Source organism: Stegostoma tigrinum, chromosome 20, assembly GCF_030684315.1.
Source record: "Stegostoma tigrinum isolate sSteTig4 chromosome 20, sSteTig4.hap1, whole genome shotgun sequence".
NCBI classification, from domain to species: Eukaryota; Metazoa; Chordata; class Chondrichthyes; order Orectolobiformes; family Stegostomatidae; genus Stegostoma; species Stegostoma tigrinum.
The window spans coordinates 49,889,811-50,011,706 of NC_081373.1; the positions used below are offsets into that span (position 1 = coordinate 49,889,811).

A 121,896-nucleotide genomic window follows, 5' to 3' on the forward strand; every position below is an offset into this window, starting at 1 on the left:
CAGACTCCCGAAGTGAAATGGATCACGCTACTATTAGAATTAGTAACTGCCCTGAAATCAGTCACTATGGTGTTAAACAACCTTTCATATACTAGGTGAATTGATTATGAAATTTTAATGATATCCTTCGCGTAGTCCCTGTGAAGATGCTGCCCATTGTTGATGTTCCTCCATATTAATCTCAATTGGAAACTATTGCATTCAACAGTTGAGTTTTCAAAGAGTTATTCCCTTTATTAATTCCTTTTATTCTTACTTTTGGATTAACAGAGGGTATAGGATTTGAATAAATGACCTGTGTTAATATCATTAGCAAATTGTTCTTCTAGTTGCTATATTTTTTTAAATTCTGGTGTATTTTGACATAGGGAAGAGCTGGTGAATTATTCTTTAAGTTTTCACAATAGACAACCCAGAGTTCAGACACCTCCAGCTGATAGATACGATGCACTTTAAAGAGAAAAAGCATGGAGTGTCACTCCCACATGAGATGATGGGTACTGCTTGGAAGATTAAAATAATTAATTGCTAGCAAACCTTCAACATGAATCAACAGAATCTCTAGTATGGAAGCAGGCCATTTGGCCCATTGAGTGTACACTGACCCTCCGAAGAGCATCCCACCTAGACCCACCCCATCCCTGTAACCCTGCAGTTCCCATGGCTGATCCATCTATCCAGCACATACTTGGACACTTGTTGATGAATGAGTTGCATTGTATTCCTGCTCTGACTCAGTCAGGAGGTTACATAATAGCGTCGTCAACCATGGCTGCAAACGATAGACCTTGTCTCCCAGTAACCATCATTGTAAGCCATCCAGTCCTTAAGATGAAGCAGGAATGCTTTTTAATTTGTTTATGGGGCCTGGGTGTCGCTGGCTTGGCTGGCGTTTCTTGCCCATCTCTAGTGAAGGTGAGCTGCCTTCTTGAATCACTGCAGTCCACCCCCTGTGGGTTGGCCCACAACGCTGTTAGGGAGTGAATTCCAGGATGTTGACCCAGTGACAGTGAAGGAACAGCAATATATTTCTAAGTCTGTATGGTGAATGGCTTGAAGGCAGTGGTCCTCCAGTGTAATTTCTGCCTTTGTCCTTCTAGATGGAAGTGGTCGTGCATTTGGAAGGTGCTGTCTGAGGATCTTCGGTGAATTTCTGCAATACACCTTGTAGATGGTACACACTGCTGATACTAAGCATCGGTGCTACTCAAACAAACTGCTTTGTCCTGGCTGGTGTCAAACTTCTTGAGCATTCTCAAGGATGTAGGCAACAAGGCATCTCTCAGGGTACCTGATGCAGATTTTTAGGATGTGGTACTAATCATCACAGATGAACTGATAAAATGGAAGCCTTTTCTGTAGAAGTCTTCCTTGAAAGGTTATGGTGCTCTCAACACAGTGTACATAGTCGACAGCACTCTGTCCTTGGGCAAGCCAGTAATGTGGGCAAAACCTACTGCCCAGGCTGCAGCTCTGCCCTCATCACAAAGGATAGGTGCTGTGATGTGGCACAAACAATATCAGTAATGGCCTTCAATACAGTTGTGGGTTGAGGACTGAGAGCTCCCACATAGGTCTCCAGTAGCTCATTAGAAGTAACCAGTTCCACCAAAAATTAATACAGCTGCCACTTTGACAGACGCCAAGATAGACTGGTCATCCAGACCTTTATATTGCATTTCCTGCTCCCCCAGCCAGCACAATTTCAGCGACATTGTCCCAGGACATCCCCAGACTGTGGCAACCCTGTACCTCACTGGTGGAGGATACAGCATCAAGAACAATAGACTCTGGGTCTCCTGCATCTCCTCTCCTCCTGAAGGGATCTTCAGCTGGGACTCTGACATATGGAGACCACACAGCAGCTGCTGGAGGTTGCTGCTCGCCCTGGTCTTGCTGCTGCATTTGTTACTGCCCTGCTGTGACAGACCCAATCAAAGGAGCTGGGAAATGCTTCTACATAGACATTTGACAGAAGGGAGCTGATTCCATTGTACGCAGCACAAAGCAATGCCATACAAATACAGTCAGTGATTGTAAATGCAATAGGATTCAGTGCCTCAACACCCTAATCCCTACCCCTACACATCACTAAGGAAGGCAGCGTTACATGTGAGATCATGTTGGCAAATGATTACAGGTCAAGGTGAGGAAGCCAGCCTCTTCTTCTTGCATAGCCTATGAGATTTGCATTGTGACTCACAAATGCCAAGCTGAAGGTCACCTGAAATTACATTCTGCTTAACAGAGATGACTAGGATTAGGAGAAATACCAGCATGGTAGTGACCAGGTTTTGTTTCCCCCACAAATGGACGCTGCAGGCATTTTCCATGCAGGATATTGCAAGGTGGGTATCCTGAGACAGACCTGTGCAAGGGCCTGTTTATGTATTATTGACCCTTTAAGGCTCTCACATCACTGACCAGTAGAGGTTACACATTCAGACAGAAACAGGCCTCGCTGACTATTGAGGCAACTCTTTCTGTCTTCATTGCACCCACTGGTTATTGGCAAAATGAGAGATAGAAACATCAATGGTACTTCACAGAGAAAGGCAGAATCTCCAGCTCAGCTTCCCCAGACCTTCATATTCCTCTCTTGGTTACCCTCCCACCCTCACATGACATTGATCTTGCCCACGTTGACACCCAAGCCTTTCATCGAACTGTTAAAAAAAAAACCGATAGAACAGGAGATACTGTAAATCAGGAATAAAAAACAAAGTTGCTGGAAAAGACCAGCAGGCCTGGCAGCATCTGTGGAGGAAAAGATAGAGTTAATGTTTTGGGTCCGGTGACACTTCCTTAGAACCAATGGTGGCCGGAAAGGGGCATTTTTCCAGCTCCCAGACAGACGTATCGCCAATCCCCTGTTTGCACAGGGTGAGTCCATGATACAGGACCCCTGACCTCTCCAGTGGCTGACCAACTGTGTTCTAAGACACTGCCCTTGCCTGGCTGTGGCGATGCCTCCTTGGGTGATGACAGTTCCCATGACTTGACTGAACCTCTAGTTAAGTGCTGTGCCCAGGACAAAGCTCCAATGCCTGGCAGCAGCAGCAGCACACAGAGAGGTGTTGGTGGGGCGGAGGGATTGGGGATGACCAGAGTGCAGCATTGAAATGTAGAGCTCTCCTCTCAGTGAGTCAGAATGTGCTTCAATGATCTGGTGCATACCCCATACGGCAATGGGTGGAGGCAGTCACTAGCTGTGGAGGGTGTCCTGAGATGTTGGTGAACTGCTGTCTAAGATGGAAGCCTGTGATACAAAGCAGCGAGCTGCAGCCTCCAAGTCAATTCTCTGAGTCTCATGTCAGCAATGGACACTATCCATTCTCTCTCAGCCACATGGAGTAATAGCAAACTGTGTAAAATGTGGTGAGAAATGGTAATAATGGGATGTTTGTAATGCAAACAGGCCTCACGTGAGAACCTCATCCCACTGTTCAACCTTGCATGGAAAGTCAGAATTTTCTTCTTGACTTTGAGAATCTCATTGTCCCTCCTTGATGCTTATAATACTGGGGCTATTGCAGCTCCATAGATAACAAAACTTAATTGTGCCCTATGCTCTCTGAACAATTGCAGGCAATGCTCAAATGTCTTAGAAGGCTGCCGGTGAAGGAGGAGGAGGACGCACGAGGAAACTGCACAGAGCGACCGTAGCTCATTTCTTGAGCGTTGATCCTGCTGCCGATGGCTCCGAAGTCGCATTCCACGTACAGCTGAGCCTGGAGAGACGGTCACAAATCCCTCCTCCAGTGCATGGGCTGCGTGCCAGTCCCTGCACACAAAGCAGTGCCAGGCAGCTGTTGTTTTCCACTGGCAGTGCCCATGTTTCCAACAAACCGAGATCCCGCAGCTCAGGGAAAGCTGGAAAGATCACTCAGCTTTCTCTCAGCACAGTTTGAATGCGCGCTTCGGTGTGCCACATGACTATCCACAATACAGACGGCCTGGTAAATGTATGGGACAGCCCATGCTACTGCTGCACATTACACCCATAATCACTAACATCACACGGCATTTGTTGAGTTTCATGTCTGGGGTTCTGCAATGCTAGGAGTAGCATTTGACTCTTGGAGGGAAAACATGCTGATTTTCACAGCTTAAATACAACAGGGATCTCCACTGTAAAAAGGCCAAGTCTCATCCAAAAACCATCAGAGCCAGAACCCATGTTGCCATTGAAGGAACATGACTCCTGCTGCAGAATTCCGAGGGTGAGGATGGTTTACACTGCCACATACCTTTCCAAGAAGCCATAGGTCATTGGAAGAACCTTGGGACTGCCTGGGTTGTATGTAGACATTCTAAATTCCATAAAGCAGCTGCATGCCTCCCTGTTAATGGCATAAGGAGGGTGGACCATTTAACATTAGCCTCACTGCAATGTCCCAGTGCTCCTCAGAATTAAATGTGGTACCACATACAAAGATGAACTGGGAGAGCAGGAAATCCACTGAAACTCTTTCTCTCTCTAGTTTGCCACGTCTGAATTTTGGAATGTCACGTGGGCTAGACGTTATCAGAGACGTTAACTGGAGACGCGGGTTGAATACATCAGATTAGTATAAGGTTCTATAAGAACATTGACTGGTGTCTTTTGGATCTTTGTAGAGAGTGACTTGGTTGATTGAGCCTGATCAGATATGTGTGTATGTAGCTCTTGAGAAATAGTGAATAAGAAAGGAAGATGCTTTGCTGAAATGTCTGCTGCAACTTTGTGTTGAAAGATGTTGATATCAAAGAAATGTGATGAAAATATGATTTAGCATTTGAGAATGATCAGATCAGATTCAGTGCAATTGAATAGCATATCTGTGATGGTTAGCAATGGGAGAGTAGAAGACACGAATACAATCCTGAAGAGGGTGTGATTTAGACTTTTGATTAACTTTACCTTCAGGTTTTGGGCTTTGCTGGTTGCCGGGGGAATGTGGTGATCCTTACACACATGAACATACATATCCGGAGCAGGAGTAGGTCATTCAGTTGGGCCTACTCTGTCATTCAATAAAATTGCAACTGATCTGACCGCATCCTCAACTCCACATGCTTGCCTCGGCCCTCTTAATCATTCACTGTCTAATTTACTGAGAATCCAGCTTCTTCAGCCTTAAAAGTGCCCCGACTGTACCACCTTTTCAGCAAAGGCACACAACTGTCTGAGAGAAAAACTTTCACATTTTAAATGAGCGACCCCTGATTTTGAAAAAATGCCTCCTTCTTGTAGATTCTCCCAGAAGACGAAACGTTCTGTCAAAATCCCTGAAGATGTTTTATGTTTCGATCAAGTTGACTCTTCCTCTCCTAAACCCCAAAGACACGAGATATGGGAAAAGGACAGCGAAGCGCAAGTGGGGAATATCAGATCAGCCGTGCTCCCACGGAATAGCAGATTTGAAAAGTAGGCACTGTGGTGTTGCAGGAAACACACCATCCAGTTTGTGCACATCTAGCTCCCACAAGCAGCAAGTTTTTAAAAATTTATTCATGGGAAGGGGGTGTCCTTGGCTATCCCGGATTTAACAGCCAACCTGAGATATTAACTCTGGTTTCTCTTCACCGATGCTGCCAGACCTGCTGAGCTTTTCCAGAAACTTCTGCTTTTATTCCTGATTTACAACAGAGGCAGTTCTTTCAGTTTGTATTTAAGAGTCGACCACATTGCGGTGTGGACCTAGAGTCACGTGTAGTCCAGTCTCAGGTAAGCCATGACAGTTTCCTTCCCTGAAGGAATAATTTCCATTTGTCATGACGGGATTGAAAGCCGGGTCCCCAGAACATTGCCTGGGTCTGTGCATTAACAGTCCAGTGATAATAGCACTCAGCCATCACCTCCCTGCGGTGACCATCAGTTTTAATGATGTTGGTTGCAAGTCAAAAATTAGCATGGGAGAACTCCCTTCCTCTTACTTTGAATAGTTTCTCGAACTTTATTTGCCCTGAATTATTCTGATTGCCTTGTTCGGTGCAAATACTTGAACACTAGTTAACAGACACAGTGCGTGACGTCCCCATCAGCATCACAGTCACACTCGACACCACAATATAATTACCATCAACAAAACATGATTCGTCCCAGCCCTGAGCGCTGATAATTAACGGGGACTTCAATTTGAAGTATTTCAAACTGGTGGCACAGCCAGTTAGAGGAGTTCACGCAGGTACCTCTAGGGTAATGCTAAACACAGCATGATGCACATTATGATTTACCAGCGAAAATTATTGCCGCTTTAATGACACAAAGTGCAGCAATTAAGAATTTAGGAATCTGCAGCAATTTGCAATCTTCATTCCCTGTTGAAATGAAAGCAGATACAGTAGCAGTAAAATACAGCTTACCCAAGGCAATCTCATTTTAAATCACTTTTAATGAGTCTTGCTTTTCTACAAAAGTTGCACAAAAGGTGTAACATGCCTTAATTTTTGATTTGATTAGAATTTTCAGCAGAATATGGATGTTGGGAAGATGCCCCCATTGGTAGGAGAGACTAGGACCCGAGGGCACAGCCTTAGAGTAAAGGGAAGGCCTTTTAGAATGGAGACAAGGAGAAACTTCCTCAGCCAGAGAGTGGTGAATCTATGGAATTCACTGACACAGAAGGCTGTGGAGGCCAGATCATTGGGTACATTTAAACTGAGAAAGATAGGTTCTTGATTATCAAGGAGATCAAGGGTTACTGGGAGAAAGCGGGAGAATGGGGTTGAGGAACTTATCAGCTAGGATTAGATGGCAGAGCAGACTCAATGGGCTGAATGGTTTGATTTCTGCTCCTATGTCTTATGGTCTAATAATTACTATCACCTAAGCAAAGCCCTAACACCTGGGTTCTGTCTTTTGTTAAACACTGCCTCTTAAGACTGGACAGCATACTGCAACCTGTGGCAGAATTTGAAAACAGTTTACACCAGAAAAGTTCCCCTCAGCATGCAGAGTCCCAGAGCTAGGAACAGGAGAAACTGTAAATTATGTAAAAGAAATATACAGGTAATTGAACAGCTCACTTGTTACCGCTCGTCAAATGACATTGGCCTTTTGCAAGGTAACAATTAAACAAAGACTACAGAGACTTATCAAGTTGTTAGCAGAGATATGGGTTACGTCTAAATAGAGTGGGATCAGAAGAAATATCTATTCAAATAAAGGAACTGAGTTTTATTTGAATTAATTGAAGTGAGAAGAGGATAAGACTTTTAATTATAGATAAGCAGAATTTAGAGGAAACTAGAAATGGAAAAGGAACATAAACAATGAATAATTCCAGACAACAAAGAGTACAATCATGTCTCTACAGATGTATGCTAGAATGAGATGCTTGATTTAGAGAATAATGTGCAGCAATAATGTTGACATTACAGAAACAAGGTCCACTGCAGGGGATAGAAGTGAATTCAATACATAGACACAAAGAATGACGAGAAAAAATTGAAAAGACAGCATTTGGTGGGTGGTGGGGAGGATAAAATTAAAGAAATTAGATATAATGTGCCAGGGAAAAACACATGAGGCTGCGTGTCAGATTACATTGGAGTTCCTGAGGCAGGTCTTAGGCAAGACCAAGGGTGACTTGCCTTCACTCCAGAGATAGGAGATCTGAAGTCATTAAACAGTCCGTGGATCTGCACACCCTGCTCCAAGTGGCAGCTTGCTGAAGCTGATGGGTGGGATACTCGGGTTTCTGTGCACTCTTTCTGAGTTTGTACTTGGCCTCCCCCCAGTACATCTGTGCTGCATTTATAATCAATACAAGTCTCCAATCAGCCCACTGCATCTCATCATGTCAGTATATTATTCCATTCCTTTCTCCATTATTTCCATTCAAAGTATATGCACTATTAACAACAATCTGATATAGATCTATCAGGAAACTGAACATAAAAACATCATATGAACATTAGAGATGGAGTAGAAATTGATTATTCTACGGCTCAAGCCTTCTTCACCATTCAATAAAGTCATGGTTAATCTGATTGTAGTCTTAACTCAGCCCTCCTGCCTTGCCCAATACCTGGTAGCTCATAAGTATGTCAAACGCAGACTTGAATATATTCAATGAAGCACTGCTTTCTGAGGTGGGGAATTTCATAGATTAATGAAACTCTGAAAGAAGAAATTCCACTTAATTTCCATATTATACGGGACATCCCTTATTTTAAAACTGCTCTCTCTTGTACCAAGTAACTCTTTAGCATCTAACCTGTCAACCCTCAACATGTTTCAATGAGATAGTCCTCATTCTGTTAAACTCTAATGAGTACATGCCCAACCTGCACAAGCTTTCTTCATAAGATAGCCCAGGAAGCAGTCTAGTGAATGTTCTCTAAACTGAACTGCCTCCAAGTATATCCTTCTGCAAATATGGAGACAAAGTGCACACAGTCCTTCTTGTGCAGTCGAACCAATGCCCTGCAGAGTGGAACAAGAGTTCCTTACTGATATGCTCAATTTCCCTTACAATAAAGATCAACTTGCTTTTTTTGCCTTTCTATTTAACTGCTATATAGCTATGTTAACGTATTGTGATTTATGTACGAGGACATACAAATCCCTCCAATCCCTCAAGCACCGCTGTCCGCAGTCACCCTCCACTTACATAAAATTTCTGTTCCTCCAGCGAAAATAGACAACTTCACGATTTCCTAGGATATACTCCATCTGCCTTTTTATGCCCTCCACAGACTTAGCGTCTCTAAACCTCTTTGTAGTTTCTCTGTGTCCTCCAGACAATGTGATTCCTTATTTATTTTAATGTGGTCAGCAGGTTTGACTACAATATCCTGCTCTCCTGAGGGACTCGATGGGCTGAATGGCCTAAATCTGCACTGTAGGAATTCTATGATTCTATGTTCACCAGAGTTAGAGAGCTCTTATTCTGGTTTCAGACATGTAAACCTCTCTCTCTGAACTTTTCCATTGTATTAATTTCTATCTCCAACTTCCTAAATTCTCTTTCTTTCTACTTCTCTGAATGATCAGCTCTTTCTTTTCCAGTATCTGCTCTCTGGAGTTTTTCTGTTTCAAGTTCTAGTTTTTGTTTTGTTTCAATTTCTTTATCTGTTCACCTGCAGTTGAATTCTCACTCACTCGATTTCCTTACCATCCAGTTTGAGTTGCTGATCCTACAGTGTCAAATGTCACCTGAAAAGTATCTGCCAACCTAGCCCAAACCTTCATTGCTAACCTAACCTCTCAGCCAATTTAATCGCCCTAACCTTGGTTAGTCTTTGTAAAATATTCCAGGATAAATCTTCCCTCTCCAGGAATGTCTTAGCATCTACTTTCCATATGATGTTACCTTTGATACAATTTTAATACAATAATGCATAAGAAATTCACTGTATTCCCCTTTAATTGTCTCTAGTTATTAGTACTCCATTTCCTGCTACAAGGCCCCCATTTTAATGTTCTGGGTGAAGCTACAGGAATGCACGTTGCTCTAATCTCACTACTGCACAAATAAACATCCTAGAGGTAACCATTGACTAGAAACTCAACTGGACTTGCCACATAAACACTATGGCTACAAAAGCAGATCAGGGGCTGGGAATACTGTGACAAGTAACTCACCTCCTGACTCCCCAAAGCCTGCCCACCATCTTACAAGGCAGAAGTCAGGAGTGTGATGGTATACTGCCCATTTGCCTGGATGGCAGCTCCAAAAACTCTCAAGAAGCTGAAACCGTTTAGGATAAAGCATCCCACTTGATTGTTACCACGTCCATGAGCATCCACTCCCTCTAACACCATTGCTCAGTAGCAGCAGTGTGTACCATCTGGAAGATGCACTGAAGAAATTCATCAAGGGTCCTTGGAAGGCACCTTCTAACCCCATTAACCGACACCATCTAGAAGGACAAGGGCTGCAGATACATGGGGTCACCACCACCTGCAAGATCCTCATCAAGCCACTCACAATCCTGACTTGGGAATATGTCACTCTGGCTTTAGTGTTGCTGGGTGAAAATCCTGGAGTTCCCTCCATTGACAGCACTGTGAATTTTATCTACACCAAATGAGTTGCAGCAGTTGAAAAAGTCAGCTCACCAGCGCCTTCCCAAAGGTATTTAGAAATAGGCAATAAATGCTGCAGAAATTGGCTTTCCAAAAAATAACACTGACTATTCTTGAAGGTAATAGGACAAAGTGATTTTCAAAAGGGTAGATACAATTAATGTAACAGAATCAGAAGCAGTGCCTATGAAGTATGAAAGCTTGATTTAATGATATTGGGAACTGCAGATGCTGGAAAATCCAAGATAATAAAGTGTGAAGCTGGATGAACACAGCAGGCCAAGCAGCATCTCAGGAGCACAAAAGTTGACGTTTCGGGCCTAGGCCCTTCATCAGAGGGGTAAATGAAGGGTATAGGCCCAAAACGTCAGCTTTTGTGCTCCTGAGATGCTGCTTGGCCTGCTATGTTCGTCCAGCTTCACACTTTATTATCTTATTAAGCTTGATTTAACATGTGATGTTCTTTACAAGGCAGACACATGGAGACCAGTTTCCCATGATTCACCAAATCAGAATGCATGATGGTAAGACTTTGGTAATAATTGCATAATGTCAACTGAATTTAACGTTGCCAGATAGCGTTGGAAATGCCTTAAAAGCTTTAAAGAAGTGATGGGTTTTCTAAAAGTTCGATAGATTGACCACTGAAAGGCTTGGAAGGAAACCAAATATGGGATTTGTTTAAAAAATCTATAGGACTGAATATGTAAACAAGCCAAAGCTCAAAGAGCTTACCATATCAAATATCAGGGCAATTAAAGTGGGGAGAAAAGAAAACCTTGACAAGATAAACGAAAGTGGAGAATTCTGCCAATCCTAGACGTTAAATGGATTGTAGAGATTGTAAAAATGACCCAAGAAATAAGGATGCCAAAAGTTACAAAATATTAAAGAAATCCTTCAGAAAAGTAGAAAAAGATGAAAGTCACACCGAAATCTAAGATAAAATTCTACATTAATACTTTCTAAAGATTTTCTGAAGTTGAAATATTTTGTCTTACCATGGAAGAGTCACTGGGTATTGTAGGTGCTACGCAAATCTAAAGGCTAACAAACATATCGCCCATGATTAAAGAAAGAATTGTTGAACTTAGCCCAGGATCCTTAGTCTAACATGAAAAGCAAGAAACAAAAATGAAAATTGTTGCGAGAAATTATAATAGAACCAGAGGATGTATCATTAACGTGGTGAAAATCATATTTCTTTTTCAGAATCCAAAGTTTCTGGCAGGCATAAAATTTCTCAGCATTCAAAATACATAAGGAGAAAGTAAAGTCAATAGGAGTTCATTGGTAATAAAATGTGAGGCTGGATGAACACAGCAGGCCAAGCAGAGCAGAGCTTTTGTGCTCCTGAGATGCTGCTTGGCCTGCTGTGTTCATCCAGCCTCACATTTTATTATCTTGGAATTCTCCAGCATCTGCAGTTCCCATTATCTCCCACACTTTGTTATCTTGAATTCTCCAGCATCTGCAGTTCCCATTATCTCAGGAGTTCATTGGTTGTTAAATATACTTTCCAGCCTTAGTACTTCATGTTTTCTTATATTAAACCAATTGAAAATGGTATATGAATAATGATAATGAGAAGAGCAACATTCCACTTAATTGCATGAATTACTTTTCTTTCCAGCAACCTGGGAGCAGCTACTATAGCAGGTGATATATTGTATTAAGATAACCTATGTATGTGATTGTAATAGATCCAGTAGGAGATCATTGCAGCATTGAAAAGTAAAACCAGCTGGATTGGAAGAGCTTACACCCATCAATGTGCTTTTGCAAACATCTCTTCCTGGCTGATAGCTCTTCCAAAGTCTGGATTTCTAACCAATCAAGACAGAGATCAGTAACATCAGGTCCGTTGGTAAAGTGCTCGTCGAAATTTGTTTCTGTGGAATCCATCAAACACAAGAGGCATTGTGAGAAATCTCACTCCAACTGAGAACACAACAAACAAACAAACATGGATCAGTTCGCTGGCAAGGCTGGAGAACATTAAAGAAATCAGTTTCTAAGAATTATGCTTGCCACCCAAATTTTGCAGTTTCATTGTTATTTAAATTATAGACTGGAAAGAAACCCCAAGTGTTGTTGATGCAGTTAGGGATACTGGCTGAAAGGATCCCTGAGGATGGCTGAAAGAGTTGACTTGGCAAGTAAAACTGGCTTTAAATTCTTAGTTTTAAGACAATTCCTTTAGAAAATTTATCTTCAGTATCGGTGAACCTATCACAGTCTGATGCCATCAGCAGTCACCACATCCAAATTATTTTGCTATCTCATTATAAATGGTAGACCAAGACAATTTTTGATTTTTACCATGGACACAAACAAGCCCATTCCTTAAAAGAATGTCAGCCTTTATTTTCAACGACTGTACATCAGGCATTTGCCTCAGATCTGATCTAGCATTTAGCTCATGAATCAAAGGCTCATGGTTGAGAGATTTAATAACCAGCTATAATCAGAGGTTCCATCTTCCAGATAAAACATTGAATGAATGTCTTTCTCAGATATATGTAAAAGATCACAAGACACTATTTAAAGATGACTAGTAGATCCATCCCCATTTGCAAGCCAATATTTATCCCTGAAATAATATCACTCATACTGTGTTGTGTGTGCTGTGTCTTTGTCGAAGTGCTTGTAAGATGGCTGCCTCCAGCCTGTGGGGCTGCACGACGGAGATCACATGATTACACTAGATCATGGGGACATTTGTACATGACTGCATTTCAAACCAAACATCCCCCTTTTTAGTAACAAAAACAAAATAAAATCAATTTGCACTACTTTTAACTGAGTGTCAATCAAGTTATGCACAAAGGTTCTCATCCATTGATAATTGTTTGGTATTCTAGTTTGTCCTTCGTTTATTTTCATCCATGGTGTGCATGATCTTTAAAGGGTTTCGATCTTATAACAGTAGGCATGTGAGGCTTTCTCAGCTTTTTCTCGAACAGCTGCTGTTTGGAATGACATGCTCTCAGTTTTGAAATGTTCTCATCAGACTCTGCCAACTTATGCAGGTGATTTACACATCTCTCTCATTAGTTTCTTTCTCAACCCGTCCATTTGTCCGTTTGCCAATCAATGTGGGCTGTAAAACAGTTCAAATCTCTTCTGACATGTTTAGAGCTACAAGTTCAGGCTTTTGACCTTCTGCGGAGATGAGCAACGTTAGCTTTATGTCCTGGAATTCCAGTCTTGCCATAGCTTTGAACTCTTAGATTCATTTGCCCTCTCAACATGAGCATCGCTCTGTCACGGATTCTCTTAATGTCTGAGATGCTCTTTCAGAGGCTACATTTCTACATAGTTCTGCAAACTGAATCACAGCTCCCACTGCCAATACTAAATTCTGTCTTAAGAACCCAAAGAACTGCGGATTCTATAAATCAGGAACAAAAACAAAGTTGCTGGAAAAGCTCAGCAGGTCTAGCAGCATCTGCAGAGGAGAAAACAGAGTTAACATTTCGGGTCTGGTGACCCTTCCTCAGAGCTTTTCCAGCAACTTTGTTTTTGTTCCTAAATTCTGTCTTCACTGGACAACAATCTTGTGTGTAAAGTGTCTTTACTCTAGTGTTTATAAGATTGTTGCCCGTAGAATGTGTGGACCTCATGGTACAGGACACATAGAAACTTAGGAATATGAGTAGACCACTCACCTCCTCTGCTGTTCAATATGATCATGACTGATCATCTGCTTTAGTCACTTGCACTCTACATCATCCCCTTATCTTTTAAGTCTAACCACAGAAGATGAAGAAGGGCGTTTGTACATGATTGTATTTCAATCCAAACAAAAACATGATTTGGTCATTTATTCCATGACTATTGCCAGTTCCTGGAACAATAACTATGCTTCCAAAGTATTTCAATATTTCTACACGAAATACATCATATATCAATGCTCGAAACTTTGGTAAAGATCTATAGCTCGGGTTGTGGATGAAGTTGTTGACTTGCTCACCGAGCTGGCTTGTTTTTGTTCAGACATTTCATCACCATGCTAGGTGGCATCATCAGTAGCGCCCACGATGAAGCGGTGTTATTCTTCTCCGCTTGGAATTTAGATTGTCTGGTCTGTTACGGTGAGTACTATCATTTCCGGTTTTGATCTATATGGGTTTGTATATGGGGTCCAATTGTATATGTTTGCTGATTGCATTATGGGTGGAGAACCATGTCTCTAGGAATTCCTGTGTGTGTCTATGTTTGGCTTGGGCTATTATGGTTACATCGTCCCAGTTAAACTGATGGCCTTCATTGTCTGTGTGTACCACTATTAAGGAGAGTTCATGGTGCTGTTTTGCACCTGAGCACATAGAAAACAATTCCAAACATGAGCTCATGTCTGGTTAACATGTACACACTTTTCTTTAAAGTAATTTTATCAAAGAACCTTTTCATTCCCCTAGCATCTATAAGTTCATCACTTTCATCATTCTTTCAATATTTTATTTAGACAAATGAATATTGTAACGATGCTGTCACTTAAGAGGTTGTTTTGTCCTAGTCTTTTCTTGAAGAGATTGTAAAACAGGGGTAGCTGCCTCTAAGAAAGTAAACAATTTTTGAGGCCTTGCGGTTTTTTTTTAGTTGGAAAAATGGAAGTAGCCTGGGTCTTGCAGACCAGGCCTTGTAGTTTTTTTTAAAGTTTTTTTTAGGTTCAGTTTTAAGCCGAAGCCCTTAGGGTCTCAAAAAAGTTGGAAACATCAGTGAATGTCTCCTAGCTGCGACACTCTCTGAATCTTCTCTTGGTGCTTCTTTCCTCCTTGAAAGGAGAACTGCATGTGAGAATCTGTATCTGAATGTGCCTTTTTGTCAATTGTTGTGTTTATGGGATTTTGCTAGGTTGGAACAGTTAATCAGTAATAGTTACAGTATCTATTATTAGATAAATTGTGTTTTGCCTAACGTCGAGTAATTTGACCAGTTGCATCACATCTGGAATATACACTTCACATCTACCTTTAAAATAGGAAAAAGCTAGGGTCTAGACTACTTTCTTAAAAAAATATAGTGAGGGGGTCTAGTCTGGTCCATAACAACATATAGCCCCATGGCACTATGTGAAAACTACTGAGAAGTTAACCCAATACCTCCCCTCATCTAACATTGCCTAAAATAAATTGATTGTTTACTGATTCATTAATTGGACTCTTTTCAGGAACTTACTTAAGTGTAAAGTCTTGTTTTCAAATAGTTGTCATTTCTTTGCAATATCCATATCTAAGATTCATTCTCACTGTAAAAACGAAGGAACAACATGCACTTTACCCATCACCTTTCACAATTTCAGCACATTCTAAAACAATCTACAGCCAGATAAATACTTTTGAAATAGAGATTATGTTGTAGTGTAGAAAATGGCGCAACCAGTTTGCATATGACTAGCACCTCCCTCCCCAACCTCAACACCAAATATCAAAATGGTATTGCTCAATCTGTTTCAATGGTACTGATTGATAAATATAAACACAGTGGCCATAAGAGCAGCTCAGAGGCTAGGAGTACTGTGGCAAGCAACTCACCTCCTGTCTCCCCAAACCCTGATAAATATTGTAGAAGGTATGCAGGAAAACACTCCTGCACTTTCATGATATTTTTAATATCTATACAGTCTTAAGTGTAAAGTGTCTTTATTGAAGATTGCTTTTTTAAAATTCATTTATGAGATGTGGGCATCGCTGGCTGACCAGCATTTATTGTCCATCCCTACTTGCTCTCGAGAGGTTGATGGTGAGCTGCCTTCTTGAACTGCTGCAGTCTACCTGCTGTGGGTTGGCCCACAATGCCATGATGTAGGGAATTCCAGGATTTTGACCCAGTGACCATGAAGGAACAGCAATATTTTTCCAAGTCAGGATGGTGAGGAGAGGAACTTGGGGGTGGTGATGTTCCCATATATCGGCTGCTCTTGTCCTTCTAGATGGTTTGGAAGATGCCATCTGAGGATTGTTGACGACTTTCTGCACTGCATCTTGTAGATAGTACACACTGCTGCTACTGAGCATCAGTGGTGGAGGGAGTGGACGCTTGTGGATGTAGTGCCAATCAAGTGGGCTGCTTTGCCCTTGATGGTGCCAGGCTTCTTGATTGTTGGAGCTGCAACCATCCAGGCAAGTGATGAGTATTCCACTACACTCTCGGCTTATGCCTTGTAGATGGCAGACAGGGTTTGGGGAGTCAGGAGGTGAGTTGCTTGCCACAGTATTCCTAGCCTCTGAGCTGCTCTTATGGCCACTGTTTATATGGTGAATCCAGTTGGGTTTCCGGTCAATGGTAACTCCAGGATGTTGATAGTAGGGGATTCAGTGATGGTAGCAGCATTGAATGTCAAGGGGCAGTGGTCAGATTGTCTCTTATTGATGATGGTATTTGTGTGGCACAAACGTCACTTGCCATTTGTCAGCCCAAGCCTGGATTTTGTCCAGATCTTGTTGCATTTGAACAAGGAAAGTGTCTGGGGAGTAGTAAATTGATGTCTATAGAGCATGTTGACCTCATGATACCAGAAGATGTGTGTCTAAATCTTCATTCAAAAGATGGTGGCTCCAAAGTTGCAGCATTCCCTCAGTCCTGTACTGGAATATTGGTCCACATTTTCCGCTTAACTGTCCGAGCCACAAGCACCTGTTTAACTTGAATTGCAGTTAAACAGAAACGTATACAGGAAGTTTAGCTTAATTTGCTGAGTGAGATCAGATGGGATTTCTATTTTACTACCTAAATCATCCTTCTCTGTTGCCTCATCAAAAAATTCAGACTAGTTAGATGCAATTAGTCTGTAATAAATACATGCCTTTTGATATTAACTTTTATTTTGTTCCCTGATAGTTTTTTGTTCTACACAGATCAAAACAACTTCGAGCATAATAAAATGCTCATTATCCTATCTGGTTCCTTCATTGTGAGCTATTCGGCTTGGTTCTGTTCCTTGAACAAATAGCACTTCATCTAACTTAACTAAATTTAAAATTAAAACATCTTACCTCTTGCAGCTTTCCATCTGCACTGTTAAAATTCTTCACATAAATATACCATTTACTAACAATGTTGCTTTGAAAAATCTTGAAACATTTAATCAATGAAGCACTGAAAAATCGCTAGTGCGTGACAGAACAATGACAAATAATTAGACTGATCAAGGCAGCTTTTGAGCAATTTCTTCTCAGTCACTTTCATTTATTATTATTAACTAAATAAATCAAACATTGCAAGCAAACTAAAGCCAGCAACAGACTTTGACAATCATTGATTTGTCTTCAGTATAAAGTCAAACAAGCATGTTGTGCTCATTTGTGACAATAAGCCTCAAATTTACCGGGTGCTCTTTTGTGAAAAAAGTTATCTAAATCTGGACAGATTGCATCCTTCATCAGAACAGTGATCTGTATCTATGTGAATGGAGCCACTTTTGCACCTAAATGTTTGTGCGGTCAATTCCAATGAATTTTACATGTAATACAATAGACAGGTACACTTTGCAACTGGTGGCAAATGAAGTATTCTAGCTTTTCATTAACACTTTCCTCTACAACTATGACACCAAGAATACCATTACAGTTCGAAATATCACTCATCAGAACCTGCTTCTCAATCTGAAATGTTAATTCTGTGGCTCTCCACAGATGCTTTCTGGTCACCTGAGATTTTCCAGCATTTTTGCTCTTTATTATTTCAGATTTCCAGCATTCAGAGTATTTTGCTTTTATGTAGTTGTACTGGTGTAGTAAATGTTGGGTATGTAAACTTCTTTAAGGCATTCAAAAAAGTGTGGTAAACATACCTAATTTAGAAGGAAAGTCATAGAATTAAGGGGGAACTGATGAATAAGGCTACAAACTAAGTGTTTCAGAATGGGAAATGATTTTCACTGATGCCCCCAAAGATTGTTTTTGATAGATAGAATCCCTACAGTGTGGAAACAGGCCCTTCAGCCCAACAAGTCCACACTGACCATTGGAGCATTCCACCCAAACCCATCCCCCTATAACCCACTTAATCGACACACCCCTGAACACTATGGGCAATTTAGCATGGCCGATCCACCTAGCCTGCACATCTTTGGACTGTGGGAGGAAACCGGAGCACCCGGAGGAAACCCATGCAGACACAGGGAGAATGTGCAAACTCCATACAGACAGTTGCCAGAGGGTGGAATCAAGCCCGGGTCCCTGGCCTGGCACTGTGAGGCAGCAGCGCTAACCACCGAGCCACTGTGCCCCCTTTTCTTAAACTCAAGTCAGGGACAAAGTTTGGAAGGATAGTATATGGTGATGAGGATAGTTATATGCTTCAGGATGATCTCGACTAGATGATGAAATGGGCAGAACCATGGCAGAGAGAGTTCAATGCAGAGAAGTTTAAAGTGAGGGACCCTAGGAGATTAACATGGAAAGACTGTTTTCTAGAGGTGGCACAAAGCTGGAAAAGTGCAGGTGAATACAGTCCTCAGTGACACATACTGGAGGACAAGAGAAATTGAGGCTCTTGTCACGAAAAAGGGAGGCATCTGTCGGACTTAGACAGTTGGGATCATAGAATCCCTACTGTATGGAAGATGGCCATAGAATCCCTACTGTATGGAAGCAAGCCATTCAGCCCATCAGGTCGACACTACCCTTCAAAGAGAATCCCATTCAGACCCGTCCCCCTACCCTGCCCCGGTAACCCTGCATTTCCCATAGCTAATCTATCTAACCTGCACATCCCTGAACACTATGGGCAATTTAACATGGCCAATCCATCTAATGTGCACACCTTTGGACTGTGGGAGGAAACCCACGCAGACACAGAGAGAATGTGCAAACTCCACAGACAGCCACCTGAGGGCAGAATCGAACCAGGATCCCTGACACTGTGACGCAGGAATGTTAACCCTTGAGCCACCATGCTGCCTGTACAGTGCCCTACAAATGACAACGGGGCAGTAAGAGTAAACTTAGAAAAGGGGACATGAGATAGCTTTATCAAGTAGGATTAAGGAGAATCTACATACACATGAAGGGCAAGGGAATAACTTTTATTCTTTAATTCTTTTATTCTTTAGGGAGGGAACAGGGCCCCTTAAAGATCAATGAGGCTGTCTTATGTGAGGAATTACATGAGATGAATGAGATACTAATTCAATATTTTGCATCAGTATTTACTGTGGAGAAGGACATGGAAGCTAGATAGTTTGGGGAAAATAATTGTGATGTCTCGAAAAGTGTCCGTATTAGAGAAGAGGTGGTGCTGAAGGTGTTAAGAGGCATAAAGATAAATTAATCCCTGGGACCTGACGAGGTGTATCCCAAAATTTTGTGGGAAGCTAGGGAGGAGAATACTGGTTCTCTTGCTGAGATGTTTGTTATCATTGAAAGCCATTTGTGAGGTGCTGAAAGACCGGAAGGTGGATGTTACTGGGACTGGAGGGTTTGAGTTATAAAGAGGCTGGATAGGTTGGGACTCTTTCCACTGGTGTGTCAGTGATTGAGTGGTGGCCTTTTCAAGGTTTATAAAATATTGAGGGACATAAATAAGGCGAATCTTTTCTCTAGGCTGTGGGAGTTCAAAATTAGAGGGCATATTGTTAAAGTGAGAGGAGAAAGGGGCCTGAGGGGCAACTTTTTCACGCAGAAAATGGTTCATGTGTGGAATGAATTTCCAGAGAAAGTGGCAGATACAGGTGCAATTACAACATTTAAAAGACATTTGGACAGGTGCATGAATAGTAAAGGTTTAGAGGATATGGGCCAAACCCAAGCAAATGGGATTAGTTTAGTTTTGGAAACTTGGTTGGCATGGATGAATTGGTCCAAACAGTCTGTTTCGGTGCTATACGGCTCTATGACTGACTGACAGATATACTCCTTGGCAAAAGTACAAGTCAGGAGTTCTCCTTAGGTTAGGTAGTAGTACATCGAATGATCAAGGACAGGAGAGCGTGACTGCAAGACACGTGGCTCAGGAGATCCCAAGTATAGGGCTGAAGGAGCCTCAGCTCCTTGTCCTTATCTAAGATTCTTACTGCCTATGTGGACAGGGGAAGGCCTGCTGTTGATAAGCAAACTCATCATAGCGGCAACATATGGAGGCCATTCATGCAGTGGGTAGGGCGTAGGATATAGTATAGTCGAGGGGATAGATACTGCAGCCGTGACCAGGAGGCTGAATGCTGTATTGCCAGCCCAGTAGCAGAGCTATAGACGTCTCACTGTGGCTGAAAAAAAATTGAAGTGGGAGGAGGAGATCCAGTCATCATGATTTACCTGGAAACCAGCAATATTAGCAAAATTTTTGAAGGATCTTAAGGAGCTAGAGTTCAAGAACCTCACATCTAATAAATTCTGAATTGCTACCTGAGCCACATGCAAACCGCTACAGAGCCCAAAAGATCAGAGAGTTGAACGTGTAGCTCAAAGAGTGGTATGGGAGGCAGGGGCTTCTATTCAAAGGACACAGCACCAATCCCGATGTTAAAGGAAGCTGTTCCTTTCAGACAAGCCCCAACAAACCATGCTAGCACCAGGATTATGTCAGGTCATTCAGCTGGTGATTTAGAAGAGGGTTTATAACTAAGAGGGTTAGAGCACGTTCAAGTCAAGGAAATTTTTCTTTAAATGTAAAGCGAAGGAGTAATGTTACTGGACCTGCAACCCTAAGGCCCAAATTAATATTCAACCAAAGTAACTGGTGGAAATCAAATTCAATTAATTTGTCTCAGTAATTGTGGCCAAAAAACTGTTGATTGTTGTAAAAAAAATTAATCAAGAGATCTGGGGACAGGTGTGGAAAGGAGGTCACAGATTTGTTACTATCATTTTTAACCATGGAGCAGGATCTAAGGACTTTTGTTTCTGCTTCTATTTCTTATGCTCTTTCTAAGCGTCAATCCAAGGTTTATCTTTAGGCTCAACTAATTAGAACATTGCCATGGGGCCGATTGTGTGAGTTATTCCTTGCTTAAGCTTTCCCTGCTCAATGAATTGCCCTAGGCCTCATACCACTCCAATTCTGATCTCTGGGCATCACTGATGATCATATAATCTCTGAGAGCCATGACTACACCCAAAGCTCTGGAAACCATCACTCAAATTTCTGCCTTGTCTCCTATGGAACGTTTAAAGAGCACCTCATTGAGTGAGCTTTTGATTGCCTGTCCCAAGATGACCTGAGGAGGCTTGGTGTCCATCCTGAGTACATCTTGACAAACTTTACAACATTCTGCAGGACACAGAATTAAGCAGGAGATAATGAATACCAGTGAAAAGGAGGGATTTCAATCATGGGTGGCTTTGATCTTCACATAGATTGGCCAAATAAAATTGGCAGAGATAACCACAAGGTAAGACTCAAAGTGTATTCAGGACAGTTTCCTAAAACAATGGGTGTTAGGGATCTAACCTGGGATCAGACCATCTTAGGTTGGGACTTTTTTACAGTGCAGCATAGTAGGTTGAGGTTTAAACGTTATACAGTTTGATGAAGTCATGAGGGGCATAGATAAGGTGAATAGCGGGTATCTTTTCCCTAGGGGCAGAGGATTTCATGACTCAGGGCATATTTTTAAGGTGAGGAGAAGGGAGATTTAAAGAAGGGTTGGGGGCAACTTTTTTCCCCCACGTTGAATGGTGTGGAATGAATTTTCAGAGGAAGTGGTGGATGCGGGCATAGTTACAACATTTAAAAGACATTCAGTTAAATACATGAATAAGAAATGTTTGGAGGGATATGGGCCAAGCGCAGAAACTAGTTTAACTGGGATCATGGTCAGCATGGACAGGTTGGGCTGAAGAGTCTGTTCCCATGCTGTACAACTCTAAAGTGGCAAAATAAATGCAAATTGTTGCTGTTGAGAGCTCATCAGTTAAAATTTCTGACTGTAATGGACAACTCCCTGCATATTTTCGGCCCACCTTGGTAGTACTTCTACTCTTAAAGAACTGCACACTTATTTTCCCCTAGGCTAAGCGTTCCTGGTTCTCAGTCCACTAACAATGCGGAAGCATAACCTGCAATCCAAAGCATTTTCAAGTGATCAAAACGTAACCTTTTCAGACCTTTGCAGACTTATTTTTAAGTTCAAACTTAACAATAGGATCAATGAACTGCGGCTTTCACAACATTAAAATGGTCTTCTAAGCTCGAATCTGACTGACACATACTTTCTAATACATTACAATGTCACAAAATCCAAAAGGCTGAACGGGTACTGTGACAGAAAAGGTCAGGAGCAAATCAATATAAAGTTGGAAGTCTTGCCTCAATTGTTTGAGAAACAAGTTGAGTGGGTTATGGCTGACTGATCGGGCAAAAATAAATTAAATGCAGTTAGAAATGTCAATGCTGCTCGTCATCCTGATACTGTTGCAAAAGATTCTGTCTTTGCTCAAGAAAATATTGAAGACTCACTTAGGAACTTTTACAACACATTAACCAAACAGTTGTTGCTACTTGTACACGGAGGGCAAGTAAATTCTCAGATCTCGGCCGTCTACCTCTTGACGTCCAGAAGCATTGCCCATTGTAGCAATAATACCCAAAAAACTGAAATCAGGTCTGTATGACAATTCTCTTTAATTAACTCTCCCATTCTAGTTCCACCAACAATTCTCCAGTGCAAGAGATGACAAACTCAAATTTTGCATTATTTACGGAAAGTTTATTACTAATTCCATTTTTGCCAAATATACAGCCATGTGATTTATCTAAATATTTTCTCATATTAAATTACAAAAGTAAGCAATCATCATCAGTTAGTACTTTTGATTCCTCTGTAAAACAAGTAGCACCCATTACATTCCACCTGTAGCAAAACAAGTTATGCATATAATTCATCACAAGGATAACAACTCATTTTATATTTGAAGATAGATAAGTCAGACTATGATGAGATACGTTATGGATGATTGATTATAAATAACCACAGTATATGAATGTGCACTTACTGCTTTTCTGATATTTTCATACCAATTCCAGCGAACTTCCCATAATACTAAAGTGTCTGTGTGCTAGCTCAGTAACAAAAGGGGCATTATTCCCACTTGTTCCCTTCTAGGCTGCAACTAAAATTGTATTTTATCTAAAATTAAGAGAACACGCTTTCAAAATGCTCCTGTTAAAAGCAAGTCATGATTCATCCAAGAATGCTGCTGAAATACAAACATTTTATAAATTAACTGTAAATTAAGGTGACTGATAAATTTTGCATTAACTTGAACCAAATGGTGTGCAATGTTAGTTTATGCAGGAACTGATCTAACAGGAATGACAAAGTCGATTGTGTTCAAATTTAATGCCTAATCTAAATAGTCAAACCATTATAAAAGGATGCTGACTCATTAAATAAAAAGGAAAATTAGGTTCATTTCATATGACAATAAATTTCTCACTTCATTGGGAATGCAGGGAGAACAACTTAAAACTTGGCTCTTAATCCCAAAGATCCTACCAAGGCCACATGCTGAATGTTGGGACTCAATAATGATTTGAATCAAAGCAATTTAAATTAACAATTGAGTTTCACAGTTCGCTCTCAGGTACATGACAGCAAACTTCCATTTGGAACAAGTCAAGCTGAAATTAGATTGAGGTCTGGTGTATGCACTGTTCTCTATTTGATGCCATGCTTCATGACAAACGACAAGTGTGTTCTGATGCAAAAAGAGGCTACCCATCTTCACTTCATTCCACTTTCAGTATAATGAAATGTGAACAGTTTCAATCAGTGTAAAACCCACCACTGTTAAAATGTCAAGTTTGTACTCGGTATTGATTTGGAACAACAAAAGACAAAACATACCGTACAGTTTACATGAAGCAGTGCAAACTTCATTGAACAGTGACTAATTTAATCAAGATTAAGCTGGTGAATATAGGGCCAACTGGTAAACTTTCAGATAGTTTCCAAGTAAAAGGGAAGAATTTTTAAGTATTGCGTAGATTAGTTATTTAAAATTATCTCTGGAAGCTGCATTTTACACATACCTACTGTATTATAGGTAACTTTCACCTCAATACAGATTATTTTAAAAGGGGAAATTTACAAAACAGCATAAATGATCAATTATTACAAAATAATTACATTTCATAACGTTAATTTCTCAACAGCTTTGTCGCCTGAATACTGAATAATCTCATTTTGTTCACTAGACTTTATTTTATTGAGGGAAATGTCATTGCAACATATTAGGGTGCAAAACTTCTGTTGCTTTATCAACTGAAGGTCCTTTATGTCAAATGCAGAATTTCTGGTTCGGTGGAAGATCACTGATGGGCAGGTTGCAACCATAATTGCTCAAATATAATTTATTCCCAATGCCTTTCAGGGCAGTTGCAGAAAGAAAATCAGCTCATAAATAAATGCCTTCTTTCTGACAGAAAAGTTTTGCATCATGAGGATTCTACTGCAATGATCCAGTTTTTGACCTTGTAACAAAACGGCAGTTCAAAGGATGTTTAAATGCTACAAGTTTTATTGAGTGAAAGAATGCCTAAATGATTTCAGGTAATGCTTACTATCAAAATGCAGAACTTTAATGAAGTCTTAATAAGGAGTCACAAAACAAAAATGGGCTTAACAATCTTTGCAAAAGCTTTTGAAAGAATTCAAATTTAATCTTGAGTTATGGAACCTGTATTCATGTAAAATAAATGCACCTTCAGTGATGAAGTAAATTCCAGCAATTGTTTGAAAGAATAACATGTGACAGAATATTATATTGAAAAAGAGGTTCCATTGTATAGATGGGTCACACCAAAATTTACAGTACAAACTATGACTGAAAACAAACAAATCAAATCCAATTTAGTGACAATTGTGACTGCTTGCCAGCACTTAAATGCAGATTTCCTATGTTAACATAACTTACATTAAACAGCGTGACCCTGAACAGCACACCACAAATAAATAGTGATATTACTCACATAACAGACCTATTATGAGATGATATAAAGCGAGATTTGAAATCCTCAAATGAAAAGGAACATATTGCAAAAGATGAACCAGTACAACAGAATGCCCAATTCTAACAGCTGACACACACAAAGTCAACCACCTATTCAACCAGTCATTTCAGGAATGTTACACAAACAGCTGCAAATTCACGGGGAAATGAGACACAATTTTGAATGACTGTAATTGGAAATGTTAAATAAATGTTGTGGCCAGCACAATTACCAAATTTAAAAATCTCGAAGCAACTAAATTAGTAAATTTTGTCTCTTTATACATTGGAAGTGAAAGGTATTTTCATAGGTTTTCTTTGAACTGCCCATTATAGATGCCCAGAGAGTTCAAACAGATCACATCATCATGACTCACCAACCTCTAGTCAAGGTTGCAATCAGCGAAAGATCTGATGCTTAACCCAACAGCATGGGCAAACTTGTTAGAACTATAAAATACAATTCAGTCTTAGGGAAAGAAATAAGATTTGTAGAACTGATGAAATTAAGCAAATTTGAATGGACAGCAACAAAAAACATGCAACCTAAAGCCTGCTGATATTCCCAATGCCAACTGTTATTCAGCAGCATTTTTTTTCCTTAGAATCTAATTGAATAGGTGGAAGGAAATCTTGATCCATTTAAAACTGAAGCCATTTCTGTTTGTCCCTTATAATGCACATAGATGCTAAGAGGACTGACAACTTTGACTTGTGACCAAGTAGAAAACAATCAAGCCGAAATCATCCTCAAGTTTCGAGGAATAAAATAGGTAAATCTTTTGTTTTAAAGTCTTCACAAATAGTAGTACTGAGGAACAGAATATTTAGCAGGGACTATGAGGAATGTACAGCTGCATAATGTAAACTTCTCAGTAACAAACATACAAAAAAGCATAGTTTACAATTAAAAAATATTTCAGAATTAACTTTTGTTTTTAGAAAAAGCATACATTATTTGGTCAATACATTTAAAATGACAAACAATCTTTATATGTATTATTCACTTGTACTACTAATTACTACTGTGCCACATTTCCTGTCACAACATTCGTCTGCTGAACCCTGACAAAGTAAGTGATAGCAATGTGGAGATAATTTAAAACGCTATCAAAATACCAAAGTATACTGATTTGTGCAAATGTAAACTGTAATGAATGGAACCCAATATTCTGAAATCTAGTGCATTTTTAAGAACTGCAACAAGTATTTTAGTTTTAGTGCTTGCATGATTTTTTTTCCCAAATATACAACTTGACTAGTTTTGAGCATTTGGCCTTTCTTTAAAATAAAGCAAAAATTTGTCACAGAGTTCCACCAAACAAATGTAAATCATGAAAATTAAATCAGTTACACAACTAGCAAAGACAGGGGTCATCTTACTGGAGTCACAGGTCAGTTATGGCGGTCATAAATATACTGTACAACTGCAGTTGCTGGTTCACTCAGCATTCTAACAGTGAAGGCTACAATACCAGTGGTCATTGATCAGAGAAGTTAGTGTTCAAGTAATGAATATTCTTAGACTGGTGGTTGGGTCCAACACAGCGACAATTTTAAATGCACTGTTTTATAAAGGCAAACCCAAACATCAGCCTAGCGGAAAGTGAAATAAAATCAAATCATAACTAGTGAAACTGGGTGCTCAAAAGTTAATTTTGGAAATAACAACACAATAGATCACTAGTAATAAATGACCAAATGAAACATGTGAACAAGTCAAAGTGTGTGCATTTTGAAAGTAGCCCAATGTTAGGAGAAATTACAAGAATCCAGTTGAATATTTCGTTCAGAGATGCAAGTTGAACTACGAAGGCAGGAAGATGAATGGACTTTGCCAAAACATATTTTGTTTCCTCCTCTCTCAGCTCAACTTCTGCAGATGTCAGCGTACTTAAAAATTGAAGGAAAGAAGTTGTAAAAAGATAATATGCATATTTTGCTCTACCCTGTGGAAAGTCTTAACCTGCAGGAGCCCAGGCGACTTGATGCTCGTGCATTAACTTACATTACACTGATAACATAACAAGCTATTGCAAGACTGAAATTCTCCAGGAATACTAGCTGAATCCATGAAAACAAAGATGCAATTGACAATTTCTACTTTACATAATTGGGACCAAATTTTCCATATGAATCACTGTAACACAACTGTTTTAAAAAAGGCTAATAAAAACACATCTCCAGAAAAGTGGCAGCAACATCCCCAAAACAATCTTAAATCTGACTAACCTGGTCTTCACTGAAGATAGCATTAGTCCATAGGCACAAGTTCCATGCCTAGGATTGGTAGGCAGTTGGTTACATATCTTAAAAACCAATTACCATCATTGAAGTCTGTGGGTTTGTTGCAAACAGTGGGAGCTCATGAATTTCCTTGTCAGCAGTTGCTAAGTTTCAGCTGCCCTCTGTAGGTTTTTGGAACTGTTTCAGTGGCTGTCAATGATGAGTTGATAAATTTTCCTGAGCTATTACATATATTAGATCAATCACCAGAAGTACCGTACAATGAAAAGCACATACAATACACCTGGAATCACATTAGAAACACAAAATTAAGCATCAGAGCTTGTGCAGAAATCAATAAAATTGCTCCTCATTTATTTCCTTGTTCCCAACACACCCATCAAAAATTAAAAATATTAATCATCCAGCATATTTCGTAACACACTGATTAAATGTTTTAGCCCATAAATGTACTCCTCATCTTTTGTGTTGCTAGGGAACACATGTGCAAAGTCTATCATTCTTACATCAACCTGTGGAGGCTCCTGAAACATGCTGGAGGTATGCATCAAATCCTTCTCCAATTGTTTTATTTCATTGCCATTTGGCTGTCCAGGCGAAATGAGAGTTAAGCATTTGCATATGCTGTGGTCTTGTTCTGCATTCTTCAATTGCAGTGGGACCATGCTTTGATGTGCTCTGAAACACCCCTTCCTGTGAAGTGCGTACATATTGGAAAGGCTCTGACCAACTGAAGCTTCCACCATTCTGTTCTCACTAGAGTTCATGACATGTACATTATTGTTGTGTTCCACTACTTCACCAGTTCGCTTTGTTCCCTTTGGTGCTGCTAGTTTATGGGGTGTATCTCCAACACCCATCGCTGTCAGCTGAGGTGATCCCTCATAAACAAACAGTAAAGAGCTTGCATAGAAACAGAGCTTACTTTGATTCTCAAACCACTGCAGTATCCTTTCAACCTCTCGAATACTTGACGCAACAGCGTCCTTCCTCAAACAGCTTCCATCGTGGAAGAATCTTGATAGACCTGAGAAAGATTGGCAAAATAAAATTCAAGTGAAAAGCACAATTCCATTCCTATTCTTACTATTAAAAGAAAATGGGAAAGCAATGTTTCTCTCCAGAACAGCATTGATGATATTGTTGAAGCAGGCAAGCAGAACAGCAGATCAGCAACATGTGTATTGGGAGGTTGCGTGCGAAGTAGAAACCCTTGCATTTATTGAACACCTTATTCAACCACAGAATCTCCCAACATACTTTTTAACAGTTAAGTAGTTTTGCAATTTGGGAAATGTGGTAGCCAAGGTAGAATGTCCCATGAACAGCAATGCAATAATGAACAATCTGTTTAGTACTATTGATCAAGGGATAAATATTTGACAGGACACTGGGCATAACTCTTCTACTCTTTTTCAAATAATGCTATGCCCAGTTGGGGCGGCGGGCAGCAGTGCAGAAAGGGCCTTCTTCTAACATCTCATCTGAAGAACGCTACCTCCAGTTGTGCAGCACTCCTTTGGGACTGCACTGCAGCATTGGCCTTCACTACTTCCTCAAGTCTCTGGACTGAGATTTAACCTGCAACCTTCTCACTCACATGAGACAGAACCACAGTTGACACTGCCTAGACTCCTAAGAATAGAAAACTGGACAGCACAACCTGGTAGTATAACTACATGGCACATGCACATTGATTCGGTCCATTTGAGAAGTATCTGGACACAACTGATCTCTTTCAAAGCATCTGTATAGAAGAAGTGAGATGAAATTTGCTGCTGTATGGAACTGACAGACCATCACATCAATCCTAATACATACAAATCCCGGTTGCCACATATAACACATTAAAAATTTTTGCTCACATTACAGTTCATAGTCAATATTTTATAAACTAAACAGTCAGCCTTTATAACCATCCACATTAACAGTATGATTTTTAAGTTGGAAAGAGCATTTGTTGATGACACTTAAGCATGCGTGTAAAGATTTATCACCAGAAAAAGATATTAAATTCACTGTCCATTTCACCAGAGACACTAGCTCTGACCAATTCTTTTTACAGTTTATAGATCGTGTGCTAAATATTTGAATTCTAGAACAAAAAGTTTCAATTTCTGCAATTAAAAAGTTATTGAATGCAATGGGAAATTTCCTAAAACAGTCAAATCACTTGAACTCACTACAAAAGCTAATATAAGCATGAAGTTAAACATCTTCCCCTCAGGAAGTGTGTACCATGTTATACCAAAATAAAGGCACTTTTTCATATGGAGATTTTGCATCAGTTCAATAACGAAAATGGTATTTTTACGGTCAAACATAGAACAGTACAGGTGCCTCAGCCCACAATGTTGTGCCGATGTATTACCCTACTAAGATCAATCTACCCTGCATACCCTACAGTTTACTATCCTCCATGTGCTTTCCAAGAGTCGCTTAGAAGTCTCGAAAGTATCTGACTCCACTATAACTGCTGGCAGTGCATTCCATACACCCACTACTCTCTGTGTGAAGAACCTACGTCTGACATCTCCCCTATATCTTCCTCCAATCACTTTAAAATTATGTCCCCAAGTAATAGTCATTTCCACCCTGGGAAAATGTCTCTGACCATCCACTCTATCTATGACTCTCAGCATCTTGTACACCTCTATCAAGTTTCTCTGCATTTGTTTATGGCTACCACTGTCAGTCAATCTGTTGTGAAGCGCATGAGTACAATTTGGCTTCTTAGTCTGCAACATCGCAAGAAGTGATTCGGTCCATCCTGCCTGTATCAGCTTATTTGTAAGAGTTCGCTTTTTGCCCATACTTTTTTTTAATTCAAATCAAGTATTTGTCAGATTCCCTGTACAAAGTTACTATTGGATCAGTTTAACCACTCTTTCAGGCAGTACATTCCAGACCATATCAATTCATTGCACACAAATGTTTCTTTACGATACTTAGCGTTTTTTGGTCAAAAAGCTTAATTTTGCGTCTGGTTGTAGTGTCTGCCATTTTAAATCAAGTCAACGAGAAGAAATTGTCAAAACTGATCCATTTTCTTGAGCATTTCCATCTAATTTGTCTCTTAAACATCACAATTTGCAGAACTTTCTCTGTGCTGTAGACTTCTTGGGCTGTGTGTTGTGGGCACAGTGAGTACAGTAACCCATAGAATTCTGGAACTTTAACCAAGTAATGCTCAAGGACTGATAAAATGTTTCAAATTAGGATGTTATAAGAGTTGCAGGAGAACTTTCCTTTGTCCTGTGATGTTAGTGTCACAGGATTAGAAGGTACTGCTAAAGAAGTTTGACACCTGACACCAATGTTTCTCACCAATTATCAGCTCGAAGCTGTGTGTTGTCCAGACCTTGCTACATGAAGACAGTGACTGTTAATAATCTAAAGAGTTGTGAATGAAACTATACAATCATGAGCAAACATCCCCAATTCACACCTTATGGTGGTAGAAGGCCACTGAAGCAGCAGCTGAAGACTGGCCTAGTACAGTACAATGAGGAATCAGGTAGTGCTTGTCTCCATATTCCCACAAGGAGGAAAATGACACCAAAGTTAGAGCAGCTGCATGATTAACGATATGGAGCTGAAACTATAATACAAATAGATTTATTTTCAAAATATAAAGGTTCAGTGATTTAGTGACAAGTCACTTAAGGAGTGAGAACAATCTCTCCACAATTGAGATCATATTGGGCCTGAAGGCACACAAGGAAGAAAAAGACAGGCATTCATAAAACTGTTGTTACCCTCTACAACTACATGGTATACGGAAATGTTTTACAGTACTAATGGATTTAATACCCATGTTTATTTTCATTCTCAGGATGCGGCAAGTCTACATTTAGTGCTCATTCCTCAATGTCCTGTCAGGTTGCTGGAGGGCGCATCTTCAGTTAACCACAGTGTGGGATCAGTCATATAAGATTAGATGAGGTAGGGGGCAATGTTTCCTGCAGAATGTTACTGGGTTGTTGCATTTTTATTAATATCCAGCACTATTCCAGGACAATTTCACAAAAGTCCAAACGTGGGCGTTCAGTTTCGCAAATTGACACAGTAGGGTTTGGACTCATTTCCTGGAGGCTGTTACACAAGTAACATACAGACAAGACAATTATTCCCAAACCAAATCAGCCGGGGAAATATCTAGGATACTATAATTAGTAACAGTGTCCCTCGGCTGAGAAGTAAACAAGAAACCAGCTACAGTCAGTAGTGCCAACCAAAAGTGGAAGGATGTAACCAGGTAGGAAGGGGCATGATTCCTCTGATTTCTTTAGACGATCAAATGAGTTGGATTGCTTCTGCTGAAACATTTTCAGGATGCTCCATGCTTATGATAATTCTTATTTTTATTATTCATTCACGGGATGAGGGCATCATTGGCTAGGCCAGCATTTATTCCTCAATTGCTCAGACAACAGTTAAGAGTCAACCACAGTGCTGTGGATCTAGAATCACACATAGGCCAGACCAGGTAAGGATGACAATTTCCTTCCCACATTAGCAAACAGGTAGGTTTTTCCAACAATCAACAATAGTTTTGTGGTCATCATCAAACTCTTAATTCCGGATTTTTAAAATTGAAATCAACTTCCACCATCTGCCATAGCAGGACTTGAACTGAGGTTCCCAGCACATTACCTGGGTCCCTAGATTAACAGGCCAGCAAAAATACCACTAGGCCATCGCCTCCCCTAATTAACAAATAGCTGATCGAAATTTATTGTAGCAACAGTGAAAGAACATTAATATAGTTCCAGTTCACAGTTCCTAGCCTCTGACCTACCCTTCTAGTTGCATTCCTTAAATGGCTAACCCAGTTCAGTTTCTGGTCAATGGTAACTCTCAAGATGTTGTTAGTGGGGTATACAGCAATAAACATCAAGGGACAATGGCTAGATTCTACATTGTTGGACGTGGTCATTGCCCAGAATGTTCTGTGGCGTGAATATTATTTGCCACTTATCAGCCCAAATCTGGACATTGTCCTAGTCTTGCAGCATATGGACACAGGCTGCTTCAGTACCTGAGGAGTTGTGAACAGTGTCGAACATTCTGCAATCATCAGAGAACATCTTCACTTCTGATCATTTTATGGAGGGAAAGTCATTGATGAGGCAGCTTAAGATGGTTGGATCCATGGTGCTAACCTGAGAAACTCCTATAGTGATGTTCTGCTACTAATATGCTTGACCTCAAAAAACCACAACCATCTCCCGTTTGTGCTAGATATGATTTCAACCCAGTGACACTTCTCCCCGATTCTCAGTGACTCAAGTTTTGCCAGGCCACTTTGATGCCACATTTGGTTAAATGCTGTCTTCATGTCAAGGGCAGTCACTCTCGCCTCACCTCTGGAATTTTGATCATCTTTCCATGCTTGAACCAAGGTTCTAAAGAGGAGTTGAGTAGATCTAATCTGTTGATTGTAGGATCACTTAGTTCTGTCTACTGCATGCTGCTTCTCGTGTATGGCACACAAATACTCATGTGTTGTAGGTTCACCAAGTTGGCACCTCATTTTGTATGCCTGCTTTTGCTCCAACGCATCCACTTCAGGCTGGTCTCATGACATGTTGACAATTATGATAATCACTTCACCTGATGAAGGGGTAGTGCTATAAAAGTTTGAGATTTCAAATAAACCTGCTGGACTACAACCTGGTGTCATGTGACTTTTGACCACGATGGCAATGTTACAGGGATAGACACAGTAGTGCTGTCACAACATGATGCTGGGTGTCACAGTGAAGGTGTGACTTTGTTTGTACAACTACTATGAAGTAGACACTCCTAGCCTATGCTGTCATGGACTGACAAATCTGTGGCAGGTAGATTGGTGAATACATGGCTAAGCAAGTTTATCTCTTCTGCAGATCCAGTCCAGCACTTAAAGGCCTTTAAGATTAGACAAGCTCAGCCAGTACCGGTGCATTGCAGTCTTCTATCCAAAGCATGGTCTGTGCTCTTGTCACTCTCAGTGGCTCCTCAAGTGGTGTTCAACATGGAGGAGTACAGATTCATCAACCAATCAGGGGGAAAGAGGTAAAAATCAGGAAAAGGTCTCCTTGCCCATGTTTGATCTGATGTATTGAGCCTCTATGGGATCCAGAGTCAATGTTGAGGACTCCTAGGTAAACATTGTTCCAACTGTATACCACTGTGCCACCACCCCTGGTGCAGCTGTCCTGCCAGTAGCAGTTTGATACAACTGTGCAGTTTGCTAATCGATTTCAGATAGTATTCAATAATCAACCACATTACTGTGGGTCTGGAGTCACATGTAAGCCAGACCAAGTAACAACAGCATAATTCCTTGGCTATGTTCTATCCCAAGAAGGCACAGTGAAAGCTGAAAGGGAAATCTTTTCATAAGGACTGCAATAGGAATTGGAACTGGAGGCCACTGTGCCTTTGTCAGTACGACAGATATTCAGCATGGCACAATAATGTTAACTGTGGTTGAAGGCAGATTTCAAACTCGACAGCAATTAAAAACAACCAAGACATACAAGCATAGATCCTCTGATTTTTTTGTCTAATGAAGTAGCAGTACTAAATACCCAACGTTCATCTACACACCTTTAACGTTTTAACATTGTGTTTAGAAAACTAAAACCAAAACCTAAAGTTGTATCCTGAGGGTTACCCATGACAACAGATGTGGGGCAGTTTTGTGCATTGTACTAGGGTGACCTTATTCTAACTTGTTCAGGTCCAGAAGACCTTACTTGAATGCAGAGCAGGATATTGGTCCTGTGCATTGCCTAAAGCCCATCTGTTTCTCCCGGTGAGTGCACCTTAAAATAATGAGAACATTTTGACAGTTGCATTGTACAAAAGCACCAGGAGATTGAGTATTAATATGTTACATTATAAAACTGCATGCCCTACTGAAAGCCTGGGATCCAGACTTTCCCAGCAACTCCGTACAACATGGAGTCCTCCTGAGTCCATGCCAGAACCCATTACTCAAATATTGCTGTAGGGCATGGAATGATCCTTAATTATTTTGACATCTCCAAACCTATTTCCATCTTAGAGAAGATCAAAGGGAGACCTAACAGATGTGTACAAAGTTATGAGGGGATTTGATCAGAATAGATAGGATGAAATTTCCACTGACAGTAAGTAACCAGATGACAAAGATTTAAGATCATTAGCAAATGTACCAAAGACATCAAATAGATGTGTTTTCTTTTCCATAGATGACTTGGAAAACTCCATCAGAAAACAGATTCAAAAGTGACTCCAAAAGATAGCTAGATAAATACTTGAGAAGGAAGAAGAATTGTTATGGGAAAGAGCATAGGAATTAAATAATCAGATAGTTTCCACAAAAGCCAGTACAAATATGATAGACCATAGTGTAATTCATTTGCATGAGTGGCCTGAAAATGGATGTTAATTAAGAAGTCCTTACATTTACAATGTAATAAAATGTGCCAAGTCACTTAGCAGGAGCATTGTTAAATAAAATTTCAGACATTCATAGCTTTTGAGGCACATGACCAAAAAGCTTGGTAAAACAGTTGAGCTTTAAGGACACTGGGAAGTGAAACAGAGAGGTTTTGGATGGAATTCCAAAACTTAGTGCCTAGGAAACCGAAGGTGCAGCTATGAATGGAGCACTTAAAATCAGGATGCACAAGGGACCAGAATTAGATTGGCACAAATATCTTGGAGTGTTTGCGCGTGCAGCGGGCGGGGGGTGCTGTGGGAGATGACAGAAATAGCAACAGACGTGGTCATGGAGGGATTCAAAATCAATGACAAGAATTCTAAAGTCAAGACACTGCAAGACTGAGTGCTATTGCAGGTCAGAGCATTGTGAAAGCATAGAACAGGATTTGGGGTGAATTAAAACACAGCCAGAGTTTTGATGCCTTTATGTTTATGGAGGGCAACATGTTGGACGTCAACCAGATCTGCACTGGTCCAGTAACTCAAAGGGTGTACCGGTGGACAGTGGTACTTCCTGCTATTTTTGCTATTTATACATGATTTCAACTACTGTCTTAAATCATAGATCCCATGATCAGTAGATCAGAGAAAAAAACCTTAAGCAGTGTAATTCTCCATCCAGATTATGGCAACTGATCTCAATTTATTTCTTTTTGATTTGCTTTATTTCTACCAACTAACCCAGTTTTTGCAGACATGACTAATTTTTAAAAAGTGGAGATCAATTAGCTGATATAATCTCCATGTGTCTCTCGATAGAAAAACTGCACATACAAGGTAGGTGTCCAAAATATGCAAAAGAATGGATATTGAGGTAATGTATATAGATGGGGGCTGAACAACTGGCATCAAGTGACGCAAGGATTCAGAACCCCAGACGGTGGGTCCAATACAACCATTTTACTTCTAAATTCAATCATGGTATGTGGCTGTTGTCGGTTGGGCCAGCATTTATTGCCAATCCTTGGTATCTTCTTGAACTGCTGCAAACCATCTGGCGTAGATACATCCACAACGCTGTTACGGATAGAGTTCCAGGGTTTTGACTGAGTAAGACTGAAGGAATGGCAAAATATTTCTAAGTCAGGATAGTGAGTAGCATGGAAGGGAACATGCAGGCAGTGGTATTCTCTACATTTGCTCTATTTGTCCTTGTCCTTCTAAATGGTGAAGGTCATAGATTTGTAAGGTACTGTCTGAGGAGGCTCACAGAATTTCTGCACCGCATCATGTAGATAGTACACACTGCTGCTAGTGGTGCAGGAAGTGAATGCTTTCGATGTGTTTCCAATCAAATGATCTGTTTTGTCTTGGATGGTATCAAACTTCTTGAGTGTTGGTGGAGCTGAACACCAGGCAAATGAGGAGTATTCCATCACACTTTTGACATGTGCGTTCTAGATAGTAGAGTGAACACTTGTAGGACTCCTAGCCTCTGATATGTTCTTGACGTACAGTAGTTATATGACTAATCTAGTTCAACCCCCAGGGTGGGGGAATTCAGCAATAGCAATGGTATTGAATGTCAAGGAGTGTTGGAGATCATGTCATGTTATCTCATGTTGGAGATAATCATTGCCTCGCACGCGTACGATGTGAATGTTACTTGCCAGTTGCTAGCCCAAACCTGAAAGGCCGCTTGCCTTTATTTAGACATTAACTGCTTCAGATATATGTGGAATCGTGAATGGTGCCGGTCATTGTGCAAACATCAGTGAATATCCCCATTTCTGACCTTCTGATGGAGGGAATGTCATTAATGAAATGATTGGACATGGTTGGGACACTAGGGTACTACTCGAAGGAGCTTCTGCAGGGGCAACCTGACGCAGAGATGACCACCATATCCATCTTCTTTGGTGTGAAATAAGACAACTGCAATGGGCAAGACAGCCTGGGCAAAGGAAACCAACAGGAGAGAAATTTAACATCAGGTACTAAAATCCAGTGGCCATAAAATTGGAGGATTAGTGGCCATGAATGGAATATGACAAAGTTGGTGACATTCATTTTTTTTGGGAGGCTGTGACTAAGCAGGCTCAGGAGAAGTTAGGTAGCCATGATAGGATGATAGACAGATAATAAAGCAACTTCCACATTGTTTAAAAAACACAGGTGCTGCCTTTCATTACTTTGAGTACTGAAATACTATAAAGGACCATTAATAGAAATAAGGAAGCTCTTTATTCGAAAGGGCATCATACTGACTAGGAAGTTAACCCCAGAATTTTGAAAGATAAGTTTCTCATTGATATCTCATTGGGAAGAGATGTGTATTCTCACTGATAATTCTGAAATACACTTAGAACTGCAGCTCTGCAGCCACCAGGAAGTGTATGCGATTAAGACTTACTAACTGACTGTCATTAATCAATGTAAAGGGAAAAGCAAATAGAATTAAATGTCAGAGCACGCATTTGCAGCACATTCCTGTAGGTGAGGAAATGCAATTAATGCTCACATATTGCATGGCAGAACCTTCCAAACCTATGACTGCTACCAGCTGGAAGGACAACGGCACCTGATGCATGGGAATACCACGTCCTGCTAGTTCCCCTCCAAACCGCACACTATCCTACCTTGGTACCATATCGGTTTTCTCAGCCTGTTTGGAAGACATGATTGCAAAGATAAAGTTCAGTTTGCTAAGGAACTGGTACTTCATCAAAGGGAGGTAATGAGTCCTCCAGTTACATGGTTCAAATCCATCTACATGAGACCTCGGTGCCTGTAACTCACTCGGAAGCCACATAAACAAGGTACTGAGATAAGAAGGGACACGCCAGTACATACAGCCAACATCTGCTTTGTTTGAATTTCTTTGCGAGTTGGGGGGCACGGGGAGATGGAAGGAAGAGAAAGTATTCTTAGATATCAATTATTTAAATTATTTGAAATATTTCTATGTAGTTGAATAGAGCAGGAAAAGGTTAGCTGCAATTTAACTTGTTCCTGTGTTCAATTACTTTTATTTAAAGTACTTTACAGCCCTGGCCAAAGAGTCTGATAATTTCACTTTGTTGGCAGGATCAGGTTATCGTAGATAACTTATTACATTTGGCGAATGCTTCAGCAATATAACAAAATTACTAACACAGCATCTTTAACTTATTATAACATCTCTAGATACTGTAGAGTAGCTGCATCAAACAACAGAGGCACTAAGGGGTTCTTGTGTATGAATTACAAAAAGCTAGCACCCAAACTTTTATTTGTATTTATTCATAGGATGAGCATATCTTTGACAAGGCAAATATTTATTGCCCATCCCTAATTGCCCTATGGCTGGGAAAGAATCAACCACATTACTGTGGGTCTGGTGTCAATGGCAGGCCAGGCTGGTAAGGAAGGCAGTTTCCTTCCCTAAAGGGCATTAGTGAACCAGATGGGCTTTTCCTGACAATTGACAATAAATTCATGGTTGTCATTAAACTCTCAATTCCAGATTTTTACTGTTGATTTCAAATCCCACCATCCGCCAGTGATAAACCACTAGGCGATTGCTTCACTGTGGGAGGCAATTCAGTGGGTAATGGGAAAGACAAATGGAATGGTGGTTGTTATTTCAAAGGGAATGGAGAATAAAAATAAGGAAGTCTTGCTAAAACTATACAAGGCATTAGTTTGACCACACCTAAAATAGTGTGAAAATTTTGATCCCCAAGGCAAGATATACTGTCATGGGAGACAGTCAACAGCAGATTCATTCGGTTGATCCCAGGTATGGAGTTACTGCCATGGGGAAATTCAGTAGGTTGGCTGTACTCATTAGAGTTTACAAGAAAGACAGACTCTCTTATTAAATCATAAAGGATAATTAGGGAGCTTGGCGGAGTAGGATGTGGGGAAATTGCACAATGCATTTATATTGAACCATACTTTCCCTTATGACATTTACAATTATCAGACTGTTCAATGAGCAATACTTCTGTCCTTAAGGTGTTAACTGCCTGAACATATTTGCTTTGTATTGCTAAATGGATGTTGAAGCCTGACTAATTTAGCAGTAGTAGATCAAGTACAACCTACTACAGGACAGTAGACATAAAATAAAGAATAATAATTATCATCACTGCTTAAAAGAGCATAATGACTCTTGCAGTTCGAGTATCCCTGCAATTACTCTCATTGTTGGTTACTGCAGGTGTCAGCTTCCATTAACTCTGGTAGATATCATGCTGTGGGCTGAAGATTCTCACCTCGAGTATCCCAAATTTAACTCCCTCATCGTCGATGATTATTCCTTTAGGTGCCGAGACCTTGAACTAGAGGACATAATCTTAGAGCAAGGGGTGGCCCATTTAGGACAGAAATCAGGAAGAGATTTTATTCTCCAGGTATAGTAAATATATGGAATTCTTTACCACAGAGGGCTGTAGGCTGGGATAGACATTTTTAATCAGTAAGGAAATTAAAAGTTATGGGGAGAAGGAAGGAAAGTGTAGTTGAGTATTATCAGATCAGTTATGATCTTACCTAACGATGGAGCAAACTTGACAGGCTGAATAACGTATTGCTTGTAAATTTTATGCTCAGCATTTTGACACAAAATCATACCAAATCATAAATTTGTTCATAATGCTATGATTTAATGAGTACCTGAAAGGAGAAATGAGAGATGGAGGAATGGAAAGATTTCAGACAGCAATTCTAGAACTTTAGGCCTTAGCAGCTGAAGGAATAATCATCAATGATGAGGTAATTAAATTTGGGATACTGAAGAGGTGAGAATCTTCAGCCCACAACATGATATCCACTAATGTTAATGGAAGCTGACACCTGCAGTAACCAACAATGAGAGTAGTTGCAGGGATACTTGAACTGCAAGAGTCATTATGCTCTTTTAAGCAGTGATGATAAATATTATTCTTTATTTTATGTCTACTGCCTTATAGTAGGTTGTACTTGATCTACTACTGCTAAATTAGTCAAGCTTCAATATCCATTTAGCAATACAAAGCAAATATGTTCAGGCAGTTAACACCTTAAGGACAGAAGTATTGCTCATTGAACAGTCTCATAATTGTAAATGTCATAGAGGAAAGTATGGTTACCAGTCTGAACGCTTCAATATTAATGCATTGTGCAGTTTGCAGATGGCTACGAATCAGTGCTACCAGGTAACTCATTTTTAACACTGGTTATGACACAAACAGTTTCCCAATTTAGTATAGGGATACATAATGTTTTCCTTTTTTTTAAATATTAGAGAATGCAACAAGATTGAAAACAATAAATGCTACTAAACTGGGCATCAGGATTGAGTGATGAACAGGGCGACTGGAGGTTTCACAAACATTTTGGTGAAACGAGCAGACCAAAACAAAGGCAGACAAAGAGAAACCCATCTTCATGTTTAAAACACAAAAAAAAATTCGGCACCTGTAGAATTTATGGAATGCATACATCTAATCTGTCCATCTCATACACACAGATGGATCATATATATAACCAAGAAACTCCAAATGTCCATGGGAGTACAGGAGAAGTTAGCTCAGCTAAAAGCACACAGCTTATAGTAAACAGTATTGATGACCTTTCTGTTGTTTGACCAACTGGGACAATTCTAACTGTTTCAGCATTTGCTTGCAAAATTATTAGGAATTAATTGAATGATAGGTTCCATTTGGGCTAGGTAAACTTGTCGATCATTAACCATCTTTCATTCTATAATTAGGTCTGCTATTACTTATAACAATGTTCTCTCTAAATGTCTCTGTTGGATAGACTGGGGAAAAAAGATTATCCTTTATTTTAAACTACTTGTACATGAGAGGCAATGGCCTCATGGCATTAACACTGGATCCAGAAACCTAAATAACATTCTGGGGACGTGGGGACCCAGGGTTCGAATCCCACCAAGACAGATGGTGGAATGTGAATTCAATAAATATCTGGAATTAAGAAGCTAGTGATGACTATGAATCTATTGTCGATTGTCAGGAAAATCCATCTGGTTCACTAATATCCTTTGGGGTGGGAAAGTGCCATCCTTACCTCGTCTGGATGACATATGACCTCAGACCCACAGCAATGCGGCTGGCTCTAAACAGCCCTCTGGGCAATTAGGGATGGCCAATAAGTGCTGCCTAGCCAAAGATGCCTCATTCTGTGAATGAATAAAAAAAGACCTACTGGTGCCCATCCCTTGCTAATTTAGTTTAAACTCTCCCCAGACACACTAGTGAGCCTCCCTGTGAGGATATCAGCCCTACTCCTGTCAAAGCGAAACCTGTGCCTTTTGAATAGGGGCTTTCTGTCCAGAACTGGTCTCAATGTCATCTTTCTTCCCGCACTGTCTCTTGCCATTCACTGATCTTCCCGATCTGCCTATTTCTAGCTGGCATTTGATATTGGGGCGAATCCAGAGATGACAAATGTACCTTTAAAGTCTTACCTTTTAAACCTTGCTCCCTAGTTCCTGAAAATCTATCTCTCTCTCTCTTCTATATATATATATATATATATATAGGTGGCACTAACATGTACGTGTATTTCTGGCTGATTTCCTTCCCCTTGCAGAATATTCTGCATCCTCTTCATGATGTGCTTTATCATAGTCCATTCTTGTCACTGCCTTAGTAATCCAAAGGCTCAGTGGACATGGGCTGAAATTTCACCATGGCAGATAATGGAATTTGAATCCAATTAATGAAATCAGGAATTAAGGGTTAGTCTAATGGCAACCATATAACCATGAACAGTTGGCTCATTAGTGAAGATCAAGGTAAAAATACCATAGTTTTACCAGACCATAGGACTGCTCTCTCTTTTGAGACAGACACAACTGGTCGTAGTTTAACTCAAGGGTCATCACACCACAGACACAGGGAGACGTTGAGAATGAAAAACCTCAGTTGGCAGGAACTGAACTCACTCTATTAACATTATTCTACATCACAAACCAGCCATCTGCCAACTAAGCTAAGCCGACACCCTGGTTCTTTTGATTAATATCCCTGGACCAGGTATGTGCTTCTATTCTTATCAATTAATTCATTGCTGTCCTGACCCTAACACTTGATTTGAGATAAAAACCATGTATCATGGAGAGATGAGTAAATGTACTCGTTAATCAATCATTTACCTTCTTCTCTCTGAAGCCACAGTTTTCTTCAGAATACAGATTGTCAAACCATCTCACTGTCTCTCCCAGTTACCCTCCTTTATCACTTTCTTTGGGCTCAATGTCTCTTCCAAATCTCCACTCTCCCTCCGCTCCTTGCCCCTCTTCACTGACTATGGTCTCTGTACCCCCTAGAATCGCCTCCTTTATAGCTGTCTTTGATCTCACTGCTGTTCTCAGTACCATCTCCTTTATCACACACTCTGGTCTCACTGTCTCTCCCAGTCCCCACTCCTTTATAGCTGTCACTGATCTCACTGTCTCTATCAATTCTTGTTCCATTACAACAGTCTCTGGTCTCATATACTCTCCAATTTTCCACAGTCCCACCATCCCACCACCCCACCACACCCCCATCCCAATTCACCCTTACAGCTCTCTCTCATCTCCAATACCTTACTCCACTCTCTGTGATGCAGAACTGTGGTATGAAACTGCTGGATTTTGTAAACTATCCTCACAAAAACACTACACATGAAAAAAAGACAAATGAGTCACTGCTCCATTTGTTTCTCAGCTCCATTTTTTTCGCCCTGCTTTCAGGCTTATAGTACCCATTAACTCAGACAACAAACAAACACGACACCAAATTTAAAAGAACATCAGAAGCAGTCCTAAAACCAACTAGGTAACACAGAGGAAGTCTCTTCATCTTAGTGTAAAATCATTATCTGCTTCACACTGGGGAAGGAACAGACTGGCAATCTAGTTGAACATAAGCTACAATTATGCTAATATGTAGTCAAGTCTCAAGCTGTAGGCTACAAACAGCCCAAAATTAGTTACTGAGACAATCAAGTTTATCCCGTTCCTCCCTGTGCAGTACCAGATTCTCTCTTAATATACTTGAAATATGTCAATATTAAATCACTCTTTTCTTAATTTGATGTGGGCATGAACATTCAGTTTGAGCAATCAGATTAAAGAAAAAGAGCACAAACAGTGAAGGATATAAACTTAGAACCATTTGGCTTCCAATTGATAGACAATACGGGTTTTAAACAAAATATATTCTCTTATGTCAACAGATTTATTTTTCACATTGTTCAGAACTACTGTAGGTGACAGGCAACATATTAAATATTAAGCTTTGAAGCTTGTGAAAAATCTTTCAGTTTGCTTATTTACAAAGCTAGGCCACAGCACCATCTGATGGACAACATAACTAAAAGCACCCCTGTAAAACAGGAACATTGCTGCAAACCTCAGTAAACATCACAAGAAAGGAAAGCCTCAATTTAACTAACACCTTATATTAGCATTATAGATTAGAGCTTTTTTGTCTCAATCCCTCCAAGTCTTCAAACAAAGATTTGAGTCCCCAGATTATTCAGAGCAGACTTTCAATGGTGTGTTGATATTGACATAAAAAATAAAATGGAAAGGTGATATCTAAACTAGATGTTAAAGGAAAAAAAGATTCTCCTGCACAGGAACTCCCAAGAGGTCCTCGGTAAGCATCCACAGGATTGTGATTAGCATCACGCTGACAAAACAAGAATGGACATGCACTGTCTTTTCACACTTTGGAAGCTCGTGTGTTCATCAAGATGCAAAACAGGCAAATACTGAAAATGCAACACAAATTAGAAGCCTTGGTTGCAGAGGCCAATGACTGAGCCCAGTGGAAAGATTCATGCAAGTTTGGACAGTTCAGGCTCAGGTCGTGAAGATGAGCTGGTTTGCGTTGGAAGAAAGATTTGTTGTTTTGGGATGGGACATGAGACAAGTCTCTCAAAATTGGACTCTGACATCTTTCATATTGCTGTTGTTTCAGCTTGGGTTTCAGGAGGTATCCACACGACAGCTCTCAGTATTCATATAATAAAATCCGGCTTCTTTAATAGGGTCTGCCTGATTGACCCATCAACATCTGGGTGTCCACGTCTGCCTCCAAGATAAAGACAACAGAAGCCAGGTTTCACAGCTTGTGACCACTGGGAGGCCCCGACTGAATGCTGAACTCATGGTAATGCAACTGAAAGAGCACTTTGCATGATGATAAACAAGTGCAGAATTTAAAACAAATCTCATGGAAGACTTTTGGTTGGAAAAATGCTCCCTATCTTCACAGCTTTTAAGCATTCAACGCATGGAAATCACACAGAGCACACGCAGCATACAAGAAGATTTTAAAAGCTATTGTTCAGGGACCAAAATCCATTTGCCATGTGCTACTGGACAGGGCCGAAGGAGTAGGGAGTGCTGGTTGCTAGTGGTGGCGGTGGTAAGGTCCAACCAGGAAGAGAAGTTATTTCAGATAACAAGGTGTAGAGCTGGGTGAACACAGCAGGTCGAGCAGCATCAGAGGAGCAGGAAAGCCGACATTTCAGGTCTAGACCCTTCTTCAAAAAGTCACTTCAGTTGTTTTCTTGGCTATGATTAGACAAGCAAGAATGGAAGCAAATTAAAGTAGTTGTCAACCTTGTCAAATAATGTGTACACGTGTCAAATTGGAAGAATAGGGAAGTTTGATATTGTGACAATTTTGAACTTGGTAAGAGCAGGTTTGATACTGTAGCAGTGGTGCAAACTTGATTGGAAACAAACAGAAAATGCTAGGAAAAATGAGGGAATTTGTGGAATGTATGCTTGTACAAGTTTTTAACCGTGCTGGGATTTGAGGCTTTTTGGATGCAGGATGTGAGCGCTGTTCACAAAATTTGCATTTGTTGCCCATTCCTAACTAACTCAAGAAGCTAGTGAAGAGCTGCCTGCTTGTACTACTGCAATCCCATCTGTAGGTGTCAGCAGTTTCACCCATGGTGCTGTTAGGGGAAGGGCTTAAAACAGGTTATGTTACACCAAGAGTCAAGGGAAGGTCAGCAAGCACTAGAGTGTCATGAGTGATTTGGTGTAAACGACAGTAAGATCTTCCAGTAAGATGGCAGTGAAGTTCTTCTGAGCCCAGGGCTCGTCTGCGCCATCCATTTTATTTTGCTTATCGCTTGTTGAGGAACTCGGCGTAGGTGAGTGCGTCTAACAAGGACTCAAATGGGCCCAGCAGCATGGACTCGTGGGGACAGCAGAGACAGGTTTGGGCTCTTGACAGCTTCTGCATTGCCAAGGCAGTCCTAGTGCCAACTCATGGCTGCTGCAGCAAAGGGGAGTTTGGGCTGCCAGCAGCACATTCATCCAGTGCACATTAAAGGAGGTGGCTGCGGGTTTGGGCACAGATTGAGACCCAAGGTCAGCAACAGCGGCTACAACGGCAGGGTGGGTCCCAAGTGAGCTCAAGGTGGCGGAGTCAGGTTTGGGCCGCTGGCAATATCGGTGGCATCTGTATTGATGAGTCCATCAAGGACTCAGTGGCAAAGGGCATCGATGGAGGCAAGGCTGCACCAAAAAGTGGCAATTTTCATTCGAGTGGTGGCAGGTGGTGAAGGGGACTCACGCCTGGCCTCCAGGCCCACGACGAAACACTTGATAAGCAGGAATGTGAAGGTGAACACTTTATCTTTATTTGTCTGCCCTAATATTCTATGTTTTGGTTTATTTTTCTGTGTTTTAAGATGGCACCAGATTACAAAATTCACTGAAAAGTTTTGTATAAATAATGTGTAAGGGTGTACAAAAAATACAAAAATAGAGTTGAAATATCAAATAATGTCGCAACAGACTCAAAAGATTGAGTGGCCTATTCCCATCACATAACGGAAGCACAAGTTTTGGCAGTGGGTAAGGGAAAATGATGAAAAAACAATACAGGTGACAATAAAGTTAATTCATTCATTCAAAAAGGGGCTTATACTGACATTTTGTTTTTCCTCAGATTCTCTTCCAGGGTTTATGTATCATCTTGTGTGTCCTGTTGATGCTGGAACAAAGTCAGCATTTAGGAGGAGCAATTAAAATTACCTGTTCCTCTTGTTAAAAGTTATCAACTGAAAAGTAATTAATTTGTCCTTTCCATAGATGCCACCAGGTCTGAGTATTTCAAGCAGTTTATGTTTTGACTTCCACCATCCACAGTATTTTGCTTTTGTAGGTACATACAACACCAGTTAGTGTCATTTTCAACTGTTTGCATTGGAGTCTGAGGATTTCATTAGAAACATTTTAGAATGAACGCTAATGAGTAGCTACTAGTTCATTTAGACAAGTACAATAGGTCACCTCCTTTCCAAGGGTTCGTGTAACATGAAATTAATCTCAAAAAGATGTTATACTTAATGAACCACTCTAGTAAACAAGAACAAACAGCATGGTTTTCTATGGAGGAGACAACATTTCACAAATTTCACTGAACTTTGAGGGCTGCTAGGGGTCTAGACGATAGTATTGTAGTTGATGTGGTTTATACCAACTTCAGTAAGGTTTTTGACTAGGTCCTGAGAGGCAGACTGGTTAAGAGGCAGACAGCCCGTGGGATCAAGGACAATTTGGCAAACTGGATAAAAAATTGACTTAGTGGTGGGAAGCAGAAGGTGATGGTCAAAAGGGTATTTCTGTGATTCCTCTGTCCAGTGGCGTACCACAGAGTTCAGTGTTGGGTCCTTTGCTGTTTGTTGTTTGAATTAATGATCTGGACATGAACGTAGGAGGTATGGTCAGTAAGCTTGCAGATGACTCAAGAAATGGTGGTGTGGTAAACAGCAAGGAGGAAAGTTTTATATGGCAGGATGGTACAGATAGGCTGAACAGAGGCAATTGTAGCTTAATTCTGAAATATGACAGGTGATGCAATTTGGGAGAACTAACAAGCTAAGGGAGTATAGATTGATAAACAGGACCCTAGGAAGTACAGAGAATCAGAGGGATCTTGCTACACATGTCCAGAGACCAACAAAGACAGTAGGATAGGTCGATATTGTAGTTAAGACTTATGGGGTGGTTGCCTTTATTATTGAATAAACAGTTGAGAGGTTATGATGGTGTTATGTACAATGCTAGTTACGGCACAGCTGGAGCAGCATGCACAGTTCTGGTTGCTACACTATAGGAAGGTCGTGATTGCTTGAGAGAGGGTAGAGAAAAGGTTCATCAGGATACTGGCTCTGAAAAGACAGCAGATAGACTGGGGTGGTTTTCTTCAGAGCAGAGGAGGCTGAGGCGGGGAACTACTGAAGCCTCTAAAGTTCTGAAGGACACCAACATGATAGGTAGCGAGAAACTTTGCCCCTGAGTGGAGGGGTTAATTAGAAGGGTCACATTTCTGAGGTAAGAAGCAAAAGACTTACAAAGGATTAGAAGAAAATAATTTTCACTCATATGGTGATGGAATTCTCAAACTAATTGCCTAAAGGGATCGTAGAAGTGGGATTCCTCAAGACATGTAAGAAATATTTAGATGGACACTTAAAATACCATAGATACAAGGCTCTGGCCAAGTGCTGGAAAATGGGATTAGAACAGATGAACAGTTGTTAACCAGCACAGACATAATAAGCTGAGAGCCTCTTTCTATGCTGTAAAACCTCTTGACTCTGCATAAAAGTTCTTCGCAAGAATTCAACAGGAACCACAGCACTCTCACGGCTCAATTCTACTTGTGCACTTCAACGTTATCATATACCTCATTCACCCACTTCTGTTTAAATCAGCTATGTAAAATTCTGTACTGCTGCAATTTGATACAAGCATAGTTGTTACTGGACTACAAAAAGAACATTCAATTGCTTCCATTCCAGTAACATTGTATTTCCAAATCACTGGAAATCTGCAGCCAAATTTCCACAATTTGTTTCATAAAAATGATATATTCACTGTGTCTCAAGTCTACACAATTAGGCTATTTGCCAGATACTTAATTCTTAATTTTTGGAAAGCTGTTTCTTAAGGCTTATTACATCTTTCAGTCAAGATGATTATTCTGGATAAGCAAATGAAACTCTATTAACAGAACTTGTTTGTTGATATCACAATGAATCGAGTGAGGACAGTGGAGCAAATAGGTGTATTACAAATTATATATCTCTTCAGTGAATAAAAATAGAAGCTGCTGCGATTATTCAGCACGGTTTTCAGAAAGAATGAAAATTCAGAACTTGAAATGCTAATTTTTCTCTCTCCACAGATGCTGCTTTGAGTGCTGTGTATTTCCAGCATTTTCCATTTTTATTTAAGATTTCCACATTTTAGTTTTGTCTTAGTTGTTCAGCCAATGGTTTTTGCTTGCAAACCCTGCCTTTGGACAGTAACATGAACAGCAGATCTTCAGAACAAACACATTGGGAACCCGGTTCTGAAGAAGGGTCCCAACCCGAAACGTTGACTTTCCTGCACCTCTGATACTGTATGACCTGCTGTGTTCCTCCAAATTCACACTGTGTTGTAGCTGACAATCCACTTTGGAAAGCATGATATATGTAACAGTCTAGCATAAGACTGTAAAAGATACAAAGGTTTTGTTTCAGGGCAGCATTTTTAAAAAAGGATTCAATTGAACAAACAAAAATAAGTGAGAGAGGCTACTTGGAGAAATAATGTATAATGTACAATAATAGTACTCTAACGGGGAAACAGGCAGTTAAATAAATTTGCCGATTTGTAATTATTCGCAGTGACTCTCCAAAGAGTCCAACATTGCTTGAGGGTAAGACTGGGCTCAACCATCCTAATCCTCCATGGATTAACATGCCATCTGAACTCCAAATAGCTTTGCAGTTGAAAAATAATCAACTGAATTTTTCTATGGGTTACCTTTGTGTAAATATGAACTGCTGTTGATGAGCAAGAGGAAAGTGCAACAAAAAGATGCATGGACAGTAAAAGCACTTCTAAATTCAAACCGTGAGCCGTGCATTAATCATAACACCCAGGTTCACATTTTCTTCATGTCAATGGCATTTCTCGGCTTAACTGGTGAACTGATTAACAGCCTTTTTGTGGGGGCTCAATGACAATTAAATTCTTGATATCTTGTACTGTTGTATGTTAGTTTGTTTGAAAAATCTTATATTCCAAATTGGATTGTGATGTGTTTGAGTATCAGTGAGCACCAATAGAAAAATTCAAAGGTCCCTGACGTCTGACATTACACCAACAGGCAGACAGTATTTTTACCTTTAAGATAATAAAATATGAGGCTGGATGAACACAGCAGGCCAAGCAGCATCTCAGGAGCACAAAAGCTGACGTTTCGGGCCTAGACCCTTCATCAGAGAGTATTTTACTTTTGCCTTTTTTTAATGTTACACGTCCACTGCTCTTGATATGATAGACTTTTGTAGCCTATTCTTCTTGTTCGGTCATGAATGTTATTGTATGGGGACTGGAGGCAAAAGCAACTTCGTTAAATATGATTTTGATTACAACTCAGATTACAAGACAGAATCTCAGAATGACGCATAAACTTGTAAGAACTTAAGATTATGTCTCACCATCTTTCAAAGTTTCCTTTGTTAAACCTCTTCCATATCGCTGGTCATACGTCATGTAGCTGTCAGATGAGAACTGGTAGACCTGGGTAGAAAAAATTTAATAAGCAACCACTGTCATCATTCGTTTCATTCAAAAGATCTGCTGGTTCCTAATATATATTGAAAAGAGTTAAATACATCAGAAATTAACTGAAATGAGCACAGAGTACCTTTTGAAAATTTTGTAACATTCAAATGCCTATTGAAAGCATTGGAGAAGAAGAATAAAGAACGTGGGGAAATAAATAGCAACATCGGGAAAAATACCCATATTACAGAGGTGGTGGTGCTGGACTCTTAAAATGTATAAAGGTGGATAAATCCTCAGGACCCGATCAGGTGTACTCTAGAACTCTGTGGGAAGCCAGGGAAGTGTTTGATGGGCCCCTTGCTGAGATATTTGTATCATTGCTAGCCACAGGTGAGATGGCAGAAGACTGAAGGTTGACTAACATTCTGCCACTATTAAGAAAGTTGGTAAGGAAAAGCCAGGGAACTATAGACTGGTGAACGGTGGACGTGATCTATATGGACTTCAGTAAGGTGTTCGGGAAGGTTTCTCATGGTAGACTGGTTAGCAAGGTTAGATCACACAGGATACATGGAGAACTAGCCATTTGGATACAGAGCTGATTCAAAGGTAGAAGACAGAGGCTGGTGATGGAGGGTTGCCTTTCAGACCGGAGGCTTGTGACCAGGTTGTGCCACAAGGATCAGTGCTGGGTCCACTGTTTCTTGTTATTTATATAAATGCTTTGGATGTGAACATAGTGGGTATGGTTAGTAAGTTTGCAAATGACACTAAAATTGGAGGTATAGCAGACAGCAAAGAAGGTTACCTCCCAGAACAACGGGATCTTTATTAGATGGATTAATTGGCCTAGGAGTGGCAGATGTCCTTTAATTCACAAAAATCTGAGGTGTTGCATTTTGAAAGGAAATCAGGGCAGGACTTATACACTTAATGGTAAGGTCCTCAGGAGTATTGCTAAACAAAGAGACCTTGGGAGTGCAGGTTCACAGTTCCTTGGAAATGCAGTCACAGGTAGACAGGATAGTGAAGAAAGCTTTAGTGTGTTGCCTTTATTGGTCAGTGCATTGAGTATAGGAGTTGGGAGGTGATGTTGTGGCTGTAGAGAGCACTGGTTAGGCTGCTTTTGGAGTACTGCATGCAATTCTGGTCTTCCTCCCACAGGAAGGATGTTGTGAAACTTGTAAGGGTTCAGAAAGGTTTTACAAGCATGTTGCCAAGATTGCAGAGTTGAGCTACTGGGAAAGGCTGAGCAGGCTGGGGCTATTTTTCCTGGAGTATTGGAGGCTGCGGAGTGACCTTACAGGGGTTTATAAAATCATGAGGGACATGGATATGGTAAATAGACAAGATCAATTTCCAGAGTAGCAGCGTCCAAAACTAGAGGGCATTGGTTTAAAGTGAGAAGGGAAAGATTTTTAAAAGGGATCGAAGCAGCAACTTTTTCACGCAGAGGATAGTGTGTGTGTGGAATGACTGCCAGAGGAACAGGTGGAGGCTGATATAATTACAACATTTAAAAAGCATCTGGATGGATATATGAATAGGAAGAGTTTGGAGGGATAAGGGCCAAATGCTGGCAAATGGGACTAGATTATTTTTGGATATCTGGTCAGCATGGACAGATTGAACCGAAGGGTCTGTTTCCATGCTGTATATCTCTAAGACTTTAATAGGGGTGTGCATGTGTTTGCTTGTTTGGTCTTGGGAGGTGCAGGGAGAAAAAGAGCCTGTTCATGAATCTTTTATTTTATGAGTCAACATGGAAAGGTATTAGTGATATTGGAACGTTATTATAACATTATTGTACAGTCAAGCAATATAATGTAAGTGTAAACATCCACTACACATTGTTATGGCCTCATTCAACTAAAATGCTGTCAGAAGACATTCTGACGTTATGCACTGGATAGCATTTAAATCAGAGTTCCTTGTCTGACAAAAACATATCATGGTGATGAAAATAGCTGCTCTGCTCCAGTGTTTGCACTGAGCTTCAGACAAGAGATCGTCACTTGCAAACAATTCTGCAAAGAGGTCACAAAGTCTATTAAAAGGTCATTCAAGACAGGAAACCCAAGCCCTGAAACTACGGAGGAAACGGACATTTGGGGACATAACATCACGTGTCCTCCTGGCCTGGGAATGTTTGTAATTTACAGAGAGAAAAAAAAAACAAACAGGGAATAATGGGGAACTACTAAAACAGTTACATATCCACACCAAATGTAAGACCAGTTCTGACAGGCATCCATTATACGACTGTGACAAAAGCAGCAAATTTCATCACTTGCATCTGTAAATCTGGGATTGTGAAAATCCCAATTAAAAATTTTTGAGCGAACACCCACAATTGAACAAAATACAACAAAATCAACAATATTTGGAGGAACATAACAGACGGTCTGTCAACTGTGAAGTAAACTGCCGTGACAAACCATACATGTAGCCCTGTAGTAAACCATAGTATTCCTTTCAGTCATCAAAACGTAATACTGGGAATTGTACTCAAATTAAGACACTGAAAACCATACATCACTTTCAACTTCAGTTTTTTCTTAACAGTACAATGGAGTCACTGATCAATGGTAGCTAAAATATCAGTACATCATAGCAACCTTCTCTTCAAATTTACTGCAGGTTATCTGTATTACTTACTAGCAATTATCAGCATTGTTGACAAATGTGCGCCAATTATCTATATTACAACAGATTCTAGAAATAATGAACAGTAAACAGATCAGGGCTTCCTAAACTGGGGCAGTGAACTGAAATTTTGGGGTTTAAAATTCCGAAGCAGCAATGACTACGTAGGGTTTCCTTGCTGTTTGTAAATTTTGCTGTGCATGGAATGAGTGACACACTCCCACACATTTCAATAGTAACAGCACATTGGTTGTGAAGCACATCGAGTAGTTGCAAAATACAGATGTCTTTTTCTGCTTGCAAACAATTTTGGAAGTTAATGTATCTATCAGATGCACATTAAGATTGGGAAATCTCCTGCTCAGTCATACCCACAGCCCTTCCCCATCTAATGAATCAGTATTCTGACTATTTATTAAAAGCACAGAGTAGCAAGAGTACAAAATGTCCTCACTATGGAGACTTCAATGTTCATTACTACATGTGCCTGAGTAATACCACAACTGACTAAGCAGGCAGTCATAAAAGAGACAGTTACCATGCTGAGCCCTTGGAAGGTGATGAAAATACCAAGTGGTACAAACCCAATTAACCTTAGCCTCACTAATCTACCTGCTATAGATGCATGTGAAAGAGTTCACACTGAGAATACTCTCTATCTTTTCTGGTGGCAATAATGTGATGGATTCAGAACAAATCCAGCAGCATAAATCTGGACATTAATGAGCCATATTTGTCATAAGCAGCAACAGCAGTGTATTCCACCACTGCCATAACTCCATGTCCTGGCGAATCTCACATGCTATTTTCAAGCTGGATATTAACCCTGGTTTAATGACTATAAAAGAGCATGTCAGGAGCACCACCAGGCATACCAGGTACTAATGAGGCAAAAAGTCCTACACAGGACAACACGCACAGAAAAAAGTGGAGGTCGTACAGTGGACAGAAGAAAACAATCCAACAGATCAGGTAGAAGCTCTACAATCCTCTCAGACTCTGTCATGAATGATGGCAGGCAATTAAAGAATTGGTCAAGGAGGTTTCAGAAACCACCCCACCGTCAAAGATGGAAAGGCCCTGCACAGACAAGGTTTCAAATTTTGCAGAGATAGTAGGAACTGCCGATGCTGGAGAATCTGAGATAACACGGTGTACAACTGGATGAACACAGCAGGCCAAGCAGCATCAGAGGAGCAGGAATGCTGATGTTTCGGGTCTGCACCTTTCTTCAGAAATGGGGGAGTGGAAGGGGATTCTGAAATAAATAAAGAAGTTGGGGGGGGGGTGGGTAGTTGAAATCGTTCACAACTGGGAAGTGTAGTCGTTTGTCATGAACCAAGCATAGGTGCTCCACAAAGCAGTCCCAAGCCTCTGCTTGGTTTCGCCAATGTAGAGGAGGCCACATCAGGAACACTCCTGGGATGACATGCATATCCTGTGCCTCCTGCAGGGCCACAATGATGCCACCCGAAGGTTGCAAGAACAGCAACTCATATTTTGCTTGGGAACCCTGCAGCCCAATGGTATCAATGTGGACTTCACAAGCTTCAAAATCTCCCGTCCCCTGACCGCATCCCAAAAACAGCCCAGCTGATCCCAGCCTCCCTAACCTGTCCTCCTTCCCACCTATCCCCTCCTCCCACCTCAAACCCCAGCCCCATCTACCTACGAGCTTCATCCCACCTCCTTGACCTGTCTGTCCTCCCTGAACTGACCTATGCCCTCCTTAACTCCCCAACTACAGTCACCTTTACCTACTCCATCCCTGCCTCTTTGATCCGTCTGTCTCCTCTCCAGCTATCTTCTCCTTTATCCATCTTCTATCCACCTCCCCCCTCTCCCTCTTTATTTCAGAATCCCCTTCCCCTCCCCCATTTCTAAAGAAGGGTCTAGACCCGAAACGTCAGCTCCTCTGTAGCTGCTTGGTCTGCAGTGTTCATCCAGCTCTACACCTTGTTATTTCAAATTTTGCAACCAACTTCATGTAGAAGAACAAAGTGGATGCTCCACCTGAGCCACTTCATGAGGTCTCTGGCTTCTATTGGTTCTTCATTGTTAGGAAATGGCTCAACACACTGGATTTAGCCAATGGTATGGATCCTGACAACAACCCAGTTTTAGTGATAAAGAACTGTGTTCCAGAACTGGCCATCCCTCAAATCTAACACGGTCAGTCATTCTCACAGAATCATATTGTAATGTTTTAACCATCACCGGCCTTGCACCTGTCATGTTGGTGGGAGACACAATCAGAGGCAGTGGCACAGTGTAGCACAATTAGAAAGTAGCCACCCTGGCATTCCTCAGCGTAGATTTCTGACCCCAGAAATTTCATGACATTAGATGAAAAAGGAGGAAATTTCCTTCCCAATAACTAGCGACAGCTCCCTTCTAAACTGATCAATCCATATTATTACTTGTTGAGCACCACTTAAAGGAAGCATTCAGGGTGACCAGGACATAAAATGTACTCCAGATGAGGGACTTTAAGATCAATCATCAAGCCTGGCTCAGTAACATCAAAACTAGCAGAGACTGAAATGACACAGCTGCTAGACAGGATCTTTGGCAGGTGGTGAGAACATGACCTGTCTTTATCAATCTATCTTGGCAGATGCATCTTTCGATAACAGTATCAGTAGGAATGACCACTGCACAGTCCTTGCAGAGATGTTGTCCCACCTTCACATTGAGGATACCCTTATTTTGTCATATGGCACTACCATCATGCTAAGTGGGATAGATTTCAAAATTCTGTCCACAAAGCCTGTCCACCATCTGCAAAGCACAAGTCCGCAATATGAAGGAACACCATCTGCTTGCCTGGATAAGCACTGCTCCAACAATACTCAAAAATCTCGACATCATTCAGGACAAAACAATCTGCTTGACTGGCATCCACAACCGTCAACATTCATTCCTTTGATCATCCTTGAGCAGCGGCAGCAATGCACACCATTTACAAAATGCATTGCAGTAACTCACCAGGGTTTCTTGGACAGCAATGACCAAATCCACAACCTCCATCATGTAAAAGGAGAAGGGTAGCAGATGCACAGAGTCACCACCAACTGCAAAGTCCCCTCCAAGCTATTCAGCATTCTGACTTGAAACTGCAATGATGTTCTTTGAGGTCACTGCAACAAAATCCTGGTATTACCTTCCTATTAGCACTGTGGGCATATCGCTATTACACCAACTACAGTAGGTCAGGGCATTGACCCCATCACCTTGTAAAGAGCAATCATGATGACTAATAAATGGTGACCTTCCCAGAGGGGTCGAGGTCCCATGATTGAATACAAACAAAATGTTGTTCTTGTCAGCATGATCCACATTCCATAAGTGAATAAACAAAAATTCACTTCAAAATCTGCAGTAGCCTGCATGCTAATTATTGGTGTACTGATTAAATATTCCAACAACTTCAAATGCAACTGTTCCCTTGAGAAGCAAGCAAGCCAATAGTTCAAACAGATCTTTCCATGCACAAAAACATGATTCACAGAAGTCAGCAAAACGAAAGGCATCTGAAGGGAATTGTATTAGAGATGGATGTGGATGGAATTGCATAAAACAATAAATCATTGCAGAGAGCCACATGGAATTCAACAGTCACAGGTTCCAAATCTCACAGGGTGACTTACCTTATCAACCATAATAGGAATGAGCAAAATGTAAGCTTAAGATTCCTTTAAGGGTGAGTCAGCAAAATTTACGCTTTATAAACTGGTTGGAATTATTATTGATATAATGCTTTATCTGTCAGATTTGCACTGCAAAAACTTCTACTGCCTGAAGTGATTTGCGAATTCAAAGGCAATGTTTGTTGTGCATACAAATCACTACACAGCATTTCTGAAACTCAGGGTTCTGCTCTTGAACAAAATCGTTGACAAAATTTTGGAGACAATACGTGGAAAATCAAAATGGAAGAACGTTTCCAAAAATTATCACCCGTTTTAACATCTTGCAAACTGACCAATCTTGATAAGTTATCAATTCTGAAAGGTCCATGTCTACATTGAGCAGAAATACTGTGCAAAAACAGCTCTTCCTTTGGGCTGGCAGTTTGTTTATGAAAGGAACCTAATTTGGAGAAAGGAATTTCATATCAGTTTTTAAAGCAAACAGACCTTTTGAGTTGCAATCTTGCTGTCGACCTTTACAAAGATAAGGATCCACAATGATCATTTTCCGAAAGCTTAATAAGGATTTCTTTTATAATCAGAGACGCTCTTAATATCTTTACGAATCATTACAAAAAAAAACAGATTATTGTAGCAATACACAAAGCTTGCATCATGGCCCATGGCTTAGCAAACAGACCAATAAAATAATTTTACAAACTACTTCAAAAATTTACTATAAGTATTTTCTAAATGTTTTATATGACTGACATATTAGAGTACAAATTGATTAAAATGTCTTCAAACAGGTTACAAATAATCTTTTGAAAAAATTACAAGTCAGATATTGCATTTTATAAGCACTAGATATTCAGTAATTCCACACTATAATTTGCACATTGACAGCCTCAATAGACTGAAGCAAGCAGAAATCATTACAATTCTGAGAGACCTACCTCCATGTACATTTTAACCCTTCGTGTTGATTCCAATAAATCGGCAAATATGAAAATCTACAAGAGATCTTTTACATTAAAAATCTTAAAATATAGCCAGAGGAAAGTTGTGACATCTTATTTTGTGTGAAAGGCATTAACAAAGGGTGGTATAGCTGTGAGATAGGTGTAGTGGTCAGACGCATTTGAAGGCTTGTGAGAGCACAGACTGAACCTGAGACAACATTCATTGCTAAACGCAAACTATACATGCCAAGTGATGCATCTTCTGGTGTTTGTGTGAAGTGGCATTTTGGATTTGCATACTTGGATACATGGTAATCTTAACATACCTGGCATTTATTGGTCTGAAATGCATTCTACCGTTTATTACAATACTTTCCTTTACTGCCTTTAACGACAGGAAGATGCAACCTGGAGGAGGATGAAGCAGACTAACTGTCAAAACATTACCTACAACAGCCTTTCATATTTTACTCAGGAATCCTCCAGTAAGCTTCAATATACTTCCTAATTAAACAACTGTTGAAAGTTTTATGTAACAAGGTATATATGCTCTAAGCTTCAAAAGTTTGAGTAAATTGTTTTAAAATTATTTATTCATTAAGCAGTTACCCAAGGTTTTTTAAAAATGGATTTTAATACAATAGAACTAAGAAAGAAAGCCTTCCACACAGTACCCAAGTCTTTGCTCCTTTTTCTTTCCAAACTCATCAGTTGAACTTTCGAGCTGAGCTTATTTCAAGCCAATGAGCCACACAGACCAGGCTGTCCCAGTTTGTATCATCATACAATTAGATTAGGTAGCTGGGTAAGAAATGGAATATTAGCCAGGGTCCCAGCATCTAATTGCTTTCCCAAAAGATCCCAGTGTAAACAATGAGTGAGATGTGAATGTGGACCCTTCAAATGGAAAATATCTGCAAGCTCCATCAAGACAGGTACAACAGCAGTACCATCCTGCTGGAGGTACTGGACAGCAACTGGCACTAATTAAATCAAACTAGCCTTCGAGGTTGGTTCAAGACTGAACCAGCGGGGAGAAAAAATGTTCCAAATTATTCAAGTTAAACAAAGTATTCTGTCTTGCCGAATGTAAAACTTTACCTCATCTTTAATTTTTTAGAATACATTAGCTGATTAACAAATTGTTTTGAATCCACAGAAAATAGTGGAGGATTTTAAAAAAGTGTCTGAGAAACTCTGCAGTTCTGACAGCATCTGTCGTGAGAAATAGGATTGTCCAAAGTTTTGAGTTCCAAGGAAGATTCATACTGGACTCAAAACATTAACTTGGTTTCTCTCTCCACAGAAGCTGCCAGCCCTGCTGAATTTCTCCAACACTTTGTTTTTAATACAGATCGCCAGCACCTGCAATACTTTATCTAAAATTGGCTCTGAAATCAAGGTTGTTCAGCCTGGTTTTAAAAATTCCTTAGTCGAGGAAATAAAAAATATACATAAACTGTGTAAACAAAATGAATACAGGTTTGTTAACTAAAATTTAACTGTCTGGTATCCAAATGGGAGACTTTCAATAAACAGTTGAATTGACGATGATTTTCTAGTTTGCTGATGTCCAACACAGCAGACAGTGCGCCATTCTGAGAGCAAGACCTACATGCAATGTTAGTTTAGGCCTAAAAAGTGCAGCTGGGACCTGTGCACCTCTCTGCATCTAACAATCAGTTATCTACTCTCTTCATGCAATCCTTTACACAACTGTTTCACCCAGGGAGTAGGTGTCAAGGATGAAACAAAGCTTAAGCAACAGCTTTTTAAGAGGACTAATGTCAGCCTTTACCAGATAATGAAATTGTCTGAATACAACTCCAGAAGGTGAAGCAGTTCATTAAAAAAAAGCCAAGATGCCAGTCCCTCCCATTTCTGATCACTGACTTCTTCTCCTTCCTGGTCAGTGACTCCCAGTACCAGGCCACTCCTGTCTTCCAAACCAAGTGTCACAATTTCCTTAAATAAAAATAGTTCCTGCTTAGCTGTCTTGGGATATCCAGCAGGCACACACCACGTCTGATCTCGGGTCCCATTCTCAAAATCTAGCAAAATGTCTCGGTCTTGAGGGGAACAGATTTTGAATGTTGGGCCTATATTCAAAATCTGCTAATAATCTTCACCACCAGTGGAAAACAAACTCTACTGCTGAATTTAGACTACCATGTCCACAACCTTGATTCCAGTTTTCTAATCTGCAATTTTATGCTTTTATTGTACATCAATACTAAAGGATTGCAATCTCAAGTGTCCATTATTCAGGGCTGCTACAGCAAATCTTGAACAGGATTAAAAAAAGTGGGCCAGCAAACGAATATGCCTCTATTTGAATTGGCACTCAAAAACGGTCACCTATTAATCACTAAGTCAACAGTTTACAGTGACCAATAAATGTTCAAACCTTGGCAGCAACATCACTCATCTTGGCTGTCAAAGTTTATCGATGAGACCAAGGTACTGCCAGGAAAATCATTGATTTTTCAGAGCAGATTATTCCAAAGGCCATATGGACTGTAAATTTCACACGCAATATACACCGAGGTTTGGACCCACTTTGTATTGTAGATGATGTGCAGTACACAGCAGAATTTTATAGTGATCTCCAATGATACTAACCCACTCTGCAAACAAAGGCTGCTCATAGATTTATTGCAAATGTATTTGTTTAGCTGTTTGAAAGCAATTGATTTACTAATTAGATAGAATTTTGTATTCAATTTCAATAACTCAATTGCCATTCTTTGCATTTCAGAATTGGAAGTCAAATCAAAAGTAAAACAGTTACCATTTTACCTAAAAAAATAAGCATTTTCTTCCAGATTCCAGAAATAGTCTAATGCATAATGCTTTCCCAACAGTACAAAAGGCAGATGGACTCCAGGTTCAGTTAGGCTGTACATACTTAACAGCTTTTCTTAGGCCAGCATTAAGGATACAGTAGGTGGCTTATTGTCAATGTCAGGGATTGAGCAGAGCAGCAAGGTTCACACTCCTCATCATTATGTTGCAACTCCTGTTGAGGTTGATAGGCTGTGACAATGGGCAACAGCAAGGCTGATTCAGCCATGATCCCCCTCATGACATGGTAATCAAATATACCATTTCAACAGTTAACACAAATATTTCTGTTTAAGGAACAATATATACCCCATTAGGTCTGATGTTGAAGTGAGAAAATGAGTAACAGAAAGCTCTTCAAATGTGTTTAAATACCTCTAACCGAAAGCAGCATAAATTCATAGATAAAAACGCTCAAACGGATCAAGAATGAGAGGCATGAATTTAAAGTAATTTGCAAAAGATGCAAATGTAATGAGAAACTAAAATATTTTTCACACAGCTAGGTAATTTGGATTTGGCATCCATTGTCTCAAAATCTGAAGGCACTTTCAACTGATGTAATCAAGAGGGGTATGAAATAATTATTTGAATAGAAGCAATATGCGGGGTTACGGTGGAAAGGTAAAATACCACCAAGTCATGATGCTCATGCAAGAAGCCAGTGCAAGCACAAGGGGTTAAGTAGACTTCTTCTATACTGTCATAATCCTGCGATTCTGTAAACAACAAACTGGATTTACATACACCATCAAATTGTTCTAAATACTTTATAAACCCCTTACTATCTCAGATTTCTGTTCCTCTACCAATTAGTAAACAATGATGGCCAGAGACAGCCTGAAAGCAGACTTTAACACTGGGTGTTGTCTTCAGTTACTAGAATAGGAATTCTGAATAGAATGCCTGCTTCTCAGCTAATTATCAAGAGCAGCATTGAACATTGAAAAGCAAAACTCAACAGGCAACAACAATTCCTTGACAACATGTAAGATAACGAATGCCATAGTTCAAAAAAAGTAGCATGGCCTCTAACGACAGTGTTGTAAATTACAGCAGAGGCAGCAGTCAAGGCTGGTGAGCATGACCAGCTCTTATCGATGTTATTAGGAAAGCCTGAAACACAAGAAGAATGTCCATTACACACTTCCCCATAGAAATGGAAAGCTAATTGATTTTGTGGGAAATTATAAATGTGTTCATTATTACTTATAATCTAAGGATTCTAGTTTTATTGTGATTTATAATTTTTTTTGAAGAAGCACAAATATAATTCAATACACCCCAACCTCCAAGTCACTCTGCCAAAGGCATGGTGGGAGAATGTATATTTCTTTAATTATAAATGGTGTTTGCAGCACCTTTCATTCGAAGAAAGATGAGCATTTTCAATGCTAACATTATTAATGAATTGTTATTTTCCATGAGAGATCTGTAGAAAGAGAAAAAAATAAATTTTTGGATTTTTATTGGCCCAACAGACCTTAACATGTTGCGAACGATGAATGCCCAACAGAATTAGTTCACAGATAATAAAATGTGAGGCTGGATGAACACAGCAGGCCCAGCAGCATCTCAGGAGCACAAAAGCTGATGTTTTGGGCCTAGACCCTTCATCAGAGAGGGGGATGGGGTGAGGGTTCTGAAATAAATAGGGAGAGAGGGGGAGGCGGACCGAAGATGGAGAGAAAAGAAGATAGGTGGAGAGGAGAGTATAGGTGGCGAGGTAGGGAGGAGATAGGTCAGTCCAGGGAAGATGGACAGGTCAAGGAGGTGGGATGAGGTTAGTAGGTAGGAGATGGAGGTGCGGCTTGGGGTGGAAGGAAGGGATGGGTGAGAGGAAGAACAGGTTAGGGAGGCAGAGACAGGTTGGACTGGTTTTGGGATGCAATGGGTGGAGGGGAAGAGCTGGGCTGGTTGTGTGGTGCAGTGGGGGGAGGGGACGAACTGGACTGGTTTTGGGATGCGGTGGGGGAAGGGGAGATTTCGAAGCTGGTGAAGTCCACATTGATGCGTGGATGGTAACTCCCCACCTACGTCCGTGACACCACCCACGCCGTCCACCTCCTCCAGGACTTCCAATTCCCTGGACCCCAACACCTCATTTTCACCATGGACGTCCAGTCCCTATACACCTGTATTCCGCATGCAGATTGCCTCAAGGCCCTCCGCTTCTTCTTGTCCCGCAGGCCCGACCAGTCCCCCTCCACCGACACCCTCATCCGCCTAGCCGAACTCGTCCTCACCCTCAACAACTTCTCTTTCAATTCCTCCCACTTCCTACAGACAAAGGGGGTGGCCATGGGCACCCGCATGGGCCCCAGCTATGCCTGCCTCTTTGTAGGTTACACGGAACAGTCCCTCTTCCGCACCTACACAGGCCCCAAACCCCACCTCTTCCTCCGTTACACTGATGACGGTATCGGCGCCACCTCTTGCTCCCCAGAGGAGCTTGAACAGTTCATCCACTTCACCAACACCTTCCACCCCAACCTTCAGTTCACCTGGGCCATCTCCAGCACATCCCTCACCTTCCTGGACCTCTCAGTCTCCATCTCAGGCAACCAGCTTGCAACTGATGTCCATTTCAAGCCCACCGACTCCCACAGCTACCTAGAATACACCTCCTCCCATCCACCCTCCTGCAAAAATTCCATCCCCTATTCCCAATTCCTTCGCCGCCGCCGCATCTGCTCCCACGATGAGGCATTCCACTCCCGCACATCCCAAATGTCCAAGTTCTTCAAGGACCGCAACTTTCCCCCCACAGAACGCCCTTGACCGCGTCTCCCGCATTTCCTGCAACACATCCCTCACACCCCGCCCCCGCCACAACCGCCCAAAGGCGATCCCCCTCGTTCTCACACACCACCCCACCAACCTCCAGATACAACGCAACATCCTCCGACACTTCCGCCATCTACAATCTGACCCCACCAGCCAAGATATTTTTCCATCCCCACCCTTGTCTGCTTTCTGGAGAGACCACTCTCTCCGTGACTCCCTTGTTCGCTCCACTCTGCCCTCCAACCCCACCACACCCGGCACCTTCCCCTGCAACCGCAGGAAATGCTACACTTGCCCCCACACCTCCTCCCTCACCCCTATCCCAGGCCCCAAGATGACTTTCCATATTAAGCAGAGGTTCACCTGCACATCTGTCAATGTGGTATACTGTATCCATTGTACCCGGTGTGGTTTCCTCTACACTGGGGAAACCAAGCGGAGGCTTGGGGACCGCTTTGCAGAACACCTCCGCTCTGTTCGCAATAAACAACTGCACCTCCCAGTTGCAAACCATTTCCACTCCCCTCCCATTCTTTCGATGACATGTCCATCATGGGCCCCCTGCAGTGCCACAATGATGCCACCCGAAGGTTGCAGAAACAGCAACTCATATTCCGCTTGGGAACCCTGCAGCCCAATGGAATCAATGTGGACTTCACCAGCTTCAAAATCTCCCCTTCCCCCACCGACTCCCAAAACCAGTCCAGTTCGTCCCCTCGCCCCCACTGCACCACACAACCAGCCCAGCTCTTCCCCTCCACCCATTGCATCCCAAAACCAGTCCAACCTGTCTCTGACTCCCTAACCTGTTCTTCCTCTCACCCATCCCTTCCTCCCAACCCAAGCCACACCTCCATCTCCTACCTACTAACCTCATCCCACCTCCTTGACCTGTCCGTCTTCCCTGGACTGACCTATCCCCTCCTTACCTCCCCACCTATACTCTCCTCTCCACCTAGCTTCTTTTCTCTCCATCTTCGGTCCGCCTCCCCCTCTCTCCCTACTTATTCCAGAACCCTCACCCCATCCCCCTCTCTGATGAAGGGTCTTGGCCCGAAACGTCAGCTTTTGTGCTCCTGAGATGCTGCTGGGCCTGCTGTGTTCATCCAGCCTCACATTTTATTATCTCGGATTCTCCAGCATCTGCAGTTCCCATTATCACTGATAGAATTAGTTCACAGTTTAGTCTTTTCCCTATATGTGAGCTAGAAGGTTCAGGATCAAAACCTGCCTACTCCAGATGTATATCATAGCATGTTTGAACTGGGTGATTAAAAATATCTACAGCTTGAACATTTTAAACTATTACGTTAGTTTAAAAGTGAGTGTAATTTCTGTTGAAAACAAGGAAATAGGGCGGTGACAGTAATTTGGACACTGAGCACTCAACCCCAAGCTTCCTTTATGTAAAATATCCTTACAGAACGCTGGATTGATTATATCCCTTTCAAAGATTATTTTGCCCTCCTTTCTCTATTGTCCTCCTGAAAACTGAAAACTAATAAAAGCAGCAGGAAAAGAACTTTAGTGTAACATGTTCACAAAAAGCGTATTCAAAGCTGTAGCATTTAAACAGGCAGCCATTTATTGGTACCAGTAGCAGATACACTATGCTATTCGCAACTAATATTGATTTTGATTAGGGTTTTGCTTTAGTTTCCACTATCAGAACTTGTATTCCAAAGCGGACTAAATGAGACAGCCACAGCACATTACAACAATGGCTCAGCCCTTTCAAAGGGAGTCAATTTCCAAACTAGGGAAAAAAAAGATAGAAACTTCTGATCAGCTTGTCCACTATTTACAATGAGATTGAGCAGTTATGAAATGAAAGCTATCAAGGATGATCAAGTTTTCCACATATTAAATCCATAGGGAGATAAAGCAGGACTGGGAGAGCTAGCTGACGTTGGTTGGCTCGCCGAGCTGGTTGCAACACCCACAATCCGAGCTACAAATCTACTCCAAAACCTTAACAGGCCAGCTAGCCTCTCAACTCATTGGACAGAACCCCCACCGCGTGAAATAAGCCATTTGACACATTGAATCTACACCAACCCTCTGAAGAGCAACCTACTCAAACCAATAATGGTGTTCCGGCTGCAATTGTAACAGTTGGGATTTCACAAGTCAAATGCACCAGTGTGTAACATGCTGGATAATAAACCCATTTAAAATAAAACCATGGAAAAGCCCAGGAATTCAACATTTCCCAACAGAAGTCCCTCATCTTTCCTTAAAACCTGAAGAACAAACAGTCTGTCAATCACCTACATTTTACCACAACAACAACAGAACAACATAATGTTGAAAGAAGTTGTGGTTCTTACAAAGATACCAAAGTATTGCCAAAGCTGTTTCGCAACAAGCCTTTAGGTAGATAAAACCTATGTAACCATCTTCAAATACAAACCAGCACGCTACTCTCCTGCACAGAAGGAAAACAAAACATGTTGGAACACTAAATCACAAGTACTGTATACAACAAGACAGAGGAAGAAGCATATTAATTGCATTGCTGCTTTGGTTGTACATTTTGAATCTCTGATTGTGACAAACTAAAATCTTGATACTCCATTAACAAAAATGGGTACCATCCAAATACTGGCATGCAGGCTTATTTCACAAAACCATACATTCCGTAAGTATTAAAGCCAGTACTTCACTCAGTCTGCTAAAGACACTGTATTTCAATTGAATACAAAGCAGAATACTTCCAGAATGGTGACAGAGCAGGAACTGTGGATAGACAAAGAGATTTGGGTATTCATGTTCACACATCACTAAACGTTAATGCATATTTCCAAAAAGTAAATGGAACAGCTAGTGCAAAATGGACCTTTCCTTCAAGGGAGGTGGAATACAAAAGTGAGAAAGAAATGTGTAAATTATAAATACACTTGGACAGACCTCATTTGGTGCACTGTTTGGTTTTAGATCCTTATAAGGGGTATGATAGTCTTGGGGGAAGTGCAGTGTAGATTCACTTGAACTGTACCTCAATTTAAAAAAGGCTACTTTATGAGTCAGGTTGGATTAACCTGGATTGTGTTCCATTCAGTATAAAAGATTGAGGGACAATAACAATACATTTGTTAGTTAGCTAATACAAATCCCTGAAACGTCCTCACTTGTTGACTTTTGAGGTGATTAATCCACTACTTATTCTGTAGAGGGGACACTCCTCAGTAAAGTGCAGCAGTTCTCACCAATGGGTTCATTACGGATTTTCACTGAGGACCTAGCAGTGGAGGTTGTGTGCAGGCCCTAGTTTATTCTCAAAGTCTTTATAAAGGGCCACTCTCACTAATGGAGACCCCCTGACATCAATCACATTCTGTGACAAAATTCAGGTTGGTGGCATCCGTATTGAAAAGTGTTTGACTCAACAGATTCCATTGACAGATACCAAGAAACAAAAACTAGAGCCAAGCCACACAGGAGTGGAATCTGGAAACGTTTTATCACAATGGAGAATAGAAAACTGGAACCCACTCTCCAAAGGGTTGACTTAAATTTTCAGCACTGAATCAATCAGATTTCTCGAACCATCAAAGAATATTAATTTAAGGCAGAATTATGGTACACTATTCTTTTGAAGTCTAACTATGTGTAACAGATGTGAAAAGGCTGAATAGCCTGATCCTGTTCTAATGTTGCAAGGAAATAGCATTAATAACCTATCAAGGAGTGGGCTAACTTACACAAGAAAACAAGCAAGAAATTGGTTGAGTCAAGTCGTGACATGGGGACATGCCAGGCGAGTGAAATCAATTACATTAACATTATTAGCAAATCATTATCTACCAAAAATGCACAAACTTTCTAGGAAGTGGTTAACAGACCTGAAAGAATGACTAAAGGTTTATATTCCAGTTTTTAAAACGATAAAATTTTTGTGCAATGTCAATGTTAATAACATAGATCATAGCTTTTGATGATTTATTTTGAAGCAGAAACAATTAATTCCTGTTTTTAATAAAGGAGACATCTCTGGACAATTAATTTACAAATTAAACCAAAGCAGACAATCTTTTTCAAGACTGACAGCTTTATTTATCCAGTTTCCAGCTTGGAAAATCAGCTGCACACTGTCAGGAATGAATGATTGGGCAGAGAGCACTCAAATTTATGAATGCCAGCAAGAATCTCAGCTATCGGTGCTCCAAAATTCTTACACTCAAGTTGCTTTCAACATCAAATTACTGGTGCATCTTTAAATTGTGTGTGGCCAAAGAATCGGTTAAAGTATATTAGCAAATTTTACTGGGTCCTCTACTTAACTACTGCCACTGCAAGTTAATCACAAAGACCGCACACTTGACAATGTGGGAATCTTCTGCAGTTCCTTGATTTAGTTACACAACTGGACGCACAAGATGCTCTTTAAAGCTCGCATCTGCTGTGGACAACTGAAAATTGGTGTGGTCTGAAAAGCAATGATTTCATAGGGAACCCAACCATCTTTAGAAACGTAACATTTCACATTTACAAAACAATTGTTAAAACCAAGCGAAGTCAAACATACGCCTCTTGGACTTGTGATTAAATTTCTCTTACCCGCATGCCAAGTACTAAGAAACCAATTTCTTCCATCAATGGATATTTGCTTATCTGTTGCTGGATCTTTTCAGCTGATGCATCAGGGTCATAGCTTTTCTTCCCTATTTTTACATCCATGATGCACGGTTTCTTGAACTTCCGTGTCACGTCTTCCAGTTTAAGGTACAGCTCTGAACTCTTGAGGTTAAAGAGCAAATCCTCAGCAGTAATCCCCTGAAACAATTTCCTTGGCCTCATTTTGATTAGGTACTTTAACATTACCTTAAAGGTCAACACATTAACAAATGCCTCATGAACTTATCATAACTCCAAGCTATTTAGTAGTCCCTTTGAGCCTAGAATGTGGAACAATACAGCACAGGAACAGGCCCTTCAGCCCACCATGTGTGCTGACCATGATTCCATTCTAATTTAATCCCATCTACCTGTATGATCTGTATCCCACTATTTCCTGCCCATTCATGAATCTATCTAAATGCCCCTTAAATGTTGCTGACATATCCAATTCTATCACCTCTCCCGGAAATGCCTTCCAGACACCCACCCCTCCTGTGTTTAAAAACTTGCCTCACACAACTCGTTTAAATTTCTCCCCCCCACTCACCTTAAAACTATGCCTCCTATCACGTTCATGAGATCCACCCTGCTACGCCTCAACATTAAACAGTTGAATACTGAATTTCCCCTCCCGAATTGTGCGGTAAGCTGATATTAACTGCTGCTTGCTGGCTTCAATTCTTAGCTATTTACTTACATCACTTGCAAAGGCTTCCCTTCCTACACCGGTAACATCAACTCCAATACTCCCAAATAATTTATCCTTGCTCCCTTCCTACTGCTCAGCTACATGCTGTCCTTTAGCAACTTCATCTCAAAATTTAACAGGCTCACTTGACCACTGTCTCCTTGAACACCTCGGCTTTTGATAAATTAGGCTGTTGAAGAACAGAAACCTTCTCAGGTAACTACTGGGAAGACTGAAAGTTGTTGACTTGTTAGGGAATCCGGCTCTTGTCCTAAAAGATGTCTGTGACTAAACCAGTTTGCAGCTATCTTGGTGGCATATCTGATATCAAAATGGGCTCATAATCTGTCTATGCCCGAAACGTCAGCTTTTGTGCTCCTGAGATGCTGCTGGGCCTGCTGTGTTCATCCAGCCTCACATTTTATTATCTTGGATTCTCCAGCATCTGCAGTTCCCATTATCACTCATAATCTTTGTGTTATCATTATGATCATCTGATTCCACCCTTGATTCAATTCCTCTTTGGCTCAAACCCTCATTCATGTCTGTTAGCTCCAGACTTAACCGATCCAATACATTCTCACACTCTATCCTCTATAAGCTTCAAGGTATCCAAAACTCTGCTGCTCGATCTTTTTTTAAAAGCTAATTCATGAAATGTAGGTGTTGCTCATCCCTCAATGCCCTTCAGAAGGTAGTCTACTTTTGATCATTAGTATGGTGACTGAGGGATCATCAACAGTGCTAACGAGCACCGTTCTGGTCACCCTGCTACAGCAAAGATATTATTAAATGGACAGGGTTCAGAAAAGATTTATCAGGACGTTGCTAGGACTGACTAGAGGTCATATTTTTAAAGTGAAAGGAGAAAGATTTAAAAGGGACCTGAGGGGCAATTTGTTCACACAAAACATGGTTCGTACGTGGAATGAACCACCAGAGGTAGTGGTATCAGCAGGTTCAGTTACAACGTTTAAAAGACGTTTGGCCTGGTGCATTAACAGGAAAATTTTAGAGGGATATGGGCGAAACGCAGGCATGTGGGACCAATATATTGTGTAGGTAACTTGGTCGGCATGGATAAGTTGCGCCAAAGGGTCTGTTTCCATGCTGTATGACTCTATGACCTCTGAGGTCCATGTGGTGTAAGAAATATTCACAGTGCTGTAAGGGAGGAAATTCCAGGATTTCGACATGGTGGCTAAAGGAATAATGATATATTTCCAAATCAGGATGGTGTGTGGCCTGGAGTTGAAATTGCAGGTGCGGTTACAATACATCTGCTACCATTAAATTTGGCAGCTGGAGTAAAAGAAGCCTTTGAGGGTTGCTGCAGCGTATCTTGCAGATGATACAAACTGTTCCCACAATATGTCAGTGAAGGGAGTGAATGCTGATGGTGGTGCCTGGGAGTCAAGCCGTCAAGTTGTTTTGTCCTGAATAGCATCATGAGTGTTGTTCAAGTTGCACCGGTCCAAGCGAATGGACAGTATTACATCTTAATCCTGACTCCTCCTTGGAGACAGGCTTTGGGCAACCAGATGAGTTACTCACTACAGAATTCCCAGCCTCTGAACTGCTATTGTAGCCAAAGTAATTAAATGGCTAGTTCAGTTCAGGTTCTGGCCAATGGAGGATGTGGGGAATTCACCAATGGTAATTCCATTGAATGACAAGAGTCAATGTCTAGGTTTTCTGGAGATGGTTTTGCCTGACAATTAAATGGCATGAATGTTACTTGCCAATAATTATCTCAAGCCTGAATGCTATACAGGTCTGGTCATACCTAGCCACCGACTGCTTCAGTATCTGAGCAGCTGCGAATGGCATTCAACGTTGTGCAATTATCAGTGAAGATTCTCACTTCTGAATTTATGATGGAGAGAATGTCATTGGTGACATCTCTAAATCTGAGCCAGAAAGTCCAGGCTAAAGTCCCACCATTTCGAGAGTTGTGCAATAACATCTCTGAACAGGATGATTAGGAAGTAACTACCCTGAGGAACTTCTGCCACAGTATCTTGCGGCTGAGACAATTAACCGACAACGAACACGGCCATTTTCCTTTGCGCCAGGTATGGCCCCAACCAGCAGTAATCCATTCATCTTAGCGATTCCCAATGACTCCAGTCTTGCCAGGGCTCCTTGATACCATACATAATCAAATGCTGCGTTGACAGCAAGGGCAGTCACTCTTATTTCACTTGGTCTAACTCACATCATATTCACCCATCACCTCACCTAAAGTGGCTTCATGTCAGGCAATGTCTTGATTTTAAAATTCTCATTCTTGTTCACAAGTCCTTCCATCACCTAACTCTTCCCTACTTGTGTAATTTCCTCCAGCTCCCTATCCCTGAGATATCTACAGTAGTTTAAGTCTGCCTCTTAGTCGTTACTGGCCATTCTTTTAATTGCTTGGATCCTAGGTCTGGATTCACTGCCACCACTTCTCAATCTCACTTTCGTTTCCTTTAAGCATTCCTTGACCAAATTTCCAGGTATTCTTATGTAGTTCACCGTCAATAGCCATAAAAAAATTAATAGATGGATCTAAATGCAATTTTTCAACTAAGAATATCAGCAAAACAATAAAGAAAGGACAGCAACATATTTAAACAGAAAAAGTGACCAAAACAGAAGTAAAATAATTTCAAAGTATCAGGTAAGGTGATTAAGTACAAAGGAACACAAATAAATCTGAAAAGTTATTAAAGGAAAGGACACACAGACACAAACCACAGATTTTTGCTTTCAATGTGAAAGATTAGCTAATAATAGGGCAGCAGCAGAGAGGAAAAAGGCGGCACTCTTTCCTTTCATCTGGTTACTCAGATTTGATCAACAGTTGGTAGATATTTTAATTCTGTTAACCACAGATGGCACCAGCAGCTGTAACCGTAAGAAGCAGTGATCAGGAATGTGTTCACAGAAGTATTAAATCTGCATCAGTGTGCGATTATACCAATGCAGTGAAAAGTGTAATTGATATATTGTTAGCACCAGTATCAGAATCATCACTATCACGCGGTTCAAAGCAAAGCATAGACTCAAGGGCAGAGGCATTTCCAACATAAAAAATTAGTCACGTTGCTTTAAAAATTAAATCAACTCGTCACTCTCCAGCATGTTTTAATGCTATAATTTATCTAAACAATTGTCTGTGCAACAGACAGAAGGGGGGAAAAAAAATCTCTTTACAAAGGATGTAGAGACTGCCTCAGCTCACTTAGTGCATTATAATGAATGGAAGCCACAAATATGGTCAATACAAACAATGAAACTGTTTACTAAAGGAATAGGAATACATAGAGATTTGTGAGTTTTCTTTTCTCAGTAATATAATCTCCCAATGCTTCACAGAAGCATTAGAGCACTAAGAATGGCACTGAACAACATAATGAGATAAGAAAGGTACATCTGAAAGGAAGATGACACAGACAATAGACAGTAGGTACTGCAGTAGGCCATTCGGCCCTTCAAGCCAGCACCACCATTCATTATGATCATGGCTGATCATCCACAATCAGTGTCCTGTTCCTGCCTTATCCCCATAACCCTTGATTCCACTATCTTTAAGAGCTCTGTCTATCTCTTTCTTGAAAGCATCCAGAGATTTGGCCTCCCCTGCCTTCTGCGGCAGAGCATTCCATATATCCACCACTCTCTGGGTGAAGATGTTTTTCCTCAACTCTGTTCTAAATGGCCTACCCCTTATTTTTAAACTGTGTCCTCTGGTCCTGGACTCACCCATCAGCGGAAACATGCTTCCTGCCAACACAGTGTCCAATCCCTTAATAATCTTATACATCTCAATCAGATCCCCTCTCATCCTTCTAAACTCAAGAGTATACAAGCCCAGTCGCTCCAATCTTTCAACATATGATAGTCCCGCTATTCCAGGAACTGACCTTGTGAACCTACGCTGCACTCCCTCAATAGCAAGAATGTCCTTCCTCAAATTGGGAGACTAAAACTGCACACAATACTCCAGGTGCGGTTTCACCAGGGGCCTGTACAGCTGCAGAAGGACCTCTTTGCCCCTATACTCAATTCCTCTTGTGATGAACGCCAGCATGCTATTAGCTTTCTTCACTACCTGCTGTACCTGCATGCTTGCTTTCACTGACTGATGTACAAGAACACCTAGATCTCGTTGTGCTTCCCCTTTACCTAACCTGACTCCATTGAGATAGTAATCTGCCTTCCTGTTCTTGCCACCAAAGTGTATAACCACACATTTACCCACATTAAACTGCATGTGCCATGCGTCCGTCCACTCACCTAGCCTGTCCAAGTCACCCTGTATTCTAATAACATCCTCCTCACATTTTGCACTGCCACCTAACTTTGTGTCATCAGCAAATTTGCTAATATTACTTCTAATGCCTTCGTCTATATCATTAATATATATCGTAAACAGCTGCGGTCCCAGCACCGAACCTTGTGGTACCCCACTAGTCACTGCCTGCCATTCCGAAAGGGACCCGTTTATCACTACTCTTTGCTTCCTGTCAGCCAGCCAATTTTCAATCCAACTCAGTATTTTGCCTCCAATACCATGTGCCCTAATTTTGTTCACCAATCTCCGATGCGGGACTTTATCAAAGGCGTTCTCAAAGTCCAGGTACACTACATCCACTGGTTCTCCCTTATCCACCTTCATAGATACATCCTCAAAAAATTCCAGAAGATTAGTCAAGCACGATTTCCCCTTCGTAAATCCATGTTGACTCTGGCCTATTCTGTTACTGCTTTCCAAATGAGTCGTAATTTCATCTTTTATAATTGACTCCAGCATCGTTCCCACCACTGACATCAGGTTAACCGATCTGTAATTTCCTGTTTTCTCTCTCTCTCCTTTCTTGAAAAGTGGGATAACATTTGCCACCCTCCAATCTGTAGGAACTGATCCTGAATCTATAGAACCTTGGAAAATAATTACCAACGCGTCCACAATTTCAAGAGACACCTCCTTAAGTACCCTGGAATGCAGACCATCAGGTCCCGGGGACTTATCAGCCTTCAGACCTAACAGGCTATCCAACACCATTTCCTGCCTAATATAAATACCCTTCAGTTCGTCCATTACCCTCGGTCCTTCAGCCACTACTGCATCTGGGAGATTGCTTGTGTCTTCCCTAGTGAAGACTGATCCAAAGTACCTAGTCAACTCATCTGCCATTTCCTTGTTCCCCATAATAAATTCACCCGTTTCTGACGTCAAGGGCCCAATTTTAGTCGCAACCATTTTTTTTCTTTTCACATACCTAAAAAAGCTTTTACTATCCTCCTTTATATTTTTGGCCAGTTTTCCTTCATAGTTCATTTTTTCTCTGTGTATTGCCTTTTTAGTTATCCACTGTTGCTCTTTAAAAGCTTCCCAGTCCTCCGGCTTCCCACTCATCTTTGCTATGTCATACTTCTCTTTTATCTTTATACAGTCCTTAACTTCCCTCATCGGCCACGGCTGCCCCCGCCTCCCCTTAGGATCTTCCTTCCTCTTTGGTATGAACTGATCCTGCACCTTCTGCATTATATCCAGAAATACCTCCCATTGTTGTTCCACTGCCATCCCTGCTCGGGTATTGTACCACTGAACTTTGGCCAGCTCCTCCCTCATAGCTCCGTAGTTCCCTTTATTCAACTGTAATACTGACACTTCCGATTCTCCCTTCTCCCTCTCAAACTGCAGATTAAAACTTATCATATTATGGTCACTACCTCCTAATAGCTCCTTTACTTTAAAGTCCCTGATCAAATCCGGTTCATTGCACAACACCAGATCCAGAATTGCCTCCTCCCTGGTAGGCTCCAGTACAAGCTGTTCTAAGAATCCATCTCGAAGGCACTCACCAAACTCCCTTTCGTGGGGTCCAGTACCATCCTGATTCTCCCAGTCTACCCGCATGTTGAAATCTCCCATAAAAACTGTAGTGATACTTTTGCGACAGGCCAATTTCAACTCTTGATTCAACCTGCACCCTACCTCCTGACTACTGTTTGGGGGCCTGTAGATAACTCCCATTAGGGTCTTTCTACCCTTAGAATCAGGAAATCTGACAAGGAATTCCACAGCTTGGGTCCTGACAACTGAAGCAGTGGCCACCAGCGGTGAAGCAATTAAAATCAGGGAGAATCAAGAAGCCAGAATTGGAGCAGCACAGACATCTCAGAGGGTTGCAGGAATAGAGGAGGTCACAGAAGCTAGGAAGGGCAGTGGTCATGGCAGGGTCTGAATGTAAGGATAAGAATTTGAGAATCAAAATGTTGCTTGATTGCGTTGTAATTTCAGTGGACACAAGGGCAATAGTGGAACTCAACTCCATGCAAGTTAAGACAAGGATAAGAGAATTTTCAATAACCTCAAGTTTATGACGTGTAGAACAGCCAAAAATGCAATACAGTAGACAAGGCTGAAGGGAACAAAGGGATGAACCCTGATTCAGCTCCAGATGAGCTGTTGGGAATGATATTTATGGGATGAGAATGCAATGTTTAAGTAGGTGGTTTGGATGATGTCACAGTAGCAAGAGGTCAGAAGTTAACCTCAGGTTCAAATGTGACACTAGAACAGACTGACTTACTCACAGGCTGTTGCCAAGGAGAAGGATGGATTCAGTAGCTCGGGAACAGAAACTGAGAGGAGATCAAAAACAGTGGCTTCAACATTCCCAATATTTAGTTAATGAAATTTCTATTCACTTAATACTGGATGGCAGATAAGTTATCCGATAATTTAGCAACAATGGAGGAAAACAGAGAGGTGATAGAGCTGAAGTTGTCAAAGTATGTGTGAAAACCATACTTGGAATAAAGCTGTTAAAAGGGTGGCATGTACATAAGAAATGGAAGTGGTTCAAAGGAGATCCTGAAGGAACACTAGAAGAAATGGAATGGGAAGAGAAAACATGGCAAACAATTCCCAAGCTCTGTTTAGATAGATCAGCATGGAACCAGAAGACTTCAGTCCAGCTGTACAACCAATGAGGCATGCTGGGGGACGACGGTGTGAGTTCTCATTTTGAAGGCTGCAGCGGACTCAAGAAAGATGAGGAAGGAAAGCTTACCTTTATCACAGTCAAGATGTTAATTGTGATTTTGATGAGTTATTTCAGTACTGAGGCAGGCCAGAAACCTGATAACAGAAATTCAAACAAGGAGTTCTGGGAAAGATGGGAGCAGATTTGGGAGATGCTTTCAAGGACTTCACAGACAGAGAAAGTAAGGAAGTTCAAATTGGGATGCTTGCTTGCAAAAGCAGTGTGGTTAAGGAGTCTTTTTATTTGAGGTGAGGGATTGTGATTGTGGACTTCAAGGGGAGGGGACAGCATCTAAATAGGAAGAACCACTCATGATGTCAGCTAACATTGGAACCAGGAGGCTAAGTTGCATAATTGGCAGCTTAAGTGCAATATCTGAGGATCTCACGGGCAAGGCATGTTCAGAGAAGGCAGAAATGAAGACAAGAGATAGAATGGAGAAAAACCTAAGATTTGCAGGACAGTATCAAGATAAGAATTGTTAGGTTACCAGTTCACACTCTACACAAAATTACAGCTCAATACAAAGGATACCATTAGGTGCAGTAGTTGGCGTCCAGGTGCCAAGGAAATTAGGCAGGAATTTTCGTAGTTCTAAGAACACGTGATCATGACAAGATGAACCAAACACCTGAAAACAGAAGGAAAAATCTGTTGAAAATTTATATCTGAACATTACGATTATAAACAAAGCTAGTTTTCCCCCATTGAAGGGCTCATCAAATTCTGTCATGGTATTGTAGGGTGTGCCACATGAAAGGAAATGCCATTATTCAGAAAATTGAAAATATCTTTCTGTAGCCAAGAATTAAATGTATTTCAACCTGAATGTACCTTATTTTTGTATTTCATTTGTCCCATTGTTGATTGTTCAACTTTTAAAAGTTCAGAACTGGTTTCAGTTTCATTATACTTCTAAATCTGTATTCATTCAAACACAGTAAATCTTCACCATAGAGAGGTGATGTGGATAGGACAAACCATACAATGTTATCATGCATCAACGTCTTCAAAACGATGCACAAACAACTAAAAAATTCAACAATGTGTCAACTCAAAAATAATACCTTTTCCACATATTTTGATGTATCATTTAGATAATTTGTATATAAAACAGAGGTCCTGCATCCACCAGATTTGACTATACACCAATTATTATCAGCATTATGGAGTGGACTATGATGATGCATTCACCTCACTGCTTTGACAGATTGTTGCGTACACTGGAATCACTTGATTCCAGTATATCATTTTTTAATTTAAATTTCCAGCATCTGCACTATTTTGCGTGATGTCACAGCCAGGAATCCAAAGTTACTACCTTCCTGTCCCAGGAAATGAACTTGTAATTAGTTTAGTTGGCTGGATGACTGCTTTGTGATGTAGTGACATGAACAGTACAGATTCAATTCCCACATCAGCTGAGGTCACCATGAAAAGTCCCACCTTCTCAACACCTCCCCATGCCTGAGGTGTGGCAACTCTCAGATTAAACTCACCATCTGTCATCTCTTTCTAATGAGACAGTAGCCCTATGGTTCTCTGCCAGTATGACAACTATGACATCTATGACCAAACATAGGGCTTCCCAAGCATAGTCATGAAAAGAAATTTCTGGGCCAAGCAGAACGAGATTCGACGGTTTGTTAACACTGCAAAGGTCCCACTTGTGCGTTCTTCATTATGGACATAGCTCAACAGATTTTAGGACCGAATTTCAGTTCCAAAAAACCAATGAAATGATAGGGTTTTTTTTTACCCCAACGAATACCTGCAGTTTAAACACTTTTCAGCACGTGTTACCTCACTACCTCACAAATCTGCCATCCCGACACACACACACCCCTTTTGAGTACAGTGGTTGGGAGGTCATGTTGCAGCTATACAGGACATTAGGTAGGCCACTTTTGGAATGCTGCGTTCAGTTATGGTCTCCCTGCCATAAGAAGGATGTTGTTAAACTTGAAAGGGTGTAGAAAAGATTTACAAGGATGTTGCTGGGGTCGGAGTGTTTGAGTTATGGAGGAGTCTGAATTGACTGGGGCTACTTCCCTTGGAGCATTGAAGGCTGAGGGGTAACTTTATAGATGTTTATAAAATCATGATGGACATGGATAGGGCGAATAACCAAGGTCAATTTACCACAGCAGGGGTGTCCAAAACTAGAAGGCATAGATTTAAGGTGACAGGGGAAAGCTATAAAAAGGAGCCAAGGGGCAGCTTTACCATGCAGAAAGTGGTGCATGTATGGAATGAGCTGCCAGAGGAAGTGGTGGAGGCTGGTACAGTTACAACATTTAAAAGGTATCTGGATGGATACATGAATATGAAAGATTTAGAGGTACATAGGCCAAATGCTGGCAAATTGGACTAGATTTATTTAGGATATCTGGTCAGCATGGACAATTTGGACTGAAGGCTCTGTTTCTGTGCTGCACAGCTCTATGGGTCCATAACTCCCTGTCCTCCATTCTACTCCTGCTATATCATGGCAATTTTTAAAACGGAAAAGGGGAAGGGTTTTAGAAAACAGAGCACCAGACTATACAACGGAAAGAAAATTAAGCTAAGTGTCTTCCTTCATGTGTTACATGATTCTGTGTTGAGAAAGGGCTTATGCAATGCTAGCACAACTGGATATTTTAGGTTTGGAAGAAAGGTCACTTGATCCTTAGTCTGGCCAGGATGAAGGGCATGGTCAGATGACATGTACAAATTTCCAAACAAGGATTTTGGTGGTTTCAATAGCAATGTCAGGAGACTGATATCAAGGGGTGTTATTCCAAATGAACTGTAACCTGAAATAACCCTGTAAAAGGCATTATCTAGTGCAGACGCGACACAGCTCATTAACCCTTTCTTTTCTCTCCCCTGTTAAGATTTCAGATTTCCCAGTGCAAATTAAATTGATCAACAGTTCTGAAAAACTATAGAAATCCTTTTTCTTCAGCCATGGATGATATATCTGTCTCTCCTAGAACTTGATGCAGCTCATCCCTGGTCATATCTGAATATCCCTCTTCTGACTGCAGTAGAGTCATGGATTCACAGAATCCCTAGTGTGGGAGTGGCCATTCAGCCCACTGAGGCAACACCAATCCTCTGAAGAACACCCTACCTAGATACACCCCGTTACGCTATCCCTGCAACCCCGCATTTCCCATGGCTAACCCACCTAGCCTGCACATCCCTGGATACTATGGACAATTTAGCATGGCTAATCCACTCAACCCACACATCTTTGGATCGACAGAGGAAACCGGAGCACCCGGAGGAAAGCCACGCAGACACGGGGAGCATGTGCAAACTCCACACAGACAGTCATTCAAGGTTGCAATCAAACTCAGGGCTGTGAGGCAGCAGTGATAACCACTGAGGCACCGTAGCGCTCCTGTAAATAAAACACACGAATATGTATGGAATAAAGTATAAATAAAATACAAAAAGCAACTGAATAATATTTAAAACTTTAAGTAAGGAATAAGCAGTCAAACATCTGTCTGCAGCACGCAGAGACACACAATGACAGACTCAGTAATTCCTCTGGTTAAATGCTGAAATCCTTTCCAAGGACCTCTGCTGCTCCAATCTCTCAGTTTAATTTTAAAGTACAGCTCCTGAGATTGTTTGCAGTTGAATCCTGTGTGCACTTACAAGAATAAATCAACTGGATTAAACTGTTAAAACAGAATTTGATTTCTGTTTGTCAGCCGTTATTTAAGTTCAGACTAAGGAATTCAAACCAGCTTGTGGGTCATTAAGAGAAGCAACCTAATAAAGACCATCTTTCGCAGCTCTTTATGGCATTACTCTTTAAGCCTGAACTGCAGTGTAATAAACATGACTGTATTCTGGGCATCTCTGATGCTTCAGTTCATGAATTCATATTATGGTTCAGTCATTAAGTACAACCAGGCAAACAATCTGGAAAGGTCCTAGCTTTGCCCCCAACCTGGATTAATCTTAGAAAGGGTACTACACTCTGAAAGGACTAAAATCTGCCATAAGTATCCCCAGACTGGAGGAGATAGAAAGAAATTAAACATTAGTGACAGAACCTAATCACTGACCAATATCTAACATTTCCCGTTGAAAATGCACACATCTGCACATCAAACATCACACATTAACGCTGGGTAATTCTGTAAGGTGGCCCACAATGGGGTCTTCCATAAAGAATTGCACACTGCAATCCCTGAGGAGACTAAGTCCCACCTGCACAGTGAGAATAACCTCTGCTGTGCTATGTGGCACTTTCACCGTGCTAAATGGGACAGACTTCCAACAATCAACACAAGATTGGGCATCCATGAGGTGCCGTGGGCCATCAACAGCAGCAGAATTGTACTCCAACACAATTGGTTATCTCACAGCCTTGCATATCCTCCACTCAACCATCATTATCAAGCCAGGGAATCAACCCTGGTTCAATGGAGAGTGCAGCAGGGCATGCCAGGAGGAACATGAGCCATACTGAAGATGAGGTGTCAACATGGTGAAGCCACCAAACAGGGCTACTTGCATGCCAAACACTGGCAACAGAACTAAGCAAACCCACAACCAATGGATAAAATCTAAGCTCTACAGTCATGCCACATCCAGTTGTGAATGGTGGTGGACAATTAAACAACTCACTGGAGAAGGAGGTTCCACAAATATCCCCATCCTCAATGATGGAAGAGGCCAGCACATCAGTGCAAAAGATAAGGCTGAAGCTTTTGCAGCAATCTTCAGCCAGAAGTGCCAAGTGGATGATCCAACTTGAACTCCTCCAGCATCACAGATACCAGTCTTCAGCCAATTCGATTCACTCCACGTGATAGCAAGACATGGTAGGAGACACTGGATACTGCAAAGGCTACGGGCCCTGACAACATTCTGGTAACAGTACTGAATACTTGTGCTCCAGAACTTGCTGCTCCCCTAATCAAGCTCTCCCAGTGCAGCTACAACACTGGTATCTAGCTGACATTGGGAATAATTGCCCAAGTATATCTTGGGCATAAAAAGCAGGACAAATCCAACCCGGCCAATTACCGTCCCATCAATCTAATCTTGATCATCAGTAAAGTGATGGAAGTGTCAACAACAGTGCTATCAAGCAACACCTGCTCAGCGAAGCTCAGTTTGGGTTCCGCAAGGTCCACTCAGCTCCTGGCCTCATTATAATCTTGGTTCAAATATGGACAAAAGAGCTGAATTCCAGAGATGAGATGAGAGTGACAACCTTAACATCAGGCTGCATTCAACCGAGCGTCACATCAATAATACTTAGCAAAACTGGAATCAATGGATATCAGGGGGCAAACACTCCAGTAGTTAGAGTCATACCTGACACATAGGAAGATGGTCATGGTTGTTGGAAGTCAGTCATCTCAGCTCCAGGACATCTCCGCAGCTGCTTCATCAATGACCTTCCCTCTATCTCAAGGGTCAGAAGGAGGGATGTTTGCTGATGCTTGCACAATTCACAACTCTTCTGACACTGAAACAGTCTGTGTTCAAGTACAACAAGACCTGAACAATATCCAGGCTTGGGCTGACAACTGGTAAATAACATTTGCACCACACAAATGACCATCACCAAGAAGAGACAATCTAACCATCACCCCTGACATTCAATGGTACTAGCATCACTGAATCCCCCACTTTCAACATCCTGGGAGTTATCGTTGATCAAAAACTCCACTGGACTCACCACATGAACATAATGGCTATAAGTGCAGGTCAGCGGCTAGGAATATTGCAGCAAGCAACTCACTTCCTGACTCCTCAAAGCCTGTCCATCATCTACAAGGCACAAGTGAGGAGTGTGATGGAATACTCCTCACTTGTCTGGACGACCGCAGCCCCAACAATGCTCAAGAAGCTTGACACCATCCAGGACAAAGCAGTCCGCTTGACTGACACTGCATTCAGAACCATTAACTCCCTCCACCACTGACACTCAGTAGTAGTAGAGTATACTATCTACAAGATGAACTGAAGAAATTCACCAAAGATCCTGAGACAGCACCTTACACACCCGAACCATTTCCATCTAGAAAGACAAGGGCAGCAGATATAATCGGCACAACACACCTTCAAGCTCCCCTTCAAGCCACTCGCTATCCTGACTAGAAAATATATCACTGGTCCTTCATTGTTGCTGGGTCAAAATCCTGGAATTCCCTTCCTAATGGCAACCCACAGCAGGTAAATTGGAGCAGTTCAAGAAGGCAGCTCACCATCACCTTCTCAAGGGCAACTAGGGATAGGCCGGCCAGCTGGCAACACCCACCTCCCATAAAAATAAATAAATAAAAATAGCGGAGAACCAAACCATGGAACTAAATCGCAGGCAGTAGAGAAGAAAAATAACAGATACAGGGATTACCCATGGCAGAGCTTTAAGAGTTGCATATTTTATTTGATTTGATTTGATTTGATATGTTACTGTCACATGTACCAAGGTACAGTGGAAAAAGTGTTATCTTATATAGGTGATGGCCTCGAGGTATTAACTCTAGACTGTCAATCCAGAGTCCCAGATAATGATCAGGGAACCTGGGCTCAAATCCTGCCACAGCAAATGGTGGGATTTGAATTCAATAAATATCTGGAATTCAGAGTCTAATGATGACCATGAATCTATTGCCGATTGTCAGGAAATACCCATCTGGTTCACTCATGTCCTTTAGGGAAGGAAGCTGCCATCCTTACCTGGTCTACACGCGACTCCAGACCCACAGCAATGTGGTTGACTCTTAACTGCCCTCTGGGCAATAAATGCTGCCTAGATAACACCGCCTTCATCCTGTGAACGAAAACAGTCTGTCCACAAAGCATGTAAGTGCATCGGGGTAACAGAACAGAGTGAAGGACACAATGTTACGTGGAGGACAAGTATTTTAACAAAAAGATGTCAACTTTGTTTAACATTAAAAGGGAACAATGAAATATTACAAATATCACAATATTATTCAATTTCAAGGAACTCAAAGCAAGTGCCTCAAAAATCAGAAACAATGCAAAAAGATGTGCTAATAATTAAAAGTTCTACAATTTTTTTAAATGCTAGAGATAAAGCTTAAGATGCTAATTTATTCTTTATTTATTTCAAAGCAGCTGCAGGCTAGAAGCATCAATTTTGTATATCATTATGGCTCTCGGGGCATAATGATGGTGTCACTGAACCAGAAGGGCAGAGTTCAGTCCTACCAGCTTCAGAAGGCCATAATGTCGGAACAGGACGATTAAAAATGTATATCATTTCACTCCCTATCTCTCGACCAAGACGCCTAGGCTCAACTCCCATTTGCTCCAGAGCTGCATAACAACGTCTCTGAACAGGGTGATTAGAAGGTATACATACAATTCAGTTATCACCAGGAAAATCAAAGAAGCTACAAAAGTCAGATTCACGGTTACATGCACTGAGCTGGCAAAGATGTGAAATCACACAAAATTTAATACTGGCCTTTGATCTGCTATGAGATTACTGTCTGAGAGAAAGATGTACTAAAAACACAAGTGTGTTGCAAAAAACTGTTAAACCAAAACTACAGCATGACCATGGACTGGTTAAGAAAAAGTGGCAAAGCAAGGCTACAGCAAAACTAGCGGGAGGGTAAAAGAATGGCAGCAATAACAGGGCCAAACACAAGACTCTCAGAAAGGTAAAAGAACAAAAACAGAACAGCAGAGTCTTGTATTTTGAGAGTGGGGTTGGGAAGATTCACAGCCAATTGAATGCATAGAAAAAAAAACAAACTGGGCCAACAAGGAAAGCAGATGATTCAATGATTACTACCAATTTATTTTCCTCTGAGCTCATTTAAATGAAAAGCTGATAAATAAAAATTTCAATCAGGCAAGAATAATGGTGAGAGAATTAATAAGAGTGTGAGCACAGAGCAGGTCTAGTGTTATTAATTAAAATTCAGGTAAACAACTGAAATCAGGTATTAGCTGCAGTGTAAGGGGCAAAGATTTTTTTTTGTTTAATCACAGATGGACATCTGAAATCTGTAGCTTCCATTTGCTGCACCCCAATGAAACTTCAGGACAGGATACTTCATTTGGTTCAGGGGAATGATGCGTGCAGAAAATGACTAGCTCTGTGGCAGTGAATGTTCCGGATAGAAGATCAGTAATGGCAGGAAGAAGCAGGCGACAGGGGAGACTTTAAGCTGCATGCCACTTCCAAATATGTAAGCCATATCGAAGGGTTGCTGGGAGGGATGCCGCCTCAAAGTCGTACTATTCAGACGATGGTATGTATTGACAAGGGACTTCACAAGAAGGAGAAGCTATGAGTAGAAATGCAACAAATGTATAAGATTCCATAATCAGGGATACTGACAGACATTTCTCCAGCCATCATCGTGATTCCTGCATGGTATAATGCGTCATCTCCCTGGTGCCAACGTAAGTAAAACACAAGAGTGCAGGATATTCCAAGGAGGAAGCGAGTGAGGCAAAATGTTTGAGACAGGACTGTACTGGTGACACTGCCCAAGTAAGACGGTCAGATTTTCAGCAGCTATGCAGTTAGTAAGCAGAACTTCCAAAATAGCAAACTCTAGACTACTCCAATGCTGTGTCCTACTGACACATAGAAATAGGAAAACAGGGAACATGGTGAGGCACAGTGCATGAGGGAGGACTTCGGATAGAGAGGTCACTGGGACTATTTTTGAGTAGGAAGCCCCTGTTTAAAAGTCATGGATTGCACCTTGATATAACTGCGTCCACAGTCTTCACAAGGAGATTCACCAATGTAGTTGTGAGGACTTACTAAACCAGCAGGGGGGATGGGTACCAGCACAGAAATAAAGAGAAAAAACATTGTACAAAGTGACAGAGTTGGACAGCTTCATAGAAGGAAGTAGTATCATATTAAATAGAAGTGGGTTAAGAAGGCCGACGAGAAATAAAAAGACAGGTTTTGAAGGCAAATATGTAAACACACAAAGTATATAAAATAAGATTTTTAAACTACATGCACAAATTGCTAATAATGAACGGGAGTACTGGGCACTTGATAATCAACAATATAGTGTGATCAGGGAAGATAAGCAAGGAAAAAGGGAGGTAGGGTAGTAGAACCGATTAGGAAAGAAATTGCAGTGATGGAAAGAATGTTCTTGACGGAATAGGGACAATCCATTTGTTTGGTGTTGAGAAACAAGAGTATGATCATGTTATTTAGGACACTCTACTGAAACCCACAGAGATGTGCAAGAACTATACAGTGGTGATATTGGGGAATATTAATTACCCAATTATCAACTACAGTAATGTTCAAGTAAAAACTAAGGAAGGGGAGAAACTTATGAAACACATTCAGAAAAACCTCTTTGATCAATATGTCCTTGGTCCTAAATTAGAGCAAACAAACTTCCGGATCTGATGGGGAATAAGGTGGGCCAAGCGAACCAAGTATCACTGGGGGAACACAGACTAAGAACAATAATAAGATTTACAAAACAACAGGTTACAACCTAAAGCAGAACATCTAATTTATAAGAGGAATGAGAAGGAATGTGGCCAGTTAAAATGGAACCAATGACAAGCCAGAAAACCTGAAACCAAATAATCTTTAACGAAGAGATGTTTGAGTACGCACTAAGTATATACTAACAAGTATGAAAGATAAGCTAGGGCTCCTTGGCAACAGACAATACAATGAAATAAACGAAGGAGGGTGCATCATTAATAAATGTGAATTCTTCAAAGAGCCAAGTCAAATTCAATATTTTGACAGGGGAAGTGAAGAGATAATATGACTGGAAAAGACAGAGGACCACACTTTAGGAGGAAATGCAAAGGCCTTTGAAAGGGTGCAAAGTTCATGGAAGAGAAAAAACCTGCAGGGTTACAAGTAAAAGGAGTGTGAGAATAGGATTGACTTATTTGTTCTACAGATAGCTAGCATGGACAGAATGGCCTCCATTGTATTACGGTAAATGATTATGATTGATATTTCATCTTGTGATTTATGCAGCAAGTATTTGAAAGATCAAGACCTCAGCCAACTTTAAATTGCATTGCAATGTCTCCTTTAGCACACTGCATATTTTTAAAATGTGATGGGAACACAAATCCCTGAGCAATGCGCACCAAAGCATCAGTTTTTCCCATTAAAGTGATAAGTATCTAGACATAACAATTCAAAATGTCTAATGGAGATCTGGAGGTCACGAGGATTATACACGCTGTTCAAGAGCATAAGTAAAATTACACAGTATTTAAATATGAAAAGTAGGATCCAGGATTATATTGTAATGTATGAAAGACACAGCCACACACAAATAGTCAGCACAAGGGCAGAATTGACTGAATATCATTCAATTTTTACAACAGTCCTCAGTTACTTTGGATTGCTGTACAGCAGTGTTTAAAAACAAACTCATTGACATTGGCAAAATGGTGATTCCACAATAAAAACTATTGGAATAAGATATGGTTGAGCATATTTCTGATAACTGCATTATTATTAGAATCTACACTTGTAAAGATATAGGTCAATGTACCTCCATGGTCAATAAAATTCAATTACCAGAATTACAACAGCTGATATCAACATAATAGCAAAAACAGAATTTACAAGATTCACAGTAATTGCTTTGAGAGTTTGCTTATAAGGCATGGAAACGGTCACAAAACTTTAATATCAATTCCTGCCAGGACTGACACAAGCAGATATGACAGCGGAAAATTCATCTTGGTCAGACAAACAAAACAGGAAATGATGCAATGGGAAACTACTGTCAAAGCATGGGTGGAGTGTGAAGCAGGTTACTTCAGCATCATCTTCGATTCTGTCATGAAAGAACAGTTTCATCTTATCGCACTCTAATAATTCCTTGCATTATCACAATGTAATACAAATGAGGTACAGTTATGATGGACAGCCACCAAATGCACTGTTACTGGAGGAATTCAGGTTCAGGTGCACAAGAGATTTAGCAGGATACTGCCAGGAATGGAGGATTTGAGGTATAAGTATGGGCTGGGCTGGCTGGGACTTTTTTCACCCGAGCTTAGAAGATTGACAAGTGACCTTACAGAGGTTTATAAAATAATGAGGGGTGCAGATAAGCTGAATGGTAGGTATCTTTTTCCCTAACTTGGAGTATTTCAAGACTAGGGGGCATATTTTTACGGAGAGAGGGGAAAGATTTAAAAAAGGCATGATGGGCAATTTTTTTTACGAGTGTGTGGATCGTGAGGAATGAACTTCCAAAGGAAGTGGTAGATTTGAGGACAAGTTTAAAAGACATTTAGATAAATTCACTAAAGATAAGAGAGTTACTAGTGAGAGCATAGGGTCCCTCAAAGATCAGCAAAGCTGCTTATGTGTGGAACTGCAGGAGATGGGTGTGATACTGACCAAGTATTTTACACTAGTGTGTTTACTGTGGAGAAGGATATGGAAGATACACAACAGGAGGAAATGAATAGCGACATCTTCAAAAATGTCTAGATTTAGGTGGTATTGGAGGTCTTAAAATACAGATAGTTGGATAAATCTCCGGGACCTGATGAGGTGTACCTTAGAACTCTGTGGGAGCATAGCAAGTGATTGCTAGGCGACTGGAGGTTGGCTAACGTAGGCCACTATTTAAGAAAGATAGTAAGGAAAAGCTAGGAAACTACAGACCAGTTTGCCTGACATTGGTGGTAGACAGGTTATTGGAGGGGATCCTAAGGGACAGGATTTACATGTATTTGGAAAGGCAAGGACTGATTAGGGATAGTCAAAACAGCTACGTGCGTGGGAAATCGTATCTCACTAACTTGATTGAGTTTTTTCTGGAAGTAATGAGGAGGATTGACGAGGACACAGCAGTGGATGTGGTCTAAATGGACTTCAGTAAGGCCTTCAACAAGGTTCCTCATGGTAGACTGGTTAGTAAGGTTAGATCACAAGAAATACTAGAAACACAAGGAAAGAAGGTAGAAGTCAGAGGGTGGTGGTGGAGGGTTGCTTTTTAGACTGGAGGCCTGTGACCAGCAGTGTGCCAGGATCGGTGTTAGATCCACTGCTTTTCGCCATTTATGTAAATGATTTGGATGTGAACATAGGAGGGACGGTTAGTATATTTAGAGATGACACCAAAATTGGAGGTGTAGTGGACATGAATAGAAAGGGTTTAGCGGGATATGGGCTAAATACTGGCAAATAGGACTAGATTCATTTCAGATATCTGGTCAGTATAGACGAATTGGACTGAAGGGTCTGTTTCCATGCTGTACATCTCTACAACTATGAATAGGAAAGATCTGGATGGATACGGGCCAAACTCAGGCAGGTTGGACGAGTATAGTTTGGGACTATGTTCAGCATGAGCTGGTTGGACCAAAGGATGTGTTTCCGTGCTCTATGCTGCTTGACTAAAAGCTGGGACAGCTCTTCAGACTTGAACACCTAGATGTTAGCAAGGAATAATTTGCAGTTACAAATGAATTGCATGTGCCTTCATTTTCTCATTCGATACCCATGTTTGTACACCAACAATTTATTTAATTTTTTATTCTTTGGAGCAGTTTTACACGATTGAGTGGCTTACTAGGTTATTTCAAAAAAACATGTGCATTTATGCAGCACCTTTCACTATTTCAGGATTTCCCAGAGTACTTTGTAGTCATTTAACAATTTTCAAGTGAGTCATAGAGGTTTACAGCACAGAAAAGGCCATTCAGCCCATCAAGTCTTTAGCAGTCACAAACAAGCACCAAACTTATCTAAGATAATAAAATGTGAGGCTGGATGAACACAGCAGGGCCAGCACCATCTCAGGAGCACAAAAGCTGACGTTTCGGGCCTAGACCCTTCATCAGAGAGGGGGATGGGGTGTGGGTTCTGGAATAAATAGGGAGAGAGGGGGAGGCAGACCGAAGATGGAGAGAAAAGATGATAGGTGGAGAGGAGAGTATAGGTGGGGACTTAGGGAGGAGATAGGTCAGTCCAGGGAAGACGGACAGGTCAAGGAGGTGGGATGAGGTTAGTAGGTAGGAGATGGAGGTGCGGCTTGGGGTGGGAGGAAGGGATGGGTGAGAGGAAGAACAGGTTAGGGAGGCAGAGACAGGTTGGACTGGTTTTGGGATGCAGTGGGTGGAGGGGAGGAGCTGGGCTGGTTGTGTGGTGCAGTGGCGGGGAGGGGACGAACCATCTCCCTCACCCCATCCCCCTCTCTGATGAAGGGTCTAGGCCCTAAACGTCAGCTTTTGTGCTCCTGAGATGCTGCTGGGCCTGCTGTGTTCAACCAGCCTCACATTTTATTATCACGGATTCTCCAGCATATGCAATTCCCATTATCACCAAACTTATCTAATGCCGGATGTGAGTTTGCTCGCTGAGCTGGAAGGTTAGTTTTCAGACGTTTCGTCGCCATTCCAGGTAACATCATCAGTGAGCCTCCGGTCAAGCACTGGTGTTATGTCCCACTTTCTCTTTATCAGTTTAGGTTTCCTTGGGTTGGTGATGGACAAGCAAAACAAACGTCATTTACAAAATACCTTGCAAGAACTGTGACAAACACTACATTGGACAAACTGGCAGAAAGCTAGCCACCAGGATACATGAACATCAACTAGCCACAAAAAGACATGACCCACTATCACTAGCATCCTTACATACAGATGAGGAAGGACACCACTTTGATTGGGACAACACATCCATCCTAGGACAAGCAAAACAGAGACACGCACGAGAATTCCTAGAAGCATGGCATTCCAACCGGGACTCCATCAACAAACACATTGATTTGGAGCTGATCTACCATCCTCTGAGAAAAAGAACAGGAAATGACATCACCAACCCAAGGCAACATAAACAGATAAATAGAAAGTGGGACGTAACACCAGCACTTCACCAGAGGCGCACTGTTGATGTCACCTAGAATGGTGACAAAACATCTGGGAACAAACCTTCAAGCTCAGTGAACCAGCTTACGTCTGGAACAAAATAAAGACCCACTCTCTTGTGGACTGAGAGGGGGAGAGTGCTGTGTTGGAGGTGAAAGGAGGACGTCGGGTTGGCTGTGCACCCTTGCGACCAGTGGGTCTTATTGCTGGCTTCGGCCTAACGCTGGTTCAGGGGAGCAGCCAACCTGCAACGATGGCTGCGGCAAGTGCTCGTGCCCCAGGTCAGGGGGTCCGGAACACCATCCATGTTTCCGTGAAGAAGATGGATGAAGGTGCACCTGTGGACCGCACCTTCTTCGTGAAGAGGGTCCTGTTGGACTGTTGCGGGTTCGCTGCTGCGGACATTTATTGCCTGCAAGATTTCCCTGGAGGAGGTTTTTACGATGTGACCTTCAGGAGTGCCAAGCTTTGCAAGCGCTTCCTGGAGGTTTTCAAGGAGAAAGGAGGTGAGGGCCCCCTCTCTGTATTGACCGCTGTCCCGCTGTTTGTGATGCCAGCGCAGAGGAGCCGTATGGTGACTGTACACATGTATAACTTGCATGTGCCAGCAGTTGATGTCCTGACCTTCCTTGGAAGGTACGTGAAGGTGGAAGGGGACCTAACCGACATCATGGACCCCTTCGGCATCTGGACCAGTAAGAGGCAGGTCAAGGTGACGCTGAGGATGGGTGCGGATGGGAACGTCGTACGCCCACCGTCCAGCTTCGCGATCGGCGGGACCAAGGGCTACCTGACCTATGCAGGGCAACCTAAAGTCTGCCATGCCGTGGCGGTCGACTGCAAAGCCACCATCTGCAGGGAGGAGGGACACCTTGCAAAGGATTGCCCACAAGAAAAAAGCTGCAACCTTTGCGGGGAAGCGGGTCACCTCTATAGGGCATGCCCGCAGTGGGGGACCACCTATGCCCAGGGCGCCGGCAGGGGCAATGCGGGCCCAGACCCCCGGAGGAGAGGAAGGCACCAGGGCCCAACAAGGACCCCACTAATGTGTAGGACGGCCCAGCCAAGCGCCCCTGCAGGCTCCGCTCCCCCCCGACAACCCGGAGTCGATGGAGGCAGCAACAGGCGACCCAGGGGAGTGGACGACGGTCCGGAAAGCGAGGAGGAAAGTGCGTCGGCGGGCCCAGGAACCGCAACCATCAGGCGGGAAGAGGCAGCTAAAGGGGGGCTATAAGAGCTCCTCTGACGAGGGGGATTCGGAGAGGGGCCGCCCGAAGCAGAAGTTAAAGATCTCCAGGGAGAAGGAAAGCAGCAGCACGCTTCCAGGTGACGAGAGGCGTCCTGAGGCTCTCTCTGACACCCTGTCACGTGCCGCTGGGGCACTGGAGGGTCTGCCGGAACTTCCAGGCGGGAAGGAGGAAACAGCGCATCCCCAGCCTGACCCAGAGCCGGACCCTCCTGCCTCCATACCCCCGACGGGGGGATGCCACCCAGAAGGCAGCCCGGACAGTTTCCTCAGCCCGGACAGCGTCCAGCATTTAGCCCGGGCAATGGGCATGAAGGAACAGATGGAGGGGCTGGACCTTGGACTTGGGGAGAGTACTGCGGTCACTGCCCACAATGGGGGTACGAGTTGTGACCATTAATGTACACAGTGTCAAGTCCACCGCAAGATGTGTGTCCACGTTGGCCTACCTGACCACCGTCAAGGCGGACCTCCTGTTTCTGCAGGAGTACGGGATACCGCACCTCGGCAGGTACGGGAAATGGTCCGGCGCCTGGACCTGTGGGCCTTCAATCTGGTCGGGGGGGGTAACGACTGTCGCTCCTCGGGCCTGGCTATTCTGCTGCGGGGGCGCAACTTCACCATCTCTCAAGTTCAGGTGGTGGTGGGGGCGCGCCTCCTAGCGGCTGACGTCACCTACAGGAACGCTCCCCTGAGGCTGATCAACGTGTACGCCCCAGCAGTATGCAGTGAGCGGTTGGCCGTCCTGCAACGGCTTCCACCCCTGCTGGCTACGTCCAGGCCGGTCATCCTGGGCGGAGACTTCAACTGCATCATCGATGCAGATGGAAGATCCGGCGTGGGGACAGCGGGTGGGGGGAGTCAACTGGACGTCACATCCAGATTCCTGATGGGCACGGTGAAGGACGCCAAGCTGCTCGACGTCTTCAGCACTCCTGCAAACGGAGCGCAGCGGAGGTACACCTGGTCGCGGCCAGACGGGTCTATCCGCTCAAGGATAGACTTCCTGTTTGTGTCACGGGCGTTCTCGGTCAGGTCCACCGGCGTCGAGCCGGTGTTCTTCTCTGCCCACTGCCTCCTGCTGGCCGACTGTCACTTACAGGATGACCAGCCGGCCGGCAAGGGGTCGTGGAAGATCAACACGACTCTGTTGACCCCAGAGAATGTCGAGGAGCTTAAGAGGGAGTACGCCGGTTGGAGAACCGTGAAACCCCTCTGAGTCTCCGGGCGATTGGTGGGAGACGGTGAAGGAGAACATCAAGAGGTTCTTTGTCCTCAAGGGTGTTCGGAAGGCGAGAGAGAGGCGGGGAAAGCTGTCGCGACTCCAGAAAAGGGTGCAGAACCTGCTCCTTCTGCAGTTGATGGGGGTCGATGTCACGGAGGACCTCCACGAGGTGAGGGGCCAGCAAGCCTCGCTCTTCACCGCGGAGGCCTCCAGGATAATCTTCCGGTCAAGGGTCCGCTCCGTGGAGCGGGACGAGACGTGCTCGTGTTTCTTCTTTCGGAAGGTGCACAAAGAGAGCTCTGTGCTTAGCCGGCTGAAGGAGGACGACGGCTCGGTGACGTCGTCTTGGCCCGACATTTTGAGGATCAGCAGATCCTTCGATGCCGGACTGTACGACACGAAGCCCAAGGACAGCACGGCCTCCGAGTCGTTCCTGTCGTCTATCATGGAGGTCTTAGATGACGGCACGAGGGAGTGGCTGGACTGGCCGACATCCCTGGGCGAGCTGACCAGAGCCCTCAAGTCCTTGGAAAGGAATAGGACTCCCAGGAGCGACGGTTTACCGGTCGAGCTGTATTCTGCTCTGTGGGACCTGGTCAGCCTGGACCTGCTGGACGTGTACGATAGTGCGCTTCGGGCAGGGGAAATGTGCAGGTCCATGAGGAAGGGCATCATCACCCTCATTTACAAGAGGAAGGGGGAGAGGGAAGAAATTAAGAATTGGCGTCTCATTTCACTATTGAACGTGGACTACAAAATCCTGGCCAAGGTCATAGCCAAACGGGTCAGGTCTATGCTGGAGTCGGTGATTCACCCTGACCAAACCTGTGCTGTGCCGGGCAGGAAGATCGCTGAGAGGCTCGCGCTCGTCAGGGATACGATCGCCGACGTACAGGACAGGCGGGTGGACACCTGCCTCGTCAGCCTGGACCAGGAGAAGGCCTTCGACAGGGTCTCTCATGCTTACGTGAGGGACGTCCTCTCCAAATTGGGGTTCGGGGAGGGCATCCGCAATTGGATCCGGCTGCTCTACGCCAACATCGTTAGCGCAGTCTCTATCAACGGGTGGGAATCGGACAGTTTTCCTGTCAGATCTGGAGTCAGGCAGGGCTGCCTGCTCTCTCCTGCCTTGTTCGTGTGCTGGGTGGAGCCCTTCGCCGCATCCATCAGGAAGGACGTGAGCCTGAAGGGCATGACTATCCCAGGCAGCGGAGGCCTTCAGGTCAAGACCTCCCTGTACATGGACGATGTTGCCAACTCCTGCACAGATCATCGGTCGGTGAGTAGACTATTGGACATCTGCGGCCAGTGTGAACTGGCCTCGGGTGCCAAAGTCAACAGGGGTAAGAGCGAGGTCATGTTCTTCAGGAACTGGGACGACCGCTCCTTCATCCCCTTCACCGTCAGGACAGACTACCTGAAGGTGCTGGGTGTTTGGTGTGGTGGAGCTGGGGCGTGCACTAAGACTTGGGAGGAGCGTATCACCAAATTGAAGCAGAAGCTGGGCAGGTGGACACTCCGGTCCCTCTCCATCGCGGTTAAGAACCGCGTTGTCAGGTGCGAGGGGCTTTCAGTACTGTTGTATGTGGCGCAGGCCTGGCCTGTTCCCTGGACCTGCGCCGCTGCGGTCACCCGGGCCATCTTCCACTTCATTTGGGGGTCGAGGATGGACCGGGTCTGCAGGGACACCATGTACAAAGACCTGGGAAATGGGGGAAAGGGCGTACCGAACACCACCCTCGCCCTGACGGCTATCTTTGTGTGCGGCTGCATCAAGCTGTGCGTAGATCCTCAGTACGCAAATACCAAGTGTCACTACTTCCTGAGGTTCTACCTGTCCCCGGTGTTGCGAAGGACGGGCCTGGCCTCGTTGCCATGGAACGCTCAGAGTAGTTGGACCATCCCGTACCACCTGTCCTTCGTGGAGAAATTTTTGAAAGGAAACACCTTTGACCACAAGGCCGTCAGGCAGTGGTCAGCACATAGTATCCTCGAGACCCTTCGGGAAAAGGAGAGGGTGGATCCCGTCGTGTGGTTCCCCAAGCAAACTGCCAAAGTCATTTGGCAGAATGCCTCATCGCCAGAACTTTCAAACAAGCACAAGGACATTGCTTGGCTGGTGGTGAGAGGGGCTCTGCCAGTGTGATCCTTTATGCATGCCCGGAATCTCTGCGCCACCGCACGCTGCCCTCGAGGTGGCTGCGGGGGGTACGAGACTGTCGATCACCTCCTTCTGGAGTGTGCCTATGCGCACGAGGTCTGGCAGGGGATGCAGTGGTATTTGTCGAGGTTCGTCCCGAGCAGCTCCGTGACGCAGGACTCCGTGCTCTATGGGCTGTTTCCCGGGACACACACCAAGACCAACATCAACTGCGCCTGGAGGACCATCAATGCAGTGTAAGACGCTCTTTGGTCTGCCCGCAACTTGCTGGTCTGCCAGCTGAAAGAATTGACCCCGACCGAGTGTTGCAGACTGGCGCACTCCAAGGTCCAGGACTACGTGCTGAGGGACGTGTTAAAGCTTGGGGCAGCCGCCGCCAAGGTGCGGTGGGGAAAGACCACCATATGAAACCCCTCGTCCAGAATAGAAAAAAGGGCGCTATCTGGTAACTGGGCCCAGCCGGCGCCTTCCCCAACTGGTCAGGGGGCCAACTGGGACTGTGCGGGGAGAGGACTGCCGGGGTATTTTCTGTGTTTTGTTTTTTTTCTTCTTTGTTTGTTTTTTTTCTCCTTTAGTTGGTGTACGTACCCCCTGGGTAACCTGGAGCAGCTTGCATGACTGGGGAGGTGTATAAACATGTTTTATTTTTTGTACATCTTATGAATAAAGTATATTTTTCAAATTTAAAAAAAAAGTGATGAAACGTCTGAAAACTAACCTTCCAGCTCAGCGAGCAAACCCACATCCAGAATCTCAACCTGAGCTACAAATCTTCTCAAAACTCGTTATCTAATCCCATTTTCCAGCACTTGGCCCATTGCCTTCTCGGCCTTAGAGGGCAAGTGTTGACTTTATTGCAACAAGCAAAACACAGCAACCCACTGGCACACAGCAACATCTCAGAAACAGGCATAAACAAAAACTGAAGTTGCTAGTCAAGCTCAGCAGGTCTGGCAGCATCTGAAATGAGAAATCAAAGTTAACATGAGATAGTAAGAACTGCAGATGCTGGAGAATCTGAGATAACAAGGTATAGAGCTGGATGAACACAGCAGGCCAAGCAGCATCAGAGGAGCAGGAAGGCTGATGTTTCAGGCCTAGACGCTTCTTCAGAAAATTGAGAAGGTTCTAGGCCCAAATCCAGCTCTACACCTTGTTAAATAAAAGTTAACATTTCAGGTCCGATGACCTTTCGTTAGAACTTGATAAAGGGTCACCAGACCCAAAATTTTAACTTTGATTTCTCCTTACAGATGCTGCGGCGAGACCTGCTGATTTTTTCCAGCAACTTCTGTTTTTGTTTCAGAGTTACAGCACCTGCAGTTCTTTCAGTTTTTATTCAGAAACAGCCACGTTGAGCAATGGTTGAATTTTGGCAATGGGGAAGAAAACCACTGTTCCTCAACAAAACAATGTCTTTAACATTGCTTGACAGTAATTGGAAACCACAAATAACTAATCATCTACAAGAATTTATGTTAACTCAGCCTCTGTCAGTATTGCACTGGAGGCACAGCCTTTGTTCTATTGTCAAGTTTCTGAAATAGGACATGTACCCACAACTTTCTAAGACACAAGGGTAAAATCCAGTGACTCTCAGGTAACAATTCATACTTCAGGGCAGCTAACAAACAACCACACTGGTGTGGGATTAGACTGACGTTCGCACAAATTAAGTAAGAACAGCAGTACAGTTTCAGGTCAATATGAACAGGGCTTTGTTTACATGAGAATGGAAGCCGGTTTGGTATCACTGCATCAGCTTATGGTTTATTCAGAACTACAACAAACTATGGGAGAGGCACACCATATATATTCTTTAACCCTTTGTCATGGCATGATTGAGCACAACATTTACGCTTTGATGGCATCAGCAAATGTTCAATGCAAGAAAATTTTTTTTTAAATTCCCAAAACTTGCCTGATGATATATAAATAATTAAATATATTGGCCACATAACAAAACAGGCACTAAAGCGCAACTGAGGCCATCAATGAGTGCAATAATCTGCTGGAAGTTTCAAATGAACCAGTGCTGCACATGCAATGATTTTATTGTTTAATAGGTAACTAATGTGGAATTAAACTCGTGCACAAGGTTTTATTCCAGAGTCATTCACTGCTGCAAAATGCCTGTTCAAGGTTTACTATAATAACTTATGTCACTGCTCTCAAAAGTGCAAGTTTTAGTAATAAGTCTGACTCCTGAAACTTTGTAAAGTATAGTATTCATCTACATTATTGAAACTAGAATGATTGAGAACTCAAGATTTAACTGAATAGCAAAACTATTTCACATTAAAGCATCAGGTCTTCCTACAAGTTTGTGTTGAAAGAATGAAATAGAGAAAGTGCAGCATGTCCAGTTTAACCAAGCTGTCACGAGCAAGTTCCCAAAAGCACAAACCAAACCCCTCCACCTTTCTCATTATGTCATGGCATGAGGGCATCACTGGCCAGGCCAGTGTTTATTGCCCAACCCAAACTGTCGTTGAACCAAGTGATTTGTAAGCCCATTTCAGAAGGCAGTAAAGAGTCAACCACATTGCATGTGGTTCCAGATTCACGTGTAAAAAGCTGAAGTTTTTTTTAATTCATTCACGGGATGAGGGCATTGCTGGCTAGGCAGCATTTATTTCTCATCCTTAATTTCCCAGAGGGCAGTTAAGAGTCAACCATATTGCTGTGGGTCTTGGGTCACATGTAGGCCAGACCAGGTAAGGATGGCAGTTTCCTTCCCTCAAGGACGTCAGTGAATCAGATGGGTTTTTCTGCCAATCGACAATGGATTCACAGTCAACATCAGATTCTTAATTCCAGATATTTTATTGAATTCAAATTCCACCATCTGCCATGGTGGGATTTAAACTCCGGTCCCCAGAACCATTATCTGTATCTCTGGATTAACAGTCCAGCGATATCACTAGGCCATCAACCTCCCCTCAGTAGGCAAGGTGCCATAGTCCTACTGGACCATAAGGATGCTCTCTTATGAGAGAGAGGGGATGAAGGCACGGATGAGGGCGAGAGAGGGAGAGGGGCGCAAGGGGGCAACGGGGAAAGGGCAAAGGGAAGGGGGGGGAGAGAGAGAGAGGGCGAGGGGGGGAGAGAAAGAGAGAGAGAGAGAGAGGGCGGGGGTGGAGAGAAAGAGAGAGAGAGAGAGAGAGAGAGAGAGAGAGAGAGAGAGAGAGAGAGAGAGAGAGAGGCGGGGGGGGAGAGAGGGAGAGAGAGAGCATGAGCTAGGGCAAGAGACAGCGAACAAGCAGAAGAGAGCAAGCAAGAGATAGAGAGCGAGAGAGAGGAGGTAGAGACAGCAAGCAAGAGAGAGAGAGAATGCATGTGAGAGAGAGGGTGAGACAGCAAGTGCGAGAGCGAAAGAGAGACACAAATGGAGGTGGTTTAACGTGAGGGTCGCTGAGGGCAAGGTTGGGGAAGAATCCTTCATGGTGACTTCAGCCAAAGGGGAGGATGTGAACCCATGTTTTGGCACTACTCTGCATTGCAAACCTACTGTTCAGACAAATGAGTTAACCTGGAGTCATAAGTATACCAAACCTATAGGACACTAATGAACCAGATCGGTTTTTATAATCAATGATAGTTTTCTAGTTGCCATTTCAGTTTGATGATTTACTAAATAAATTTAAATATCACCAGCAGTGATGAGATCTGAACACATATTCCCAGAAGTAGTCTAGGCCTCTGCACTGGTTGTCCAGCAATTATACACATGTCTCCGGCACCAACCACCCCATCCCCTGACCAAAGGCAAACTTGCATAATGGACAGTCGCCACTTGAATTTTATGCTTTTAAATTCATTAAAGTTGAGAATGTGTACCGGCCACATGGTGATATACTTATTGAAAAAGTCAACCCTGTTGCTTCTACATCAGTCTGTAAAAGAAGCAGCAACAAGTCAGAAGCTGAACCAGCATTTGGACAAGGGGCATTTTCAGGATAGCAACCTATAACTAGTGGTATTCTGCAGGGATCAGTAGTAAAACTACAGTTATTTACAATACATATTAATGACTCGGGTGAGCAAAGTGCATGGATTATAGCCAAGATCGCAAAAGACACAAAAACTGGTGGGAAAGAAAGTGGTGAGGATGGCACAAAGGGTCTACAGAAGAATAGAGACAGGTTAAATGAGTGGGAAAAATCATGACAGATGGAATATAATGCAGAAAAATGTGAGGTTATCCACTTTGACATGAAAATAGATGAGCTAAGTAAATGGAGAAAGACAGCACAAAGTTACAGATGAGGTATTTCGGAGTCATCGTCCATGAATTACAAAAAGCTAGCATCCAAGATTAGCAGCTAACAGGACGGCCAGTGTAATGTTGGCCTTTATTTCAAAAGGAAAGGTGTATAAAGTAGAGAGGGCTTGTTAAAACTATACAAGGTGCTAGTGAGACCACAGCTAGATATCATGAATAGTTTTTAAACCTCTTAACTAAGGAAAGATGTCCTGGTATTGAAGGCAGTGCAGAGAAGCTTCACTGGGCTAATATTGGGGTATGGAGGGTGTATTTTCCAAGGTCAGGTCGAGTCGATTGAGCCTGTACTCACCGGAATATAGAAGATTGAGAAGTGACCTTATTGAAGCATACAAGATTCTTCAAAAGCTGTGACAGAGCAGATGCAGAATAGTTGCCTTCCCTTTACGGAAGAGTCTAGAACCAGGGGGCAGAATGTCAGAATAAGGAGTCACACATTTAAAATTTAGATGAGAGGAATTTCTTTGTTCACATGGTAGTGAGTCTGTGAAATTCTTTTCCACAGAAGGCTGCTGCGGCTGTGGCATTAAGTATAATCAAGGCTGAGACAGGCAGATTTTTAATCATTAATGGAATCAAGGGTTATGTAGAAAAGGCAGAAAAGTTGCGTTGACGATTCTCAGAATTGCCATGATCACATTGGATGGCAGAGCACTCAATGGGTTGAATGGCCATTCCTGCTCCTAAATCGGAAATGATTGACCTCCAAAGATACAAATGTATCTAGATACAATGTGCTAGGTACAATGCCAATCAATGGTGAAATATTCCCCTCAATTTTAACATCATCATTTTTGGTAGTGATCTCTGATGCAACATTTATCAAATGTTGCCTTGATATCAGGGCAATCAAACGCTTACTTCACCTTGAGTTGCTTTTTTGTCCATGTTTAAACCATGGCTGTAACAAAATCCAAAGCTGATTGGCCCTGGAAGTACATAGATAAGCTGCAGAGCTGGGCTGAGAGGTGGCAAATGGAGTTTAACGTGAACAAGTGTGAGGTGAATGCACTTTGGTAGGGGTAACCAGAATGCAAAGTACTGGGCTAATGGTAAGATTCTTGATAGTGTAGATGAGCAGAGAGATCTCGGTGTCCATGTACACAGATCATTGAAAGTTGCCACCCAGGTTGACAGGGCTGTTAAGAAGGCATACAGTGTTTTAGCTTTTATTAATAGAGGGATTGAGTTCCGGAACCATGAGGTTATGCTGCAGCTGTACAAAACTCTGGTGCGGCCGCACTTGGAGCACTGCGTACAGTTCTGGTCACCGCATTATAAGAAGGATGTGGAAGCTTTGGAAAGGGTGCAGAGGAGATTTACTCAGATGTTGCCTGGTATGGAGGGAAGGTCTTACGAGGAAAGGCTGAGGGACTTGAGGCTGTTTTCATTAGAGAGAAGAAGGTTGAGAGGTGACTTAATTGAGACATATAAAATAATCAGAGGGTTGGATAGGGTGGATAGGGAGAGCCTTTTTCCTAGATGGTGACGGCGAGCACGAGGGGGCATAGCTTTAAATTGAGGGGTGAAAGATACAGGACAGATGCCCGAGGTAGTTTCTTGACTCAGAGAGTAGTAAGGGTATGGAACACATTGCCCGCAACGGTAGTAGATTTGCCAACTTCAAGTACATTTAAGTTGTCGTTGGATAAGCAGATGGACGTACATGGAATAGTGTAGGTTAGATGGGCTTCAGATTGGTATGACAGATCGGCAAAACATCGAGGGCCGAAGGGCCTGTACTGTGCTGTAATGTTCTATGTTCTGTGTTCTAACCAAAAGCTGAGCACCGGCGAGCACACCATTGATGACTAACTGGTGTTTGACATTACCGTTGACATCTTCCATCACTTTGCTGATCATGAGAGTACATTAATGAGGCAGAATTGGATGAATGGACTTGTGCCCTTTTCTTTGTGACACAGATCTGGAGAAATGCACAGAAGTACACATCATAGATTAAACAACAAAATGATATTTTAGTTTTGAATGTTCATCCACACTTCACACATTCCACAATACTGAAAGAGGTACCAGAGATTCTCTCGGTGATAACTGTCCTTTATGTCAGTAAAATATTTCGGCAATATATTTAGTGAACACAGAGATTACATTCTTGCATAAATGTTCTATCTTTTATGTATATTCACTGTCGATGTTGTTGAGCAAAATTATAACACGCCAACATAAAACTAAATCTTCTACACATCAGTTTATAAGGGAAGGTAGAAAAGAAATGGTCAAGAATTATTTAAAGCATGGCTTCCCAAATTGTGGGACACGAGTTGAAACAATGGGGTTGGAAGTTCCATGGATGCTATAGCGTATTGTCTGACTGACTATCCCTTAAGGGCCTGAATCCTGTTCTGAAAAATTCAGAAAAGGCGGTGCTTTTTGTGAAAAATTCACAATATCTATCTAAACAGCCTCCCACTCCAACATCTTTTTCAATGCCCCCTTTCTTACAGCTCTACACACTCTGGGGATCATAACAATTTTCAAGTCTTAAAATAAAGATACGATGGGAAGAAGTTTGGGAAGCATTGAAATAAGGCTTGTATTTACATAATTTAGCTCATAGATTTTGATACATTACAATGAAAAAACTGCAACATATAAGGGCCGTCAGGAATATATAAGGTCAGGAACTACTAATGAATTATCCAGCTTCTGCACTATTCTTGTAACTGTAGTTTGATCTGGATGGTCATTTGTCAGCCCCAGAATGGGAGATCAGGAAGCTACAATGCTGTTGAAGTTCAAAAGGAGGTGGGTAGGGACTTTTCTTGGTCTTTGTGAGAGATGGTCTTTATCTAGCAGTTTCATTTGGATGCAGCAGCAAAATCAGGAAACAAGTGCTTTTTTTTGAAAACCACAACCAATAAGTCTCCAAAATATTGTTCGTGCAAGATTAATGTAATTTTTAAGACCAAGATATTTTTGTTAGGTAAAAGTTATCAAGAAATGTGGAACAAAGGCGGTACAATACAGTTCAGGGGCAGATCAGCCACGATCAATGATCAGAATGGATATTGCTCAAGGGCAACTTTTAGACCTATAAATCGCCCACATGTGAAGTAAGGGGCATTTTGACCCATTCAGAAAACAAAAATTTAAGCACAGGGAGAGAGAGAAAGAATATGGTTTTCCTTTTCAGAAGCTTCTGCTGGTGAGATACCAACATGTGCACAAAGGAACTATATAAAAGCAGGTAATTCATTCCCTATTCATGCAAGTTACTCATTAAGTTACATATCGGCAGTTGATAATTAGAGTAATGTTCAGTTATATGAGTCTAATGATCATCTAAATTAGCCACAACGATTTAATATTTTATTGGAGAATAAGAATTGTGAGCAAATACTGTGGGCATTGTTTGAAACAATTAAATATTAATCAAGAAGTAAGTATAAGATCAAGAACTAATCTCAGTCAAAAGGTGTCAGTCACCTCTCTTTCCTAGGGGTGAGGGACAGAAATCTAAAGACAAAATTTGCCCAAGGCTCAGTGGCACACCTCTGAGCAACAAATTCAGTTCATTTAATGATGTTAGTTATTGCTGGAATCAGAAGGGACATTATCTACTTGGACAATAAGCAACCATTGTAAACAGCATACTTATTGCAAACAAACACACCTGATGTTTAGTAAAGTAGTGAGATACTGAAATAGAGTAGCTAAGACTCAGTGAAACATCCACTATCATCCATCATCTGTCGTAGGACATGCCTAGCGAAACAATCCAAATAGTGACAAATGCCTAAACACAGGTCATCAATCTGCCATCAAAGGTCTGGAACAGTGTGCAGTATGGCACAGAACACGGGATTAGAAATGTTGCTTGGTCTGTGGATAAGTACGCACCAGAAGAGTGATTACATGAAATTTCACTCACAGAAGGAAGTGTGAAATAAGCAGCAAACTATCTGGGGCTAAGAAATCTTTGACAATTCATGGCTCCACGCTACTGACAGGGACACTACTACCAAACACAGGAAGTGTGTAGAAGAAGAGCAGCTTTCAAAGTTACCTTACTAAATTAATTTCTTTGCTTAGTTATATTTCTAAACACGAGGAGAAGAATGCCTTGTGTCATATAGCAGGTTATATAGAAACATAGAAGACAGGAGCAGGAGGCACCCATTCAGCCCTTCAAGATTGCTCTGCCATTCATCACGACCATGACTGATGATCGAACTCAATAGCCTAATCCCGCTTTCTCCTCGTAACCTTTGATCCCATTTGCCCCAAGTGCTATATCTGGCTGCCTCTTGAATACATTCAACGTTTTGGCATCAACTAATTCCTATGGGAATGAATTCCACAGGCTCACCACTCCTTGGGTGAAGAGATGTCTCCTCATCTCCGTCCTAAAATCATCCACTCTGAATCTTCATACTGCAACCTCGGTTCTGATACACCCACCAATGGGAACATCCTCCTGGCATCTGCCCTGTTTGGTCCTGTTAAAATTTTAGAAGTCTCTATGAGATCCCCCCTCATTCATCTGAACTCCAGTGAAAACAATCTTAACCTAGTCAATCTTTCCTTGTATGTTGATCCCACCATCCCTGGAATCAGCCTGGTAAACCTTCGCTGCACTTCCTCAAGAGAAAGAGGATCCTTCCTCAGAAAAAGGAAGCCAAAACTGCACACAATATTCTAGGTATATCTTACCACTCAGCCCATTAAGCTCTACGGCCTCTAAAAGAATTATCCACTTGGAGCCACTCTCCTCTCCCTTCTCTCAAGAGGACCGACATGTCAAGACATATCCAGACTAGACATCCCATTTTCCAAAACATATGATTGACCACCTTTGCAACAGACCAATAATCTGTTTGTTCTAAGTTCCAAGGGTGCTGCAAGTACGCTGGAGACTGTGGCACTGAGCAGGCTGAATCAGACAAATTCCCTACTTAAATGAAACTGCAGACTCTTTAGCGGAATCATGGACAAAATGTTACAACACAAAAATGTTTGATGAGAAATGCCAGTATGAGGTGAGCATGGAATTGGGCTCAGGTAAGATCACCAAATAGTTCACTGTTGAATAATTTAGTTGGGGGGGGGGGGGTGGTTTGTGGTGCAGTGGCAATGTCCCTACCCCTAAACTGGGAGGCCCCAGATTCAAGTCCCACCCGTTCCAGAAGTGTGTAATAATATCTGAATAGGTTGATTAGAAAAATATGTTACATGAAAAAAATTTAGTAGTCTGGTGGAGGTGGGGCCTCTTGTGATGCAATGGTATTATCCCTACCTTTGAGCCAGGAGGCCCAAGTTCAAGTCCCTCTTGTTCGAGAGCTGTGTAATAAAATGTCTGAACTGGTTGATTAAAGACAGGTTTAAAAATATTAATAGCCTGGTAATGTGAATAATGCAGATCGGATAAGACACCACGTAGAATTTTACCCCACCACAGAAAGTATGGTAAATGGATCAAGACACATTGCAGATAATGAATTTACAACCATAGTTTTTTCCTCATCCTTTTTAAAAACTACATTTTGGAATTAAAACTATAAAATTTTCTGCAAATACCTCAGGATTCTGAACAATTATCATTTCATGCACCAACAGGATTTTGCACATCAACGCTACAATAATTCAGTAGTTCTATGAAATTAAGTTGCCTCGGAGAAATACTGTAAAATTATCAATAAACATATTCAGCTTCTTTCTCCTATGTCTGGCATATGGAATTTCTACGGGGTAAACAAACTGCTACTGATGAAAATGATTTTCATTACAAATATGCGTCATAGACTTCCACACAATGAAGACTGCGTAACAGGAATTACTAAACCTAAATGTCAGATCAGATTGAGTGTTTCGAATACTTTGAACTTCACCAGCAGAGCCTATACATTTGAAATACTTCATTTGCACCGATGATGATTCATCACTTCCATCATATCTTCAAAACTATCCCCCCGTCCAAATGTTTCCACTGTAATATTAAATTAATACTTCATATCTCTGAGAAAAGGGAAATATTCTGGCAAGAAGATTACATGCCATGGTTACTCTTAAACACGAGCACTCCAGACCTTATAGTAAACTCCCAAGCACTGTCAGAAGTTAGCAAGCAATTTTCAAACCAGAACATTTCCTGCAGATGTCACAAGGCATCAAAAGCGCATTCCTTACCAATTGTTCAGATGAGGCATAACACAAGGACACTAGCTGGTACTGTGGTTTAATGAAACCGCTCAGTCTGACACACATTCAGTAGAAATGTTCTTTAAAGAGAAATAACTTACATGTTGCAGGCAGATATTTTTTGTTAACTCGTCAAGCAATCATATTTTAAAATCAGGACGCTGAACACATCACAAGAGTTTCACAGAAGCAAACTCACTTTTTGTCGCACTAAGCATATCAATGTTTAAACTCTTGGAATGATATTTTCATGAGGTTTCACATTATCAGAATTTGCATGTAGATTGTCTGCCAGCAGGCATTCTATCAAGGTCACCGAACTAACAACAACTATGAAGCAACAATGACATCAGTTACAGAATGTTAGAGAAGTCGCCATTTGACCCACTGTGACTGGGTATGCTATTTGTAAGTGTTATCCATTCTTCAACCCCTCCACATCATCCTGTAAGTATTTCCTCTTTTACATTCAACAGCAAGTGTGCACTATCCACAAGATGCACTGCAGAAATTCATCAAAGATCCTTCGACAGCACCTTCTAAATCCACAACCACTTCCATGTAGAATGACAAAGGCAGTAGAACACCGCCACCTGCAAGTTCCCCTCCAAGCCACACACCATCCTGACTCAGAAACCTATCACTGGCCCTTCAGTGTTCCCTGTTCAAAATCCTGGAATTCCGTCCCTAAGGGCATTGTGGGTCAACCTACAGAATGAACAGTGCAGTGGTTCAAGGCAGCAGCTCACCACTATCTTCTCCAGAGCAACATGGGATGGGCAATAAATGCAGACCAGCCAGCAAGGCCCACATCCCAGGAAAAAAAACAGCAAATTAATTACTAGAAGTTAGAACGGAATTTGTTTATACCTTCCTTTCAGGCAGTCTATTCCAGATATTAACTCAGGATGGTTGCGGAACTGGGGGATCATGTCAGTCCTCTGTGAGAGCTGCACAGCTTGTCCCATTTGCCTGCTTTTCCCTGCAGCCCTGCAAATTGTGCCTTTTCAAACAACAATCTAATATCTTTTAAAACTATAATTGCCACAGCCTTCTCAACATACCCAGGCAAGGCATTCCAGATCCCTAACAGACACCTTTGCCAGCTATATGAAGTTGATGTGAGTCAACTCCATTACGTTGAGTCTTTGGTATCATGAAAAAGAATCATATCAGACTCAAAACATTAATTCTTTCTCTCTCTATAGATGCTCCCAGTCACAAGGTTCTTCACCACTTTGTTATAATCGAAGAAAAGAGGCAACAAGATAAGGAGAGAATTCCAAAGCTTGTAGCCAGGAAACCAGAAGACATGATCATCAAAGGTGGAGTGAGGAAACTGGGGATGAACAAGAGATCAGAATTAAGGGATTTCACATGCCTTGCATGGCTGCAAGGTTGAAATAGGGAAAAGCGAGCCAATGGCAGGATTTCAGAACAAGGATTAGCATTTTAGATTTCAAATGGTTTGTACACCTATACCCCAGGTCATTCTGGCCCTGATATGCCTTCATAATTATATTTCTTTCTCCATCCAACTAAATTTTAGCTGCCATGTTTCTGCCTACTCCACAAGCCTCTCAAGTCTATCAATATCTTCCTTAATGCCACAAAAATTTCCAAGTTTAAATCATTTATAGAGATGAAGAAAAGCACAGGGCGTAATCCCCACTCCCGGGGAACCCTACAAAGCATCTTCCTCAAGTTCAAAAAACTAGCCATTTACCGTTGATTTCTGTCATGCTGCCAAATACGCATCCACAGTCCTTTTCATTCGACAGGTTTCAAGTTTGCTGGCAGGTTGATTACATGGTACTTTATAAAACACCTTCAACACATACCGCATCAACTTCATTACCTTTAACAAATGGTGCTGATTTTTCTTAATTGCTCCACATTTGTGATTCTTTTCAATGATCATCTTACGACAGGTTTCCTCACTGCGGTTAAATTGACTGGTTCTTAGCTGATGGGCTTATCCTTTTTTTGAACCTGTGCTGAACATTTGCAATTCTTCAGTCCTCTCGGACCACTGTAGTTTCCAAGGATTTGAAGATTATGGCCAGTGTCCTGGCAACTTCCACCCTAATATTATTTACCCTTTCAGGTGTATCATTATTCCCAAAAGCAAATGTTGCCTCTAAGATCTGAATGTCAGAATGTTGTTCCTAGATGTTTTTAAATCAGCCTGCTCACATGCTATCATGCATGTCTAAGCCAGGTTAAGACTTGAACCCAGATTTTTTGGTCCTGAGACAGGAACATTACCATTGCACCACAAGAATAGTATCTTCCACCCAAGGTATTTTCTAATCAACCTGTTCAGAGTTGTTGTTACAGGCTTCCGGAGCAGCTGGGATTTGTATCTTGGTCTCCTGGCTCAGAGGTACAGACACTACCACTGTATTACAAGATTCCCTTATCTTCCACCATATCCTCTTCCACTATGACTTGAGTGATGTTTCAATTCTACTGGTTTGTTAACTTTAACTGCTGCCAGTCTATCAACTCATCTTTATTAATCCTTCATCAGTGCTGTGTTCCCACCGCAATGTGCTCTTCTCCACAACATCATCTTCCTTGATAAATATAGATCAAAATGTTCAATACTTCAGCCATAACCCCTGCCTCCATGTGTACACCCTTCTGTGATCTCCTATTGTCCCCAGTGCTCCTTTCACCACATTTTCACTGTTCTTATGTCAAGAGAAGACTTCAGATACTTTTAGATTGAAGCCAGTCTTATCTCATGCTCAGGTGTTGCATGGTTATTTCTTTTTTCAGTTCCTCTGAATGGATCAGGTCAAAACCCTGCAGTGTGACCACAATCAGTGGTGAATAATAGTAAACTATTAAACAACTAGCCAAGTGAGGCAGCTCCACAAAGATCTCCAACTTGAATGGTAAAAGAGACCAGACTTCAGCAGTAAAGACAAGGTTGCAATCATTGCAAATATCTTCTCTCAGAAGTGCCAACTGGATGACCCACAGAGCAAAGTGGCGTACTTTTATTCTTCATTCATGTGTTCTAACAGGGTTGAGTGAAGAAGAATCAGGGAAAACCACAGATATTGAAGCAGTACATGCCCCAATGCAAGAAGGCCAAGGCAATGTTCCGGGCTGAGCTGATCATTGACGAGCAACATTTGGACATAAAAATGTCAGAAAATGACCATCTCTAACAAGAGAGAAAATTTAACCATCATGCCTTGACAATCAATGCCATTATCATCATTGAACAGCCCACCATCAACATTCTGTGGATTTCTAGTGATCAGAAATTGAACTAGACGAGTGATATCAAAGAATTAAAAAGTCAGAGATTTTGAATTCTGCAGTAACTCCCCCCCGATCTCCCTAAACCATGTTTAGTGAAACTCTGCTGTATCCAAACTCACATCACATCTCGTTATTCACCTGTCACCAGTACGCTTGATGGTCTACATTCGCTCCTTGTAAACTAAAAGACTTGATTTTACAATTCATGTCCCAGGTTTTCAAATCTATCCTTGCTTTCTCTGTTCTCCAATCTTTACTCTTCTCCACATTTGGCACATTGAGTACCACCAACGTTAATTGCTTTGCCCTCGGTGGCTATGCCTTCAGTTGTCCTTGCTCATAAGCTCTGGAGCTTCTTCCCTACATCTCTTCACCTCTCTAACTTACTTTCAGTCTTTATGGCAATCTTTAAAGCTTAGCTTGCTGATCACGCTTTTGGTCATCTGATTAAATAATTGTTACATCTCATTTCATAATACTTCTGCTAGGTATTGGGATTTTTATGTTGTGGGTGCTATAAAATTAAAGACTGCTGTTGAAAGGGTGATGGATCCTGACTGAAAAAGGAAATGGATAATTGCATGAAGAAAATCACTGCGGGAATATGGGATAAAAGCAACCAAGTGGGACAAAATGGAATGCTTTTCAAGACGCACTGATTTAACTGGGTAAACAGTTTCTTTCCAAGCTGTGATATTCCATAATTCTAGTGGTTAAGTAATCTCAAAGTTACAAAAGTTGTACTTTAAAGACCTTCAATATATGTTATTCATAACAAATACAGAACTAGGAATCAGAGGCCATGTGACTAAACTGTATGCTGACAGAAATTGCTTAGAACTATTTTCTGTGCTCACCATCTAGACATGGATATAATTAAGACTGGATTAACCATCAGCACTTAAGAATCCAGCATTTCTGTTCAGCCAAAGCAATCTAACAAATGTGGGTCATAAACAAGTGGAACATTGCCAAGAAATGCACATGACATTACAGCATTAGGAACACAACAAATATATTGCTGAGTTAACGAGCCACAGAAGTTTTTTTTTATTTCAAACTAATTAATTTCAGCTGATTACAACAGTAAATCCCTTTAGAATACTAATTTGAGAAAAATTTAATTGGATCCCAATTGTTTACATGGGTTTCCCCTTTCCATACCCTATGTAACCAACATTTGTTAGCTTGCCCCAATATGCAAACTGAGGAAGATAATCTTTTTTGTCTCTCCACACAAAATTCACAAGCAGGTTGGTTGATGATTTCCTCTCATACTTTTGTCAAAGAAATTCTGAGCCTGCACCAGCCTTGGTAGACTTGTTCTCCAGTATGCTCTGTATCCTCTCAACATTCACCAGCTGAACTGGTTTATTTCAGTCACATAGACAACTATGTCACATCTGCCAGACAGCAACTTGACAGCACAGCTTCTCAATACAGTGTTTTGAACTCCATGTTAGATTCAGTGCAGTCACAATGTAAAGCCAATTCCACCTGAACTCAGTTCTAGCAAAACAGGAATTACCATATTGTAGAAATTCAACTCCCTGGGTCCACGCGGTGGAGGTTGCAACTGCTTCAAGACTGTGCCATCTGGGTGCTGCAACATACCTAGAAATAGGACCAAAATGAAAACTTAGGAAATTATGGTTTTGAAGTTCCAGCAGTACTAACTTTACACTGATACATTCAAAGTCAACTTCATCCTCTAATCGTCAGGTCATTGCGACTAGTAATTGTAATACTAGCAGAATACAACAATGTACAAGATTAATATCTTTATGAATGCTAGTCCATTTTTTACAGTTAAAAATTGAGAAATTGAAAGCTTAAACCCTATTTGTTTGATTAAATACCCATGTGCAACACCACATCCTGTTTCATTGTTGCATTAATGTTGAATCTTTTGTATTTGAGAAATGCACAAGAGTAGGTAATCATACAGCTACAGACAGAACTTCAAATTTGCTCATTGTAGCAGGAAACATTTATTGGAAGGTAACATTCTGAAGTTACAACATCAGTTAATGGCCGGCATCAGATGGTTCCCTTGAACTAAGCTGAAAGAACGGGACAGAACCAGTTGTTATTAGATGACAATATACCAAACTCCAAATGGTTCTGGAGCTGACAGACCACGGACTGAAATAGATGGGGCATTTATATTTAGAAAAAACAATGGTGAATGAACTGGAACGGGGTGACACGGAGAAGGCATTTCCAACTTGAGAGAAATCTAGAGCTCTCAAACATTAAGGCAAGATAATTACCAACATACTGAACAGGAAAATAGAAGATAACTTCACTTGGAGACTGGGTAAAATACGGACTGCCCTATGCACAGAAAGTGGTCAGAGTAAGTAGCACAGATGCTTTCAAAAGGAAACTCGAAATACACAAGCAAAAATGGAATAAAATGATATAGTGATGGTATGTAAGGAAACTCATGTGAAGTATGAACACAGACTAGCTCGACAGAATGGAGATTTCTCTGCTGCAAGAACTCCACGAATTAGAAGGGTGCATACTTTTGAAATATTTGGAAGGTATGAAAGCACGATTATGAATACAAGTTCACTTGTCAAGAATCAGAGTAACTGATGTAAAGTTAATTACAAAAGGATCAAACATAAGGAAAGGATTTTTTTAATCTGGCAGGTGGTTAGAATCTGGAGTGCACTGCCCATGATTAAGGCAGTGGCAATTTCAGCTGGGGATTTCAAAAGAGGTTTGGGTAATTATCCAAGGAGAAAATCCCTGCAGGGCTAAGGGCAAAAGGAAAGTAAGGCAGACAAGCCCTTGTTCTTGCAGAGAAATAAATATAATTTAGTGAAACACTAGCATTGAATAGCTTCTCAAAATTTTTTTAAAATCTGCTTTTCAATACTGCCAATAACATTTTTGCCCACCTGTGTATCAGCAGCAAACTTGGACAGCCCATTCTCAATCTCCTCATCTAAATCATTGAAGTAGATGGTAAATTATTTATGCCAGAGCGTTATAGAGGCTAGATCACTGACATTACTTTAAGGGAAAGTGGACAGAATTCTGAAACATCAGGGAGTTGAGGACTATAAATGAGTGACACAAAACAAAGTTGAGGACTGGGATAGATCATCCACAATCTTCTAAAATGGTAGGTCAGGCTTAGAACTCCAAAGGCCTATTTGTGCTCCAATTTCTTATTTGCTTAATAGCCAAGAGCCAAGCACTGATATTGCAGCAAATCCACTAACAGCGTGCTAAGGTGATCCATTTATTTAAAGTAATCCATGCTTTCATACTATTTCCTATCCCTTAACTAATCTTCAATCCCTGCTAACACAATTACTACTTCCAATCCCCATAAGCCACTGTACTTGCAGAACAACCTCTCCTAAAGCATTTTCCAAATGCCTTTGAAAACCTAAATATAGTATAGTCAGTCTCTGGTTCCCCTTTATCTACCCTACAATTTATATCTTCAAAAATTGCAATAGATTTAAAAACACAACTCTGACTTTATAAAACAATGCAGACTCTACCATTATCTGGTGTTATCTGGGGATTAGGGTGCCAGTTCCTTGAATCAGCTGGACGCTTGAAATACATTCATCCATAAACTTAATACAGTAATTCCAGAATCCTTTAAATGAAAAATCTTTCATATTAAAAGGGCAGTAAGATCACAAATTCAACTTGCCATGAGTGTACTGACATCTATGTGAGAGAGAACAATGGGCTGAGCTGCAGGTGGTGGTAGGTGAACATACGTACATGAGAACCTGGACCACTATGTTCAAACAGATTTTTTTTTGACAGAGTTTATTAAAATGATACATTTTCTTTGAGACTTTTGTCGGGTGCATTAGAATTCCGAATGCTTGGGTACCGGTTAACAGACAGCTTACCGTATATGCTTTTTAAGTGCTCTATGCTCATTTGTTCAGTAATATTCAGCATTTCTCTTGCAACTGATATCAAGCCAAGTTATCCATGCATTTTTTAACAATGAAATGAGATTTGCAACCTTCCAATCCATGAGAACTATTCTATTATGAAGGGAATTTTCAGAGTGCAACCATTGCATCCACAATCTGTACAGTCACCTCTTTTACAGCCATAAAGTCCAAAGAATTTGGTGGATTTTAATTCCACTAATTTCTCCACTGCCCATGTGAATTAATATTAATTACTTTACATGCCTTCCTTAACTACTTAAATTCTTAATACCTTTAGTTGGGCCCTTGGTCCCTCTCTATTTTGTATGGTTTCAGTGTCTTTACTATAACAAGAGATACAAAATATATGTTTAATGCTTCTCCCATTTCCTTGCTGTCAATTGGAATTTCTCACATCACAGCTTCTAAGGTACTTGCACTGACTCTCACTAAGTTTCTGTTTTAACTACCAGTAGAAATCCTTTCAGTTTTCATACTTCTGGGAAGCCCATTACTTAATTTTCCTCCTATATTGATTTTTTTCATTCATCCTGTGCTGGTTTCTAAAAACCATCCCAATTCTGAGGCATCTGATTCTTCTTGGAAATGTTAAAAATTTCTTTTAAGCTAATACCATCCTTAATTCCATTAGTGAGCCTGAGATGGATCACTTTTACCACGGGTCTTTTTATTTCTCAATGGATTTGATTAGGCTGACGACATATTTTTTGAAAATATTCATTTTTTTTTAACCGACCATCATTCTTTAACTTTTTCTAAATTAATTCAGCCAACTTGACCTTCATACTTAGGTAATTGATTTTATTTGAGTCTTAGACTCTGATTTCAACTTAATTACATCACTCAAACATAATGTAAAATTCTATTGCCTTAAGATTCTATGATCTCCCTTTTGCATACAACTATGAGACCAAATGATTAAAAAAAGATTCACATCCTAAGAAGAAAGGAAGCACTGCGGTAGAGTAATTCTCATTAAGTTTCAAAAGGGTGAAGAGTGAAAGATAATAATTTCTTCTGACTGGAAAGTCAGTGATATGAAGATATGAACTAAAAACTGTCAGCAGGTGAATCAATGGTGGGGTGGAAAGAAAACTGCTTTACATAGTGGGCTATGGAGCATGGAATTCTTGTCGAAAGGAGCAGTTGGAGTAGGGGCAAGATTATAAAAACATACAAAATACTGCAAGGAAAGTGCACTGAGCCTCCTTCTGCACTGTAAAATTCCACAGTTCTGCATGCATTTAAGCAAGACTAAAAACCAGCAAGTACATACTTCTATTTCATAAAAGTTGACTTCTTACGGAAGGGCAGTGGAGTGGAGACACAGAAAATACAAGCAAGAGATACTAAGTACCTGTATGGGGATGAGACCACGTAACAGAAGTAACCAAGTATGTGTCACCAGCAACCTATGGACAGGCTAAGTAGTTGCTCATAACCAGCATTTTTACTGCTTCTGGATATTCTAAAACACTGACAGATTTGTCTTGGGCAGAGAGACTTAAAACTGCTTTCAATCACATAGGGTGAGACAGTAGGTTTGAGGATCCCTCCACAGATGCAAACTACATTTACAAATCATGGTACAATTTTCACATTTCAAGGATTCTTTATATTTTGAATTTTAATGATCATTGGCTTTTTTACAAATTACTTTAAAATAAAAAGACAATCTTTATGGTTCATTTTTAGAAGCAAAGAGTTCCTCTGCTTTATTCTGAACCCTACCCCCCAATCTTTAACCCCCTCTTCTAAAGTGGGAGAGGAAATTAGGAGACATTGCAGTTACAATAATAAACTTTGAGCATTCTAATCAAGTCCAAATCCAATGTGAGGAGACTTTTTTGAACTGCACAGATCAGTCTTGGCTTGAAAGAGAAATTGAAAGATTTTTGTTACGCAAGGGCATTAGGAATATGGCAACAAGACAGAAATGAGCTATGATCCAAACCAATCATGATTTAATTCAGCAGCAAATTATTCCTATTCCTATTTGTTGAAGTTTCACAGTTTGGTGATGTACTCAGTGACTGCTGACATCATGATAGATGGAGCAGCTGTGCTCTACAGCTACACTAGTGCCAACAGATCCTCACTCCTGAGTGTCTTGCATCCAAAAGAAGTCCTAAAAAAAAGGGGTGCACATAGCAACTTCTAAAATTTTCATTTTTTCTTTCATGGAAAGTGGGAGTAACTAGCAAGGTCTGCATTTATTGTCCATCCTTAACTGCCATGAAATGCTTGACTTGAGAGAACATTTCAGAGGGCAGTTAGCTGTCCACCACAATGCTGGTGGCCTGGACTCATACGTAGATCACATGAGGTGAACAGGGAAGATTTCGTTCCCGAAAGCACGTTAGTGAACCAGACAGGTTTTGGCAATGATGATAACTAACATCGTCACTATCACCAAGAATACCTTAAAAGTCCAGATAATTAATTATTTGGATTTAAACTCTGCCAGCAGCCAGTGTGGAATTTGACCACAGCATTAGCTTGGACCACTTAATTAAAAGCAAAATATTGTGGATACTGGAAAGTTGAAATAAAAACTGAAGGTGAAAGCAGGTATGGGCATAAAGAAGTTAATGTTTCGTGTCTGATACAAGTCTTTCTCAAAATGTCATTCAGTTTTCAAGTAGTGTCAGGCTAGTCTCAAAATATTAACTTTCCTTTTCCACAGATGCTGCCAGACCTGCTGAATTTCTCCAGCACTTTCTTCTTTTTCTTTCATTTGCTTGGGTCTCTGGACGACTTGTCTAGTGACATTACTATTACACCATCATCCTGCTCCTGTAAAGTTTACGTTCTGGCTAGTGCCAGAAGAAAAATATCATAGTGCAAGTGGCTCCTGGCACAAACACAATACCTAAATGCTATATAAAGGAGCCCTGTGCTATATCTGACCTCAAAACTAACATTGAAAGCAAAAACCATTACATGTGGGTGTGTCGGTTCCCTTCTGCATACATTCCTTACCTTGTTCAATACGCACCAAAACAAAAGATACGTCATTTATCATCTCACATACTTTGGGGTTATTCACTTTATGCAGTGTATGTTGGAATACATTCGAACAGTTTTGAACTTTGCCTTTTAGATGAAGCATTCAAAACTCAGGAAAGTAAACTCGGCTAAAATCCAGCTAATATTAAAAGGCACCTAAAACTGATGAAAATAAACAAGGACTGCATTTTATGACAATCTGAATGTTGTTTCTGGATAACAAAGATACTAGAGAGAAAGATTTCATGTTACAAATTTCATGGCATAAGAATGTCCTAAATTCTCCGATGTAGGAAATACTAATTCGTACACAGCATGATCCCATGAAAAGCAATATGATAGTGACCAATGAATGCTTTTAAAAATGATATGAAGGACAAATATTGGATAGGCACCTGAAAACCTTCCCTGCGCTTCTTCCAAAGAAGCATGTAATCTTTCTCGTCCAGAGACAAAACAGCACTACCTCAATGCTGAACAGGAGTCTCAACATCTAACTTAAAGCCAAGAATGCAACATGCTAAGCCATGACCAATAATTTGGACTGTTTCAATAATGTAATCACTGAATCTTAATAAATCTTCACAAGCAAAGCTCACAGTTCAGGTAGGGTGAGGCTATAGGAGAATTTGAACATGAAGCTGGGAATTTCAAATTTGACATATTTCTAAACCAAAACCCAATGCACGTGTCAGCAAGTGTGTCATCACTGATGGCCCATCACAGGCAAGGATGACTGTCTTTCACTCTCAGTATGAGTCTGTAGACGGCTGACATGGCTTCTGCAGACTCTGCTACATTTGTGGCAGAAAGTGGTTGTGGGAAATGGTGAGTGTGGCAGTGGATTCCTTTTGCTGTTTTCGCGTGGCTTCCACTTTCTCCCCCCCAAGTCTTGAGGTGCTTGATGCATTCCCAGACGTTCCTCCTTCACTTTGGATGGTCTTGGGCCACTAATTCCCAATTATCTGTGGGAATGCCACACTTCGCCAGGGACTGATGCATTGAGGATATCCCTGAAGCATTTCCTCTGTCCACCTGGAGCTCGTCTGATGTATCGAAGCTAGGAGTAGTGCCCCTGCTTGGGGAGTCTTGCATCAGTCATGCAAGACAACATACCTAGCCCACTGCTGCCGATCAAGGGTGGTCAGTGCCTCAGTGCTGGGGATGTTGGCCTGGTTGTGGACGCTGGCGTTGGTGCATCTTTCCTCCCACTAGTTCACAGGATCTTGCACAGGGAGCAATGATGATCCTGCTCCAGTGCCTTGAGGTGTCTGCTGTAAACAGCCTATGTCTCAGATCTATATAGAAAGGCAGGAACTAACACAGCCATGAGTTTGGTGTTAGATCTGATGTTGTCCTTGAACACTGTTTTCCACAGGCAGCCGAAGGCTGCAGTAGGATATGGAAACGATGCTGGGCCTCTTTATCAATGACAGACAGGACACTCCTGAGATGTTGGAAGCGGCCAACATTCTCTACGGCCTCCCCGTGGACCTCGATGTTTGGGAGTTTACTCTACAATGCCAGGCCAAGCTAGTGGAGGACCCTCATCTTGCGGGTATTCAGGATCCAACCTACGCTCTCATATGCCTCCACAAAAGGTGCTAACGATGGTCTGGAGTTCGATCTCTGAGTTTGCACATAAGCAAGCACCTTCCACATACTGCAGCTTGATGACGATGCCTGGGCCAACATTGGTTTTGGCTTGGAGGTGGCACAGGTTGAATAATTTCCCACAGGTTCTATGTGTTAGCTCCACTCCAGGGGGGAGCTTGTCAGTGGTGAGGTGATGCATCACAGTGAGGTAGATTGAGAACAGAGTTGGGGCAATGGCACAACCCTGCCTGACACTAGTCTGAGAGGGGAATGGATCAGTGGTGGTGACACTTCTCATCACCATGACATCTGTGTTGTCGTGCAGCAGGCAAGGGATGGTGACAAACTTCATGTTGCAGCCAAAACAGAGAAGCACACTACGTAATGCTTGCCTGTTGATGGTGTCAAAGACTTTGTAAGGTTGAAGGCAGCCACGTAGGGTTCTTTTCCCCGTATTTCTCCTGCAACTGTCATACAGTGAAGATCATATCTCTTGTGCCCCTACAAGGCTGAAAGCAGCACTGCAATTCTGGGAGGGACTCCTCAGGCACAGGGAGGAGATGGTTGAGGAAGACCTTGGCAATGACTTTTTCAACTGTCAACAGCAGGGAGATTCCCCTGTATTTACCACTTGTTCCCTTTCTTAAAAATGTTCATGCCTGTGGTATCTTTGAGCTCCCCCAGGATGCTCTCCTCCTTCCGGGTAAGGCAGACAAAGGCAGGAGGAGATTTTGCCTCAGCAGGTGAATGAGAATGATGAAGAGAATGTCAGGCAAAAGGCTCTGCTCAAGATCAAACACAACAACAAGGTCAACAGACAGGTTCAGCGGATCCTAAAGTAACTTTTGTCTTACTTTATCCACAGCAGCCTTCAGTCTCATCATTCTCCCACTTGGAGAGGAACCAGCAAACAGAAACAATTTTAACAAAGGTCCCGCATTTCCCTCTCCTGAGCAGAATAATACAGATTTAATCGCGGGCATGGGAGACATGCATTTGGGCCATCAAGTCCATACCAATTCTCCATGAATTAGTCCTTCCTCTGTCCTGAGAGTACTGCAAGTTTATTTTCTATAACTGCCCATCCAGTTTTCTTTTTGTAATCACTGACCATCTCTACTTTCACCACCCTAGAGTTCTGAATTATTTCCATTCAGTGCATAAAATACTTTTTCGTCATCCCCCTGCACCTTGCCCAAGTCTTTGTTGCGATGGTAGCAATTTTTCTTTCTTTACCTTATCTGAACTTGTCATAGTCTTACACAATTTCTTCAAACTTTCGCTGCACCAAGGAGAACAACACCAACTTCTCCAACCAAAGTCCCCAGGTTGCAAACTGATTTCATTCCAGAGTCCATTCACAAATCAACGTGTATTAAGTTGGAACACAATGCGGGACAATATTAAACAGACGGTCATTAGTACAGAAAATGTTCACATGCTGAGTTTTAAAAATTACACAGTTGTATGGGATCACATTCGTACGTAAGAGAGTTTGCGAGTCCAACATTTCTAACTGGAGAAGCACACGTGCAGCTAATATTCCCCAACGTTGGAACCACTCTGGTAAATCTCCTCGGCAGCCTTGCTAAGACACTTTTATCCTTCCTAAACAGGAGTTCCCAGAACTGAACGTATACAAACATATGAAATAGGCACAGAACTAGACCATTTTATCCCTCAGGATTGCTACAACATTCAATAAGATTATGGCTGATCTGCTTGTGGTTTGAATTCCCACTTACTCCTAATAACCTTTGATCCCTCAATTAACAAGATTTTGGTAAGCTTTTTCCTTAAAAAGGATCTAGATTCCACAGCCTTCTGAGGTAAAGTTCTGAAGTCCCAGCTTCCTCAGAAAAAATATTCTTATCTTTGTCCTGAAAAAAAATGACTCTTTGTTTTAAGATAGTTTCCCTACCTCTGGTACCCCATAAGAGAAACATCCTTTCTACAGCCATCATGTCAAGACCGTTCAAGATCCAACACAGTACAATCAAGGCACTCCTCTAAGCTATGGAGGAAACCAGCCCAATCTGTTCAACGAATAGACAATCTATTTGTTCCAGTTAGCAATGTCGTACTGTTCCTCTGAACCAACTCCAATGCATTAACATCCTCCCCTAAATAAGGAGACCAAAACTACACACAGTTCTCTCTAGTTCTGCAGTTGAGGCCTAACCAGTGTTTGATAATATATGTTGGAAATGCATACAATTATGAAAATACATGTGAACATATAGAAGGCAGCCGTGTCAAATAATTCTTTTTGTATCATATGCGACAGATGTAGTCCTAGAATACAAATCTGACAACACAGCATTAGCAACTGTCTACACTTGTATATATACACAAACAAATTGCTGGGGACACCAAAATGTCACCGTGTAATCAGAACCTAGGAGTCAGCCAACACCTTCAGCAAAAAATTGCGGTGAGAGAAAAAAAAACTCTGCATTGCCACAAAAAAAGGTAGATGATACCAGCATTGCAGATCTGAGCAACCAAAAACAGTTCTTCAAGGAGAGAAACTGTCACCTCTCTGTGAGAAAAACAAAGAGGAAGTGAAATTCTACCAGGTTGACTGAGGCAGCATTTACAAACACAGGTCAACCATCCTTTCATTTTTTCACTTCACCCACTATCACTCCCTTTGCCTTTAGTACCATGGAACCTTTCTGTCGTCTCATCTCTCCTGCCCTCAACTCACAGTCCTCTTTTGATCCTTCCACCTTGCTCAAAATCAATAATGTGTCTCCCTGCTCAGTTCCAAAGGTTCATCCAGCTAAACTGTTAACTTAGTTTGCTCACCACAGATGCTGCTAGATCTGCTGAGTGTTCCCAGCTTTTATTGTTTTTACTTAAGAGTCATAGATATGTACAGCATAGAAACAGAGTCTTCAGTCCAATTCACCTGCGCCAACCAAATATCCTAAATTAACCTGCTCCCATCTGTCAGCAGTTAGCCCAAATCCTTCTAAACCGTTCCTATTCACATACTCATCCAGATGCCTCTTGTATGCTGTAACTGTACCAGCCTCCACCACTTCCTCTGGCAGCTCATGCTAAACATGCAACACTCTCTGCATGAAAAAGTTCCCCCTTTGGCCCCTTTTATACCTTTCCCCTCTCACTTTAAACCTATGCCCTCCATCCTGGGAAAAAGGCCTTGGCTATTCACTTTTCTAATGCCTCTCTCATGACTTTATAAACCTCCATAAGGTCACCCGTCAGCCTCCGATGCTCAGGGGAAAAATAGCCCCAGCCTATACAGCTTCCCCCGATACCTCAAACCTTCCAACTCCAGCAACATCCATGTAAATATTTTCTGAACTCTTTCAAGTTTTACAATATCTTTCCTATAGCAGGGAGACCAGAACTGAATGCAGCATTCCAAAAGCAGCCTAATCAACGTCCTGTACAGCCGCAACATGACCTCCCAATTCCTATACTCAATGCACTGTCCAATAAAGGCAAGCGTACCAAAAGCCTTGATAACAAAGTGTGGAGCTTGATGAACACAGCAGGCCAAGCAGCATCTTAGGAGCAGAAAAGCTGATGTTTCAGGCCTAGACCCTTCATCTACCTGTGACTCCAGTTGCAAGGAGCTACGAACCTGCACCTCTCAGTCTCTTTCATCTGCTTAGCTTTCAGGAAGAAATACATAATACTCAAATGGAGCCAGCGTCAAAATCAGAAAACAAATGTTAAAGTTACTCCATGACAGGAATAAATACCTAATAGTTAGTCAGCTAAAGTAATTTAGACAACGAAATGTGAGGCTGGATGAACACAGCAGGCCCAGCAGCATCTCAGGAGCACAAAAGCTGACGTTTCGAGCCTAGACCCTTCATCAGAGAGCTCTGATGAAGGGTCTAGGCCCAAAGCGTCAGCTTTTGTGCTCCTGAGATGCTGCTGGGCCTGCTGTGTTCATCCAGCCTCACATTTCGTTATCTTGGATTCTCCAACATCTGCAGTTCCCATTATCACTAAAGTAATTTAGACATTGTTTAATTTCATAACAAGAAAAACGAAGTTAGCTGAATCATACAACTTATGTAGTAGCTTCAAAAGCAATGATGATGCCTCACCACAGCATAATCAGACAACACTTACATGGAGCTACATAAGCATCAGGACAGTTGACCCAAACCTGGGTCAAACAGACAGAATTTAAGAAATTCCTTCGAGAGGGAGGAAGTTAAGCAGCAAATGTTACTAAGGGGCATCCAGAATTTTAGTGCTAGACAGTTGGAGGTGAATTCTCCCTCAGGATAAGGTTGGTTTACTTGATTGGAATTGGATCGGTAAGAGGGGAAAGGGATGAGGAAGGAGGGAGGATGTGGGGGTGAGGGAGTAGGGAGAGTGTAGGGGTGAGGGAAGGAGGAGGAGGGGGAATGTGTTGGTGAGGGGGGAGAGGGAGTGGGTGTGTAGAGAGAAGCAGGGGGCTGGAGGCGGGCGAATCAGCGAGACGGGGGGGGAACAGGGGTTCAGGGAAGGGGGGAGATCAGGGAAGGGGGGAGATCAGGGAAGGGGGGAGGGGATCAAGGAGGGGATCAGGGAAGGGTGGAGATCAGGGGCGGGAGGGGATCAGGGAGGCGGAGGGGATCAGGGAGGCGGGGGGGAATCAGGGAAGCGGGGGGGAATCAGGGAAGCGGGGGGGGAATATCAGGGAAGCGGGGGGGGAATCACGGAAGCGGGGGGGAATCAGGGAAGCGGGGGGGCATCAGGGAAGCGGGGGGCATCAGGGAAGCGGGGGGCATCAGGGAAGCGGGGGGCATCAGGGAAGCGGGGGGCATCAGGGAAGGCAGGAGGGGGATCAGGGAAGCAGGAGGGAGATCAGGGAATGGGGGAATCAGGGAATGGGGGGAGATCAGGGAATGGGGGGAGATCAAGGAATGGGGGGAGATCAAGGAATGGGGGGAGATCAGGGAATGGGGGGAGATCAGGGAATGGGGGGAGATCAGGGAATGGGGAAGAGATCAGGGAATGGGGGAGAGATCAGGGAATGGGGGAGAGATCAGGGAATGGGGGAGAGATCAGGGAATGGGGGAGAGATCAGGGAATGGGGGAGAGATCAGGGAATGGGGAGAGATCAGGGAAAGGGGGAGAGATCAGGGAAAGGGGGAGAGATCAGGGAAGGGGGGAGAGATCAGGGAAGGGGGGAGAGATCAGGGAAGAGGGGAGAGATCAGGGAAGGGGGGAGAGATCAGAGAAGGGGGGAGAGATCAGAGAAGGGGGGGAGATCAGAGAAAGGGGAAAGATCAGAGAAAGGGGAAAGATCAGAGAAAGGGGGAGAGATCAGAGAAAGGGGGAGAGATCAGAGAAAGGGGGAGAGATCAGGGAAAGGGGGAGAGATCAGGGAAAGGGGGAGAGATCAGGGAAAAGGGGAGAGATCAGGGAAGGGGGGGGAGAGATCGGGGAAGGGGGGGAGAGATCGGGGAAGGGGGGGGAGAGATCGGGGAAAGTGGGAGGGATCAAGGAAGGGAGGAATCAAAGGGGCCAGTGGGGATCGGGGGGATCAAGGCTTCCCATTCCACACCACCCCACGACTCACCCAGCTCCGATTTGCCGTACTTGTGGCCGGCCACCTGGTGGCTCAGCGGGGTGCAGCCGTTCGGGAAGCGGTGGAGCCCGAATCCGAGGCTGAGGCCCAGGCCCAGGCTAGAGGCCGGCCCGGCTGAGCTCAGGCCGCTCTCCATCTCCCGCCCCAGCTCCCTGTCAGTGACCGTGCTCCTAGCCGGCCACAGGCCCGCCGCTCCCGCTCGGCCGCCGCCGCTGCTGCTGCTGCCGCCGCCGCTTCAAATCCATCGAGAGGCTTCGGGAGCGCGAGCTTCCCCACCCCCTCCCCCGCCCGCTGCCCGCGCGCGCGCGCACACACACACACCAACCCCCACCCCGCCCGAAAATCCGCTTCCGTGTCCCGCAGGGAGGCCGGAACTGACGGCACCGCGCAGGGGACAGGGCGGTAGCGCGATGCGAGCACGGATTTGGGGGGTGTGAGGTAGAGTAATGCACGGTGAACAGGGGGGTGGAGCAATGCAGCAAGGTGTGGTGGGATAGAGCAATGCAAGCAGGGTGGTGTGTGGGTGTGGAATAGAGTAATGCAGGCAGGGTGGGTTGCGGGATATGGGATAGAGTAATGCACGGTGAACAGGGGGATGGAGCAATGCAGCAAGGTGTGTGTGGGATAGAGCAATGCAGCAAGGTGTGTGGGTGTGGGGTAGAGCAATGCAGGCAGGGTCGGGTGTGGGATAGAGTGATGTGCGGTGAACGGGAATAGAGCAAAGCAAGCAGGGTGGGGGTGTGGGACAGAGCAATGCACGGTGAACAGCGGGATAGTGTGATGCAAACAGGGTGAGGGTGTGGGATAGAGCGATGAAGCTGATCGGGAGGGGAGAGGTCAGGGAACGTGGTGATAGAGCAATGCACCAGGTCCAGGAAAGGATATAGAGAATGCAGCCGTCCTGGGGTGAAGGGGACATATAATAATGTTGTGTGTCCTATGGGGGTGTGGTAAGCGAACAGGATAATGAAACAAGTCTAGAGGATACACCACTGTAAAGTGTCCACGGAGGTACAGCAATGTAACAAGTGCGGGAAAATTGATCTGTGCAAAATGTGCGGGAATAGAGCAATGCAGCATGTTGGAGTATACAGGCGATGGTGCAATTCAGAATGTGTATGGAGTATAGACATCTCAGTGTCACAT

General features: G+C 42.1%; 1 protein-coding gene across 1 annotated transcript; it reads right to left on the reverse strand.

The window, feature by feature from the left end:
• Positions 1-22,651: 22,651 nt before the first annotated feature.
• On the reverse strand, positions 22,652-121,016 carry ipmkb (inositol polyphosphate multikinase b). Its single transcript, XM_048551151.2, has 6 exons — positions 120,742-121,016; positions 108,164-108,249; positions 74,958-75,054; positions 66,633-66,805; positions 49,132-49,213; positions 22,652-28,231 (listed from the first exon to the last, which is right to left on the reverse strand). The coding sequence occupies exons 1-6, from the start codon at positions 120,884-120,886 to the stop codon at positions 27,600-27,602; spliced, it is 1,215 nt and encodes a 404-aa protein (XP_048407108.1). The 5' UTR covers positions 120,887-121,016; the 3' UTR covers positions 22,652-27,599.
• Positions 121,017-121,896: the final 880 nt, after the last annotated feature.

Bases quoted from the DNA above. Each gene is read 5' to 3' on its own strand.
- ipmkb (XM_048551151.2), bottom strand. From the start codon at position 120,886: ATGGAGAGCGGCCTGAGCTCAGCCGGGCCGGCCTCTAGCCTGGGCCTG. The intron at 66,806-74,957 runs GTATCCTTTGTA...TCAAGAGTTCAG, and splicing joins GCCAACTACTGCACCTAATG to AGCTGTACCTTAAACTGGAA. The intron at 28,232-49,131 runs GTGAGACATAAT...AATCTTTCTCAG, and splicing joins AAAGGAAACTTTGAAAGATG to GTCTATCAAGATTCTTCCAC.